Source organism: Astyanax mexicanus, chromosome 9, assembly GCF_023375975.1.
Source record: "Astyanax mexicanus isolate ESR-SI-001 chromosome 9, AstMex3_surface, whole genome shotgun sequence".
NCBI lineage: Eukaryota > Metazoa > Chordata > Actinopteri > Characiformes > Acestrorhamphidae > Astyanax > Astyanax mexicanus.
This window is the reverse complement of record NC_064416.1, coordinates 20,455,897-20,591,939: the sequence shown is the minus strand read 5'-3', so window position 1 is coordinate 20,591,939 and position 136,043 is coordinate 20,455,897. Positions and strand designations below refer to the sequence as shown.

Sequence of the window (136,043 nt, the reverse complement as noted above, 5' to 3'; positions counted from 1 at the left end):
GGCACTTTCTCTGACGGTCTCATCTTGGAGTCTGGAGATTCTTCATTTAAAGGATAGTACACCACTACACTTAACATATGATATTAATGGGTGTTCTGAATATTGTACAGTCCAGGACTCCTGGATATTTAAAAAAACGAGTCCTGAATAATAGAGGATTATAAATAAATATAAACTAGATATTTAGGCTCAGTCTTTTTCTCTGAAGAGAAAACTTAGAGTGTATATTTTATCTACACTATTCTGTTAACAGTATTGAAAAGCAGAACAATGCTAGTGTAATTTTATTCATGTGTAAATTATGTACACATTTGAATCAAGTGATCTGACTGTGTTACCTTTTCAGTGCGGGCCTATATTTGTGTTAGGAGAAAAAAAAGAGAAAGAATTCTATTATCAGCATGGGGTTGAAGAGTCGTAGCTGTAAATGTCTTTGCTCCTGATGAGAGTTGATGAGGATGACTGATTCAGTATGTGCCTGCAGTATGTTCTGATGTGTTCTGACGTGTCTCTTATCATGCCATTTGTGCAACTATGTGTAAATCCCTCTGGGAATAAATCTGTTTTCTTTATAAAGATTAATACAAAAATTGTTGTCCTTGAAGTTTTTTGGATGTAAACTCATTTCAGTATCTGAAAAGTACACAAAATTCCACTGCAGTTTTTTTCTTGAAAGATGAATGACGCAAGCTTCCTACTTTGCTGAATCTCTGTTTTTATGTCTTTTTTTTTTTGCTTTCTGGGAAATGGCTGGTTGTGATAGTTGAGTGCACCTTGCCTGCAGTGCTTTTAAAGGCAGGCCACGTTTAATCTCACCAAACCAGACATTCACAGCAAGGACGTTTCCCAGCACTGGGTCCAATTTCAAACAGCTTTAATTATAATATCATGTTACAGCAAATTCACTTTATCTATTCCTATGACAAATTGTGCCCTCAGCTGCAATTATGATAAAAGCAACACATTTCCAATATCATATATGGTTAAAGTGCAGGTACAAATTAAGATGACTTGATATCTGTGCCACACTCGAATGTTTCAAGGTCACTTTTAAAACATTAAGGTGTTAAAAATGGTTCTTGTGAGTGTATTTTATGGAATTCTTTAAATTACTATCCATTAAAAGGTTCTTTAGGAATCCAGCAGAGGCATTGCTTCCAAGAACCCTTTTTGGCACTTTCTGTACATAGTGTGGACAAGGTGGCTCTCTTCAAGATGTAATTCCAGTGTTGAGGTCAAAGTCTTGGCAAAAAGATTCCTTTAGGCCTGGTTACCAATTATAGTAAATGCTTACTGGTGATTTACCAACATCACTGAGAATAATACTGTACTATACTGTATTAATTTACCTTGCGTACTTTATCTACTACATTACTGTAGATAAGCAACCAAATTAGCTCAACTTTGCCAGATATACCAGGTGCACTGTCTGTACGTTATGCATGGCTGTCCCTTTGAAAACCTCTTATCTTTTACAATTGATTTTAGAACCTCTGAAAGGCAAAAACTGTTATAGTATTATTTATGTTTGGTTTGACACATTGTAGTAGTGCACTATTCTACTGTGCAGCATTGCTTGTACAAACAGTTCCTGCCTGTAGGAGTTATCATCAGAAATCGCATTATACCTGTGACCTGTGAAGTCTAATTTATACACAAAATATGAGTTTAAGGCATTTTGGAAACAAGTACTGTGTGGACTGATACATATGGCCCTCACAATTAGATGACTTCAACATTATCAGAAATATGTAGATAGATATGTGCCCAAGTATATCTCATAATTAGAATTTTAGTGATTGGAAATTCCTAACACAACAAAAAAAGAACCTCAAAACTAGGCCTGTTATAATGATCTTTTTATTTGGGCGTTATATTTTCCCTGAAATAATTTTAATAAATGATACTATGCTTATAAAAAATAACTGTTTTGTACAAATAATTTTGGAGATATACATTTTATTTTAAGTTCATAATATATTTAATCTGACAGGCCTACTCAAAACTGGCTACAAGACGTCACAAAAAACATCACAGGAGGGAGGGACCTCGAGAAGGGCTAAGGTGAGAAAGCATGAAAGACAACAAGATTAAAGAGTCTGTGTAGTTAGATTGAAACAGAGAAAGGATCTGTGGTAGCCATGAAATAGAACAAGGAGAGACATTGTTTTCTGCATCACTGGTACTGAGGATGCCGGGTTAATACACTCCACCTTAGTGAGTGCCACGATCCTACAATACACTCATCTTACATCATCCCTCTGCTGCCAACTTCAATAGGAACTGCAGCAGAAAACAAAGGCTAGAATAAGCGTTGTTGTTTTTCAGGCAGCTTGTCAGGAGCTATAGTATGAGGCATTCAAAAAAGAGCACCATTATCGATTACCATCAATTAATCACTAAAGATTATACAGTTTTATTTCTGAGCAGTTCAGGATTCTCATTAATGACACCACTACGTTCAAATGCAATGGTGGCTGGCTGATGAATGGCCTAGATGGTGGGCAGTTTGTTGGCACAGTCATCCTGCTTCTTTCAGTTCAAAATGTATTTGAGGGTGTTGTTGAAGCGTGCCTGCAGTCAATGATCTCTTACCATGAGGTCCACTTCCCAGAATTAGCTTCTGAGAGCCTTTTTAAGGGTAGCGGGAAAAAGTACTGTTATGTCCTCTTGTTTTAGTTTGTTGTTTCTCTTCAGGGAGTCCATTGTTGTTTATGAGGTATATTTTGAATGATTTTGAATCTTGTTGTTGAAGCTATCCCCTTTACTTCTTTTTATCTTCAGCCATTTAACAAATGATTTGATGTTCATTACATCAACAATTTGGGGGTATTTTGTGGAATCCATGCTTTCATCTAGTTGTGCAATATTGCCAATGCTACTGGCAGAAACACAGCCTTAAAAAGCATGATGCATGCACCCCCATGCTTTGCAGTTGGTAGGGTGTCATTTTCATGAAACTCACACAGATTCTACTCCGGGGCGGAGTCTTCCCCCTGGGCAACACACATTGGCATCTAAAGGCAGCAAGGATAGTGCGTAAGTTGCATTCTTGTAAACGCAGATGAAAGCTGGTGATTGGAGTGAAAATGAAAATGTGAAAGTGATGCTAGAGCCTACTGGTATAACTTCCAGTGAAGCATTTTCTTTTTCTCCAGATTTACTGATTGTGGTCAAACAGTCCTGTTTGAACTTTATCAGTCTACATGACTTGTTTCCAAAACTCTATCTTTTGTAGATGTCAGTGTTTTACTCCACTAGGATATTAGAATCACTCTCACTCTCTCGCTTTCTCTGTCACTCTCTTTATCTCTGTGAGGTCTGTGAGGAATGTGAAAGGGGGAGAAAGAGGGAGTTGTTTCAAAGGCAACCATGGTTACCGCCATTCAAGGACAATACTGGACTGGAACTGTACCGCTGTGTAGAGCATGTGAGTGTAGGCCACTGAAACTCCAAGACAGAGTGAAACAATGCAACCTGACTAAAACACACAAAGTATGAACCACAAATCATCGCTCTGAGCTCCACTTTCTCCCATCCAGGCTAAATGTTCAGCTGAGATAGCACCAACAGTCATTGGCACCAACTGAATAAACTTAGGCCTGCATAAGAATCTGATTAGAAAGTCTGATGTGGGCCCTGCTTTCGATGAAGTCACGTGAAATGCGGCGTGACAGCAAGGAACATGTGAGTGAGCTTACTGCCGCCACCACTCAGGACATTTCTAAAGCCCCATAGGACAGCCGACTATACTGGGCTGTTTGTTCTCTACTGAGTGGCCAGTAAAATGGGGTAAAGGGAGGTGGGGGTGACAGTTTGGGGGAGTGGGTGGTGGCATAGTGAGGACACTGAGGGGGAAACATCTTGGGGTTTTATTTAACAAGAATTTAGTTTTCAGTTTACTTTTGAGGTTTTTCAGTTTAATTCCAATATCTTTTAGCACCTGAAAATAAGCAATACTTTGGATATTATAAAACCTTACTGTAATTAAATGATGTACAAAACAATATAAACCAAGATAAAGAGACCCAGTAGAAGAAGTAATGGATCTGGACATGTGTTCAATCATACAAACATTCTTTTTCCTAGTGTGATCCCACATGTACTTGAATGCATACAAGTGTGGGTAGGTGTTTGGTGTGCGTTTGGCAGCTGAAGGAGTTGATTTATGTGTCTGCGATTGAGTGTAGAGGACGGTCCTAGGCTTTGGGCCCCTGCTTTGAGCCCCATCACGCATTTCTCTCTCTCTCTCTCCTCCCTCTTTCTCTCTCTTTTTCTCTCTTGCTTTTTCTTCATTGACATTCACAGCCTGTCTCTTCCCTGGCACTCAAATTGTCTGGCACAGCAACACGCAGTCAGCTTATTTGTTCTTCTCTTTCAACTGCTCCAAAACTTTCTGGGAGGATAGTGAGTGAGTAAGAAAAAGAGAGAGAGAGAAAGAGAGGGAGATAGCAGGAAAGAGAGAGCAAGAAAGAGGGAGAGATTTTTCTCTCTAACAAACTAACAAGTCTGGATGATACAAGCACATCTGAAGGTGATCTGGTGGGCTGATCTAAATTGTCTGGAAGAACGCAACGCAAAGCTGAACAGGTGAGTGTGGGGTTGGAAGAAAGGCTGGAATAAATAGATCAGACAGCTGTGAGATATGAGGGAAGTGGGGCAGACAATAAAAAAGAAAGCACGTACAGGAACAGCAGGGGAGGAGGGAGGGCTTGTTGTTTTTGTGCACTTTAATGAGTCCATGCCCTCATGTGTTGCTTTTCAGCTTCAGTGTCTCACCCTATTTCTGTCTGTTTTCTTTGATTAAAATGCAAATTGGGGTAAACATTTTATTAGATTAGCTTAGAAGTCTGCAAAATGCAAAACTGGCAGTGATGTTTAGATACTTTTTTTTAATCTCTTGAAATATAAAATAGTGATGTAGGCTACTGTATTACAATGCAGTTATGGGTTGAAGTTATGAGACAAATGCTTGTATCTGCCTTTTCTCTTTTTATTGATATTGTGTGCTATTATTTCTTACAGATTAAAAAAGCAAGGTTAATATACTAATGCTAATGTTCTACAATATGACATCATACATTTTCACTTCTTAACTGCTTTTTAACCAAAGCAGACATTTCATGTTAACTGGTTCATTGAGCTATATGTAATTAATACATGTTACCTACTTGAAAACTCAAGCATGGATTGACTAGTTGATTGACTAGTTGATGGAGTATTGATTTTTTTTTTTTTTATATATAATTTACACTAAGATAAAAGTGAATATGTACAGAAAGATGTAATTGAAGCTGACTAGTTCAAATGTGAACTCAAAATGTGTGTATTTTTGTTTTAATTTACAAACTTTCTTAAAACAAAAAGCTGAGACTTACTTCTTTTTTGCTTATGGAATTAGACTATTCCACCTTAACTGGCTTGAGCAATGCTTGAGTCCTTTGCCAGACATTATATAGTAAATAAAAGATAACACATGTCATATTTAATGTCAAAAAGAACCTTTTTTTCCGAATAAAGAGCATCTCTGTTGTTGAAATGCCATTGATGATTCCATGCAAACAATCATGGTCTGGTAAAACTAGGGTTGTCTGGGCTGTTGGGTTATTTTGTCTTCATTTTCACAGTTCTAAGTAGTTATTAATCAGTGTTTGTGATGCCTATTTGCAGGTTTAGTGGCTATTGGACAGTAATAACCATGCCAATTTGTTAATTATCAGCATTAATTAAATATAAGTACCTGAAGAAGTCTTGACTAATAATAATTAACAGCACCTGATGAAGTGAGTCAATACAGAGTTGATTAAATAGCTTCAGCTGCGCTGACAGGAATTCAACTGGTGAGTAATGTTCACTAAAATAAAGACATTTACCTGATATGGTTAATTTATTAGGCAAAATAAATCAATGTGTGATTTATTTCAATACAACAAGTACAATGTTATGACCTCTAACATTACTTTTTTAACTGCTGATACAGAGCTAACAGGACTAGCTGACAAGCTATTAGCTGTTAGCTTGCAAAAAAGCTAACCAGGTCATTGTGTTTGTTTCCCTTGTCTCACGAGAGATTTTTATCAATTTGAAGCAGAAATTTAAGGATAATTAAGTTATTAGTTTTATTATAGATGCCTAGCTTTCCAACTGAGTTACTTAACCTAGCTATAGCTAGCTAACCCAGCAAGCTATTAGCTAAGTTACCCAAATTTATTTAGACTAGATCAATAGATCTTATAACACTATACTGTTCTCTTAACAAAAATAATTTGCACAAAGTTTAAAGTTAATGTGCACAGAACAAAGTAATTGATTCAAATTAACTAATTAAAAAAATGTTGTGTTAGAAACAACCCAATATTTGTTCATTTTCATAACCCAGCACCTTGCTACATGACAGAATAAATCTTTGACAAATTTAATCCAGCACTAGGTTTTTGGATTTGTAGTAAATGATGTGGGGTTGCTGCAGTTGGTCAGGTTTAGGTTCAGCAACAGTATGTGCTGAAAGAATGAGGTCAGCTGACTACCTGAATATACTGAATATAGACCAGGTTATTCCATCAATAGATTTTTTTTCTTCCCTGATGACACGGGCATATTCCAAGATAACAATACCAGGATTCATGGGGCTGAAATTGTGAAAGAGTGATTCAGGGAGCATGAGATCGTCATTTTCACACACAGACCTTAACCCCACTGAGAATCTTTGGGATGTGCTGGAGAAGGCTTTGTGCAGTGGTCAGACTCTTTCATTATCAATGCTGAAAGATCTTGGTGAAAAAATCATGCAACACTGGATTAAAATAAATATGTAAATAAATCTGACATTGCAGAAGTTTATCGAAACAATGGCACAGTAAAACAAAGCTAAAGTTGGTCCTACCGGTGTGTTAACTTTTTTTTTGGCCAAGCAGGGAATTTATCATCTAGCAGAAACAATGCTCAATAAAGATGTTTACTGTGGAGCACTGGGAGCACTGTGTTTACTGGAGCACTGTGATACTAACCTAACAAAATGACCTAACAGGCATTTGCTTATCTTTTAATAATAAATGTGTGAGAATATGTTGTCATTCTCCAAACAAGAAAATCCAGGCAAGCCTAGTTTTGACAGACCACAATTAGCTAGCTACATAGAATCGTCAATGGCATTTTAACAACAGGGAAGCTCTTTATTTGGAAAAAGGTGCTTTTTGGCAATAAATATTAAATCTGTTATGTTTCTTGTACCATATTATGCCTGGGACTCAAGCCTTGAAATAATTCCATTAGCATGAAAGAAGCTCAAAGTCTTTTGTTGTTGTTTTAGCAAAGTTTGTCAGTCACTTATTCAGTGAGTCAGTAAACAATTTATACAAAATGTAGCTTTGTTATTATTTTAGGTGTTTTATTCTTTGTTTATGAACAATTACCCTGTTAAAAAATTAATTTAAGACCAGCTGGTAATCCAGCTATTTAACAAGATTTTTTTTTTCTGGATGACCAGCTGGTCCTGTGTTGAATTTTTTTACCAAGGCATCTTTCCATTCATTTTATAAAGTCATATAGTGAAATACATTTAGAATTCTCTTTCATATCGCTGAATAAAAATGACAGCTGCTGATATATTTGACAAATATATTTGTATTTAAACATTATTCATTTATTTATTTAATTATTTTATTAATTCCCATTTTTAAATAAGATAAAATCAGTGCATTTGAAACCAACTCCTTAAGCCTTACTTTTCTCAAGTTTCAATATACCATTTCACTTTTATTCCTACAGCATTGACCTCTCGTCTTTACCTGAACCTCTAGAGGATCAAATTAGTGGACCATGATGCAGAGGGAGGAGGTGGTGTCGGCACGGGATGAGTTCAGCTACACGCACATCCCTACCCTGGAGCGAGTGAGTGGAGGTGGGACACTGACTCGGCGGATGGAGCGAGAGAGAGAGCGTATAGAGAGAGATAGCTACACAGTGGACGTGAGGGCCAGTGACCTGGAGCTTGACCAGGCTGAGCACCTGCATCCCTGCTTCAGCTACAGAGCCTGGCTCTACAGCATCCTAATAGGGGTAAGAGCTCACAGCACCTAAATTAAAGGATTTAGTAATTGTTTTATCCGAGCAAACCAAGTAAGTGTTGCAGTCTGGCGGAGACGTTCCTGGGAAACCCTTGCTGTGTGTGGGCAAGCATTATTCTGTTGAAAAAATGCCAGAAGTTAGCTATTGCCTCTTTTCAAACTGCTGCTGATGTAGCATTGGGGAGGATAGTGCAGTGACCCGGTTCCAATACATCAGCTAAGAGATGCCTGTGCTGACCAACATCACCTTGGGATTGATGTGGGGAGAAAGCATCATTTACCCCCCCAGAGAGAGCATGGCCAATTGTGCTCTCTCAGACTCTGACTGCTGACAGCAAGCAGGCTGACCGTGATTCAAACTGGCAATCCTCAGATCATAGCGACAGTACTATTAGTCTACTGGACCAATCAGAGCCCCCGTTCTCTACTGTTTATAAACAGAATTCATCAGATTAATGCTTTCTTATGGATGTGTGTGTGATTCTCAGTGTAGCCTCCTGATCACAGCTGGATTCTCTCTTTACTTGGGTAATGTCTTCCCTGTTGCGATGGACTACCTGCGCTGTGCTGCTGGAGCGGTGAGTGTGTGCAATAGTTTGGCAGCAGAACCAAAACAAATCCCCCCTGCTTCCTTTAAAAACACTGGAGAGACTAATCTCCTCCTCACACTAAAATTTGTTTTGAATGTTTTTTTTTGTTCTGCAGAGTATCCCGGCTGCAGCAGTGAGCTTTGCCATTGCTGCAAACTGGAGAGTTGCTGTAAGTTAAGGGGCTTGGCTCTAAATATAACCTGTAATATTCCTTCAGCTGTTTGTTTATAGTGACCTGAGTGACCTGGTATAAACATAATATCCTCTAGGTGTCAGACTTTCAGCTGGTATATGTGTCTACGTTTGCTGTGACCACCACATGCCTGGTGTGGTTTGGCTGCAAGCTGGTTATCAGCCCATCAGCCATCAATGTGAGCATACCACTATGCCAGCTTTCTAATAATGATGTGCTTCATTAATACATATGTTGTAAAGATCTATCCAAGACAATGACACGGTACCATTTTTTGTCTTTGTGGACAGATCAACTTTAATTTGATCCTGCTCATTCTGCTGGAGGTCCTCATGGCTAGCACAGTGATCCTGTCAGCTCGCTCTGTGGAAGACTGCTGCAGCCACAGCAAGGTCTGTGTGTTTGTGTTTGCTTTCTATGTTTAATTCTTTTGGAAAGCCCTACCTTTGTAATAAGAGAAAACTTAGGGTTAATAATGCATGGAGCTACAAAAAAGTGCTGATTTATATATATATATATATATATATATTTTTTTTTTTCAATGTACAGTGGCATGCAAAAGTTTAGATCAAAACTTGCCGGTTAATTGCTAATTGAGCAAAATATGACCTGATTTCTAAAAGGCATGAAGTTAAAGATTAAACCAGAGGTAGAGATAAAACATACAAACATGTGAGGATGAGGACAGGTACAAATTACAGGAAGTTCAGGCAGGCTGTCATCACCCATTAAAACAATATAATAATATAAAGAACTGGTGTCCTGTGCCACACATGCTTGTAACTCCTATGTCTACTGTAGCAGTAGATTAACATCAATGTTATCAGAGCTTCTGTCCATTTTTCAGTGTAAAACTGAATATTTTTTCTTTTATGTATATATGATAAAAGCCATTTTTTAGAAATAAAAGCTCTTGCAACTATGGCTTGTGCTTTAAAATTGTCAAGGTTTTTTCAGTAGTAATTTAGGAAGCCTTTGGCATTGTTCATTTTGTCTTTTTGTTTTTCTTTATATTTGCTGCTTATTCTCTTGTATCCTGCATTTCTCTCTCTCTCTCTATCTCTCTGAAAACACTTCTCTTTTTCCTTAGCCAGTGTACGATGGCCCTGTAGCTGTGACCTCTGCAACATTCCCTACACGTCTTCTCAAGGCCTACGCAGTGAGTACCATACCAATGAGTGTGAGCAAGAAAGGTAGAAAGAACGAGAGAGATTGGCCCACTGTAGTCAGTCTGATGCTATGTGATCTGAACTGTAATCTAAAGTGCTCATCAGAGTCTAGAGCTTCTGCTGAATGCGATAACACGCCGCATCAGCAGCTGAATCTGGAGTAGGAGCAGAAACGCTTGAACGATACACACTAAGAAGAGTGGCTTTAAGGCTGGCACTTTAGAGAACAATTACTTTCACGGTCACACAGAGTGCAAGTTCATAAGGAAGCTTCGGCTATCTGAAACTGTATTTCAAATTTCAGTGCCAGCTATGCAATATGCAGTCTTTTTAATGGTTGCAGGAACATTGTTATTGATTTTGTGTGTTCTGCTTTGCAGGTGATCGAGGTGATAGTTGGAATTTCTGCAGTTTTTGGGGGTATTATTGCTCTCAACATGGACGCTCTGATGCCAGGCCCTTACCTCTCCGTTACATTCTTTTGGATTCTTGTAGCTGTGAGTGCAATAAGTGTTGCAATGAAACTTTATTTTGCTGTCCATTTTTACTACCTTAGAAAAAAGGTAGCAAGGGATGATATGAGTGTTTTTTGTTTGTGTAAAAGCTTATAAAAGAAAATAGTGCTTGCACTAATATGATTTTGAGGTGTGTTTTAGAGCATTGAACCTTGATCCATCTACCCCCATGCTTAACAGTTTGAGGTTTGAGAAGGCTAATTCCAGAAATTAGGCATATTTAGGGCATATTTATATGCTAAATCTTTCTAATCTGGTGCAGTTCAACAGTTGATTTGATTTGCACTTTTAGCCTTTAGTCTTTTTTTAGGCTTCAGCTTGAGTTGAATAGACTTATTCAACTCATGCAGGTTTTAGGTGCATGATCTAATTCTGTCTTTACTATCCCGTATTTCCCTGCAGTGTTTCCCCAGTGCCATAGCCAGCCATGTGGTGTCGGAATACCCCAGCAAGTGCCTGGTGAGTCATCTCTGTCTGAGTTAATTCAGGGCAGCCAAAGTCCCACAGGGAATACAGCATTCCCATTATTTTACTTTACTGCTCAACAGGGAGTTTCTATGGGGACTTAGTCTTTTGTTTCTGTTCTGTCTCTCTCTCTCTGTCACCTCCCTGCTGCAGGTGGAGATGTTAATTGCCATCAGCAGTGTGACCTCACCACTACTGTTCTCTGCCTCTGGCTTCTTGTCTAATAGTGTCTTGAGCTTTATTGAGATCTTCCTGCATGAAGTACCTGTTGAGAAGGTAAGTGAACTCCAAGGTAAGTGTCCAAACATCAGTATTTTATGGGTGTTAATGTAGAAAAAAGGGAAATTTGGGTCTTTATTAGAACTCTGTGCCCTCAAAAAAAAGGCAAGGAAAAGGTATTTTACCACAACATGGTGGACAGCTTTAGCCTTACATCAGCAGTCACCATGCAGCAAGGTGTGTCTTTAATTCCTTTAAAAATAAAAGTGTAAAGGTTGTGATGTCAGAAGTCTTAGATCCTGTTAACTATCCTGTTATGTTTTTGAATATAACAAAATTAATAATAAAAAAAACAGCCCCCCACATCATAATTGAATATCAGTGGTGTTTCGGTGTCTGTATCTGTAACATAGCATGTGCTGTGTGTGCAGCAATCATACGACATCCTGCTGCTCATCCTGATGGCACTGTTGCTGGCACAGGCTGGACTGACTCTGGCCACTGTGGTACATTGTGCCTCCTACAAGAGCCAGCTGCGTATGGGGGCAGGAGAGTGGGAGAACAGTCTGCAACGCATGTCACGCCGCTGTGAGGTAAATATATTCATTTACATAAGTTATATACAAGTCATATATATAGTATGATATTTGATATACTGTAGAGTGGCATGCAAACAGACAGATAAACACTTTATGTGAAGCAAGAAGTTAGCTTAGAAGTTAGAGTCCTTTAATAAGAGGTGGATTAAAGGGAATGAGGGTAGTAGACTGGGTAAAGAGGTGAAGAGAGAACACATTTCGTGCATATATTATATATTTTAATTTTTTTGTTTAAATACAACACTATTTTTTCTTGTCATATCACTTTTAGAGAAAGGGAAAATGCAGAATACAGTTTATTTGCACAATTCATTCAAGTGTTCACAAATAAAATATATGTTTTTTTAAGAACTTCCTTTACAAAGTCAGTAGTATTTTGGTGGTCATGATAATGTTGCCTACTTCCAAAAAACAAAAATTAAAAATATCAAGAAATAGTAACATCAAATCATCAAATTGCAAAAGCACACATTTACTTACGCATTCATTAACATACACGGGTTTGCACAGCTGCAGTTCCAGAACCCAGAACTCTGAAACTATATATTCAGTGTAAGAACAGAAAGAACAGAAGGTTTATAAGCAGTGTAATTAAACAGCTCTAGCGAGTGGCCCTACTGTCAAACTGCAGCTCATAAAGAGTGAAGAGATGTATTGCTTTGTCAGAAGTCTTCCTGTTTGGGGGCACTAAGTTCTGATATACCGATCTACAGATCTACTGAAACAGTAACATCAAATCATAGTATCATCATATTGCACATTAACACAAAGAAACACTGAGGAACTCATTTCACAAGCTACAATTTTCTGACAATACACATGATCATATCAAATCCACAGTTGCAGTCCCAGAACATAAGCCTGCATACACAGAAAGACAGAGTCAAAACCATACGTATGAGTTCACTGATTGCTCTCATGCGTGACAGGGTGTGTGCGTGTGTGGTGGGAGTGTTCATCAGTCTCTCAGGCCACTGTGGCTGAGAGTTACCGTGACTACCCACAGTGCATTAATGTATAATATGATTTAAACTGGCTGCTGCCTGCAGTCCAGGCTCCACTACCACAAGGCCAAACACAGCATGGGTCAAGGGCAGCACTCTCTCCAGCAAAAACACAATATATGAAGGAGAGCATGATTGATTGACACAAAATATACTACACACTGACAAGCACACATTACAGTCCTCTCTTGTTTCTTTCTCTTTTCTATCAACAGGGATCTAATGGTACACTGCGAGAGTTTGACAAGGAGAAGGCCTGGAAGGCGGTGGTAGTCCAAATGGCCAAATGAGCACATGCATCGTGATGGAGAGACAGACAGAAGAAAAGAAGAAACAGGTGTCTGTGGAGGAGGAGGACGTGGGAGATGAGCATAACGGAGGAAAGAATCAATGAACAAATGTTACAGATGATTAGAGTTGACAGTAAGAAAGCGTCTTACAGAAGAAGGGTAATTGAAGGTCATCTAAACCTTCTGTAAATCCAGGAAATTCAATTATAAAGTCTACAATTCTTCTCAATATATCACCTACTGTGCGTCTTAACCTTAACCCTCTGATAGACTGAATGAGAAAAACAAATCAGCACTGTAAAAATGTACAATCAGGCCAAATTCAAGTAATAAAGTAACTTATTACAGAGCAATTTCTCCTCCGGCCTGTGGTGTTGATGGGATTTCAACGTTTGAACTCCTGTTTCTTAACAAGCAGGCAGTTAGACAGTTGCACCACCCTAGAGCTTCTGCTGCTCACCAAGTGTAAACAGATTAACTTTGTAAGACTAAATCATAAAAATCATGTTATAAGAGAAGTTCTGATTTACATTTTAGAACCAATAAATGCTCTGTAATCAGTTACTTTATCATTCTAAGACTGTTACTATGTATGTGGTGACAATTTAGCACTTCATGTAAAGAGACATTGTGAATATGTACAGTAAGGTTGGGCTCGTAAGTACAAGACAAATATGAGTGAACTCAATACTGTTAAAAATGCACATATATATAATTTTTGAACTACAATCAGAGCGAGAATAACATGAAACCTAGGTAGAATGACTGATGCTACATCACATTCAGGTATTAGAGAATTTATAAAGCACAAAGGATATTTTCTACTACATTCATGTATTACACAGTGTTTACATACATATATTTTGTTTACTGTATCAAGTTTTTTTAGATAAATAAAAATCATTAGATTGCATTGAGAATTTGTGTGTATATGTGCAAGTCTACTAACAGTATTGATCATATCAGAATAGTATCCATTATCAATAAAAAAACAACAACCAGGACTATTAAAATGTCAAAATGCATAATGTCTAGTTTAATTCATAGACACCTGCACCCATTACCATGAAAAATCAGTGCCTTCCTTATCTTATCATAGGTGTTATCAGAGATCATATGTATCAGGACAGTAGCACAGTCGTGTTGCTGTATGTCACTGCATCATATATTTATGCAGAGATCAAATGAAATATCTGGAGTTGATTTTAAATTAGACATTTGTATGAGAAGCCTGTTACAGTTGTCTCTCAACATGAGGGGCAAAGAAGTGTTTATGTCAGAAAAGAAGAGGCAATCATGAAGCTGAAAAATGAGAGAAAATCAATCAGAGACAAAGTCAAAACACGTGGTGCCTCAAAATCATCAACTTCACTGCCAAGAAGAAATAATACACTGATCACTAGCATAGAATACCACAGAAAGGTCTCTAGAGTTTGCTCAGATTAATATAATAAGGATCCAAAACTTGACAGAAAGTTGTTTGCACACTTTGGCACATATTTAATACCAATCAATAGGTATGTCCCAATACAGTTCTGTGATTTGGGATCTGGGATGATTCGGGCTATTGTATTCTTAATTTAGTCTTTGTTTCAGCTATGGTGTTCAGAGTGACATCTGGTGTATCAAGGTACCAATACTGGACATCACTGCCCAGCCTGCAGCACTGAGGAGAGTTCTCAGGAAGTAAATGAAAAAGTTGAGAGTCTACAGTGTTACATGATTTTGAAAATTTTGAAATTTTCATGAAAACGTAACATCATATCTAAAGTATATATATATATAAATATATATATATATATATATATATATATATATATATATATATATATATATATATATATAATTTTTTTTTGGTATGAGAACAACTCCTTGCATTGGTTTTAAACCTGCATGAAATACCACTATTGCTAATGGTAACACATTTTAACTACATATCAAAACATTTAGCAATTATTACAATGTCTTTTGAGCATGGACAGGACATTTAAATTTCAAGTTCAACTGTTACTTTCATTCGGAGCCATGCCCACAGAAAGCAGAGACTGGGGGACTGGCAGAAATAATTGTTTACTAATCAACTAATATGAAAAATTATTATCAGATTAGATAAATTGTATAAAAGGTATTTAATAATTGATTTTTTATTTGAGTACATGAAGACAAATGTTTTCATTCTACTACTCTAGTAGAAGTGTTTTACTTCAACCTTGTGTATCCTTACTTTAAGTTAAAAGTGGCAGTCCATAAGTTTTTGGTGAGAATGTACAATTACACAGAGCATGCTAAATATAATACTTTGTTTGCAGTTCTTTTTTTAATAATATATTTCTAATTTCTGATTTGGAAGGCCAATTACCACAAACATTCTATTGGTAAAAGAGAAAGGATAGGATTTCGGCTCTTGCTTGTAAATATTCATACATGCAAACATATCGCATCTGTTCTTTGCTGGTGGTGTTCCATAGATAAATTCTAACATTGGTTCCTTAGCTCTGAATTACTGGGCAACTCATGTAATACGTATGTGTTGTTTGCACAAATTAGTTGAGTTGAAGTAGACACTGTGCTTTTCTTGATAAACTCGTTTTTCAGAACATTCGCTTTTACTAGCTACTGCAGACAGTGGAGGCTGAGTAATAGTTTTATGTGCAGCAGTATTTAAAAAAAAAGTGGATTTTAGCTGAAGGACAGGTTTAAGGACACAGAGATCCCCCCAACCCTGAATAAAATAGAAGATTGGGTATGAGAAAAAAAGGTAAATATTTGGAATGTTCAATATCCCCCTTACTTTACTACCATAGATTTATATCTAATACAGTCAGCCCTGAACTAACTCCGACTACTCCATGATGACTTTAAACTTCTGTTTCTGATTGGTGCCAGTAGTCGGACAGTTGCAGTCCTCCCTCTGCTGGAGACAGAGTTACAGAATGCTTTTAAACACTGTTACAAAAGCGGTCGATGAAAGCAGCCTAACTGAGCTACCAGCTCGGCTTCGGCACATCCAGCTGCAGTGGTGGAGGCTTGCCTACTAGACTATATTTGGAAGCAGTCGAGCAAAGCTTCGCCCTAACCGGTACAAACTGGCTTTGGAGGGGGTGCAACAGAGGGAGGGGGGGGGGGGGGGCTGACATTATCGTGATGAAGTCGTTTGTAGGTGCGACACTCCCTTCTAGTGTTAAGAGCTTCAGAAACGAGGGCTAATCCCTGCTAGTCCCTGCACACCTGGAGGAAAGACGCTGCTGCTTTAGCATGTGCTGGTGGGCATGGGGGACCCCTGAGAAAGGCTGGCTGGAGGAGGCTGGCTGATTATCATCCACTGTAGTCACTGGGAGTCTGAGTCAGCAGTGCTGTGGCTGGTGGAGGGATGGATTAACCGCAGGAGTGTCTAAGTGTGTGTTCAGGGCTGGAATCATCATAATAACAAAGCCAGGCTGGGAGGAACCGTGTCGTTATCTGTCCACATGTCCATCGATCCCTGCTTTGTGGATTGATGGTGACGTTTTCTTGGTGAGGGAGCGAACCCACACCGTGCATTCAGCAAGCGGTTCTCCTTGAGGGCTCAGAGGATAAAGGAGAGAAAGAAGGAGTGATGAGGGGCTGGAGGGATGGGTAAAAGAGGGGGGGAAGGCGGTCCAAACCGGTGTGCCCGGATACACGGTATAACGGCTCGCCCGCACTGCAGATTAACCCTTGAGGCGCCGGGGGATGCTTACGATTTGGTGAGTACAGAGAGCATCTTCTATCAAGTCTTAGATCAGCGGTGGGTGGGCTGCTGTTGGTGTAAATAGGAGGGAGCAGGGTGGTCGTCGTTACTGTTTGTAGCTTCCCTTTCCTTTCTGAGAGTGCTGTCAGTCAGGTGCACCACTGGTTCAGGTATGTGCCATTGACATCATATCATAGGTGAGAGTCTTGCAGCTAGAACTCATACATACATATATATATGTCTCTCCTTATTTTTCTTTCACTCTTTTTTTTCTCTCATGTCAGTCCCCCAATAGTCAATATCAATTCCAGATGTTTGGAGCAGAGCTGTAGTGCACCTCTGGATCTCTGCTATACCTCAGAGTACCAGAGTACTGTTTCCACTTCAGGACCACATATCCTGGACAGCTCCTTTAGCTGCTTGTATTCAATCAACCAGGACTTAAATGCATAAATGGCTATATGCACATGATGTCATCTATCAGGTGAACATTCAGTTCCCTGACCTTTCCTTTACCAGCTGGTCTAGACTGCCGTTAGACTAAAGTACAATTGGATGACTGATGTTCTTAAAGTTTTGAAGGAGTGTAACACACTGGAGGAGTGTTTAACATTGATGGTGTTAACGCTTACCATTAACCTATCCAAACTTCTCAGTAGGTAAAAAAAACATTCTGATTTATGATATTGACTCCTTATCATAAAGGATCTTAATAACAATCACTATAGCTCTATATTGTAAAAAATATGAACAAGCACAAGATCATTTATTCCAGTTCAGGTAATCTGTCAATTGTCATTATGTAAGATGCATAACATAACTTTTTAGTACAACCCTCCCCACCCCGCATTCCCCTACTCTTCGGAGAGTGCTGTCAGGTGGACCACTGTTTGTCCACATACCAATCAGTCTTCTAATAATTTATATTAATTCCAGATGTAAGGACAGCTGTGGTGCACCCCTGTATCACTGCTAGTAGTAAAGTGTTTCCACTTCAGCTCATCAGATGAAAACAGGCAGGTTTTATGCAGAGTCAGCTATCAGGTGAACATTCAGTTCCCTAGCCTTTTGTTTACCAGCCGGTCTAGACTACAGTTATGCTACAGTATACTTGAATGACAGTTGATCTTTCTTGTCGTACTGTAGGACTGTTAACACTGCTGGTGTTGATGCTTATGAGCATATGAGGAGCTGAAGTGGAAACACTCCACTACCAGCAGTGATACATGGGGTGAAAAACTTCTCAGTGGGTAAAAAACTTCTGATTTCACTAGAGCTCTATATTATAAAGAACATGAACAGGCACAGATTCCAAACAGAGAGAGCATTCATTCTGGTTCAGGTGATTTGTCGATTGTCATTACGTAACATAACTTCTCAGTACAACCCCCACCCACCACTCCTGGTACCTTTTGGAGAGTGCTGTCAAGTGGAACACTACTTAAGGTATGTGTCTTTGACATGTCATCAGTGAGAGTCTGGAAGCCAGAACTCTCTTTCTTTATGTCTCTCTCTTTCTCTCTTGCTCTATTTCTCATGTGCATTATACATACATCCCAGTCAGTCTCCCAATAATCTATATCAATTCCAGATGTGAGGACAACTGTGGTGCACCTCTGTTTCACTGCAAAATCCCAGTAAATAGTAGTGAAGATTTTTCCACATCAGCTTCTCATATTCAATCAGGCAGGCTTTATGCACAGTCAGCTTTCAGGTGAACATTCAGTTCCCTGGCCTTTCATTTATGAGCCGGTCTAGACAGTACAGTTGGCTGACTGATCATAAGCTTTCTTAGAGCTAAGCTTAAAGTTTTGGTGCACTGTAGGACTGTTAACATTGATGGTGTTAATGCTCATCATTAACCTATCCAACTAACTACTCAGTGGGAAAACATCTGATTTCTGATATTGACTCTATCATAAAGGATCCTAATAATAATCATATGAACTAGCACAGTTTCTTACCAGAGAGAGCATTCATTCTGGTTCAGGTAATTTGTCGATAGTCATTACATACATAACTTCTCAACACAACATCTTCCCCCCGCCCCTTCTCCCTAACCTTTGGAGAGTGCTGTCAGGCGAACCATTGCTTCAGGTATGTGTCATTGACACATAATAGGAGTCTGAAAACTAGAACTTTCTCTTTGTGTTTCTCTCTGTCTTGCTTCTTCTGTCTATTACATGTCCACATCCCAATCAGTCCCCCAGTAATCTATATCAATTTCAGATGTCAGAACAGCTGTGGTGCCCTGTTGTATCACTTCAAAATCCTGGATTATATTGTTTCCACTTCAGCACTTCAGTATTCAATCAGGCGGGTTTTATGCACAGTCAGCTATATGGTGAACATTTAGTTCCCTGGCCTTTCATTTATGAGCTGGTTTATACTGCACTGTTTGATGACAATTAGCTTCTAAAAGTAAGGTTAGTTACTTTGTTTCTGGGATGTTGCATGATAAGTTTAATTGAAGTTTTGTCACACTGTAGGACTGTTAACTGTAATGGTGTTAATGCTTAACATTAACCTAGCCAAATTCAGTGGGTAAAAACTGATGTCTGATATGGACTCTTATTTTAAGGGCAGCTCTATATTATACATAATATGAACAAGCACAGCTTCTCAACAGGACTTAAGCATTTATTCTGTTTTATTTCTTGTTTAGGTTCAGTTTAGTTGTCTATTGACCTTACGCAACCTCTCAGCACAGCCCCAGTGTGAGGACATACAGTGCTGAAATAACTCCTGCAGGGATGACAACAAAACACCAACACACGGTGGTGCATTAATTCTTTAAGTGTTCTTATAGTGTTCATGTGAGGTTGCAAAAAGTTGTGTGTGGGGGAAGGGCTTACTGTGCATGCATTAAAAATGTTGGTGAAAATAAAAGTATAAATAAAATGCTCTGTTTAGTTATAGGCTGATCTGCTTCTTGCTTTGAAAGTAGCACCACTCTAAACCTATAAAACCATGTACAGTATACAGTATATATTCTGGAAGGAAGAAACTAAAAGGTAAAGTTACTCAGAAGGCCCTACAGTCTAACTGCTGCTCATTAAGTGTAAAGAGATCGTAAGCTTAAACCCAGCAAGGCCTCAGAGCTCCATTGCCAAATACAAACCAGTCTGGGGACATTATGTGTTAGGGTTCTAAACTCAGATGGGAATAAACAACAAACAAATTAAGGTGGGCACAGACTAAACGTCTCACACAATATTTAATCAATTTCAGCTGCAGTTTCTTTTTCTGTTTCATTTAATGTCAGTTTGGTAACATGTGCAGTGATTTATTTCAATCCCATTTGGCACAGATACTTTTATCTTAATTAATTAGAAGTTCATTTTACATAATTCTTTTCAGGAAAGTATAATAATTTCAAAGTAAGTATGGAAGGAGTCTATGTAATATGTAATAGTCTGTGCTATGTTGGAGTATAAATAACCTTGGGGGTGTTTGCTGTATATGTGTGTGTGTGTAGTGGGGGAGGAGGCAGCTTTTAAAATTACTGGGTTGCTGCTCAGAATGAAATCAGTGTAATTAGCAGCTCCACATGACATCATGAAAACAGGCTGCAGAGGGACCAAAAAAGATTAACATCTTAAGAATTTCTGTATAAGTAATCATACAGTATCATTACAGACATCTGAAGTGTCATCTGAGAATAAGCGAGGACATTCACAGCCCATAATAAACAATATTCTGTTTCACTAGAGGCACATTTGAATATTGTGTCCTTCTGCAGTATCAGCACTGTAAAGGCCAAAGACTAATGTAACAAACAACAAATATCTACAGCAGTTTTTAATTCTGCAGATCTAGGACGGATGGACACTGTGTTAATGGCGTAGAAATCTCAAAGGGCATTCATGTAACCTTTCTATGATGTCACCCCACAACACCCCACCCACGCACATGTATGGTGTTTGCAACAGAGTCATTCTAATGACTCCAGTAGAGGTCTAAAACCACACTTACAGGAAATACTCTTAAATATGACAGTGATACAGGTGGTTCTTAAAAAAATGTCACTGAAGAACCACTTTTAACATTTTAAAGGTTTGAAGAACATTCTCTTCATATAGAGGCACTTTACCAGTTTAAAATTTCTTCACAAAGGGTTTCTCAATGGATTACATTTATTGAACTTTTGTGGATGCCGCTTCTGTTCAGCTACAAGTTGCACCCATTGTTGACACAGATGTGCAAATGCACACCAACCATAACCTGTCTAGTTTCTTCAGGGTGAGTTAAAAAGTGCAGGGCATCCTTTAATTTCAGAAACGAAAGGCAAATACCCCAGCAAGTAATGGGTGAGGGGGCGCATTGTTCATTGCTCATTGTAGACTACAAACATGGCTACCATCTTTAAAGTGGCATAAAAATACTTTAAAATGACAAAATCGTTTATCGCAATCAATGCTGGGTCAATATATACATTAAAAACAGATTTCGTGACAAGGACGAGATATTGTGAAAATTTGGCAAAGAAAAGAAAAAAATTTAAAGAAGAAGAACATCAATTCTATAGCTTTTCAATACGCAATCAAAATAACTCAAGGAAGGAAATGGTCTGTATATGCTTATTTGCTGGATATCCAGTGTTTTTTACCGTTCATTTTCCATAAAAATTTGGACAATATGTGTTTGCTGGAGTGACTCAGTGTATAAAATATGGAGCTCATTTTGCCCTTGGCCACTAAATGCTATCGTCCCTGTGGACAGCCCACACAAGAACACTCCAGTAGAAATAAAGGAACACAGTGTTAAAGAGTGCCTGAGTGCATGGAGGTGTGACAAGGACAGCACATTGCGAGAAGGACCATAATACTAAATAATGTACATAAGGATGACTCAGTTATTTTGTGATAAGCTCCCATTAATGTTCTTTTGTCTTTTGTTTTTACAGGGTTAGTGTGGAAAGAAGATCCTGGTGATAACTTAATTATTGTTCTTAGAAATTAGACTGCTTTCCATTAAATTATCATACAGAACCAAGAAACAGGACAAGCATCAGAACCAGCAGTGGAAGTTTCAGGCCAACCAAAATGGCCCTGCTGTGACTGTGTCTCTCTTCTTCTTTCAACACTCCGTGTCCTGTATACACCATCATTGAACACGCTTTGACAGACAGGAGCCCTCAGCCAAAGCATTGGCTGGTGGAAGTGAGGGGGGGCGGAGAGAGCCTGGTCATTGGGTCAGGAGCATTGACAGTGGAGGAATAGTGGTGGGTGGGCTCCAGGTGCCGGATGCAGAACCTCTTCGAGCAGAACTTGGACATGGCCACGGCTCTGCTTGCAGGGGAGAAGCTGAAGGAGCTGATCCTGCCCGGCTCCTCTCAGGATGAGAAGGGTGGTGCCCTCGCTGGTCTTATGGTACAGCTCAAACTGGAGCTGCCCTTTGACCGTGTCGTCACCATCGGAACCGTCATTATCCCCATCCTGTTGGTCACTCTGGTCTTCACCCGCAACTTTGCAGGTTCGTTTTAAGAACAGTTTTTATCTGTGTCTCAGTCAAGTGAAGTGTTTCACTTCTCTGTTACATACATCATTCTTTATAGAACCAAAAGTGGTTCTTTAGTGGCATATTTTAAAGAACATTTTGCAGCATTAATGATTGGTTTTAATAATTATGATTATACACTAGCTGGGAAATAACATAACATAAACCTTTAAAGACATTTATTCTTACACTATATCCAAATATTTGTGGACACCCTTCTAAATGAATGTTTTCACTACTTTAAGGTGCACTCATTGCTGACATAGATGTTCAAATGCACACCCACACCTTGTCTAATCTCTCTAGAGACATAAGTCTGGAGTAGATAAACAGAAGCCTGTTGGCATCATGCCTAATTCCATGTGTGAGCTAGATGAGTATAAAGCCTCCCAGCACTGAGCTGGGGAGCAGTGGAACTTCACTGAAGATAAATATTTGTTGACTCAACTTCACTTAGTTAGGTCATCATTTTGCTTTGAAACAGTTACCATCTGCAACACAGAATAGAGGTAACTCGCTCTTACAACCTACAACACTGTGGCCTGTCAGCTTTCCAATATATAAAGTACAATTGCACACCCAGAAGAAGGTAGCTTTGGGTGGCAGGCATGTTTTTTTTGTAGGCTCAAAATTTTCAAGTTTTCAGAGTATATAATAAAATCATGGTTATCACACAAAAATCTTATATCTTCCCTTTGTCTTTTTATGTTTCACATTATTTGAATCTGGCAGCTGTTTTTTACAAAGAAAGTTCTTGTGTAAAGTTGCCATTTTGGAGATGTATAGCTTTGAAATTGTGAAATTATGAACTATCTGACGCTTGTTGTTATTTAATTGCAGTACTATAAGCAAACTGATATTTTCCATTCCTGGGAGGGACACTGACCTACCAGTACCGAAGTTATGTTCATGTTGGTAAATTTTGCAGAGGAAATGAGTGTAAAGATTAAGAGAAAGTGAAGAAGAACAAGAGAGAAGGGCGACAGGAAAAAACAGAGAGAGTGAGGGGGGATTTAGATTAAACGTTGAGTCAGTTGAACTGCATAGCAGCACAAACCAGGCTGAGACCTACCACAGAGATGGGACAGCAGGAGGTAGGGGAAGAGGACAGTGGGATTCCAGATGGATCCTGCTTAAAAACATGATCAACTTAACAGAGCCGGAAAGAGGGGTAGGGTATGTTCACATTGCACAATGGTTTTGGTGGTTATCATGTTTATAAATCAGTGCTGAGGTCTTGAGTTCAAGTCCCCATCTGGGTGGAGTTTTTTATGTGCCAGCAAGCATTCAGACCATTCAGACACCAAACAGAAGTTCATTCTACCACCTTGCTGCCAGTACAGAGTTTCTGAATGCCTGTCCTCCAAGAGTCTTCAAAGCTGGATCAAGCCAAGCTGTACTGGAAGCTACAGAACACATGTTGGCATATGACAGTGGAATTATAAGATATTGAATGATAAAATATAAATAAGATCCTTGTAAAAAATCTGAAAAATACAGGTTATTGGGTTTTCCAGTTTCCATATAACATGCCAACCATAGCCCTTCTTAAGTTGAATAAGGGAGTCCAATTTCACTTGGATACACTCTAATTGCCTGACACATGCTCTGTCCACATGCAATATTGTTGTTAACATTGTACTATTCATGTCTGTTATATTAGGATTGCTAGTGTTCCTCTGGGCAGTACTGGCTCAGCTACAGTCTGATGCTCTGTAGCACAATTTAATTAACAGAATATTGATGACAGACTATTCCCAAATAGATACTTCTTTTGCCTTAAGAGGGTTTTGTCATGGTATCCAACATATTGTTTAGTGTCTGTTAAAATTGTTATGATCTCATAAAAAGGTGCTGGCTCATAAAGTAAGTCTCTAATGTCTTTTTAATGTTTCTCATTCTCTTTTAGAGGAGTCGATATACTGCTACACCCCACACAACTTCACTCGTGACCAGGCCCTCTATGCCAGAGGCTACTGCTGGACAGAACTACGGGATGCTGTACCTGGCGTTGAGCCTCAACAAAGGCCATCGTTGTTTGAGCACAAGTTTTTGCCCTATGCCTTGCTGGCGTTTGCAGGGATCATGTACATCCCAGCACTGGGCTGGGAGTTCCTCGCCTCCACTCGTCTTACCTCTGAACTCAACTTCCTCCTCCAGGAGATTGACAACTGCTACCACCGAGCTGCCGAAGGCCGAGCCCCAAAGATCGAGAAGCAGATCCAGTCAAAAGGTCCAGGGATTAGTGAACGTGAGAGGCGAGAGATCATTGAGAATGCTGAGAAGGAGAAGAGTCCTGAACAGAACCTCTTTGAGAAGTATCTAGAGCGTCGAGGCCAAAGTAACTTTTTAGCCAAGATATATTTAGCAAGACATTTGGCCATCATCTGCCTCAGTTCCATTCCCATCACTTACTTGAGCACATACTACGCCTGGCAGCGGCAGAACGAGTTCACCTGCGCGCTGGGCGAGCCACCAGACATTAGCAGCATCCCTGAACTGCGGTTAAGTGTGAACTGCAAGCTGCCAGCTGTGCAGCTCCAGCGCATCATGGCCGCAGTGGACATTGCGCTGCTCTGCACCATGAACCTTATCATTTTACTGAACCTACTACATCTGTTTGTGGTGCGCAAATCCAATTTTGTCTTCGACAAGCTGCACAAAGTTGGCATTAAGACACGGCGGCGTTGGCAAAAGTCACAGTTTTGCGACATTAACATCCTGGCCATGTTCTGTAATGAAAACAGAGACCACATCAAGTCTCTCAACAGGCTAGACTTCATCACTAACGAGAGTGACCTGATGTATGACAATGTAGTGAGACAGTTGCTGGCAGCTTTAGCACAGTCCAACCATGATGCCACACCGACTGTTCGAGACTCTGGGAACCAGACAGTTGACCCAGGCTTAGACCCATCTGTACTGGGGGTGGGAGAACTAGGAGTAGAGGCTGTTATCAAAAGACCCCGGAAGAAGATGAAGTGGATCCCCACGTCTAACCCTTTGCCACAACCCTTTAAAGTAAGAGTATCTCAAAGTAGCATTAGTATCATAATCAGCAAAGTCTCAAATGTTTAATTTGGTAATAAACCTCAGACAATCCTAAAGCACAGTTAAGCACAGCTGTCTCTCATAACATAAGAAAAATTGATTAACAAATCAAGCCTGAGGCATGTCTCCAATTGTAATTAGGAACTGTCAGATTAAATTTCCAAGCTTAATACATTCTCTGACTCTTCAGACTTTTCACTAGCACTGATCAAACATGAGCTTCTTTAAGGACATCTGTCAGGTATGAACACATTAATTACATTTAGAACCAAACAATCACATCAAGACTCTCAAGAGTCTTGCGAATAATAATAATAACCGAAAATAACATTCTCACATGGTTTATGATGCCAATATTTGACAAACTGCACTAGTTACAGTAAATCCAATCTGCAACAAATATATGCTGTGTGCCCAAACTCTTAATAATAATCAAAGCTTAAACAGTTGTTAAAATTACAACACTAACACGTTAAATAAATTTGTTTTAGAAACCTGTTAATCTGTTAACCAAAGCAGGTTAGTTATAGGTTATAGGTTAATAACAGATAACCATAAACATACCAATACAAATATAGAACTGTCACTGTCTGTGTTGCCCTGGTTTAATAGCTGGCTGAATTAAGAAGAATGTACCTCATATAATGTTTTGTGTATTAAGTCATGGTATGTCAATATAAACTGGAGGTGATTATTAAAAAAATAAAACTGGTTCTCTGTATCAGCACATGTGTTAACTGTCTAATAAGCATCCTATTATTTCATTGTCTTTTAGATGCACTAACCAAAATTAATTCATGTCTTAATGATGCAGGAACCCCTTACTTTGACTCGGCTGGAAAACAGCATGAAGGCTGAAAAACCCAAACCCCTGCGGCGGAAGACTGTAGCTGATGGTTTTATTGCCCCTCTACTCGACACCAAGAGCACACAATACCCTCCCAGAGGTAAATGACAAATAGTTAGACATCTTCAGACATGTAGGGCAGTGAGAATCTTATTGATTTTTTCATTTGAACAGATCCCTCTGGACAGATTTGCTTTTTAAAACCCCTATCAGGAATTGAAAAGCTGACAGGTCATTGTCTAGTGATGTAATGCACACAGGCATATTGTATAGCATAAAACTCTTTACCACTATTTATAAGAAACTATCATTCTAATTAATTATGGTTTGGGATTAACACATTTTCAGCAATACCATTGTAGGGCCGATAACATTTTTCTCTCATTTATTTAATTGAGCTTGTGGTGACAATCAATTAAACAAATTAAACAGATGAATGACAAGAACCGTATGGGATTAATCGTGATTAACCTTCCTCTTAAGGCTTAAGTGTATAATAATAGATAATAATAGATATTTAAATGTAAACAAAAGGAATGCAAGATGAAATTAAATTATATTTATATTAGAGTTAATCATACAAATACATATATATTTTTTTATTCTGGTACTTTTCTGTATTTTGTAAGGCAGACAAAAATAATGATGAAGTGTGTGGTGTGCCTGAATACCAACTTGATACTTTATTATAATATATCACAGTAGTTTCAATGCTTTTTAAATTATAATGTTTCCATCTGTGAGTAAAAGTTTAACAGAGAACTTTAGAAGAAGGAACATGCCGACTTAACAGCCGCAGCAGCTGTGAGAAGAAAGGCAGAGAGAGAGAGTAGGGAAGGGTAGTAAGTGTTAGTTATGAGATTTAATCAATATTTCAGCATAAATAAAAAATAATCTACTAATCTGCTTAACCTGACTGTAGTGACACTATGTTTACATTGATTAATAAATCAGTTAACACATCACCAGGTTCTGTAAACTTTGTAACGTGATTAACACTGACAGCACAAATTAAATCCATTCAATGTTTATCATGTGATGTTTTCACAGCTCCAGAAACAAACAGTGTAATAGAGAAGAAGCACACTCGTAATTTCTCCCTGGATGTCCATCCGTACATGACGAACATTCAGAAACCTAAATCAGAAATGACCAATCCAGAGCCACCGGCTGCTGAAAACACTCTGGACACTGTGTTCATCGAGGGCACGCACTCCGTAGTTCACGTCTCCTCCACGCTCACTGGTAATTACAATTCTATGAAATTAAACTGTTTACTTATCTGTAAATTGCCTCTATTCACAAATACACCGTCTTTCTTCTGTTACAGCCAGGACACCCTGCAAAAATCCAGCTCTAGACCAGCTGGTCATTTAGAAAAAACAGCATAATATTAAAATAATTTTATTTTACAAAAAAATCAACAGTGCGCTTTATAATCCGTTGTGCCTTATGTATGAATTCTACCAGTCAGGTTGTAAAGGAGCAGAAAAGCATTAGCATTAGCCGCTTACTGCTAAGCGCTAGCTCTTTCATCGTTTCAGGCTAGTAGTCTGCGTGTTTATCATGTTAAAACAAACGTGGGACAAATTGCTAGCTAATATCTCCCTGTCTTACCAGAACACTCAGGGTTCCTCAGTCTAGCGCTGTCGGGCAGCATTTACTAACGCTAAGTGTTGCTAACCACAGCTAGCGCTATTTTACCCACATTACAGTTTAACAGTTTGTAGATTAACATCCAGCACTCGTTTGACTTTGAAAGAAAATGTTTTTTTTAAACATTTTTTTTGTTTACTTAGATGCTTCCCCCAGCTTCCTGATTAGATTGGAAACATGGCGACACCCTTGTTCTTTGCTTTTGTTGCTTGAAATGCACCTGGTGTGCCTTATGTATAAAAATAGACTAGAAAATAGACCTTTATTAATGCTAAACTGCTGTGCTAGCATTAAATATTATATAATGTTATATAATTATATATATATATGAACAGAGTGGGATACAGCAAAAATGTGGACTATCTAGGAGTTTCATGAGGAGGAATAGGAAAACTAAACTCTGTATTCAGAATGGGAATCAATAAGTTGCTCAGGTCACCCCAAGTTTGGCTCTTGCATTTATTGGCTTGGCCAATTATCATGTGGGCTATTCTAGCATGCTGCTTTTAAGTTGTCCTTTACTTTGTTACACACTCCGTTTTCCTTGGAATTATCCTTGTATTTGTGCAAAAAGTATAAACAGGAAAATAAGAAACATTGGTTTAATGTTTAGAACCACAGTGCTGAGAAAAGACAGAAAAGACCATTTTAAATTTTTAACCCAATTTTCATAGAGCTAAAGTAGTGGACCTCAGACTCTTGTGTATTGATTGGTCCAAAAAATGATTGCCGCATTTGCTGTAGAATGTCGCTTCTCTTTGTCATTTATTTGCATAAAGTTGATAAGCTTGATTTGGTGCTTGTCGCTTTGTCAGCTTGCCACTCATCACCAAATCGTGGCTACAAATCTTATACATATAATCCGTAAAAAAGACTAGTCAAGTATTGCTCTGTTGCCTGCAAGTTGGATGCCGGGAATCATAAATGTTGTATAAATGTTCATCAAAACAACATTTTGTCCCCTTATCTTCAACGCTTTAGAAAAGAAAGACCCACCACCCCTGTCCACCACCACTGCCTTTTCTAAGATGACCCTCCCCACCACCTCCTACATGAATGGAGGGACAGCTACTTTACCCGACCCTGATTCCCCTAAGACCAAGGAACCTCTGAAACAGTGTGCAGAGCCGGAGAGTCAGCCTGTACCCTACAGCCACAACCCCTCACACCCGCTACTCAGCATCCACCACACACTGTTCGAGGAGGAGGAAGAGGAGCAAGGCCACAGAGACAAGCTGGTGGAAAGGCCTGCTGAGCTCATTGCTGCAGGAGAGTGCTGAAGGCTCACACAAAAACAGACGAGTATATATCCACACCTCAGAGTTTGCACATATTTCACTTCTTTCATCTCTTAACCTTAGCACCAAGTCCTTAGGAGGGTAAACTGTGTGTCAGCACTACACTTACCACCTCATCTGATAGAATCACCTTTCCTCATGGTGCAGCACACTACACCTCATCACCTACTGTGCTTTAGGTGGAACCAGTGAGGTCAGTCCACCAGAGAGCTTGTGGTGTACAAAGGACAGCTCTGTGAGAAAAAAAGATTTGGAATGCACATACAGGTAACTTCAAAATGTTCTTCTGAGGATTAACTAACACTGATTAATTTTAGTGAAACATATTAATTGAAGAACGAGAGTCTGTTTTCATGACTGAGTGCAAACCTTGGTGCTCACTTGAATGGAATGTTTTCCTATGACATTCCAAAGGTTTCAGAGAGGATACAAAAGGATATAAGGGTTCTATTGGAAACTTTGTCATCTTTTATAAATTTCAAAACATGTGTCCCAAATCCTCGCAATTTCACCATATTTTACTGTGTCCTTTGGTTGGCAAATTTCTGTAGATTCCTGTAGAACAGGTATTCAGCGCAATATATTTATTCCTAAATTATGCAAATGTTGTTGCAATAATATGCATTTTGAAATACTCTATGTGTACAGATCATAGAAACATGCAAGCTTGCCATCTACATCACATGATTCTGCAACCCAAGGACAAGATCGTTGCTGTTGCTGTGAGCTTTTTGGTCATCTTATCCAACTCCACAACTTAAACACACACATTCACCTTGTGTGTTCATTACAGCAAGAATCAAGGAAACCCTGACTCAAACCACAAACAGCAAAGCTGACCTTTTGCACAAAAGGAACTTTTCACTTTTTTAACTGTAATATCTTAGCTTTGTGTGAATCTGTGGTTGGTTACACTACCTGTGCATAGCTTAATAGCAGCGTTTGATATCCATTGATGCACCTTTTAGTAACACGGAACTTACATCCTACCAAAGACACTGCATTAATAAAATAATCTCTATTTATCATAAGATACATCACTGTAGGGCAGAACTGTTTATCAGTTAGGTTCTACTAGACGAAGATGCATTTTGTTTTTATTCCATAAGAACCATGTTTATACATCATCATAAAAAAATACAGAACTAGAATGGTGTCCTGTGATAATCGCATACAACTTATGCAACTTATATTTCTGCAGATTTTGTGTTTGGGGTGCACACTCTGGTGCAGTATTTCAACAGGACAGTTCTTGTCCACATACTTGTGCCCTCTGAAGAGCTTGCCTTAAAGCCACTGATGCTATTTCATGGCCAGCCACATAGCCAGACCTATCTGACCTATCAGACCTGACTGAAACTTCTACCTCAAAATCTGCAGAAACTACATACGAATATTTGAGCTGCTTGGGTTGTACTATTACAGGTCACCATTAGAAACGTCTACATTTCCATTTTGAGATGTCTGGCATGTTGCAATACATGTGTTACACTCATATAAGCTATGTAAGCTCAATACATATTGCTCATATCAGATATTTTTAAACATATATTGTTGCTGGTAACCTTTACCTTATCTTAATAGTTTAAAGATTTTTTTTGTTTAAAATCCCAAAAGTGCTCCTTCAATGGCATTATTCAAAGAACCACTTGCAACACCTTTATTTTTAAGAATGAAGGCCAGCACAATATATTGATTGCGACTGTAGAGAAAAATTGATAGCACCAACCTGTAAAATGAAGTATATTAATAGTAATTGTGTACATCTGTCCTATTCTTGACATGTATAGTTTTATATGACCATATAATTGTTATTTCAGTTCCTTACAGTCCAATCAAACTGCCAATTCCCCAGATCAAAAAGATGTTGGATATCAAGCACACTGTTGATCAATGCACTCTTACTATTTTTATATCTTAACGACACAGGGGTGACATCTGGCTTAAATGTGACATTTACACATTGTCATATCCTCATTTCACAGCATTTTAGAAGTCTTAAGTCTATTTGTGCTCTAGAACCATTCAAGCTGTATGCTTATTTCTAAAGAAAAACATTTTAAACAAATCTAAATTATTACAACACTTTGGCATATATGCTGCATGTCATGTGGATCATACTCAGTTACATTAATTAATTAGTAATAGGACTGATGAACATCATCTAGATTGTCTTGCACAAGTCAACCCTTAGGCGTGTTTGAATGAAGCGCAAAGTCACATTCCGCTGCATTTAGAAAATGAACTGTAGCTCAGGTGGGTCTGATCATTGTTTTCAGGCAGGTCAGTAGTACTGCTGTTGTGAACAGTTAAGAGTTAGTGTTGTTAGACATGTCCTTGGGTCAGTGATCACACTTTGTTGGGACACGTTATCACCAGGAACTGTTTTGAATGTATGTAGTCACAGAACAAATTTAGAGACATTTTTAAGAAGATCAATAATAAAAATGAACCAAACCTAAGCTGCAGTTTGTGAATTTATCATAGGCTTATTTTCCTCTTGATTAACCCACTCACACCTATGGGCCAATTTAGCATGGCCGGTTCACCTACCACTGCTCACTGGAGGTGTGTGAGTAAGGGGTGGCCTGTTCAGAAGGTATTCCTAAAATGTGACCAAAGACTTCTGGTAAGCTCTGAAACTGCCATGAACTTGATCAGGAGGAAGGGCAAAATAATTTATTAAATAAATAAATAAGTGGTAAACATGACATGACCTTAGTCTGGACTCTGGTCTGGAATTCAGGGTTCAAAAACGCCCTTAAACTTGCATTGATTCCATCCATTTATGTCTAAAGTTTTAGGAACATCCCCTATATAATGTACTAGTGCATCTCAGAAAATGTTTATATTATTGAAACGTTACTTTATTACAGTATTTTTTTCATTGTAGCTGATTATTGCTTACAGCCAATTAAAACGCAAAAACCCGTGTCTCAGGAAATTAGAATATTATACAAGACCAATTGGTACTTTTGGCAGTGTGGGCAGTGTGCCAAGTCCTGCTAGAAAATAAGATCTGCTTTTCCATAAAAGCTCTAGGGTGAGGTTTCCACAATCTGTGATGTTTTGGAGAGACATGTCATCTACTGGTGTTGGTCCACTGTGTTATATCAAGTCCAAAGTTTTCTGGGAAAATCTTACAGCAATTTATTTGACACTTATTTTGGGTTTTAATTGGCTGTACGCCATAATCATCAATAATAACATGAATAAACGCTTAAAATAGATCGTACTATGTGTAATACATCTTTATAATACACAAGTTTCACATTTTGAACTGCGTTACTAAAATCGATACGTTCTTCCTAAATGCATTGCGCATGCGCTGACCTGTTATTTTTTTATATAATAAATCAGTTTATTTGTGCATAAAACAACTCACTATAACTATAATAACTATTATATATTTTTTAATTCCAAAAGGCATTTTGTAATGACTTCGTATGCCATAACTTTACAATGATACAGTGATTTATGCTATCCAAATATACTAGCTATATCTATTAGGACTTCTCCTGGTAACATGCTCTAATATGGTGCTTCTGTTGTTTTTACAGTTAAATACACACTAGGATAGCGCGGTTTGACAGTGTAGCACAACTCGACCAAACACCGGCTCTGAGACTGCACTACACTAGCGGGAGAACTCTGAGGTACAGTATAAGGTTTATGCCACCGTCTTTCGTACTCCTCGTTAGTATAGTGGACAGTATCTCCGCCTGTCACGCGGAAGACCGGGGTTCGATTCCCCGACGGGGAGAATTTTTAATTTTTGTGAATTTCTCTCCAACCTGGCAGGAAACATAGGCTTATCTTAATATCATTAAACATGTACAACAGAAGATATAAATGTCTGCTTAGTAAGTAAATGGTACAATTTCATTTTGTGTGTGTTTTGACAAATGTATTTAATGGAGAGCCTACACACTTCAGTATTTCAGAAAGTGATCACTAGAGGAAGCACGCAAGTGAGTCCTCGGTATATGGGGGAAATGGAGCTAAACGGCTAAACACTTGAATTCAAAATATGAAATAACTTCTTGTCAATGATATTGCTTTATTTTCGAAAAGTAGAATGAAGTATTTTGCTAAAAATGCAAATAAAAAATACCTATATGTTTCTGTTTGTATACGGCTAACAGGTTTTAAGCGGTAATGGCGCTAGCATTACTGCTAATGTAAACTGATTTGTTGGTGAGCTTAAGCTTGAGATACAGGCAGCATAAGATCAAGTCTAAAAGCTTTAGAAATTCATTCTGTGATACTAAACATTTTATATTGTTCTGTATTGAGGGAATTGGTAAGAAAATTGGTATAAAATGATTCTAAACAGTTCTAAATTATGGTTTAGCTTAATTGCTCCATTTAAATTTTAGACTCACTCGCTTTTTATTTTGGCACCAATTCTTCACCATACCTGGGGGTATGTTCCTGTTCTATTTGTTTTACTGTTGTGTTTTTAAGATCAAATGTTCACTTAGGACATTAAAAACGTTGCCATATCAACGTTGATTCATTTTTCAAAATCAAGACCAAATCTAAATGGATTCAACCAGCTGGGAAAGTTTCTGGACGCAGCCAGTGATTTAAAGAGTCCGTGCAGAAAACTGCAATACCCAGAATGCTCCGCGGGGTGGGCGGGGACAAGACTTACTAGAGTCGAACTGTCTCACCGATGTCTGCTGTAAGTTTGCACGTTTCTTGTTTTGCGGGCGGGTTTATTCGCGGCTCAGACTCGGGTTTCGGTTGATCTGAGTCTCTGTAGTTGGTGTACTGTAGTGATTGCTGACTGACACGCTCTGCCAGCGACATGAGAAACTTTGAGCCAACTCGGCGGCGGCGGCTCTCTGCTAACCGGAGCGCAGTGACAATGCTAACATTAGCTGTGCGGGTCTGGGTGCTAACTACAGCTGTTAATCGGTGACTGACAGCACTTTATCTTTACAGAGGAGGATTTATAGATATAATAAAGCACAGTCCTACTGGAACACAAAGCAGAGCGGAGAGAGAGCCGCTGAGTGGATTATACTAGACAAGCACTTTATCTAAAGCGTTGATTTGCTGAATGGTTATGGAGATTGCAGCTAACGGTTGTCATATAACAGCTAGCTTAGCTTAGCTATCGCTAGGTAACCTGGACAGTTAGCTCGCTAGATAGCTAGCTTAGCATAGCTAACGCTAGCTGATTCCACGAAACTGCCAGCTAGCTGGCACGTTTCTGTTTCTGAGCGAAGGAGTGTAGCCGCCTAGCTGCTGATTTCTGCCTTGATTTTCCTCATGTTTGCCGCACTAAGCTGTAACTATTAGCTGATATTAGCGAACACTAGCTTACCATTTAATCTAGGCCATTTAGGTAGCTAACTAACCTATTTCTGAAAGATCTGGCTAACCTGTCAGCAAACTGCGTTAACATTATAATATTTATTGCTGTTTACTGAAGACTGATTTTTAAATCCTACTGTTGACAGCTGGTCCGTGTAACGTTTAGTAATTTATTTTCTCACCCGTTGAGGCGAAGTGCAAAAACAGACAATTGACTATTTAAACTCACTATTTAATCCTTTATGTAGTGAATGTACATTAAAAACGTTTTTATCCATTTTTCCATTTTTTCATCTTGGATTTTTTCATCCCCTATCGTATATTCAGGGGAAAAAAATCATGTATTTTCTGGTTCTTCAGTTTTTGCATTTTGCAAGTTAGTTTATACCATCAGATTTGTTTTACAAGATACAAAAATTGACAAATCTGAAAATTGAGAGAAGATTAAACTTTTTTTCCAATTTTTTTTTTTTTTGAAATTCTGTTTGCAAAAGGCTGAAATGAAAAAAAAAATCATATTTAGTTTATTGATTATTTAAATCAAATTTACTGTCTGGTCTAGTTAAGTTAAATAGTTTATCCATTTTACCCATTTATGCTTCCGTTTAGAAAGCTCGGTTTATTTCAATTGCCACAGACCAGATGTAAGTTGTTAACCAATGACAATAAAAGGCAGTGATCTGATCAGGAGGGGTTAAATACGGGCATTAACTGGGTTATACACTGCACATTGGGTGAGGCTAGAATGGACCCAAGTGAGAATAAAGTGGGCTGTAACGATTGGGGCCAATTAAAAAAGAAGCCCAACCACAGAGACCTAGGAACACTACATTATAGATGTAGCTAGAAGTCCAGTGTTGTGTAAATGCTGCAGTAGAGAGTGTAGAAACATGGTCTGTTCCAATACTACTTTACTAAATACAAATGGGTTGTTTTATTGTATCTTTTTGCCATATACAATTGTTTCAGTTCTTTTTATAACATACATTTTTTTGTTTTGTTACAATATACATTTAATTCAGTTTTACTTTTTTTCTTAAAAATCCCTGTAGTTCACTGCTAATGTTTATACAATATAAGTTCACGTGATTTGTTGTTGCGTATTGTTATTCACTAGACCTAAAGAGCGTAAATGGCAAATATATAAACAGAAAGAAACAGGGGGTGATGTTAAACTACCGCTAGTGTATATATACTTGTGTTTTAACATGTCTTTTATCAGTCTTGAGAATTAATTGATATCATAAAAACATGCAGACTGTGTTAGTTTGCCAAAGATTTTAAGCCTTTACTGACTTAACTAATCTTAATCCTTTCTCTTGCTAGAGAACGGAGGGTTAATCTTGTTGACGTTGTACCATGGACCAGGATAACAACTCAGAGGTAAGACTTAGTCAGCAAAGAGCTTAAAACACATAGCTTAATTGCTGTTCGCTCACACTGGGGCAGTGTTGTGACCTCCCAACCCTCAGCTTGTTTTATTATGCATTATATATGTGTTTGATAAAACAAAATTAAACAAAATATAGCCAATCATTTACAGTGTGCTACTCTGTAGATCTACTTCTTTCATTTGTGTCTGGGAGGTTTGGGCAATCCATTACCAACATTTAAATTGAGTGCTAGGTCTGAGCTAGCTGATGATGAGATCAGGACTTTCCAGAGTATTCATCTTAGAAGACTGTTTGCATTGAAATTTTGTGTAGTCTAGGATTAGAAATAATAACTGTCCCAGACACCAAAACCTAACTTTTTGTATTGGAATGTCAGTGTGTTGTATGACCTCAGAAAGTCATATGGTGGCATGTGGAAGCATTTTTTCTTTGGAAGCATTTTCATGTTTGCTAAACAGATAAAGCCATTCTGAAGCCCTACACACAGTGGGAGTGTTGCCTTACTGAACGTCAGCTTGGCCTAAATTATTTTACGTTGAGGTTACAGATTTTGAAATACTTTAGGTTAGAATGAGTCATCTTTTACCACACCCTTCACTTGCAAGTCTGTTTTCAGTCAGTAAAAGCTAGGAGGTGTTATTGAAAGTGGGATTTGTAGTGTACTAGATTCTTTTATCTGGCGTTAACATGTCGTAGTCGATCTGATCATTCACACCAATTTCACCAGTACTGTGGCCTTTTTTTGTTTATTATGGATGGTTCCAAAATATTATCTCAGATTATGACTCACAGTGGCCCTGTGGTTGCCTGTGCCTATATTCATAAAGCTTTTCAGTGGTAATGCTAATCCATGCTAATAATGATCAATCTTATTTGTAATGATGTTATTGTTATATGCTTTATAAAACAATAATATGTTGTGTTTGAAGCATTTGAGAATTATTTTTTAAAAGGGGATTTTAGAAGTGCTCACCTTTTAAACACTTGCTTACACTAAAAATAACTTTTTTTTTCTGATGTCTTAATTGTGGTTGATGTTTTTTGTGTGTAGGATGAGTCAGTTGGCCCATCAGAAGATGACGCACATCCTCGGTTTCCTCTCGGACTGTGTGAGTTTTTGCTGTTTTACTAGAGAAGCCGTTAAATTTGCAGTCGGTATTCATGTCTGACCTAAATTACTAGGTTACAAAATCAACAGTGCTATTTCTGAATTACTATATAGTAATTTTCTAGTACACTGAACAATTTCTAAACGTTTCATATGGTATTTTTATTCAACCCCTTAAATTTAACCCGAAAGTCTACACTTAAATTGCATGTCAGTTATTTTATTTAAAATATAATGTGATGGCATGCTGAGAAAAAATCATAAAGATAGTTTCATTGTCCAAACATTTCTGGAAATAACTGTGTTGTTCCATAAATTACTGGCATAAACAATATTATTTTATGTCACTTGAAAAATTCTTAATTATTAATAGGAAAAATCAGACATTCAGGATTTGCAATGTAAACATTTTTAAATAGCTAAAATAAAAAAAAAGTCTACATACTAACTCAGTAATGTTAATTTACTCTCCTTAAAAAGTAAATCATGAGTAATATTTGAGTTTATGCCCATATATTGTGCAATAAGTCAATGTAATCATCAGGACAGGTCTAAGTACTCTTTAAATATAACATTGTGTGAGTTTAACATTTTAGTGAAGGTGTTAGTTGAGTGTTTTTTGTTGTTGTTGTTGTTGTTGTTGTTTTTAAGATTGCTCTTTTTTTTTTCCCCTCTCGATAGCTGACTCTGAAGCGGTGGAGGTGTTGTGGCAGGTACGGGCTCAGCGCAGGCAGACCAATCCTGATCTTCCTGACACAGTAACTCGGCTCACTACACCGGAGGGAAGTGTGGTGTATCTGGTTGGCACCGCGCATTTCAGTGACAGCAGTAAAAAGGATGTAGCTACGGTAGGTCTCATTTATCACAGTATGAGAAAATCTCAAAATTCAGAGCATTGGTCAACATTGCAGCGATGAAGAACCATTGCAAACAAATAACAAGGTTATTTATCATTGCTTGAGACCCGCTTGTACAGCTATAACATAACTAAGGTTTATGCTTGTTTATAAGCAAAACAGAATTGTGAAGTAGATTTAAAATTAACATCCAATTACATTTTTAGCATTCATTTAGATTCTTTTGTTTGTAAAGTAAAAACACAATGTATATTACACATTTTCTACATTTGTGCTATTAAATAATATGTGTTGCTGAATCATAAATCACAAATTATTATTTTTCACAGTGCTGAGGCCAAAAGTGCATTTAATAGTGAGGCTGATAGTAGATTAAACCACATATAACTCAATATTGAACTGTATATTTTTCCCCACCTACTTCTGTCATATAATATAGAATAGGTCACCACACCACTGGTAATGGAATAAGTTACTTTTATGTATGGGTTCCATTTTAAATAAATTGTGTATTTAGATTAAATGTTTTGCAATGCACATCATCTTGAATTTAGATTTTTATATTGAAAGGATTGTTTATTTGACAACTAGTTTTAATCTTTATCTGGGAAATCTGCCCTAAATGTAATTACTTGTGCATCAATATCACCTAATTATCAATACATCAGCACTATTGCCCTGATGTTATCTGCTGAACCTTTTCATTTAACCTGCACTTTTCTCCCATGTATTGCAGTCATCCCAAACTTTTTAAAGTGCCTGCAATACAGAGGAGACTTTGTGTCATAATGCATCCATGCACTTTCACTTGATAGTTATTTACACCCTCAAATGTCTTTTTTTTTTTTTTTTTTTTTTTGTTAAACACCCTAAGATGAAAGTGCAACTGTGCCTGTTGGATGTTTGATGTGATTTATGTCTTTAATTCAGACGATCCGCGCCGTGCAGCCAGATGTGGTAGTGGTAGAGTTGTGCCAATACAGAGTTTCCATGCTGAAGATGGATGAGAAGACATTGCTGAAGGAGGCCAAAGACATCAACCTGGAGAAGGTTCAGCAAGCCATCAAACAGGTAAACTACATAGCATGCATGGCTTTGTCATGTTTAACTGATGTATCAACAGTATTGTTTTCCTTATGTTCTCTCTTTTTGCTATTGTGTTTTCCTGTGGCAGAATGGTGTGATGTCCGGCCTTATGCAGATCTTGCTGCTAAAAGTCTCTGCACACATCACAGAGCAGCTAGGCATGGCCCCAGGAGGAGAGTTTAGAGAAGCCTTCAAAGAGGTTGGTATAGAAACTCGATTGCATACTAATGCAAGATTTTCTGATGATGCAAGATTATACTGCTTTTTTTTTTTTATAAGTACAACAAAATCAGCATAATCTTTAACAATCGTGTTTTGTACCACAGGCAGGTAAAGTACCCTTCTGCAAGTTTCACCTTGGGGACAGACCTATCCCAGTGACGTTTAAGCGTGCCATTGCTGCTCTAAGCTTGTGGCAGAAAGCACGGTTAGCCTGGGGCTTATGCTTCCTTTCCGACCCCATCAGGTACTTTCAAACACTCCACACTCTAAATACAGCACCCACCATAATTATTGGCACCCTGGTTAAGAAGTGTTTTGTTATTTGGCTTCTTTATATATATATATATATATATATATATATATATATATATATAATTAGTTTTTTTATATATAATATAGGACAATAATGCAATTGTTGGGGAAAAAATCCCACATTAAGTGATACATTTTTTAACCACCCTTGGTGTTAGTACTTCGTACAACCTCTATTTGCCAACAAGACAGCACTTAATCTTCTCCTGTAACTCTACTCAAGATGGGAGAATACAGAAATAGGGATATTCGCCCATCCCTCTTTGCACAACTTTTCTAAATCCTCCAGAGTCCTGGGTCTTCTCCTACGCTCTTTCCTCTTCAGCTCACCCCATAGATTTTCTATTGGGTTAGGGTCTGGGACTGAGATGGCCATGAAAGGAGCCTAATTTTGTGCCTTATGAACCATTTTTCAGTAGATTTGGACGAATGTTTTGGGTCATTTTCTTGCTGAAAGGCCCAGGGACGACCCATTTTCAGCTTTAGGGCAGAGGCCACCAGATTCTGATGTCCTGATATTTCAAAGAGAAACAGATGGACTAACATCTGTAATCTGTATAGAACTACAAAAAAAGGAGTTGATTACATAAACAGTATGAGTAGAAAAAGGAACTGGTTTAATTAAGTGGCTGGTCAGTGTGTAGATTCATGGATATATCATATGTATGTTACTCATATCTCTGACAAATAGGGATGCACTTGATGGATTGAAGCTGATTTCTAGTATTTTTCATCTAATACTGACACTAATAAATATTTGCAAACAATAGACATTGAGACTTAATCTACCAGAACTAGCATTAAATTGATACATAACATTGCTTTGTGCATTTTCATTTGATGGTTTAATGCAGTATCCAAGCATCATCTAAACTGTTTTGCTTTTTTAGACTACAGTATATACAACAAAAAATTGGTAAAATCAAAACTTTTTCTTTTTAAAGTAAAGATTTAATGGCATCGATGTGATATCATTGTGCATTCCAAAAAAAAAAAAAAATGTGTGATGTTTTTTTGCAGCAAAGAGGATGTAGAGAAGTGTAAACAGAAGGATCTGCTGGAGCAGACTATGTCCGAGATGATTGGGGAGTTTCCTGCATTGCACCGCACTATTGTGGCAGAACGAGACATCTACCTCACGCACACACTCAGACAGGCCGCCCGCTGTGTGGAGGCTCCTCATAATGCTCAGAGTAAGTATAATAGACAGTCATACTTGTACACTGAGCGAGCTAAAAAAAATTTACTCTATTCATTGTCCAAAGATTGCTTTACCTATGATGGAGGACATTTACGATATTATGTCATAAGACCAAACAATAAGAACTGTAATTTGGCTTTTAGAGCCAAACTTCAGTCTGCAATATATGGTTGTGTTTTGTCTTTTGGAGATACAGCATTAAAAAAAGATCAAAACTGTTAAGATTGAAATGAATTGAGGCCTGTTAATTCATTGCACAGCATTGTTACATATGACAAATATTCCCTCACAGAAGTGCCTGCTGTTGTGGTGGGAGTAGTTGGAATGGGTCATGTTCCTGGTATTGAGAAGAACTGGGACAAAGAGCTCAATATTCATGAGATCATGAGGTGTGTGTGTTTTTGTTTCTTTAAATTACAAATCCAGAGTTTGACCAGTAATTTTTGCATTTTTTAAATTTCATTACTTTCCATTTCATTACATTTTTTCTTTCTTTTTTTCCTTCCTCAGTGTGGCGCCACCATCTCGAGTTGGCTGGGTTTTGCGGACTGCGTTGAAGGGGGCAGTGCTAGGCGCTCTGGGTTATGCTTGCTACCGTGCTGGAGGAGGTGTGGGGAGGGCTTTACTGTCCCTACCTGCTGTCCAATCGCTGCTGGAGAATTTACGACCGTCCCCTGTCTGACTTCTAGTATTTCAGTGGACCTTCACGAGGAGGATGTTACGCTAAACACCAGTGGCCTTAATTAAAGTACAGCTAAGGGGAGTGTAGGCGTTGCCAATACCCCCCTTACCTTACCACAACTGGAATTTGGGTGGTTGGCTTGGAGCAGACCTCCATCATCTACCTGCGCTCTCTACCTTGCTCTGTGTTCCATCAAACACCGAGCTGTACTGCCAAAGAACTCGGACAGTAATTCTTCTATTTCCTTTTTTCCAGTTTTCCCCCACTTTCTTACAGTTTAGAACATCATATTTTTGAGGGCTGTTACAGTACAGCACTGCACATTTCCTCTTTTTGGTTTATGTTTTGTCCTGACCGGAGAGTTGTATTCTCTGAATGTTTTTGACATCATTCTGGTAGCAGGGAAACATATTGAATATGCAACGTAAGAACCTGTTGTTCTCCTGTTCGTCTAGTAGTCTAGTAAGAAGGACCTGACAGTGCTCCAGCACTTTTTAAAAAAACGCTACACCAAATTTTTCACTTTTTGTTTAGAGTGAATGATGCATTACTTGGGTTATAATTTTATACTAAATGGTTATATTAGCATGGTCATATACTGCACATTAGAATGTGATTTTGACCAAAGTTATTTTATGCTTATCAGAAATTATTTTTGTGCTGTGTTTGTGGAGAAAAATATGGTGTAAAAGTCAGCAAACTCCATCGATTTTTTAAGACCCTTTCAGAATACATCTACTTGGTTTTGACTGCAGGAGTGTCTTTAACAGTTTAAAGGGGGGGCCAGTTATCAATTAGTTACATGCTTGATCAACACAGTCATTGTTCAAAGCCCAGTTTAAAGAAGTTGCTGTCTGTTCACTTCACCCAGCCTGAGACGTTTTTAGTAGTGAATAAACTTGGTAGTATTGCTACTTGGCAGTACTTGCTGTATGGGTCTTTTGCTAGTTTCATATGATGCAGACCCATATAGTGCATTACTTTGACAATGACAACTGAATGTCTTCATCATTGACTTGCGTTAACAAACATAAAAGGCCTGCATAGACAGAAGTAAGGAAAAAAATTGTTCTTCAGTATTGAGATTGACAGTGATAAACTATGCCTGTGTGAACTGACAAGTGCCTCTCTGTGCATCCTGTTACCTGGAAAAGGGCTATTAGACAAAAAGTGATTTACCATCTGATTATAACAAACAGGTACTGTTAAAACTAGTGTTTTTTTCTCCACCTACAGTAATCACAGCTTGAGTTTCTGTTTGACAGTGGAACAATGGCTACATTCACACAGCAGGTGAAAGTGGCCCACATCGTATGTTTAATTTAGGCTGTTCACACAAACTTTATATGGTGACCTATATCTGATATTTGTCTAAACAGTTGTGCTGTGTTTCCGGGAAACAAATAGCATCTCTAAATAGTGTTATTACACTATGTTTCCCAAGATAACAGTTCTTTATAATACTTTACAGAATCGGTGTTAATGAAGAGGATAAAATACTCCTAAACAAGCAAATAGCAGGAATTATATATTTATTGCTGTCTGTTTCACCTTGTAGATTAATGAAGCAGTAATTTGAGTTAAAGTGGGGGTGAGTTAGGGAATATAGCGTGCCTGTGTTTCACAAAAAAAAATGCTATTTAATACTGTGTGTTAGAAATGTATTGCAAATTGGATAAATTATGATAGGTTTTCCATCTCAGATCTGGCTGTTCTGATGGCTTTGCCACACGTACCTAACATCGGAATGAAATATATTCAGTGTGTACGACAAAAATATTTGGGCCATTTTTACCTGCTGTGTGAAATATATGGATTACTGGAGTTTGATTGCAGATCAGTGGACTTAACAACAGCCAACAGATACTAAATTTATTGACTGTATCTGTTTCAGTCTTAAAAAGAATTAGCCATTACAAAGTGTTCTTCAAGCAGCGTCATAGAAGGATCATGTTTGGTTCCACAGGGAACCATTTTCATAGTGTCGTTAACTGAGAAGAACATTTACTCTGACATATTTAACTGTTTTAAAGCTTTTTAAAGCTTTTCTTTTTATATAAAAAAAATATGTGCTGTTGCTCAAAGAATTCTTTGTAGCACCTTTATTTCAGAGTGGATTGTATTAGACACACTGATTTTTGAGTAGAAGAAACAGCTATCTTTCTCTGTACTTAATCAGTAATACTGAAAGTGTTCGACCTGTAATTTCAATCTTTATAAACAGAGCAATTTGAGTTATTCTTGCCAGAATAAGAACCTTGTTAGAGAATGATCTTACACCATCTTCTGTATGAGGCATTTTTACATCCAAGGAATGCACTTAAAGTTGACATCTGATTGTAATTCCCCCCTAAATTTATTCAATTATATATGAGCTGTAATTATTTGTTTACCATGATCTCCAGCTGTTGTCAGAAACAATAGTATGAGGCATGTAAAATAAATTAAATAAAAAGAGTAGGCAGCGCTTTATAAAAGAAGTCATGACTTTTATATACAAGCAGCAAGTTATCTAATTACAGGTTGATGGAGATAAAGGTAAAACAAGTATTGGGATATGTTGTTGTTGGTCTTGGGTTTGGGTGTTAAAGCCTTACTCATTTCTCACTGCTGCCTTTCATATGTCAATCACCGTGGGTACATTTTCTTTTTGTTAGCTTAAAATTCTTAATGTTTTCATACAATTAGACAGTCTCTCATAAGCTGTAATCTAAAACTCCCTTTTAGGCTGGAAAAAAATGTATGTTCTTGCATATCATGAGGTCTGGAAAATGGAGAATACTATGCATGTTGAGCCAAATGGGTTCCTCCTACTGGAGTATGAATGGTACCTTGCATGTTTGCCCTAATTTTTAAGCAATAATTCCTAATGTAAGTTATACTTGTGTTAAATAGAGGAAAATGAAGGTGCCACAGTGTTTCATAATTAACTTTTAATTTACATAACCCATTGTACAATTTCTCAAATTCCATTACTTACCAGTGTTTACTATCATGTTTTCCTTTTGACTTTCCATTTGATTGGTCAAGGATAGACAACCACAGTGTTTTCCTTTGTGGTGGTGTTAACCCTAATAAATTGCCTAATTTAAACACAATTAAACTAACATTGAAACCTGTAATAAATACATTCAAACATGGTTTGTGGTGTTTTTGTATGTTTGTAAAACTTTATTATTACACAGCACATTCCAAAGATTCTCAATGGAGTTAGGGTCTGGACGCTGTGGTGGGCAATCCATGTGTAAAAATGATGATCTTATGCTCTTTGAATCACTCTTTCACAATTTCAGCCCGATGAATCCTGGCATTGTTATCTTGGAATATGCCTGTTGCTGAACCTAGACCTGACCAACCGCAGAAATAGGTAGAGTTGTGACTATTATAGATGCATTGGTTATTGTACACCTTCTTCAGTACTAATAAATGCACTGGGGCTCATGGGAGACCCCTCCAATATGGCGGCCACGCTCACACGCCAGGACGCTATGTGGCGTCTATGGCTAAAACGGCGTGTTTTACCCAACATTGGTTCCGGCGTGTTTTAGTGTGTGAAGGGGGAACATAAATACAGGAGGACCGGGTTCATTAGCCTAGCCCGTTAATAAAAGTTACGTAAAGATGACAGTAGCGCTTTTTACATAATGAGGCTTATCGGGAGCGCGTCAGTGTGTGAATGGCCGCCAGTGCTCTGCGCCTGACCCGGCCGTGTCTCCGGTATCCCGGCGCTGTGGTTGTGAGCAGGCCCCGCTGTTCGGGGATGGAGGATATGGGTCTGGGCTCGAGTCGCTCTCCGCTGGAGCGGCTGCACTTCGATAATGTCGCGCTGCGGAAGCTCCCGCTGGACCCGTCCGAGGCCCCGGGGGTCCGCACCGTCCGCGGGGCCTGCTTCTCCAGAGTCCAGCCGCAGCCGCTGCAGAGCCCGCGGTTCGTGGCGGTGTCCGGCGCAGCTCTGGGTCTGCTGGGCCTCAGCGGGGAGGCGGTGGAGGAGGACCCGCTGGGGGCTGAGTATCTGAGCGGCTCCAGGCTGATGCCAGGCTCCGAGTCCGCGGCGCACTGCTACTGCGGACATCAGTTCGGCCAGTTCGCCGGGCAGCTGGGGGACGGAGCGGCCTGCTACCTCGGGGAGGTGAAAGCTCCGGCTGACCAGAGCCCTGAGCTGCTGAAGGAGAACCCCAGCGGAAGGTGGGAGATCCAGGTGAAGGGTGCTGGACTGACTCCCTATTCCAGGTAACTTAAACATGTTAACTAGGGCTGCAACTAATCTGCCGATTTTTTTTATTCTGATTAGTCGATTAGTTAACGAGTCAACGAATATGTTTTTATTAAGATTCAATATTTTATTTGTCACGTCACAGAGTAAGTTACAGGTGTATAGGTGTGTGAAAAACCTGGGTGCAGGTTCTCACTAGTATGTACAGAACAATATTTACAACAGAGTAGAGTAATAAAATAAAATTTACATTGTATACAGCATACACAATAACAATACACACTAACTTACACTACACACTAAAAAAACAGGGGTATGATATAAGTACTTTTATGTACTCAAAGAGACAATTTTCGTAATTGTACCCTCAAAGGTACAATATTGGTCTTTACAGGGTCAGATATGATCCCTCTGAAGTACAAAGTCTTTCCGAACAGATTTGTACCACTTTACCAGCTAAAAAGTACATTCTGTATTCTGAATCACTGTACTATAGTAAACAATATTAATTATAGATTTTTCATTTGAAAGCCAGACAATTTTGGATCATCAAGTTCTTGACACACATTCAGTTAATGAAATTATATTGCAATATATTTCAATACTGTAAGCAAGGTGATACCTTGTGATTATTAAAAATCTAATTTTAGGGAAACTTAAAAAAAATGTAACTGAAAAGAACAACCTAATGTTTATAAAATCTGAGGAAAAGAAAAGCTTTCTTTTTATTGAATCAGCCTATGTCAAAAATGTGACTTAAGCTTATTTAATATGCTTAAATCAAAAATTAAAAATAATTTAGGCACTTTAAGAGTTTTTTTTAACTAATTTAAATGTGAAATGTACTTATAATTAGTTTGATAACATGTGGTGTTTTCACTTTTGGTGACTATGCTACATGTGTGACCTGACTGAGTGATTAAGCAGCCCTTCAACTGCTCAGTATTGAAAGAGGCTGTGCCCACTGCAACATGTGGTCTATGCAAAAGAGTAATATAGTATTAGAGATCACTACATATGTTTTAATGCCAATAATGTTATGAACTATCTCTTTCTTATAACGTGTTGTTGAACAAACCTGTATCCTCTTCCGCACTCTCACTTTTCAGGCAGGCAGATGGGCGTAAAGTTTTGCGTTCCAGCATCCGTGAGTTTCTGTGCAGTGAAGCAGTCTTTGCACTTGGTGTGCCCACCACTCGAGCTGGCTCTGTAGTGACCTCGGATTCACGGGTCATGAGAGATGTGTTTTACAGCGGCAGTCCCAAAATGGAGAGGTGCTCTGTAGTGTTGCGTATTGCGCCCACCTTTATCAGGTAAGAATTTTAAATGTATAAGTTTAAAATACACAATACACTTAATAAACAATACACAATGTACTCAAAAACACAAAGTTTTACACTATCAATTATGTACAGTAATCTGCATTAGATCTGTGCGTTTAAACATTTTCACCAGAGAGGTCTTTAACTTCTTTAACCAATTCTTTAATTACCTTTGTTGGCTTTATGCAGGTTTGGTTCTTTTGAGATCTTCAAACAGATGGATGAGTTTACAGGACGACAGGGACCCAGCTATGGACATGATGAGATTAGAACTCAGATGTTGGATTATGTCATTGAAACCTTCTACCCAGAGATCCAGCAGAGCCACTCAGACCCAGTGGAGCGAAACATTGCTTTCTTTAGAGAGGTAGTGCAATAGAAGCATGCTGGTAAACATTACCTGCATTTCGTTTATAATATATAAATGTGAGAAGGGATAACCGTTAACCTGCCATGTTTGCTCTGTATGTGAGAAAAAGGAAAACGTTGTTATGGAATACTTTTGTGACAAGTGAGTACAATGCCTTAAAAATGCCTTATGTCTTTGCACACCTACATTTGGCATCTTTATTCAAATTAACTTGCTTTTTAAATTTTCTAAATTGTCTAAACACAGATTAGCAAAGGGATGAAGGTGTGCTTTTCTTCGGTTATCCAGCAGAGGGCGACGTTTTCCTCAGTGTGTATTTTGCATGATCTGTTCTTCATTCAGTCCTGAGCAATTGTCCAGTCAAAGAAAAATCCTATGACATAATACTTCCACTGCCACCACCACCATGCTTCACATTGACCATGTTATATTTTGCTGTGGTGATAATATCTAAAAATAGCTCACATCTGACAACACAGCTTCAGCCCATGGTGCAATACAAGCTAGATTACTGTTGATTGCACTATACTTCAGATATATTGAGAGATAACCTGGTGGTAGTGAAGCATTAAAAATGTGACAGCAACTTTGGAGTAATGTTGGAGTATGTTGTTGATAATGGAGATTTCTTCCAGAATTGTGTTAGATGAGGGAGGTGTCAGGGGAGACATACTCTCTAAACACAGAGACAGAGAGACACAGAATAATTCATGACTCTGTGTCTTTATGCACACCTTCTTTTCAGTTGGATATCATTAATCACCTCTGCTACCAGGGCCACAAGTCCTTTTTGCCATGACAGGGTTATTATATAATTTGTGAGGCAAGTATCCAACAAAGTGTACTTAAATGATAATACAACAGATTATATGACTGCTCGTTATGTTCAGTGTGATCAGCATATTTATCATTACTGAAAATTACTGAAATTATAAAATTTATAATAAACCCAATTTAAGGCAACTTAAGTGGCACTGCTGTCTAAGTGCCAAAACACACAGTTGGCTTTGCTTTTTCTGGATGAGCAGGATGCCCCTCCTTTATCTCCCAATCAGAGAGTCAGCCATCTGTTGTTATCTGATGTAGCAGAAATAGCAGTTAGCATGTTCAGATATATTTAATGGCAGTTAGCCTGTTGTGTGATTTGGATGATTAGTTGTACTTGTTCCTAATTAGTTTCTAATGTTAACTCTATGGGGTTTGTCACTTATTTACCCAGGTAATTTGCTAATTAAAATCAGAATATGAAGAATATGTGTGTGTTTAATTTTTTGTTGAATGTTGGATTGTGTAAATGCTGTACACCTGAAGTGTGTTTATTTTTCAGGTGATGCTGAGAACAGCCAGGCTGGTGGCCCAGTGGCAATGCGTGGGTTTCTGTCATGGAGTCCTTAATACAGATAATATGAGTATTCTTGGGCTCACATTGGACTATGGACCCTTTGGCTTCATGGACCGGTAAGGTCTTACACCAGCTGCTGCTGTTTTTTCTCATTAATGGATTAAATGTAGTAGCTGTGCCGGTGGCATTCTTATTGCTACATAAGTAATAAATGGCCGTTAAAATAGATTTGATTATCCCAGTGGACTTGTTAGAGTGTTTTTCTCCATGTTACAGTTCAGTGGATAATTTTAAGGTAAAAAGCAGGCCTGTTGTGATAACTATTCTTGTTTGAATTGTTTCTTACTATAGAAAAGATAATATATAGTAGCATAGTAATGTAATTACACCCCTTAAAATAAAATAAAAAAAACGTTTAATTAATAAGAATATTCAAGCATTGGAACTGGAATATAAAAAAGTGAAAATGCTAAATAAAATGTAACTGTAAATAAAACAAAACCAGTTATTTTAACAAAATTAAAAAGTAAACACAATCTCAAAGTCAGCTAAAATTGTAGTCATTGTATGTAATGTACGTTAAATTATAAATCATGTAAATATTTTTTATTACTCATGCAGGCTACTGTACTTTTTTCCCCTCTATTCTCTTTCTCCCACTGAAGTTTCGACCCAGACTTCATCTGTAATGCCTCTGATAATTCTGGGCGTTACTCATACAAAGCCCAGCCAGCCATCTGCCGCTGGAACCTGGCTCGCCTAGCAGAAGCCCTGAGCCCAGACTTGCCTTCAGCACGAGCTCAGGATGTGCTGGATGAGTACCTGCCCCTATTCAACACATTCTATCTTCAGAACATGAGGAAAAAGCTGGGTCTGCTGAAAAAGGAAGAACCGGAGGATGAGACCCTCATCACAGACCTTATGCAGACTATGCACAACACTGGTAGGATGTGGAGATAGGACTTTGATTTGTGTCATTTAAGGAGCAAGTGTGTGTGTGTGTATATATAGTCTACATTCATATTTTAAATAATCACCTTCAGGTGCCGACTTCACCAACACCTTCCGCAGTTTGAGCCAGATCAGCTGTCCTTCAGAGGGAGAGGCAGTGGACCAGCCTGAGGCTATCAAGCAGGCAACAGAGCTGCTCCTGCAGCAGTGTGCCTCCCTAGAGGAGTTGAAAGTTGCCAGTAGACCGACTATGGACCCTCGGTAACAATGCTATTCATTTAATCCTTTTGATCCACTATGACTTTTTTTTCCCACTAAATCAAATGGTGTTGAAGAAAAATTTGAGACCATTGTTATAAACACTGAAGATGAAGTATAACACAGCTGAAATAATTCTGCATGGAGAAGTGGAAAAAAAAACCTTTTCCCAGTTGATGTCAGGGACTGATAGATGGATATAGAAAACATCTAATTAGAGCACCAGGCCATTGACTGGCTTGAACTAGGCCCTTAAACCTCACTGCTCCCCAAAAAAAACCTTTGCAGATGCTGCAGTGATGTCTGTCTGTCTGTCGACGTCTGTCTGTCTGTCGGTGTCTGTCTGTCTGTCTGTCTGTGTCCGTCCTAACTGTTCCTCACAAGAAGTTTGCATTGATTATTTTTTACATTTCAAAACTTTTGTTTAAAAATTAAGTTTTGTTTCTTTGGTTATATAAGATCTGTCAGTACTGTTTAAAAGAAGCTTAAATGGCCATATTACATGTTCAAAAAGGTTTTCAAAGGAGCTTCTAATCTTTTCACGTGACTGAATTGACGACAGGGGTAGAATAGTTCTTCAAATTTCACCACTGAGGAAACAGATGTATTGTATCACATCCTGTGGTTTATTGTGTTCAACAGTTCTGGAAATCTCTGGCAGAATAGTCACTAATCTTTAAAAAGCATATGTGAAATGAATAAATAGTTCTAAACATCTTAAATAGACTGTTTCCTCCCTGGTTATAACATTAAGTTCAGAAACTTTCACTAGATCTACCCAGAGCAAGTGAAATGTATTATTATTATTATTATTATTATTATCACTAACTGACTCTTTTTGGATCATTCACCTTCAGTGAGTTGGCAATGCTGCTGTCCATGGCCCAGAGCAACCCTGCACTCTTCAACATTTTGTCAGATCGGACGACAGTAGCTCAGCAGCTGCAGAAGCTCTCTAGGTTAAAAGAGCTTCTGGAAACTACAGAGGAGGAGCTGAAAGCCAAGCAGACAGAGGACTGGACCTGCTGGATACAGAAGTACAGGTGCAATCAGGAAGGATGCCCTTTACAGAGGGTCATATAGAGCAAAGTTGGTGCTAGGCAACAGCCAGTTGTTTAAAAGCCCAAGTGATAAAAGACTCAGGGGTTTCATTAATTGTAGCAGATGGTACAAAGCCAGAACAAACATGTTAAAGAACATGTTAGTGTTCCCTTGAGAATGTTTTGGAATAGTGACTAGTATGCTTTCTTTACCAGAGGGAAATATTCATAAACATGTATAAATAGTCTTGCGCAAAATGATTGCATACCTGGTTTAATCCATTTAATAAAAAAGAGATGTATATGCTTATATTAAGAAATATTACAAATAAGTGATTTCAAAACCTTAAAGTAAGTCTTGAATCAAGTAAAATCCCTGATAAATCTTAAATTCAGGATAACTTGACTGGTCAGTTTTGTTGCTTATTTTAAGTTTAAAATACTTTGAAATAGGGTGAACATTCTAAATGAGACTGATTTAAGGTTATGGGTCAATGTTCCTAAAATAAGCAAAATAATCTTAAACTTGCAATGCTTATCAAGACAAAAATCTTAGAGAAAGTAAAATTTGATAATTAGGTAATTTCACTTGCTAAGATTTTTCCTAGTTTTGTTCACTAGCTTAATTTATCATGTAAAGCAAATAAATCAAAATTGCACATAAAATAATTTAGGAATAACCTTTAGATTTTTTTATATTTGTGCTATAAACTGTGCATTTTTTTTTAGATTAAAGTTATTCCCTTTAGATACCTTTATCACTTGTTAACATGCTGTATTAGGAAATCAATGAAAATATTCAGTTTGTCCAGAAGAACCTAAAGTAGTGGAGAAGACTGTATTTAATTCTACAAACATTTTTACATGCTACCTCTGCTTGTCTCCAGGCAGCGTCTTGCTCGTGAGTGTGAAGGAGTGAATGACATAAAGACTGTGCAGGAGGAAAGAGTGAGGGTGATGGACAACACCAATCCACGTGTGGTGCTCCGGAACTACATTGCCCAGAATGCGATTGAGGCAGCAGAAAATGGGGACTTCTCGGAGGTAGAGCTTTCTGCAAAATTTTGTCATTACAATGTAAGATTGATATAAAAAAATGTGATTTAGGAAGACTTGCCTATACTCATGCAGCATTCCATTTAATCTATAATGTACGAATTTCCTATTTTCTAGTAGCATTCTTTTAACTGGAATGGTCCTACAAGTTGAACTTCCCAAACCCCTACAGGACCACCACAGAGCAACTATTATTGGGTCGTATTGTTTAGGGTTTAACAGTGCAGTAACACTGCACATGGTGGTATATTGGCATCTCTTTTACTGGTACCATTGGAGCAGTGCTGCTGGAGTTTTTTTTTTTTTTTTTAACACCTCAGTTACTGCTGGACTGAGAATAATCCACCAACCAGAAATGACCATCCAAGCCTCCTTTTATTGTATATTTTTAATTTATTAATCAAAATTTCCTCTTTAACAGGTTCGGAGAGTTCTGAAAGTACTGGAAAAGCCATTTTGTAAGCAGGAAGGCTTGGAGCAGCCGGGCTGGATGGGCCGAGGAGGTTCGGTGGAGTCTGGAGAACGGGACGAGGGCGAGCAGGGGGAGGCTGAGACTGAGGTGGAAGGTGGAGGAGCAGAGAGCAGAGTGTTTGTCCCTTATGACAGCAAGCCCCCAACCTGGGCAAATGAAATCTGTGTTACCTGATCATCCTAAAGCCTTCAGGATGTACGTCTAGTCTAGCCCATGTACACAGGGCATGGAGAGTGATTCACATCTCTGTGGGCTGGATAGATGTTCCTGAAGGCTTGTGAGGTACTAAGCCCCTGTCAGACAGTTTTAAATATACAGACGTTCACTTCCGCTATGTTAAGTGATATTTTCTTTGAATGGAACTAAAATTTCAGAGAGTTACGTTTTATTATGATCTCTGTTATGAAGTGGGATGTTCAGAGACTGAACTATCATAGATGGCTATGTTCGTCTGTATGCTTTTGACTGGTTATAAATGACGACTTAGACCACCAGTCTTATATAGGCAGGTCTCAGTCTGAAAGACAGGGGTTGCAGTACAGAATAAACCAAAGATAGAATGAGTATAAGTGTGTATGTGGGAGAGAAGAATCTTAAGTCTTAAACGCACAAATTAGTGAGCACTTATGCTCCAAAACATAAGCGCACAGTTTATTTTTTATTAATTTAATCTCATATGCTACAGTAGTAGTGTCTATGCAATGCAGATTTGTAAATAATATTACAGAACATTACGCACAAGAGCTTATCCTGAAAAATGTACAAGGTGTTTGTAATATTAATATAAAAATAGAACACATGCCTAAACTGAGACATCTGCGGGAAATCTAAGGCTAAATTTACACAACAAGTAAAAGTGGCCCAGATCTTATTTTCTTACCAATTTTTTTATATTAAGGCTGTCCACACTTTTATTTTAATGTGACCTCCATGAGACATTTTACTTTTTTTTTTTTTTTGTTCATCTGTACACATGCTCTGTGCTTTTGTGTTCATCTTTTCTGGAATCCCAAGAGCTGTCAGTAAATTCTGTTGGCTGACAGCTGGGCTTTTTTTTCTTGTTTTGTGTCCCTTATTTCTCAGTGGTGTTTATTTCTCATTAGAAGGGAGTTTAAAGGGAGACTTCACTTCAGTTATTTAGGAAGTGTGTTATAAGATTGTCCCGCCCTTGAAACCCTTGCTCACTACTACTGTCTATTTTTCCTTCTGTTCATTGCCCTTGTTCCTTTCCCTTAATATAAAAGTTGCATGAATTCTGATCAAGCTGTTCATACTGTTTGCTATTGCTGGAAAAAGTGATGTCAGCACTGTCACACATGTGACACATCTGTGTTACATATATTAAAAGACAGATTTGGCCATTTTTACCTGCTGTTTAAACATAGCCAAAGATAAGCAGGTTTATGTTAAAAGAATCACAGTGACGCTAAGCATTTTTAGAAATAAAAACTTAAAGAATGCTGTCAGTTGGTTTTATGTCTGATTTATACATTCAGGGTCTCCATGCATCTTTTTGAGTCGAAGTTATAGAACATATATACACATATATGTGAGACCTCATCTCCTTTAATGAACTATCAAAATAGATCACATTGTGCTTGATTTCTGTTAGGTTCTAAGAAGTCAGCAGGGGTAAGACCCTTCGCTCAAGACCCAACTCACAAAAAAATGCTACTAAAAATGGTACTAACTTGACTATTTTATTTAATTAAGGAAGCCCTAGCCAACCAAGTATTTATACAAATCTGAAAAGGGATACAGGCTCTGGTACGACTTTTCTACCAATGTGGAACATGGTTTGCAAAATTGGTTCAGAATTTGCCTAATTTTGAACCAGTTTGTGCATTTTCACAAAAAAAGGTTCTGGATCCTAAAAAAAATTGTGTCCAACTGCAACTGCAGAATAATAGGTTTTGTGCAAACAGAGAACTGATTTGCAACTCCCTCTGTTTATGTAATCTGTGACATATCCTCTGTTGCACTAAAACTGTTGAAAATGCAGGCTGCTTCACTGACAAGCAATAAGGTTTTTTAGCTTGAACAAAACCAGTGCAAAAACAGAATTATTTTGTCATTATGTCCAAATAGAAGAAATTCCCTGTACTGGTATACCAAAATACCAACATTTCTTGTTAACAATTCAATAAAGTCAGAGACGAGGCTACACAAATAGCTAATGAAGACACATTTGAAAAATAAGTAAATAAATAAATTCAAGGTTCCAGGACTTTTGGAATGCTCCGTGGACTGGCTGCTGCTGAATACATCTACAAATTTTTTTTTTTAACCACACAGTTATGAGAGCTTTCTGCCAGAAGATGTAGTCATTAGGTGGTACCTGGCTTTCCCTGGGCATTTTGACCCTCAACCACAATGCTCCTCCAGTCAGTGGGTCCACAGTGATTGTCAGTCACTCCCCACCTTCTCCTGGCTTCCAGCTCAACTCCTCCCATCTTCTCTAGAGCCAGCAATAGGCTCGTTCAGTGGCCCCACAGTGATTCTTAGGGCAGTAACAATCCTTCACAATGACTGTGCTATCTGTGCTTCATACTACCTTGTTCTGACTATGCTTCATATTAACTAGTTCCTGTTAAATTTGGTGCAAAGCAAACACAACGTTCTATAAAAAAAGTAACCAACATGTCAAATATGGTGGTGATAGTGTTGATTTCAGTCAAGATAATGTAAAGCTTCCAGCCCTGGAATGCTTGCCACAACTGAAAAAAAAACACATTAATTCTGCTCTTCCTCTTTACCGTTATTTGCTGCAGGAGAATATCTGCCACACGTTTACTTAAAGGAAGAATATGGTTGCAGCTGTGGCTGCTGAAGGTGACACAACCAGTTATTAAGTTTAATTACGTATTTCACAATTGTGGCAAGGCTTTCTTCTTCCCCAATCAAAAACGACATTTTTCTTCTGTTTGAGTGTAATATTCTTGTAATGTATGACATGTATGCAGCTGTGGCCAAATACACATAAAGTCCTGTAAAATAATGATGTTTTACGTTTGAATAGTTAGTTGAGTTAGTTTACGTTTTCTATGGTAGCATAGTGTTTCCTTCATAGGTATAATGTTGCAGTGGTCTACATTTTAAATGGAACAAATGAAATCCCTGTACTGGTTCTCCCTTCGTCCTAAAGGAAAAGCCTTTTTAAATGCTGTTAAAGCACTTTTGGTAAGACTCATTGAAGGTAGTCCTTATTTAGTATAGAGAGGAATGTCTGTGCCCAGAGGCCTGCGAGTTGGAAACATGTTACTACAGGCCTCCTAGAGCACAACATGGGTTTTAAAAAGGCTAAGAAAAGAGCAACTGCAAGAAACAGAGAGAGGATTGTCATCTGTGTTCTTTTGATCAAAATAACTTGAAAGGTAGGAATGGGTCGATCAATACTGAAGTATTGATTTCCCTTTGACTTTGTTGTCCTTTAATCTCTTTAAAACCACTACAGTTATTAGTCCTCTTCTTGACATGGATTCAAAACGATGTTGGAAAAGTCTTTAAGATTCTTGACTGTGTTTTCCTCCGGTAAATCAGTCTGGTAAATTCTATACACTGTTTTGCTGGAAAATCCTGGAGATCAACAGTCTATAGCCGCAGGTCATACACTGCGCTGCATCACTGCTACATGATTGTCTGATTAAACTAGATTAGATTGGATTAGATTAGTCATAGACTTAATCTTTGGCTGTTTAAATTATTATAAAACAATTGCAATACGTATAATTACCAAAGTGAAAACCAGTTTGCAATAAAAAGTAATTTTTTCTATAATTATTACTAAAAACTTATGTTGAAAGATTATGTAAAATTACGCAATATTAATGGTATGCAATATTAAAACAAATTTAAAACAAAACTGTAAGATATGTATCTTAGATACATAAATTATATTATTTTTATATTATTATTAATAACATTTATTTATATTACATTATATACATTGTACATACATACACAAATTAAAAGCCCTCCCCCCCCCAAAAAACGGACAAAAAAGGATGAAAATTATATAGACAAAATGATTAATATTTACCTATTTTATAAACACACATCTCTTTCATAAACATATATTTATATATTTATTTGATTTTGTTCAATGTGTATGTTCACGTTTATTTTTGTCTATAAGTATATATGTATTAGCATGTGAATACTATGTATGTATAAGGAGTCTGGTCCAGCCCTAGTGTTAGTGAATGGGGAAAGTCTCTGGCCTTAAGCTCAGTGTACTGGTTTCTGCTCACAGTGACGTGTTCGCCAGTGTGACTGTGCAGAGCTGTGCTGTGCTCCGCTGCTGCTGGGAGCGGCTTGTTTAGAGCTGCTCAGGTACTCAGGCGGACTGAAGGTGTGTTCCTGCTGAAAATCACGGCGTTGAGACTGAGAGACCGGCGCTTGTTGGGAAGCAGCACTTTATCAGAAGGATGACCAGCCGCTCCAGACCTGGCTATTACCGGCAGGAGGTGAATAAGACCGTGTGGGAAGTACCTGAGCGCTACCGGGACCTGCGGCAGGTGGGGACGGGGGCGTACGGTACAGTATGGTGAGTGTTTCTCCGGAGGACACGGTGAGATGGCCTACAGACAGGCGGGTATTAGCTCTGTTACCGTTTACAGCGGTAGAAGAGGGTGGTGGTCGTGCTGTGAGGGCTTGTTGACTGCGTGTTGAAGCTGTAGAGCAGCGTGGTATTTATGGCTCTGTGTAGCAGCAGTGCCCTGCACTTATTTCCTGTTTCGATTCAGGAGGTTTTAGGCGAGGTCACGACAACCCAGTTGAGCTGACAGTCCAGACTCAACTCAGCCAGAACGTAAACAGGACACAGAAAGATTACTGGCCTTTAAAAACTTCTCCTGTTTCAGGGTTGCCAGGTCTTTACAGGGCTAAGTGGCTCATGTATGGGTGAAACATGGGGTAGGTGGGCTAGATAAAAACAGGAGGGGTTAAAATTGATTGGCCAATCACTAACAACCATTTGTGGTAGATTCATCCGTCATGCAACCTGTAGGCATGTATTAGAGGTGGGCGATACCGGGAATTTTGGTATCGATCCGATACCAAGTAAACGCAGGGCCAGTATTGCCGATATCGATACTGATACCGATACTTTTTAATATTTAAGCTTTATAGATCCAAATGATCCAAAAACCTAGGATATAATTTCACCAAACATTGTAAGTGATAACAAAATACTTTAGTATCACAATCAACATTTTTTGTTTAAAAACAATGGAACAGTAACAAAACAAAGTTTAAATATAAAATAAAAAAAAATAAATAAATAAAATAAAAATTCTCCCCTCACTAGACATCTTTTCTAGTTCTTTGTTTCTTTGTTTCTTTTTTTAATAGAATTGTCATTTGGAAAAACAATAAAAAATAAGGAATTGTCTTCCTTTCAGTGCAATTCAAATGCAAGTTTTTCTTAAATAAACAGTGTAAAAAAATATCACTCAACACAAATCTCCTGAGGTAGAGGCGTGTCGACTCGAGGAGAGCGCTGAGTGGGCGGGGCCAGGCTGAGCCTACCTGCGTGGCGGTTTGGCTGGCTTTGCTGAGCCATGTGACGCATGTGCAACAACAAGAGACCAGAGAGTAGACTGTGGTGAATCTCGTGCGAAGCAGTCAGTGCGTGCGGCAGAGAAAAAAGCTTGAATATCGATATTTTTACACGAGTATTGCTCAATACCAGCGTTGGTATTGATATTATTGATATTCGGATCGATCCGCCCACCTCTAGCATGTATTCTTCTTCCCAGTTGGGCTACCCACACCTGGGTTACTTGTTATTTTGGTTAAAATTTCCTTAGTGACCAGTCTACAGACATGTATAAAGTACTAGAGACCCAGAAATTACACAAATTGCAAGTGCGCTTTTTAAAAAAAGTGACTTGAGTAGAAGCCTAAGTGTTCTTTAAGCACTACACTTTATCTATTATGGAGATATTTTCACTAAATGAATTCTCATATCCTACATATTCGTTTCTGCATATCAGTCTACTTTTTACATTTATTACATTTAGCTTATGCTCTTATCCATAGGTTATTCCTAGTACAGAGGTGGGCTAATGTAGTGTTAGGAGTCTTGCCCAAGGACTCTTTTTGGTGTAGCACAGCGTACCACCCAGACCATTGTGACTTAATTTTAGTATGGCAACATGATATACAGTCTTTTTTAATTGTGTAAAAATAGTGACTTTTTTTGCATGGGCAACACTATGCCCCAAATGCTAGCATTGTAAGTCTGCTGGGAGCATTAGCTAAAAGCGCTGCATTTCAGAATGCTGTGGGAAACCAGAAGTGGACTATTCAACAAAGGTTTGTACTATTTATTATGTTTCACTACATCCCAAGTACATTTCACACTGAATTTCTCCTTACATGTTTAATGCTAATGTATTTAACATTTTTTGTACTTAAGCAGTGCAAATAGTTCTAGTTATTTTAAAATGTACTACTCAAGTACAGAAACTAAACATACACGTATTGTGTTATGTAGTTATTACAGAAAGCAGTAAAATGTTAGCAGAATGAAAGGCAGAACAGAATAATTCTCAGTTACAGTGGTACCTGCCTGACAGCAAGTGAACAGTCAGTTCTACCAGAAGACTTACCAGCCAATTATACATGAGAAAAACTTCCAATATAAAACTAAATATTAGGAATTTGTTAGATATAAAAATGTAAGGTTTAGAAATGTTCATGGGATGGGACAGTGCAGAGCATCTACTGCTCTGACTTTAGTAATAATATGGGTTTGGGATGATTCCAAGGCGTTTTAGTACTATAGTACAGTAGCGAAGTATTCCTACTTCGTGACTATAGATCTCTGCCAGTCAAAATACAATATAAAGGTTTGAAGATTCTGCTATGTAGAAGAATTTAATTTAACATAAGTTCTTTTTTTTAAAAAAAAAAGCTTGTATAAAACTTACCATGGACAGTAGTGGAATGTAAACACAAAAAGCTCAAGCTGTAGAGAAACATTTAAATGCCTAAACACTAGGTAAAGATTTCCCAAAACATGGATTGAACATCCTGTTGAAACATCCAACTCAAGACTATCTTTTGCTGGTATCTGATTTTAGATGAAATAGTGTTTGTTGCTAAAATTGGTAACCAGATTAATTAATGCAAGTTAACCATCTTTTGACCAGCACAGTGCGTAGCATAATACATTTTCAATGTAATGTATGTACAGTAAGTAGAAATGGAGGACATTGTTGACCTTTGGAACAGTATATAAATTAGTTAGTAACAAAATGTGTTGTATCCCTTCTGTTCTTGCTGATCAACCAGCTTGGTTTTGCTGGTAATGGTATATTTGATCAGCTTGGTTATGATGGTCAGCCAGCATAGTCAAGCTTGGTCATACTGCTTATCTAGCATGTTTGATAAGTTGCTCATGCTTGTAGACCAGCTAAACCTTCAAACTTAAAATAACATACCCTGGTTAAATTCTTAGCTGGTTAAGTGGGCCATGCTGTTTTTCAGCAAGAGTCCTTGACTATTTCACCATTTTGACTGGACATTTTCCATGTGTTACTGGTTTAATTGCTTTGTAATAGTAGTCAACATTGTTGTCACCCAGTGTTTCAGGTTTTGTCACCCTTTCTTGCAATAACAGTTTCTAAAGGTTTTACACCTGATGTAGAAACACTGCTGTCAGGATTTGATTGCAGTCAGATAAAAGAGGTCATGTTCTGATTGATGTCAGTTGATTCATTCTAGTCTGATACTCACACTAAATCAGTTCAGTTTGATGATACAGACTCAGGAGCATAAACACAGCTACCACACAGGTCATCCCGGTCATCATCAGGTGTATAGTAAAGGTCCCTAGTCCCGTACTTTGTACAAGGGTGTTAGTCACTTTTCATTGGGTATTTTATAATTGATAGAGGCTTGTGAGGAGATTATTCAAGCTGCCCAGCCAACATGCTGATGTTGGGTTCATATGGGTGGGTTCTGTGTGGGCAAAGGCTATGAGTGAGTTTTTACATGTGTTACAAGAACCCAGATGGCCTTGCCAAATAATGTTTATATGACTACCCATACAAGTTTCATATGGGCATAAAATTTTGTTGCGTAAAAAACTTAAACACATAACATACACTTTATTTTCAGGCTGTCTTTCTGGTCACAGGTCTTGTACAGTCTATTCCTTGGTTGTTGGCCTTGATGGCAAGCTGAATATTTCTTGTTCTCTTTGGGTTTTCAACAGAGCCTGTGTTTTCCAAATAATGGGCTGTGCCTGCAGTTTAAAACTGTGTAACAGGAAATAAAGTAGCAAAATGTATATGGGTCAGTTTTTTTTTTATCCAGGTGAACTGGATGTAGCCTTACAAAATGTCATGTGTTGCGACCATGTTTATTAATTTCCATAATTATTATTTTTTTTAAATGTGTTTATAAAGGTGCTTGCTTAATGGGAGTTTTTGTAAACAGTGATAATGAAAAATACTCTGTAATGTCACAATTGCTTTGTTAACAGAACTTAGAAGACCCCCTCCCCCATAAATCACAAAAATAAATATTATAAAAAAAAAGTATAATCTTAAGCATACCATATTTGTGAATAAGAATTATTCACACACACATATATATATATATATATATATATTTGTATGTATGTGTGTGTGTGTGTGTGTGTATGGTACTACTTATATATGCCTTCTTTTAATACATTTAAACCTTAAAAGAATGCAGTCAGACAGGCATTACGTCATTAAAGCATGTAATAATAAATGGTTGATATAATTTCAGTAATGAATGCCACTTTTATGATGCAATGAAATGTTCTTTCTGTAGTTATGCTCTGGACTGCAGGACTGGGACAAAGGTGGCCATCAAGAAACTCCATCGACCATTCCAGTCAGAACTTTTTGCCAAGAGGGCCTTCAGAGAGCTCAGATTGCTCAAACACATGAAGCATGACAATGTAAATAGCACAAAGCATCACCTCACACACAGCATGCCATTTCTTTGTGTTTTCCTTTAATAGCTGCCTATTTGAATCCTATAAACCTGTTTCTCTTTGTTCTGCTTGCTATAGGTTATTGGACTCTTGAACGTGTTCACTGCAGACCTGTCACTGGACAGATTCCAGGACTTGTAAGCTATGATCTGCCTTTTCTGTTTAATTATGCTTGTTGTATCTTGTTTGGTTTGTCTTGTGTAGTCTGAAAGCCCAAAGTACACTCATAGCATCAGGCACCAGTTATATTATTTATGAAACATGGTCCTTGAGACATCTTTTAAGTAGAGACATAGATTGATATCAGAAGCATAGCTGTTTTAAGAGATAGCCCGATCAAGCATTACATGACTTTCTTGTAGTTAATTTGTAGTTCTTTAATAACAGAATTTAGTCAATCTGTTTCTCTGCATACTTTATTATTCTCTTCTTACCCTGTTCTTCAATGGTTAAGCCCCCAAAGAACCACCACAGAGCAGATATTATTTGGATCAGCACATCAGACACACTGACATGGTGGTGGTGTGTTAGTGTGTGTTGTGCAGGTATGAGTGGATCAGATACAGCAGTGCTGCTGGAGTTTTTAAACCCTGTGTCCACCCACTGTCCTCTCTACTCTTACCTAGCCTCTAATGTATCACTATTAGGGGAAATCATTTGGATATAGGCACTGTTTTAGAACATCGAAGCATCCTCAGTTTTAATTATGCTTATTGCGCAACATTTAGTAGCAGGTAGTTCACTTTTAGCATGTGACTTACCAAGCAAGCGATTTAGCCACATATATACTAACTAATATTCAGAGATGTAAATATTGTACTGTTTTATGTTCATACCCATATCTTTTTCTTTCGCAGCTACCTGGTGATGCCCTTTATGGGTACTGATCTTGGTAAACTGATGAAAATGGAGCGACTTACAGAGGACAGAGTTCAGTATTTGGTGTATCAAATGTTGAGAGGGCTCAAGGTATGCATCTTAAACATATATCTACTGTCTAAGTGAAGTAGGGGTATGCTCAATAGTATTGTATAGAATACGATAATATCAATATAATGTATTAATTTTGTAATTTGTTGTATTTGTTTTTTTGTTTGCTATTTACTGTTAAGCTTTAAGTGTGTTTTTGTGTAACTTTATGTTTACAGTTTATGTGTAAACTTTATGTAACTTTTTTTATTTTGTTAAATTCCCATGTAATATTGTATTTTAGGACCATATCACCCACCAATAGCCTATAGGCTCACCCCTAGGTGTCTTGTTCAAATACACACTTGTGTAATATTTATATCTTGTTTCCAGTATATCCATGCTGCTGGTATCATTCACAGGGTAAGCTGCTTGTTTTTTGATAATCCAGTATATGTGATATAATCAAATAGATAATTCATGTTTTGTTTATTGCTGATAGTTGTATCTTGCAGGACCTCAAGCCAGGCAATCTCGCCATCAATGAAGAATGTGAGCTTAAGGTAGTTCTTATTATGATTATACAGCAGTTAGATCTGTTTTGGATCTGACCTGTATGTAAACCATTAATTGTTAATTAGATGTTCTTTTTCCAAGATCCTGGATTTTGGTCTGGCCCGGCAGGCAGATAGTGAGATGACTGGGTATGTGGTCACACGCTGGTACAGAGCCCCTGAGGTCATCCTGAGCTGGATGCACTACACACAGACCGGTGAGTCACGTGGTTGTGGCTGTGAAGATAATGGGCTTTGGCCTCTTCAGAAATTGATCTGATGCTCTGATTGTAATGTGTAAGATGGAAGTTTTCTGAAGACCTTTAGACTGACGTCAGACGAGACATGAATCACAAGGCCTGCTTCAACTACTCTAACTCAGTGTTGAACTTTTTACTTTGGGTAATAGACTTCTGATTTAATTTGTTGATGCATATTTGCTATAAAAAGCAGTAGTTACAGGTTTTCTGTCTACATCTACCTCTTTTGTTTTCGGTCAGCACTGAGAGAAATGGCATGTCACGTCACACTGCAAAATCACACTCTAACCACAAAATTTGCAGGAACTGTGTGAATATATTTGAATCTGCATGAGACAGATTTTCACAGGACACTATAAAGAACCCCTTTAATTCCATGTTGAGATGTTTTTCATGTTGTGTTAGCAAACATGGTCAACCCATCCCATAATTAGAGGCACTATGTCAGTTTTTGTAGCTAAATATATATATTTTTTATCATTTATTTTACTAGTAACCTTTTATCTTCCTTCTAAATAACATTGCAATTCAACACTTTCTTTTTGGTCCAACTATGTCCTACATTAAGCCTATCTATCGCATAAATTACAGCATTGCCATAGATTTTAATGTAATGAATCAACCCCCTTGATAGTGATATGCATCACAATTTTATGGCCAACACAGCCCTATTCTCTCTGTGGCTGAATTTTTCTGTCACCGGGGGTCTATGGAAATGCAGTATCCTTAACTGATTATCCTTGAATTATCCTTAGCTGATTTTACGTTTTCTTAAAATTAGTAAAACACTCAAAATCACCCTCCTAACCTGGCAATACTAATATAATGAAGTAGCCCTGAAGTGGAACTGGCAAAAAAATGTGATTGACATTTTATTTTATTTTTATTCTTTTTAATAGCAGGTTACACCCCCATAACAGCTATTACTGCAACCAAGTGCTCTCTGTAGCCATTGATTATTTTCACACAATGCTGTGGAGGAATGCTGGCCTACTCCTTCTTGCAGAACTGCTTTAGTTTAGTGAAGTTTGAATGCCTTCAGGCATGAACTGTGCGTTTCAAGTTCTGCCACAGCATTTCAATAGTGGCTAGGTTGGGGGTCGTCTCATGTTCTCTAAAAAAAACACCTTGTTGATTCTAATGAAATCTGGAACAATGCATTTGGACAGATGAATTAGTTCAGGTCAGTCTAATACACCACCACACATTTCATGGCCCACCTGAACATCTAATTAGCCATTTAATGTATAAACAAATACAGCACAACAATAAATGTACCACAACAAATTATTAGGCTTAAATTACCTCTGAAATGTGTTCTTGCATGTAAATATTTGGAGTATCCAAAATTCTGCAGATCTTTTGAAATTATCTTCTTTATGATTTTATGATGTTTTTTTGTAGTTTTTGAATATGGTATAGTGTCTAAAAAGCCTTAACTGTCTTTAATTTTTTTTTTCCTGTCTGTCTTTTTCTTCTCAGTGGACATTTGGTCTGTTGGCTGTATCATGGCAGAAATGCTGATGGGAAAACCGCTGTTCAAAGGGAACGATCGTATCCTTCTGTTTAACAGATTTATCATAAGAGACAATAAACATTAATATAAAACACTATTTTATTATATTTCAATAATTCAAATATTTTAAATTATTTATATTTACATACACAGCTTGTTTTGTCCCTGTAGAGAAATATTGCCAATACAATATGACTCTCTGGAGCAGATAAACTAGAACCTGTTGGCACCGTGTATAATTCCTGGAACCTAAAGGAGTATAAACCCCCCAGCATTAAACTGTTAATTTAGGATAAGTTGGGGAGTTGGGGATGGTATAAAGTTAATACCCTTTATTTTAGACAAAACAATAAATGAGCAGGTGTCCCAATATCAAATACCGATTTAGTGTATTTTGCCCCATTGTCTGATATTACTGTTTTAACTGAAAGCTTGTTTTTGTGATTTGCTTAGTATTTCTACTGTCACATGATGCTACACGGCTAGATCATTTCTAGTATCTCTTGACCCTTGACCTGCTTTCATCAGACCTGGATCAGCTGACAGAAATCATGAAGATCACTGGAACACCCACACAGGAGTTTATCTCCAAACTGCAATCTCAGGACGTGAGACACTCGTTACTCCATTCACAAGCCCACTTGCACTAACTGTATATATTATCAATCTTAAAGGCATATTGATAAAAACAACAGTTAATTTAACTGTAAAAGTTAAAATGCTTTGGTTGTGCAGTTGAATGGGATGAAGAAGATTACCTGCTGTTTGTCATCTCTTCCTGCTGACTCTGTACGCAGCAGTGATCTGATAATGCATGCAGCGTGGAGGTGTGCTGAAAACAACCCTAAGAGAAAACACTGCAACATGATTTCAAGTAAATTAGTCATAAATTAATCATAGGTCTGTCTAAATTATTCTGTCTTTCCACGTTTTGGGCAAAAAACAAGACTTATTATTATTATTTTTTTTTTACCATTTTCTTGTGGGAAAAAAAAGTTTGGTTGTCAAATATTCAGTGCATCCCTAAAAAAATACAACTTTAATGGTGAAATTTTTACAGAAAGGCTCTTTTTCCCTAAAACTACACATCTAATACTAGACGGATCTGGACTATTCTAAACTTCTTTCACTTCTTTCAGGCTAAAAATTACATCCAGCGGATGCCGAAGCTTAAAAAGAAAGATCTTCAGGCTTTGATGCCGGGTGTCAATCCTCAAGGTAAAAACGCCAGTATGAAAGTATTTGAAACTGTAGTTCTCTGCACATTACAGATCAATGCTCTGAGCACTTCAAATGCATAGTGCGTCATAGTGTCTTAGAAGTAATACTTCTAAAGTGGACTTATGTTTTTAAGCCCTGCTATTTTAAGAGAACAAGAACTATGATAAGTGTGTGTGTTCTGTGTTGCTTGCAGCAATCACTGTGCTGGAATCGATGCTGCTGCTAGACCCAGACAGCAGGATAAGGGCAGCTGAAGGCTTGGCTCTGCCCTACTTTGCTGAGTTCCGTGAACCCGAGGAGGAGACTGAGGCCCTGCCTTATGACCACACTCTGGACAACGCAGAGCAGTCTCTGGCCCAGTGGAAAAGTATGCAACAGGGTTTTAGTGCACATATGCAAAAGCATGCTTTTTGTGTCTGAAGATTGTTGTTGTACTTTTGTACTGGGGGGTACAGATAAGTTGACAGCACATTTTTACGTTGTGTCCAAACTTCCTGATTACCACCAAAATTGATCCAAAGTGGCTCTTGGCAATAACATCATTTTACATTAAGTTTCATTTTTTTTTTCCTTTTCCTCTGAGTTTGATATTTTGAAGAAAAAACAATGTTTTTATGTGATAGTAACAATATGCTTCACTTCAGACATCAGAATCTGCATATGAAATTGCAAAACTAAAGAAGTAGACTTTGGACACCAAACATAGATTCACCCATTACGTTTGAAGTAAAATAACATTGTGTAAATTATTTTTTTTGTAAGAGATTTTTTTAATGCAGGCAAAAAATAGGACTTGCTTTTACATTGTGCTGCTTAAATCTCGTTGCTGTGGTCCTTATCTCTGACGCAGATAAGAGAAGTACGACCCTGTTGTAACATTTGTACCTGGTCAGCATGTACTTAGTGATTACATTGTAATCCTCCCTCCCTTCCCCTCTCTCTATTACCACCTTTCCCTCCCACTCTCTCTCCTTCTCTCCTTCATTCCAGGACACACATTCAACGAGATTCTTACCTTCAAGCCTCCACCAGTAGGGCCTGAGCCAAAGGAGACGTCCCTCTGATCAGAACTGTTGCACCTTTAACTCCTCCCCGTCTTCGACCGAATGTGCCTTTGCGCTGTCTGTGTGCTACTGTATGTCTGCATGTAAGGAATAAGCCATATGTGTGCTTTGTTTACTTCTGTTGTCCAGCATGTTCTGCTGTTGTGGTTAATACTCATGGTGATCATCATCTCCACATGCCTTTATTGCTCAGGTACAGGTACCTAATAAGAATGTAAGGATGAATCACTGTGTAATGATACTGCTTGTTGATTTTAGAAAACACGCTTAAAAACTAAGGTGCTACAAAGGGTTGTTTAAATAATTCAATAGAAGAACCAATTTTGTTTAAAAAAAAAAAAAAAAAACATAATTGTATTTGGCTATGTTCAGACTGCCAGCCCAAATCTGAGTTTTGGCATGTCAAGGTTGATTGATAGTTCATAGTCTGGACAGTCAGAATTGACATAAAATTAGATTTTTGCAAATCCGTTCCAAACCACATTGGCTATGTTAAGATTGCAAGCACAGATACATTTTTTGGAATGTCTAAATTGTATCTTGATTGAATTTTGGTAGTCTGGTCAGCCAGAAACCACATGAAATCTGATTTTAACTAATCAGATCCAAACCACATTGGCTGTCTCTAGACTGCCAGCAAAAATTCTATTTGTGGCATATCGAGATTGTACCCACATTTATTTTTGTATTGTCTGGTCAGCCAGAAACATCATGAAATCCAATTTTGGCAGGTTGGATCCAAACAACGTTGGCAGTCTGAAGCCCACAGCCGATTTTTGGAATATCTTAATTCTATCTAGATAGATTTCTGACAGTCTGGACAGCTGGGAGCTAGGTGAAATCCTATTTTGGCATATCTAGTTTATACCCAGATCGATTTTTGATTTCTGATTTTCCTTTTTTTTTTCAGACCTTAATTGTATCTAGAAAGATTTCTGACAGTCCGGTCAGCCAGAAACCACATGAAATCTGATTTTGGCCGGTTGGATCCAAACCACATTGGCAGTCTAAAAACTGCCAGCGTAAATACGATTTTTGGAATAACTTGATTGTATGCAGATTGATTTTTGATAGTCTGCACATACTGAAACCACATGAAATCAGATTTTATCTAATCTTGTCCAGACCACAGTTGAAGGTGGTTTAAAATGCAATTGTAATCGGATTTTTACAGATGCGTGTCAGTCTGGATGCTCAGATCAGATTTCAACATGTAATTTGCGTCGCTCGCAAAACAACAAACAACAGCTTCATTAAATCCAGGGCGTTGGAAGTGCAGGGGCCCAAAAACAGCTCTAAAGGTTAGTTTATGACAACAATCGTATTACCACAGTAAGCCATGCAGATGCGTTTGTAATGTCCAGATACACAAATTCAACCTGATCACTTGCAAATAACTGGCATTTGATTTGATTTGATTTGATAAAACAAATGCATTTTGACAGCAGTCTGAACACAGCCATAGATATGTATAAACGTGTAGAGTGTAAACAGCATTCTCCAACTTACTCACCTATATTAAAAACATGATTCTATACAGAGCCAAAAGTGTTTTTTTATTTTTGGAAGCATCACTCATTGCTGTAGCTCCAGCTAAAAAGGTGTGAGACATAAGGCGAAACTTGATTTTAATACCTGAATACAACAGATGATAATTAGAACACTGGCATAAATTAATGTATTTGATTATGTGTTTTGTTTTGATGATTCTCTTAAAGAACCTAGTTTACACTCTTGAGTTTGAATTTTCACTCCACGGTCCGTGCATGTGTTTTTTTACATTGTATACATTTGGTCGGGTTAGTTCTGGTTCACCTACGTGGGTTGTGTCCTGCCTTGCAAAATGTTGCCAAGTCAGTCAGTTGTCATTTCAGTCGTTTTGACAATTTATGCCGAATTATGCCTCCCTACCAGAATCTGATTCCCTAGTGCATCTCCATCATACAGCAGTATGTGCGCAACAGATTACCCTCAGATTCCTTTTATTTCTGTTTATAAGTAATGGTTAATCTACTGTTACAGTAGAAACAAGAGTCATGATACAGCACACAAAATCTGCTAAATGCACTCTTCAGACATCTCTGAAAACTGTGTGGGTATGGTAATTATATTCTAATGAATTTGCGTGACTGACAGCTATCTCACTGGCAAATTGCATTACCATGGCAATGCACACAGGCTTGAGAAGGAGAAGCTGCGTTGTTTTCTGGCTGTGCTTTTTTTTTTAGCTTTTTGTTTTAGCTTACACAGACTTGAAGAAAGGGCGGAGCTATAATAGCTTTTAGACCCACTTTTAGACACACCCATTCTACATCCGGAGAAGAGATGCTTGTGATATACAGCAAACATTTGTTAGACTTAAAAAAAATAATATGTACATTTACACAGGTGGACCAAATGAGCCCAATTAACTCAATTAGAAGAACAACTCAGATACCAGAAACCAGCAGCTTTAAACTGCAGTGTGAAGCCAAAACAAACTGGACCAACTATATACAATGTAAAAAAGACTTGAACCTGGTTTGACTCCGGTCCAGACTTTCAGGTGTGAAAATGCCCGGAGACAATCCGTTCAGTTATATATGTAGCTTTGATAAACCACTTTTTTAAAAATACATTTTCCATGTTGTGACCAAGTATCTGACAAATCTCTATTAAAACATGTTCCTTATTAAGATATTTATTTTCATGACTATCTTTTTCATTTTCAAAATAGGTAAATCAATTTCATACCAATTTCAGATTTTTTTACAAGTATTGTGGTTCTGTTCCACTGTGGAAAAAAATCGGTAGGTGACCTGGCTGCGCTAAATTGCCCCTTGGTGTGAGTGTGTGAGAGAATGAATGGGGTGTGGGTGGTGTCCTCCAAAGGACTGGTGCCCAGAGTATTCCTGCCCAGCATGCAATAATTGCTGCTATACCTACCGTGACCCTGAAGTTATGCTAAAAGTGGATATGAAAATGTGGAAAAGAAAAATAATGGACAGACAGGTTAAAAAGGCATCTGGCTGGCCCTATATTCCCAAATGTTGGAGTGTACTGTTAAAAGAAAGTATCCTGGCAAACTAGACATGTATTATTGCTTGCTATAAGATTTGTTGGTAACCCCCTTATAAAAAGGTCACTAAAATACAGCATTTAGAACAGTAATACACATTTTTGAGACTTGATTAACTGATTGCGACTTGCTCAACTAATTCTTGATTGACACTAGTTAAATCATTTTTAAACATTACTAAATGTTTTTAAATAATAATGTTTGAGACATTAGTTTAAAATGTATTATTAATGTCTTAACTAATTAATTATTGTTATTAAATATTCTGTCAAAAGTACTGTTAATTAAGGCAATGTTTTTGTACCCTCAGTGTTACTAATTTGTCATTATTCGTATTTTAAAATATTTCTATATTAAAATACACATTAGGTTAAATTATTTAAAGTTTCTTCAAAGTAACTCATCTAGAGCTTTAAATTTAAATGTGTGTGTGTTTGTGCGCGCAATGTTCTGATCCTTACTGGCTCAATATTAAATAAAAAAATTATCCTTAATCCTTTAATACCAAGTGTAGTATAGTAAAAAGGAAAAAAGCATTAACAAAGACACACATTTAGTTATATTTATATGACCGTGATGAACTCCTGTCCTGTTTAGGTGATGGATTTCGGTGATGATGTCTTTAGATGGCCAGAAGAGGGCAGAACTTACATACTTTAATAATGTGCCTGAAAAACTGAGCCAAAATAGACATGCATTCATACTTTTTTTTTATACCCAGAGACTGAGCTCCGAGCTGTAATGATTTATTATAAAATCAAGTTAATCTCATTTTGCTAAATTATGCATTATGTAATTTAAATAAGCAAAACCCTGATAACTCACACTTAAATTATACTTTTGTTATTTCAGTGGTAGTGGATAATATAACAAAATACAACAGACATTAACTTTAATATACATGTCATAATAATACTTAGTTTTACTGAGGTTTTACTGCTACTTTGCTATGTTTTGTCGCCATCGCCTACATGGGCTGCATCTTCCTATAGTTGACACTGATTGCTTTATAGAATGTTGTCAATTTCATGAATTGGCTTTCCAGGAGTTGCTCTGAATTCTGCCGCCATCCCAGAATCTGACTCCTTTCTGGTGCATGTGAATCACACAACGTTTAGCAGATCTCATGAAAACCCTTTTTTTCTTCTTCTATTATTTAATGGTTTGCGATAGCCTGCCTCTTATTGTTGTTACTGTTCTGAAAGTCCAAAGTATTTACAAAAGTGCTTGTGCACTGCAAACAATGTTTTTTTTGTTTTGTTTTGTTTTTTGTTTTGTCTGAACCGAATTTTGGTCTTTTGGTTTAATCTGTGGGTCACAGCCTCTTATTTATTTTGGTTAAGACAAAACAAGCTACGTGTGAAAGGAGAGAGATTTCACATCTACTTGTGTTTAGGGGTTTGTTAGTTTTTCTGCCAATTAGTTTGGAACTGGCAGAAGATATCTGTATCTCCTAATCATGGGCGTGGTAGTGGGGGGAAAAGTGGACCTGACTACCCAGGGCCCGAGTAGGGAGAGGGGCCCATGAAAACCCTGATTTTTTGCTAACGTTCCTTGTGTACTGGCATGGATAGGGGCCCACTGACATTAAGACTGTGCAGGGCCCAGAATGTGCTGCTACACCCCTGCTCCTAATACGTCTAAGCATATGATCATTCTTGCTCAAAGTTTTACAATCTGCACTCACAGATATGCACTAGCCATATGTAAACATTGGCCATTGTCTGCCAAAAGAGTTTTTTGAGGACAAGAGTCTTAAGAGTTTCAGTAGAATGGTGTAATATGGAAACTCATCCGTTTAGTGGCTGTTCTGGCTGTATCTGTGGCTAGATCTGACTGTGACCATATGTGTTGACGCTCAAAGCAGTCCAAACCACAACCTTATGAACAGTTTTAAGGTGAATGGGCCACAACAGCAGGAAACAGCATCAGGTTCCACTTCTGTTCAAAACTGAACAGGTGAAGACTAGAGAAATGTAGCTTGGTCAGATGGCCTATGATAGAACAAGAATTTGGCATCATCATTTAGAATCCATTGACCTAACCTTCTTGTTGTAGTGCTGTTTCAGCAGTCCAGACTGGTGGAGGTGGGTTAATAGTGTGGGAATATTTTTTGTTTGCACACTTTGGACGTTAAAACCTATCATCGTTTGACGGTTGTTGCTGACCATGTGTATCCATCCCTTCATGAGCACAGTTTGCCCATCTTTTAGTGGCTACAGCATAACAATGCACCATGTTACAAAGCAAAAGTCATCTTAAACTGTTTTTTTTTAATATATCCTGACAATATGTTTGGTGTTCCTAAGTGCATGGCCTCCCCAGTCAGTTGAGGTGTGGTGGAACGGGATATTTACACAATGGACTGTAAAGAAAAATGTGGACATTATTTTTTGCAGAAGATAATGTCTGTAACTAGGGGTGGACAATATGGCCCTAAAATAATATCACAATATTATATGGTATTTTTGCATGATATGATGGTGATATAACAAAACACTGAATTAAAATATATATTTCAAGAATGCACTACTACTACTACTACACTACTACAAAATGAAAAAAAAAACAAGAGTTTTATCAGATTTGTTACAGAAGACAATGATCCACAAGGTCATGATACTTATAATAATAAGTACTCCAAATATCTCCATATATCCAGAATTAAAGTAAAATAAATGATACTGATATAATCAGATATAATCTGTCTGTAGTAAATATACAGTATAATAGGAAATGAGAACAGTGTACATTTTTCTTTTGAAAAAACAGTAAAAAAGTAGTATCCTGATGTGATAATTAGGGATGGGTGATATGGCACGAAATTTCAGGGTAAAATATCGTTCATGATATTTAAAAATGTTGGCGATATTATTGTGTATAATACGATATGGCACACCCCTATCTGTAACAGACATTATGTACAAAAAGCTGCAGAGTCAGGATTTAAGGAGCATTGCACGGATTCCTCGAAACAGACTGATAACCACTGGTGGATGATTTAAAAGTCTGTTTTGGATCCTGTTGCAAATTCTGGATTATTTATTATGTAGCTACTCTGAGCAGTAGGAATGAGTATTGCATTGCTTTGGCTCCACAGTCAGAGACTCAGCCACCCCTCCCACTCCCCCCACTCCTCCCCACACGTCTGCGTGTGTCCCTTTTTTAACCCCTGTCTGGGGGAGATCTGTGAAGTTCATATGCGTGTCAGAGAGTGTTCTGTCCAGAGGGGTACACAGTGAGGAAAAACACATTTGTCAGTTTGACGGCAGGCAGAACGTATGGTGTTTCACTCCTCATCCTCCCTCCTCAACCAGCTGCCAGTTTGCTTGCCTGTTGAATGTAATAGGAAATAAGAAATAGATCTCTAAGATGACTGGAATGGCCTAGACTGGATACCGAAACTGTCCTCACACTGTAACAGTAAGTAGGTCGGAGATGGTAATGTGCTTACTGGTTGAGATGGATGGAGTATGCAAGTCTAAAAGAAAATATAAAATTTATCCAGTCAGTGAACAGAAATATCCAGCATTCTTTGTCAATTTAAACTTGACTTTTTTAAAGTATTTTAACCTTCCTATATTAATATTTTCTTTCCTCAAATCATCTCCTCATTATGCTGCATTGCCACCTGTGGTAAAATTGCCTACACCCTCAGTTGTTCAGATTTGTTTATTCTACGCCTTTAGAATAATGGCTTTGCAAAGAACGTGATTTAGGCTAATTTAACATCTATGTCAAAATAAAATATGACTGCAATTTTAGGCAATTTTAATAGCTTTCAAAGATGGCAGCTACTTTCACTGAACTAATTTACACAGTTCAGGGCTGGTCCTCAATTGGTAAGTGATGAGATTTTTACTATAGTATAAAGTATACTTTTTATTAATAAAAGCTACAGGCAAGAAATATTGCTGAGTTGTTGAATGTTTTGTCTGTATTTTTATTAAGTAAAATAGCTACATTTACAAATGAAGAAATTTACAAAAGCTCTACAATTTATGGCTGGTAAATGTTTTCTGTTTTTTCAATCAATGTTTTTAAAATGTAGAATTAAGATTGTTTCTGGTTGTTTCTACTGATTGATTGGATGATAAACTATCCTCTTGCATCATTGCTAAATTTTAAATAGCAATAATAACAGTCTTGTACAATTTCCAGTCAGTGGGATCCCTGCTATTTAGTGGTAATTTGGTGTTTAAATAAAACACAAAATTAACAACTGTCTGACATTAATCTTTGCATTTTAAGTATTAAATTAAAATCACTGCTTTGCCTCTTGAGAATTTATGGAGCATAATAAGGGAATCATGTTACCACTTTGAAATAAAATTACTTTAATAAAGGATTTTTAAATGTATGGTTAATGAGTTAATTAATGGTTAATAATTAATAAATTTGTTCATGTCCTAAAAACAACAATAAGGACAGCAGAGGCCTGTCATTTGCTAAATAGTTAACTAAAATTAATTGATTCTGTCAAATCTCAGGTCTGTCCAGATACTGATCTTACTTGGTCTTTTTTTCACCAGTCACCATTAAACCAGTCATATTAACATATTTGTAAATATGTCTAACCATTCAACCCATTTTAATTATTCAACCAGTAATGATAAAATAATAATGTGGCTTACGTTAACATAATAAACAACTAAATTGATATTCTATATTTTTCCTAATAGTTTCCCTATTTGGCAAAAAACAGGTTATTGTTGCTCATTGTATTAATGTGTTGTCAGTGCTTATCCATGGTTTTTAAAGTATTTACACCCTTATAACAATAACAAATTTTGAAACCATTTTTACCCCCTTTATAGGGTAGTCTTATTTAAAAGTGGTACTGAAATCTTATCCAGAACCTGTTTAAATTGAAATCATTATTAGTAGAACTGCTTTAGTGGACAGTGGATGTATTACTAACAAGTGTGTTAGTAAACGAGTGCATTGTAAACGCTGAGTGAGCACTATTTGAAGTGCTAAATAAACTCCTGCAGTGTTCCAGATGTGTGTCTTTATCGTGGCTCAGTGTTCACAGAGAACAGTATGTTCTGTGGTCAGACTGTGGTAAGCTGCCCTTTTTCCAACATCTGTATGCTGTAGAGTCTGAGTTGAGCAATCGTTGTAAAAAGTGATAATAAATCATGCTTTGTTTGCTTGTATGTTTACATATTTTGCATAGTTCTAGTGGTTCAGTGAATTGAGTTTTTGCTTTCTTTTTCTTTTATTTCTTGATTTAGTGATAATGAACTTGACCAAGCTCACCGCACTGTTAGTGTAGCTTTGCCTGTTGTTCACAAGCTAGGGTCCAGGGACTCCCAGGGGTCCATGGTAAAATGAGATTTCCATTTGGAGGCAGGGATGCAGTTGTGTCCAAATAAGCGTCTAAAACACATGTACCCAACTTGTAATGCAGTATTTGTAATGAAATTTCAGTTTTACTTAGAAAGGCTAAAGTATTTCTGGATCCTCATTTAGCAACATCCAGTTTCCTTCCATATATGTTTATATTTGGCCCATTCAGAAAGCAAATACATATATTGGCCAGTTGGTTAGCTTGCTCAGTTAGGGTCATTCTAGACATGAAATAACAAGAAATACAGAACAGAATACAGTCACTGTAATACTGTAGAGTTATACTATAATTAAGTTAAATTAAATATTTATTTTTAAACTTGAACAAATATGTCCATCTCTTCAGTTGCAGCCAAATACTGTATGCAACGTGTGTAACATATGTAGTTACCTGTCTATGTAGATGCACAGCGCTTTTCGCTGATGTTCAGCTATAAAGGCTAAAGACAAATACTCCTAGTAGTTTGTATTTTATTATGTAAAGATGAATCTTTTTTATGTAAATAGGTATTAAGATATGCAGTTCTAAAGATAAAACACATACAGTTCAGCTAAGAATTTTAAAATTGCCTACACCCTCAGTTGTTCAGATTATTTGATTCTACACTGTTAATGGTCTTAGTCAAGAGTAAAAGCTAATTTATTACACCTATGTCAAAATAAAATGTGACTTTGGCAATATTAATAGCTTTCCAAGATGGCGGCTACTTTTACTGAACTACTGTAATTTCCAAAATTCAGGGCTCGGTAAGGGATTCGATTTTTACTATAGTATAAAGTTTACTTCTTATTAATAAAAGCTACAGGCAATAAATATTGTTAGGTTGTTTAGTCTTATTATTGAGTTTTATTTATTGTTTTGGTCTGCATTTATGTATATCTATAAATGTTGAAATCTAGATATGCTCTTCAATTTGTGGTTGTTTAATATGAACTGTTTTCTGTTTTTTTAAATGAATATTTTCAAAATATTGAATTAAGATTGTTTCTGGATGTTACTTCATGATTGATTGTATGACAAAATATCCTCTTAAATCCTCGCTAGTTATCAAATAGCTGTAACAACTGTTTTCTTTGTTACATTTTTGTATTTCCGGAAAAATGTAGAAAAATAACTGTAAAAAAACTAAAAATTATTTTTTATTATTTTAGGAAGGTGTTGTAATTTTTAATAAACAGTACACCTGGCTCTGCTTGTAAAAATGAAGTGGAAACTTGTTCATAAGATTGATACAAAAATTTATTGTTTATTCCATTATATAGTGAGGCTTGTGTACCATCCTGTGGTAGCCTTAGCAAAGATGGTTAACTTTTAATGATAGTGTCTAGAATTAGAAAAACAGATTTTATAGTCATATTCTACAATCCAATCAATTAGTATGATAAACTAATGAGTACACAGCATCTCAATAGGTGTGTCGAGCTTTTATGCTTATTTACTATAACAGTGTTTGGGAATATCCCATTTAAACTGTTTCTGCCCTTTTTCTATGTAATATCTGTATTATCTCCTGTGCAGTCAAATACTGATCTGTACAATCTATCTCTTTATGTGTTGCTTCATACTCCCATAGCCCTTCCTGCCTGTCCCTTTCACTCTGTTTGCTTTCTCTCGTTCTTTCCTCCAGAAGCACAGGGAGCCACACGTGTCTGCAGACTGTTTAGTGGATCTGGAGGAGTCCCCAGACTTAGTACACAGCTCTAGAGGAAATTCCACAGGCTCACATGTTCCTGGTAAAGGCCCCAGTGTGGATCAAGGAGCTGGGATCCCTCTGGCTGAAGGGAGAAGACGATAGTTCCAGGACCACAGAAGGCTCCTTGCGGAGCTGTAGGCAGACCATGGTTAGACATGCATTTTAAGTACCATGGTTGGAAAAATAAATGTGTTCCAGAGAGTTACACTCATTTAAAAATACCAAGCAGTAGGAAAACACAAAATCTTTGGGCTGTTTCTCCTCCTTCTCTGCAGTGTGTCATCTCGAAACTATGAAGTGAGCAGAAAAAAAGCTTCAGGAATTAATCAACCGACAGGAATAAAGCTTGGTGGGTGGTAGTGCCGGACTTGTCACGGACTGACAGTGAGAATGGCAGAGGGTCCTCTTCAGTGATAAGTCCTTACCAACACGTCCATGTGAGGAGGCATTGTGGTCAGCACCAAGAGTAACGGTTTGTTGTCATGTGTCTCTTGTCCCAAATGTCTAGTGTCATAGTGCAGGGTGCAATTTCGTACAATGCCAAATCACCTTTGGCATTGCCTGACCTTTTCTGAACACCCACTATTTCAGTACACTATTCAACAGGATAATGCTGGTTCACACACTGCTTCTATCTCATAAGCTTCACCCATTTGTGGTATTCCGGGTAATATCACTGCAGTCCAACACTTTCTACTGGGTGCAACTATTTTTTCTTTATTTTTTATGATGAGTGTGATTGTATGTTTGGGTTTAAATCTCCAACTTTTCATCTCTAATGACAACAGCAGCTTTAGGATGGTTGTCTTTAGGGTTGCCTTTACTCTGGTGATCACGAGAACAATAATCTAAAATGGTAGATCGAGGACAAACATTGCCACCCAAGCAGCCCATACCTTACTGCAGGGCTACTTCCCAAACTCGCCCAAGATATTATATAAAGACTGGATTTATATTTAGGGGGTTTTACTGCATCAAATTCAAAGCCCTTACAATCGCCTACATGGTGATGACAGAACAGGCTCCTTTCTACCTGCACTCGCTCCTGAAGGCTTACATTACCTCCCGGCTGCTGCGCTCCTCCAGTAAACGTCGCCTAGCTTTGCCAAACACTCACACTAAGCAATTCAGACGGTTCTCATACAGAGTTCCCCAATGGTGGAACAAACTTCCTTCCACAGCCAGATCAGGAGAATCCCTCACTATCTTTAATAAACTCCTGAAGACAGAGCTTTTCAAAGAGCACTTACTCTCCTCACACCTCTAACACACTAACTACTTCTAACCTCATTTCCTTCTTCCCCTCCTTCACTCCTCTATCCTATTATTCCCCTTTGACCTCCTTAAGGCCCTGTCTAAAAATGTTCTAATTCTTCTATTACTCTTTGTACATCACTATAGTAAGTCGTTTGGACAAAAGTGTCTGCCAAATGTAATGTAATGTAATGTAATGCATCAAACACTGGATGTCCAGTAAAATGGTTTCCGGATTGATTTAAGCATTTTTAACTGTATTTTTTATGAACAGAATGTTCTGGATGTACGTGGTGTAACAGCATCCCACTCCTCATGAAATATTTTGGGAGCTGTTGGCTTTCTTTAGCAACTCTCCAGGAAAATGTGGTCACTTCACAGTCTACAGTCTGTTTGTGAAGCACACAGAAATCAAACCAGATTTAATATCTAGCAGCACATTCTTTAGATTTAAATTATTTCCTAATGAATGCCATTATAGAAACAATTACTAAAATGATTATAGAGATGGTGGTGGTGGTAATAATAATAGTGGTGACAATAATGGAGATAATTATTTTGGTGATGATGGTGACAGAAGTGGTGGTAATAGCGATGGTAATCAGAATAGTGATGGGGATGTTAGTTATAGTGGTGGCGGTGTTGCAGATGGTAAAGATGATATTTATAATGGAAATAATTGTGAGAATGAAGAGGTGACAGTGGTGGATGTGATGATGATGATGGTTATAGTCATGATAATGGTAGTAATTTTAGTGATTAAAATGAAAATAGGGATAGTAATGGTGCTGGAGATGATTATGTTGATGTGGATGTGATGAAAACTGATGGTATGATGATGATGAAGATAGTGATGGTGGTAAAGGAAGTGATTATGGTGACAGATGGAAATAGTGATGGTGGATAGTAATAGTCATAAGGGTGATGGTGGTGGTAATGGGGATGGTAATTGTTATAGTGATGGGGAGATGTTAGTAATTGTGGTGGCAGTGTTGCAGATGGTAGAGATGATGCTTATAATGGAAATAATTTTGATGATGATGGTGACAATAGTGGAGGTGATGATGATGATGGTAATAGTCATAATGATGGCAGTAATTATGGTGATGGAGATAAAAGTAGTGATAGTGATGGAGCTGAATGTGATTATGGTAATGTGACAGAGATGTAAATAGTGATGTTGGATACTAAAAGTGATAATGATGTTGGTGAGGGTGGTGATGATGGTGTGACAGTGGTGATAACTGATGATAGTGATGTTGATAATGATGGTAAAATTGGAGGTGATGGGGATGGTAATAGTGATAATGATGCTGGTGGTGGTATTTATTTTGGTAACAGATGAAAATAGTGATGTTGGTGCTACTGGAGAAAATTATGGTGATAGAAGTGATGATGATAATGATGGTGAGGATGATGGAGATAGAATAATTAAGATGACAGTGATTTTGGTGATAAAGAAGAAGTAGTAGTAGTGGTGATGCTGGAGATTAAAGTGATAAATAATGCTAGTAATGATGGAAAGAATGATGATGAAAGAGATGGTGGTGTTAGTTGTAGTGGTTTTTCGGTGAAAATGATAATAATGAAAGATGACAATCTGACATTTAAACATATCAAGATTTAACAGAGACAAAAATGTATTTTATTAATTGCAGTATCAAAGTACAGCAGTTTAAGAATTTGTCTGTTGCTTGTAGTTGCTGTATTCCATAATAAAATTACGTCAGTGTGGCTTATTCTTAATCATCTTGATTAATAATGTGTTCATGTGCATTAATCTTATAACAGACACAGTAGTGAAAGTTTAACAAAATATGCATGTCCTAAAAAAGAGAGGAAGAGAGTGTGGTGTGAAATAACTATGAATAAAGTCTTCGGCATCTGCCATAACATCTCCACGTTTCACTTCTCTGTATTATCTCAAAACATCACGTGGTAAAGCACGAGGCCAAATCACACACCATCTAAATGCACACAGGACTGTTAGCCCAGTATTAAAAGCTGTGCTAAAACCGTGATGGAAAACAGCAGTTCAAAGTTAGAGTTTGTTTATTTGATATGAAACTCTCTCCTTCTGTTCCCCCTACTCATGCTTACATAACCTGAACCCAGCTCCCTTACATAACATTCTTTTCTGAAACTGAGGACACAAGGTAAACCAGGAATTTATGGGTCCATCATGCTGCGGGACCCTTAGTCCAGTGTCTGTTTTACACTCTTGTGTTATCTGTGTAGTGTTAGTGTGTGCAGATAGCAAGCCAGAAGGGCCATATGGCTGGAATGCAGAGCAGGTGAGGGGGCAGTAATGAATCACAGTGACCACTCCTCTTCTTCAGCCCTGGAGCAATGGCGTCCAATGGACAGGTCAAGGTTTGGAGCACCCTGTTCTGGGGTCTAATTATAAAAGATTCCATTTGGTTTGGTCAGTTTTTAGACAATCTATCCTAAGGCTTGTTCCAAAATACACCATAGATTTTAGAGAAAGGAAAGGTCTTTGTAAATTAATGACTTCTGCTATTATTGGTGTAGATGTGCATATTAAAAATATTCAAACTTATTTATTTATTAAATGTTTTAATAAATGTAAAGAACTTTTAATTAATAATTTCTTGTTGCATCCAGCCATTATATTATTAGGTTTGCTAATCATAAAACATACACCTTTAAAATAAACTTCTTAAAGAATTCTTTTATACAAAACTAAAGTAGGTCTGTGTAAAGGACTCAAACTAATTGCTTGATTCAGTGTTTTTTTTTCATCAAATCATTAGAAACTATTTTTTTTCTGTAAAATTCTAAGAATTAAAGAGATTTTTTTCGTACCAACTTTTTTGGTAAAATGAGATTTAAAAAGACTGCCTTTTAATGGTCTCTTTTTAAAACAACTTTGAGTTATTATGAGCATAAAAAGAATACAAATGTTTATGCTACCTTTTTTTAACAATTAGTGTCGTAACATCATGAGAATAAAATATAAGACCATTAGATTTAAAAACAACACATTATATATATATTTTTTTTCGTGAAGTCCTGAGAATAAAAAAAAAATGCATATTTTTTATTGTTATTTTTTTTTGTAAAATCATGAGAATTGAAAAAATATATGCTTTTATGGTCTGTTTTTTTTTTTTTAGATTTTTTTATATTATTTTTATTGTAATATCATGACACATTATTGTCCTTTAAGTATGATTTGCCAGAGAAATCAGTAGTAGTTTTACAGGAGATACTGTAAAAAAAAACTATAGAGGGAAAGATAAAAACTTTTTTTTGTTTGTTTGTTTTTTATTTTACAGCTTTGAAGGGTTTTTACCCTACTGGTTAAAGTTTTGTATCTAGCAGCATTACACATGTTTATCCTATATGTGTGTCTAATCAGTCCAGTGTAGCCTATAGCATGTGTAGCATATGTTATTTTACCAGCCTTCGCTTTAATGAAACAAAGGCATTTCTGTAGGAAGCAAAACACGCACGAGCTCCGGCAACACACTTGATGCCAGCTGTGCTATTGACCTCTTCCCTGAGGCTCAGACAAAGGCATTTTTTTCCTGGTGAGGATCCTTGTGAACAGAAGCGCATCGCTCAATTGTCCTCACACACAAACTGAGCTCCATATGTCCATATGTCTGCTTAGGCTCCGCCCATTTTCCCGCCCAGGCCCCGCCCCCTCGGTGTCGGGTTACAGGCGCTGTGGAGCTCCGGCGCTGAGCTGCGCGTCTCTCTCCAGCAGCGCTGCGATTATACTGACCGAGGAGGCCCGGGGCTGAGAGGGCCAGCGCTGTAGCTGTAGCTGTAGACCGTCTACTGGACTTTCTACCATGACTGCACCACAGCGGGCTGGATATCTCCGTCGAGAGCAGCTGTACTGAGCTAATTCTCATCTTCTGAAGATATAAAACACAGACTGGAGCAGTGGATCAACACCCCACAGCCTCCTCCTCCTCCTGCTCACCACCACTCAATTGTTCCCCTGCTCTCTTCTTGCATCTCGCCTGCTTGCAAAGCCTCCATCGCGTGTTGTTCTGCAGTCCAGAGCTGCTGTTCTGCTCTGAGAGCGGGATGTAAAGGGGGAGCAGCCTCGTTTCTCAGCAGCTCCTGCTTTGGAAACCAGAGTCTCTCCTTTAGAGAAGAAGAACGCCGTCACGCTTCTCCTCCTCCTTCTCAGCCCATTCATTCAGCTTCAGTGTGGTGAAGGTTTGGAGCCATGGAGAGTGTGGAGAAGGAGTGTGGAGCTCTGGGGGGATTATTCCAAGCCGTCGTCAATGATATGAAGGTACCAGAGCATTTAAACCGTGTTTGGTGAGAGTGTGCTGCTGTAGGGTTTTTATTGCCTTTGTTTCCATTGGGCTCCAGCTGCCTGGACCATTGATGCTGGGATTGATGATGAGGGGGCGCAGCATGGAGGAAGGCTCGCTTTGTTGTGGAACCTGCTTAGAACCTGCTTAGAAAGCCACAGTGTCGCTAGTGAATGTGTCTTGAGTGTGTATCTCTCGGTTTCTCTGTGTGAATGTGTGTATGTGATTTTTTATTTTGTTTAAAAAGCATGTTACACTAGCCAACACCCACCCATCTAACAGGCATCAGGGTGTATGTAAATAGAGGTAGTTGTTTGTATTGTGTTAGCGAGCTATTATAGCCATGTGGGTGCCCTAATTGCTAGCAGTAGTAGGGTGGATAAAAGGAAAGAAAAGAAGGATGGCCAGTTCATTTTTTTGTGTGTTTGTTTTCAATATATGTAATAACCAATAGACTACAACTAAGACTAAAAGTAGGTTTAAGACCACTAGCAGTCATGCTGGCTAGCTACTTCTGGGTATTGTCCACTTCTATGCACAGTGTATGCACCAGTGTGTATAGTTTGTTTTTTCATGTATGTAATATGATAATTTGCTGACCCTGGTAATCGTTGTACAGGTGTGATACCACTAATAACACACAAAACTAATGCACCCATTGTTATTAATTAGTGATTAAGTCTAAAATAATTCAGCTTCACTGCATGCATAATACACAATCCATATTAGTTTGAGATTGAGCCTGCAATAATAATAATAATAATAATAATAATAATAATAATAATAATAATAATACAGAATAATGGATTAAAGCACAGATAAAACCTCCTCAGATAAAAATTCCAAAATAAAAGGCTTGCATATTGAAATGCATATATGAGTGTGCATTGGTGAACACGATTGCCCATGATTGGTAATCTCCAAAGTGATAAGGTAATGATGGTGTCACTAGTTTAACCTGCCATTTAGGGGTCAAGGGGTTATCTGAGCCCAATTTAATTAGTGCTTTCCTTGGGCCATTATGTAAACAGATAATACAAGGCATTCAAGTACTGCAAACAGAGATTGTCTCACACACTTTTTTTACAAGCATATACTATATATCAGTGCTGCCACATAAGAAAAACGTTGTCCGCTATCCCCATTATTATTGGATTTTTGGAATCATTTAAATCAAGCAATTTAATTGTTTCAATTTGTACATTTGATTTTAGATTTCAGAACACAAAAACTGTTAAAACTATCTGTCTTAGCAGCAAGTGTGTTTGTTTCAAAAGTTTGAATGTAAATAATATGATCAGCTGTGAACAGAGCAAATTCCTAATGCATTTTTTAAATCTTTGGACCAGTCATAAAATACTTATTTAACCTTTTAGTGCACCTTTAGTTACCTTATAGACTTGTGTTGTCAAAAATGTTGTGGAATTTTTGCCAGTTTTGACTTTCAGACATAATCTCGTTTACCTTTGTTTTGCTGGACAGTGTCCAATTTCCATATCACCATTGTTAGAATGTTATTTTTACAGGTTGAATAACAGGTTATACTACACATATAAAGGTGTGCATATTAAAAAAGGTACTGTCCTCAAAATTATCATTGTTCACATAATTCAAAGCACTAACAATGTAAATCTGCCCTCAAAGGATAGAACATGGCCTTTGAGGTCCTATTGTGGGAGGTCTAAAGGTGTGCTACATTCACTTTCCCAGGGGAAAGCCTTATACTGTAGCTTTAGAAAATAAATAAAAGGCCTGATATCAAGTTAGAGAGTTTTGACTCAAATCAAACTGAAAAAAACTTACATTTGCTGTAGACATAACCTTGAAGATGCAAATTCCGACACATTTGATGTTTAAGACTATAAAAATACATTTTTTTTCTGGTAATGTGAAGACAGTATGAGAAATCTACAGTAATCTAGAAATGGAGATGACTGACTGTTCACTCATCTCACTTTTCTTCTGTCATATTCGATACTCTGTGTGCTATATATAGTCATCCCTCCCACATACTTGACATTTGTGAACACTTTTCAACTGTTAAATCTCAAATTGCTGTCCTCTGGCGCTCAGATCTCACACTCTATGCTAGCTTTACAACTTTCTGGGGCGGCTGCCAACGCATTGCTTTGTTGAGAACAGAGTAACTGTGTGTAACGTTTGACGGATGGCTACTATTTTCCCATGCTGCTCCCATCTCTCAGTAGTAATTGTTATTATCGCTCACAAAATGCCATCATATGGGCGAACTTCCCTGGCCTGAGGCCAGCCCTGGTGGCCAGCACAGTGTAGAAGGGCCCAGTGCTGGCTGAGGTCCAGGCTTGGCCTCGGTTCCGCTTGTTGTACATGTGGCACTTTAACTCCCTGAGAGAAAGGTAGGGGAGAGAGTGGTGATGTCAGCGATGTTGTCAGCACTAGGGGAAAGCCCTTAGTTGGCTGTTTGTGATAGGAATCATGTCACCGCTAGGGGTGGGCGTTATGGCCCTAAAAATGCAAATGCGAAATACTTTTGCAATAACAGTATTCTTGGTGTTACAGAATATTACAAAACTTTGATTTGAGTATAAATATCGCAATTTCATACATTTAGTGCTTATCATTTTTTCAGCAAGTAAACAACAAAAAACTTACAAAGACCCTGATTTGTATAAAATTTAAATAATTTAGCAAAAACAAATTGAATAATAAACTAAAATAGATTATACCCAGTGCATGCCTTCAAACTGTATACAAACAGTTAAAAGAAAATAAATAAATGAATAGCAAGACACATACAAAATAGATTTCATTCAAGAATTTCAAAGAAGTTTTTTTTTATTGTGTCAAATTGTTTTGTAATACTATTGGGTACAATATGATATGGCACACCCCTAATCGCCATACACGATAATATAATTTTTTAGTCTATAAAAAATTCAGATAGTGATAATAGCGGTATTATGTTTGGAAATCAATGTATTTTTTTTTGTTTTTGTTTTGTTATTTACTCTAAATCTTTGAGATTATGCTTTGTGTAATTGTTTGTGTTTGCAGTAAGAGAGGGGGATTATGCCCTAAAATAATGTCAAAATGTTATAGCAATAAAGATATTCTTGCTGATATGTCAAAACATCAAAAAAGATTTAATTCCTTTACAGAATATACTACTGCAACAAACACATTTATATTTAAAGTTCTAATTAGCATAACACGTTTATTAGAAAAAAAAGTAAACCTTTGTCTGTTTTGTAATCAATATTAACTTGACTGATTTTGTATAGAATAACAACAGTGTAACAAAATAAATAGTGTAGTTCAATTTGTTCCAGTAGTATATTCCTGAAATTAATAAAAGTGTTTCAGTGTTTTGTCATATCGCCATTAATATCAATATCCCAAAAAAAAAAAAAAAATACATCTTAAAATATCATGATATAATTTTAGGGCTATATCACCCACACTTAATGGACTGTTATATTTATATAGGTCACAAAAGTGTACATGTGTATGAAGGAGGCTAAACTGAGAGTAAGTTATTTATCTTGTTGGGTGGCATAACAGCAGCTGAAAGAGATCGCATGCTAGTGTGAGACAGATCTACATACAGGCTGAAGCTGACCTTTGGGTTAAGCAGAGTTTTAAAGGATTTGAGGATGTTACATGCAGGCTAAGTAGGCGCAGATAGACACAGATATAATCAAGTACAGTATTTAATATCTACTGAGATTCACAAACACACACGACTCTAGAGAGAATTCATAGAAATGAGTGTTACATTATGCTCTATAGAAGCTTTTTCTGTGGTAAACACAATGGTTATGAAGAGTTTATGAAGAGAGCCATAACTAAAAAAAAGTTGTATGTAGCAGTAATTCTAAAGGGACTCTTAGTCTAGACAGTCTAATATTTTTGCTCCATCTCAACTTGCCAAACAAAGGCATGTAGCAAAAATGTGGACCATCTGGGATCCCCAAGAGTCAGCTTGAGAACCACTGGTGTATCTAGCCAGAAAGCTGTCTACTGCACACTGCTTTTTGTTTGCTAAGTGTGTTAAAAACACATTATTTGAAGCATTGACCCACTGTGGGTTTGTTAAGAAACATTTCAATGGATTTAAAAACCTTTTTATCGACCAAGTTATCTCCACAAAATGAATGTTTTCATTACCAAGCAGATGCATCCAAGCCTGTTAATATTTGTATCCTGTTTTTTATTATTACAGAGCAACATTTCATCTATTAGTGTGTAAAATGTCATTGTAATTTTTATGCGAATAAAACTACAACAAGCTATAAAAATGTTCTAAGAGGTATAGTATTTGACTGAAACTAAGAAATATAGCATGATATAAATTTTGGCCATATCATCTAGCACTAAATCTAACCCAAGAACTATGTAAAATCCTCTATTTTTTAGAATATTGAGTGAGATTGTTTACATTCTTTGATCATACCTTTTAAATAATGAAAGAATTACCAGCTTTCTGCTTCCAAAGAGGAGATAAAAGGACTATAATTGAGAAAGAATGTTGCTGTGTATCAGTGCTGCTCAATAGTGAAGGGTTTGCCAGTACTTGGAACACTATAGGCCTTTTTCCTGACCTGCAACAACCTCATCTGTTCATCTGTCTCAGACTCAATCTCTTCATAGCCTTCAGCTCTGCACACGACAGGAAAGCTAATTAGCCACCTGTGGTTGTGAGAGTGGACATAGCCATAGCTGTGGAGGCAAATGTGTTCAACATGGCAGTCATTTTTCAGGAGTGTTTCTAATTGAAAACCTCTGCGGCACCAAATAAGGAATTGGAATGTTTGAAATGGTACTGCTTTATGAATTTTTCTGAATGAATTTGTCTAAATTGATTAAAGCTAATGTGGCAAACACCACCATAATGCTCTTTTGCCACTGATTTGAATCAATATTGGGTTTAGCGGTTTGATTATTTGCTTATTTTGGGAGGCTTGGATGTAACACCATTTTAAAACTAACCCTACAGTGTGGAGGATGTTTGTTATATTTCAGATACCAAGGCCAACAGATTGAGTTCTGTGAATGAAAAGTGATAAATATTAACCAAGAAAAAAACACTGATCAGTAAAAATGGACTCCACAAGACCTTTTAAGGTGTCATGTGGTATTTGGCACCATGTCGTTAGCAGTTGCAGATGGGAGGTGGTGCTTTCATGGGCTTACTTGTTTATCCAGCATATCCCACTGGTCACATCCAAACGGATCACTGGTTGTCTGTCTCTGGGGTCCAATGGTAGGTACATACCACTGCATACCCAGACCACCACATTATACCTGCCTGGTGTTTTGGAGTTGTTTTGGAGCCATGACAGTTTGGCCATTTGTTGAAAGTAGGCCATTTATTCTTATGCTTGCCAACACATTAACTTCATGCACTGACGGTTCAGTTGCTGAACAGTATTCTGTATATATAACCCTTCGACAGATGCCACAGTAATGACATAATCCATTCTAGCCATTTCACCTGTGAGTGGCTGTAATGCCATGGCTGATCAGTGTCAACACATAACACCATTAGTACACAGTAATAGTGAGTCTCAAGGAATATGCTCTTCATCAAAATATAGTTGCACCCAGAAAGAATCAGCCAACAGGAAAGAACCAACATTCATTCCAGACTGTCACTGAGTGACTCAGAATAGCAGCAGGTCATCTTAAGTGATGAGTCCCTCTTTTGCTTAGTTGGAGTCGACCAGTGGAGAACACATACAGTTGTGGTCAAAAGTTTACATACACTTGTAAAAAAAACATAATGTTATGGCTGTCTTGAGTTTTCAATAAGTTCTACAACTCTTATTTTTCTGTGATAGAGTGATCGGAACACATACATGTTTGTCACAAAAAACAGTCATAAAATTTGGTTCTTTCATAAATTTATTATGGGTCTGCTGAAAATGTCACCAAATCTGCTGGGTCAAAAATATACATACAGCAACAAAATTTGTCAATTTTGGTGATGTAGCGAGTTGTGTCAATCAAATTAGCTTCATGTCATGGCCTCTTCACTTCTTGTAAGTGATTCTGATTGACTACAGCTGTTGACTTCTCATGAGCCCATTTAAATAGGGCTCATTTGACCCAGTGATTAGACTCAGCTACAAAAGCTACAATGGGAAAGTCAAAGGAACTCAGTGTGGATCTGAAAAAGCGAATTATTGACTTGAACAAGTCAGGGAAGTCACTTGGAGCCATTTCAAAGCAGCTACAGGTCCCAAGAGCAACTGTGCAGACAATTATACGCAAGTATAAAGTGCATGGAACAGTTGTGTCACTGCCACGATCAGGAAGAAAACGCAAGCTATCACATGCTGCCGAGAGGAGATTGGTCAGGATGGTCAAGAGTCAACCAAGAATCACCAAGAAGCAGGTCTGCAAGGATTTGGAAGCTGATGGAACACAGGTGTCAGTCTCCACAGTCAAGCGTGTTTTACATCGCCATGGACTGAGAGGCTGCCGTGCAAGAAAGAAGCCCTTGCTCCAGAAAAGGCACCTTAAGACTCGGCTGAAGTTTGCTGCTGATCACATGGACAAAGATAAAACCTTCTGGAGGAAAGTTCTCTGGTCAGACGAAACAAAAATTGAGCTGTTTGGCCACAACACCCAGCAATATGTTTGGAGGAGAAAAGGTGAGGCCTTTAATCCCAGAAACACCATGCCTACTGTCAAGCATGGTGGTGGTAGTATTATGCTCTGGGGATGTTTTGCTGCCAGTGGAACTGGTTCTTTGCAGAAAGTAAATGGGATAATGAAGAAGGAGGATTACCTCCAAATTCTGCAGGAAAACTTAAAACCATCAGCCCGAAGGTTGGGTCTTGGGCGCAGTTGGGTGTTCCAACAAGACAATGACCCAAAACACACATCAAAAGTGGTAAAGGAATGGCTAAACCAGGCTAGAATTAAGGTTTTAGAATGGCCTTCCCAAAGTCCTGACTTAAACCCCATTGAGAACATGTGGACAGTGCTAAAGAAACGGGTTCATGCAAGAAAACCATCACATTTAGCTGAACTGCACCAATTCTGTCAAGAAGAGTGGTCAAACATTCGACCTGAAGCTTGCCAGGAGCTTGTGGATGGCTACCAAAAGCGCCTAGTTGCCGTGAAAATGGCCAAGGGACATGTAACCAAATACTAATGTTGCTGTATGTATATTTTTGACCCAGCAGATTTGGTGACATTTTCAGCAGACCCATAATAAATTTATGAAAGAACCAAATTTTATGACTGTTTTTTGTGACAAACATGTATGTGTTCCGATCACTCTATCACAGAAAAATAAGAGTTGTAGAACTTATTGAAAACTCAAGACAGCCATAACATTATGTTTTTTTACAAGTGTATGTAAACTTTTGACCACAACTGTATAGAAGGTCTGGTATCATGGTGTAGAATGCAGTTTAGTACAATACCAGATCCTCATTGCTCTTATTTACAGACACATTTACAGCCCATCGCTGTGTTAATAAGCTCCTCATTACAAAAACAGTGCTCAGACTGCTGCCATCCCTGATTGACCTGAAACTGTAAGGGATGCTACAAGATGGTTACATGGTACAGATTATTGCAGGATACCATTAGAAACTTCTACAACTAAGGGGTCTGGCGTGTTGCATTACATATGGTTTTACATTTGTTCGCACTATTTTAGTAAGTGTAGCTCAATAAATATGACCAAGATTTGCCCATATCAGTCTAAATTTATCAGTATAAAGTCATCTATTGTTCATGGTAACTTTTAACTTCCTTCAAAGCTTGTTTATTTAGATTATGTAAAATTGGGGTGGGCCATATCACATTGTAAATACTGATATCGTCAACATTAACATCGTTAAAAGTCTATAATGTGGTAATAAGCTATGCATGATGATGTAGTAATTGTATAGATATCAGCATCAGCAGATTTAGCCATTATTTAAAATCGATATGTGCTGATGTATTTATTGTATGCTTGAAAATTAATCGACGCTGGCCACACTACTACAATTGGCTGACACTGGCCATGCTACTTTAAAATTAATTGATTTAAGCTTATTTGTGTTTATTTATAATGTTATAAAGTTTTTTCTGGGGTGTCTAATCTCTCTGTAAGTTATAAATGTGTATATTGCCATTGACATCGGCAGATATACAGCTCTGGAGTTTCTTTGATTTACAAATTGAAAATATAATCAAAAGGATGACAGATGATCACAAGCCATCAAACTAAGCTGAACTGCTTAAATTTCTGCACCAGGAGTGGCATAAAGTTATACAAAAGCAGTGTGTAAGACTGATGTAGGAGAACATGTCAAAATGCATGAAAACTGTGATTAAAAACCAGGGTTATTCCACCAATAAAACTTTATGAATATGAATTGTTTTCTCTGCATTATCTTGAGTTGTTTTAGCCATTTTTCAAATAAATGCTCTAAGTGACAATATTTTTATTTGGAATTTGGGAGAAATGTTGTCCATAGTTTAAAGAATGAAACAACAATGTTCATTTTACTCAAATATATTCCTAGATATAGCTAAACCAGAGAAACTGATATTTTTTTTTCCAGAGCTGTATACATGTGTAATATCAGATATCAGCCTCGGCCCAGAATTCCCACACTGGTGCATCCCCAGTGATAATAGCTGGTATCTTGAATCCACCCTATATTCTGTACTGCATATACTGAATACACCTTGGTTGGTCTTGTCTGGATCCTGAAATCCTGAGATCCTGAGTATCTTTCTAGCAGACACTGAGTGTGTTGTTCTAGTTTTATTCGTACATAAATATATATACACACCTCAAGGTCATGATATAGCATAGTATAAACTCTAGTTAAAATGTATCTCAGTGTCCATTGCCATCACATATAACATTTCTCTATACCTTGTTCACAGGTTTTACGTTTCAAATGTAAACACCCGCCATGATCCGATCATCTTCAGCCTTTTGTTAATACAGCTTTATTCAGCATTCGTATTCCTGGGAATGCTTTTAGTGTGGGTTTTACAAGTACAGCTCTTCAACTAAGAGTATATGGTGAAGGTTTAAGAGGTAACTGGCTGTTCTCATGTTCTTCTGCTCTCTGTCTGAAGAGCATCTGCTGAACAGGGAGAATCTGTTTTTCATTGGAGCCATAAAGCTGTTGTACAAAGCCTTCAGGGACATAGTTGAGGGGACTGATTGTAAACAGAGAAGAACATTCACAGTGAAAGGCTCTTAATACTCAGTATCGTTTGACTCGTTCCGTCTCTTTGTAGTGGATGACAGCCTTGGAGACACATGCAGTCTCTTTTACCTTGCTTGGCTGTAATGGACGGGTTGGTAAAGCAGGGAAGGATGTGTGTGGCAGAGGTGGGCTTATGTCTGTTTATGCTTGACTCAGCATCTGTTCCTCATCTGACCTGTTTTTTTCTTTCGGTGGAATGTGAAGACGGGTGAGCGTGCATTGAAGTGCTTGTATACCTGTGTATACATACGTGAGTGTGTGTGTGTTTGTGTGTGTGTGTGTATAATAGAGAAAAGGGATATGATGTAAGTTGTTTTGTGGTAAATATTAAATATTAGGGATGCAATTTATTAAACTCAGATTATTATAAATAATCCAGCAAACAAACTATAAGCACACAATACTTTTACCACAGCAGTGCAATTCTTATCCTGAAATAAATTCAGTTCTGCTGGCACTGCTTACAAAAACCTAATGTTAGAGAAAACACTGCTGTATTGTTTAATATGAATTAATTGCTCTTTCACTTATGTTTAGGGCTGTCTATGGTAATGCATTAACACATGCAAGTAATCTTTCTTTTTATTATTTATTTTTTGGTTATTTTGATTATTTTCATTGCCTAATATATGATGCATCCCTGATTATGATTTTTACAAAAATACAGAATCCGATTTTACCAAATTCCTCCAGAAGTCAGTGATCCAACATGACCTTATTAAATATTAATAATGCACTCTTTTTGCCCATGATTGTTAAATTAATTGTTTGTCCAAAAAATTATAATCTGCCTCTAGTAAAAATGTAATGGAACATGAGTGACAGTGATTTTTTTCTCTTGCATCAAAAAAAAAAAATAATTGGTGAAATTGGATGTGCTGCAATGTGACTATTGCACATGCACAACAACAATGCTTTTTAAATTATATATTATGGTAATGTCATGTATTTAACTCTTGAAATATTGTTCTTGGTCATTGTAAATATTAACGCTCATGTTTATGCTCTTTTTTAGAACTCGTATCCCGTGTGGGAAGACTTCAGTGCCAAGGCCACAAAGCTACATTCGCAACTCAGGTGATGAACCTTAAGTGTTTGTTAAGTGTGTGATTCAAAATAGTTTCTTTCTTAACAAATGATCTCCAAATTGTACATTTACAAGAAAATGAAAATCATATTAACTATATTAATTATTCTAGTAATTATTAATGTAACAAGTAATTTTGGACCATTGGTCATCATTAAATGTTTATGACATTAATATATTCCTTGGCCAGGTCTCATTTATAAAAGAGATCTGTGATCTCAGTGGGTTGAACCTGGTTAAATAAAGGTTAATTCAATAAAGAATTAATAAATAAATGCACAGTGGCTGTAAATAAATTGGATTTTTATTCCTTGTTAGGATTTCACTACTGTGTAAGGCCGGGGTTGGCAATTCTGGTTATGCACAGTTTTGTACTATCCACCTATTAAGATGATATTTCAAAGTAATTTTGTGAAAATATTCTTGTTGATACGAAAAAACAGAAAATAAAATAATCATTTTATTTATAAGAATATTCTATTGTAAACTTTACAGTAAACAATCTCAGAAGTTCTAGATATTCTTACAACATTTTTCTTTAACATATTTAAATGTTATGGCAAAACCCTACAGTCTAATCCAGAGCAGGTGTATCATGTGTATCGGTATGTCATGGTAGAAAAGAAAGTGTTATGTATAGTGTTAGGAGTCTTGTCTATGGACTCCAGTCTGCCATGGGAAAGGCAGGGTTGCTGCACTGTGCTGCTACATCAGCCAGCCATCATAAATCTGTGTCAGTGTTCACCAGTTGTGTAAATAAACCAGCTGTAACTATATGAGCAGAGCAGATGTTTACTTCTTATTGGGAGCCACAGACACAGATGTAACATTCTAAAATATGAAGAAAAAGTAAGGATAAAACTACTGAGCTATTGAACTATTACAGATTACTGTAATTTTGCTGTATAATACGCTTTGTAATTGTATAAATCTGCGTTCTCCTTAGAGAATCTCAGGTAATGCTGGCTAATATAGAAATCAGTGGCATTCATTATAAGTCAGGAGTACCTGATATACAAACAGGGATACATTTTGATAGTAGAATTTAAAAAAATGTTCCTAGTTTGTGAAATGGTGAGAAATCATTAAAATACAATATGCAAATATTGTTTGCCAATAGATTTTGCAGTATTTATCTGGAAATTGTAAAATATTTATTTCAATAATATTTTTTTTAAACAAATAGATCAAAAATACAACATATTAAACATTTAATATGTGTCAATGAAAATAAACTAAAAAGTATTTTTTATCAAAGAAAAGACAAAAAAATATATATTATTTTGCATTTTGTCATTTTAATCTGTAAAAATATTTTCTAGTACTCCTGCTACTGTTTTGTGCTTATTTCTTTTACAGTGTAGCACCACATCTTTAATGAGACCTTTAAATGTTATTTAAGGATGTATAAACAACCACTAAAATGCAAATCAAGACTTTTTTATTTCAGTTCATTTAACTTTTTACCTGCTTCCATTCATTTTAAAAAGACTGTAACATTAGTAATGTTGCTTCATGTTGTGTTCTCCATGTGCTTTTCAGGACAACAGTACTGGCTACTGCAGCTTTCCTGGATGCCTTTCAGAAGGTGGCGGACATGGCGACAAACACCCGAGGTAATGATTCTGAGAAAGCTGTGTTTTAAAATCTAAAATACTGAAATGAGGGTGATGAAGCTAATTTGGGTAGGATGAGCGTCGCTTTATTGTGGACCTGTACAATTTACAGGTTTCTGTCAGAAACACAAGTCTTTCTTGAGATTCCTTCGACAGGTTCAGTATGTAAAAATGTAAATGTTGATTATCCCATTTTAAAAATCTCACTAAAACAGTAATTCTATTTATCTGGTTTATTTGATTAACTTACCAGCATTGCTTTGAAGCATACCATATTATCTGTCAAACATGATGGAGACAGTGTCATGGCATGGGCATGTATGCCTTCCAGTGATACCAGTATACAGGTGTTCATTGATGATGTTGCTGTTTATAAAAGTAAGCAGGATAAATGCTGGTGTTGATAAATTGTTAGTTTATCATTAAATCCTAAATGGTTAATGCAATGTTAAACACACATGGTGAACTACTGCCTACACTTCATGCACACATGAATTGCTTCATACTTGGTTTGTGATTGGTTGTTTAATCACTTATTACTCTTATAATTATTCATCAAAATAAATGGTAGATTGCTGCATTTCTAAGATAATGTAAAATGACAGCCCTACTTAGATGATCATGTACTTCAGCTTCAGTTTCCTTTGACTGTCCAGTTTTTAAGGTCTGTAAAAATGGGACATTCTGACTGCATATCTTCCAGCATTAAACTCACGAGTGACAGCAGCACTTTTCCACTAGCCCGACTCCTACAGCGATTTTTGGGCTCAAAGAGGTCAAATGAATTTGGTATTCGCTGGCACAGTTTTAAGATGTGGGTCAGACACAGCTGTAGGCGTGGAACAGGATTAACCATGTTAGCATCTGTCTTTTTTATCTGCATACCATATCCCACCAGCTCCACAGAGCACACAGGAACATAATCTCAGTGCTCGCAGACTGAACTTCCTGCACTGATGGAGGCGGTTGCTATGGGCTACAACAGTTTCCAATGTTATCACCTGAATAGAGTTGTTAGACTAAACTCAGGTATCCAGTGGAGATCAGACACAGTGATTTAGGTTCAGTTCAGAGAGAGCAGAGACAGAGAGATGTGTTTCATAGGTTAAGAATTTGGGTTGCATTAAAATACAAACTATTTCCCATTTACATGTCTGTTTTTCTTTATTTCTATAATATGCATGTAGAAATTATGTCTATATAGAGAAATAGACCATTTAAAAATTATTTATTTATACAAGTTATAGATGCAGCAAAATGAACACTTCAGCATCATTATTATTCTTTTGTTTTGGAGTTTAAATATCAGATAATATTCCATATAAAAGGTAATATTACTATTATTATGAGTAGTAGTAGTAGTACTAGTAGTTGGGATATACAGTTATATTCAATTTCCTTCTGTATTGGCTATATTGTGTATTATGTATAACAATAATTGTTTAAAAATGTATTTACTTTTGTAATCTGAACAACTGCCTATATCAGGTTCCAGTATCGCCATACATCCTCATGAGTGATTATATATAAAAAATGGACCTAAATGTAAATTCATGCAGTAGCAAAAATGTATAATATTTTTATGTATGTTATTACACCTTTTTTCAAATATGAATTATGGAGAAATTTATCCATATTAAGTAACAAATGCAGAAACCTGAAAAAATGGTCCTGTATGACCAGGCTCTCATTTTTTCTGTAATAAAACATAAAATATTTATATAATTTATATAATGTATATGGATCTGATTATTAGAAAGTCCCGAATATCTCGATCATTCCTCTGTTGATCATTTTTTGTTAAAAATCATATATATATATATATATATATATATATATATATATATATATATATATATATATATATATATATATATATATATATATATATATATGTTATTAGCAGATTTTAATACGACTCTTGATATCCTGTCTATGAGAGAGCTTATTGGCAGGGCTGCTGTTGCTGGGGTGCACAATTTGGTAGCCTGTCCCAGTTTTCGCTGTAAATCCACTGGGGCGAACATGCTGCATCTCGCTCAAACCTGCTCACACACTTTCACACTCACACACACTCCACTCTCGCCCGTCAACTTCATCAGTTTAAATGACCCAGCGCTGGAAGGCAGGCAGTCCAGCAGCTGTGCATCTAATACTGCTGATAGCTTTAGTAAATCTAATAGATGTGGCCATAAATCTCACAATCACTATGTGGTCATACATTCTTAAAACAAATCTGCTTTAGATGTTTTTTTAAGTGATTAGGAGTAAAAATCTCTTTTTATTTTATAAAGAACCGTGTTTGTAATGTGATAAGAAATGTGCAGGTGTGAAGAATCATTACTTTGTGTAAAGGTTTATTACACAGTACATTTTCAGTGTTAAATCAACACTATTAGTATTAAAATGAAACAAAACACAAAACAATTTAAAACAATTTATTACACAATGAATAGTTTACATCCCAGCCAGTGTAAAAGGCAACTAGCTATTATGCAGTTTTAAAATGACAGCAAGGGAACTTTTACTGTAAAAACTGATGGGAAGTCTGCAGCTGCACCCCAATGCCCCCTTTCTACCCTCAGCAGAATCATTACCAGACGTCAATGAGCCAGATTAGTCTATTTGCCCTCAGGGAATGCTGTGGTCCATGCTGGGCCTCTAAACCTGCACCACAGCAATAAATTAGTCACTTTTAGTGGACGGCTGTCACTGGAGCGTTTTTACTTCTGAGCCTTAAATCATCTGCCTGAAAGCAGTTTATTTGATTAGATCGTTCTGTACATACTAATAATAGAATCACATCCAGTGTAAACTGGCTTTAGAAAGCACTTTTCTCTCATTTCTCTTATTCATAACCAGCAGTTTACAGAGTGTTTGGTTTTTATATCTGCTGTAGTACTAACTCAAATCACATGTGTATGCGTGCATGCGTGTGTTTGTTTATGTATGTGCATGTATCTGTGTGTGTATATGTATCTGTGTGTGTGTAAGTATCTGTGTGTGTGTGTGGTGGCCTGATTTGCAGTCTGTAATGTAGCTACATAGAAGATGTTGTCCGCTCCAGTGCCCGCCAATAGGAATGGAGTTGTTAATCCCTGGTATTAAGTGTTAGCAATCAGTCCTTTCTGAATCAGGGGCAGGCTGGAAGTGCTGGCACAGCTGGAGATTTCACTAAAACACTGCCATCAGGCCACAGCCTGATTCCCTCCGCTCCCTACTGACACACATCCAGCCTCCCAATTAAGAGCACAGTCACTTTCTAGTCAATATTATACAGTAAGTCCCTGTCATTTCCTGACAGCACAAAAAGTCATTTTTGCGCACAGATAAGGGAGATCCTTGATTTTTTTTCTGTTTTGTTCCTAGTTTTATCTATTTTTTAAATTTAGTTTCAGTTAGTTTTGAAGTTGCATTATTTATATATTTTTTGTCTGTTTTCAAATGTATTTTAGTTTTATTGACATGAAAAAATAAGATTAAAAGACAAAATGGGTGAACATAATAATAACACAAGTGTTATTTCCATTTGCGATGCATTATCAATACATCAAATATATATATATAATCATCTATGTGCTCTAAACTCTCCAAGACTCTCTCCCCAATTTAACTTACTAAAGTTACTGCTTCATTACTCCACATGGTGATACTAATCAAATGAATAGGATAAGCCTGTGGTGAAGGATATTGGTTGTCTAAGTTTGTGAAACTGACACCAATAAATCCATAATTCCTGGCATTAGCAAATTTAGGAGTCTTTTTTTCCCTCTCCAGTAAAGTATCATTCTTGTGATATATGTAGTGTCACAGAATCATCCTTATTGACATCATCTTTATTACTGGCAGATTGGAATCTGAGTTCAGGATAGGTGAGCGAGCACCTTTGGCAAAATACTGTGCTTTAAAAGTTACAAGATTTGGGCATTTTCTGCAAAACAACAGCAAAAAATATTTCAAAGCAACCAGGATATCGTCCTCCTATGGTTTAGTTTAGGAGATCAGATGGTGCAGAAGCTCGTCTGTTTTAAGATCCTCTGGCTTTTAAGGAAGTATTGATGGAGCTCATGTTTCCAATGAGATAAAAGCTGTGCCAGTAGTGACTCCTTTGTTGCATCAAAGAAGATGAAAGCAGGGCAGCTTATTGCTTTGGGAAGTGAGTGTTTATGCGCTTGCATTTGAAGTGTTAGAAAAGTTTGACTGAATGTACACAAGTGAATACACTGAATTTAAAAGCTTGGTTTTGCCCATTCTGCCCCCTCTTTCCCGTTTGGAAGAGTTCAGCTGCCTGGCACGTCTCTCCAAGCTTTATAGCCATGGCGTCATGGTCAGTATTTATAGAGCAGATGTGGGTGTTTCGAAGGCAGTCTATTAGAACATGTGTCAGACAGGCGTGGAGGGTTTTTGATGTCTCTGTCTGCTTTGTATTTGTGAGCTGAGTGACCTCTAAGAATAGCTGCATTTGTTTACATTTGCAACATGGGGCAAAACAGTTTCAGAGGGATATTTACTCAGAAACACTTTGTTCTTCTGGGTCTGGGTTCACACACTTGCAAGGCTTTGTTATTTTGAATGCCATGGGTTGGATTTAGTATGTCTGTGGTTGCTGTTGAGAGTTTTGTTTTGTTGTTGTGTTATTTGGAATACATCATTGTGTTAGTCCAGTCTTGCACTGTTACATACCAGTTAGAGGTTTATAGATCTCCTTGTCCAGTTTCTTTTAAAATCAAGGGTTTTTATGTTTTCTCATTGGGTATTGGGTAGGTCTATGTATTGAATTTATTTCCATCACTTCTACTTCTCTGATATTCAGATATTTACCACTTCAACCAATTATTTGCACTGAAAGTAAGGACAGTATGTCCCAAACAAACAGAATTGGCAAGCCCTTTCTTAGATTCTATTAGCAGGGCTTTTCCTTAGAGATTAAACAAGCTGAGAGTGCACCATTGAATGCTTATGTCAGCAGCTGTATTCACTTATTTAAAGGTGTGTCTGGAGGCGCCGAGTGGTCCAGCGGTCTAAAGCGCTGCCACTATGAGCAGGAGGTCGCCGGTTCGAACCCCAGCTCATGCAGCTTTGCCATCAAGCTGCCGGCGTCAGAGGGAGCAAAATTGGCCCTGCTCCCTCTGGGTGGGTAGATGGCGCTCTCTCCCCACATCACTCCTACGGGGATGTCTGCAGCACAGGGCGTCTGTGAGCTGATGTACTGGAGCCGAGTCGCTGCGCTTTCCTCCAAGCGCGCTGGCTGCTCGGTAATGCTGCATCAGCAGCAGCTCGAAAAGAAGCGGTGGCTGACTTCACATGTATCGGAGGAAGCATGTGCTAGTCTTCACCCTCCTGGTGTGTTGAGGTATCACTAGTGATAGGGGGAGTCCTAATGAATGGGTTGGGTAATTGGCCGTGTAAATTGGGGAGAAAATGGGAAAAAATTAGAAATAAAAAAAAAAAAAAAAAGGTGTGTCTGGATACTTTTGGGCAGATATTTGGACAAAACACCATAAATAACTAATTAGATATAAACAGGGTTATTGGTTTAAATTATTGATTTAAGGAAAGGCAAGGCAAGTTTATTTGTATAGCACCTTTCATAGACAATGGTCTTACAAATTAGAAAATACACAGCGTCAGTCAAATTACAAAAAACATGTAACAATAAAAATGGGAATAAAAGAAAAAAATAAGAATAAAGCATGGATAAAACATGATTAAAACAAACAACAATAACAAATTTAATTCTTAAACACTTTATTTTTTGAAATCGAACAGGTCATATTGATATGTTAGACGCTGTGGTGCGCTATTCCAATAGGACGATGCTTGTCCTCATACTGCTGCCGATTCAAGAGCTTGCCTTGAGCCTAAAGCTACAGATGATATGCCAAGGCCAGGCACATTATTGTCAGACCTATTGACACCCAATCAAAAATGTGTGGAATGCTTTTGGGGTGTTTCTAGGTGTACAGTTATCAGTACCTACCAAGGCTCAATACTACTTCACCCCTTAGCCTTACCACTTTGCCCAACCCCTCTGTGTTGTGCGTTCACACCTAGAGTTAGGGTGTGTTGAATACTGGCAATATAGCGGCACAAGGATCACCTGCAGGTTGTTGGAGGGTTGTCACAAAAGGGGGAGAATTTCACCACTTCCCAGTGTAATTCCGCTCCAAGGAGATTACTCTCAAAAACAAGGAGTTCAAATAAGAAATGGGATTAGACCAAAAGTCTTCAGAAGTGTCCATACCTCAACAGGTCAGATATTTTGTAGTAGCATGATGAGGAGGGGGGGGGGCTACTCAATATCAGGCATTATGTTGTATATATTTATACAGTATATTAATTACATTGTTAAGTCCTTGGTGTAAAAATTAGGATTAAGGGTAGATTTAATAGATTAAAAAGAAGTTTAGTTGTAAGAAAGTTACAAACAAGGTAAGTCTCTATGCAGCATCAGTGCACTAAAGTGTTGTGTTGTATTTTAGCAGTGATGAAAGTGTATCTAGGGCTTTGTAATCTCTGTGGTAAAGGGATTTAGGGAGGGAGTCTCAGACCTCCTTGGGTTGAGAGGAGTCGTAGTAATTGAGTATTGTTTTAATGATGGCCCTGGGGCTTGTTTGTGTGCCCTGTGTTTGTGCTTAGACCTTCCTTGATATCTTTGTGTGTGTGTGTCTTCAGTGTGATCTCTGCAGCTTGCGGTGGAGAGGCAGAGGCATGTAATCCTCTTACCTTGCTCTGACACACAGACTTGAGTTTCTACACAGCCGTGTGTGTGTGTGTGTAGGGTGCATAGTGTGTGGTTAATCTGCCTGGGTGCTCTGGACTGGCAGATGGCATGTATCCGTGCCAGCCATCTGGAGTGTAGGGCACGGGTGAGAATCGGTGCAGGAGATTAACGTCAACTTCACACTTACTGCAGTCCACTTACTCCTAACACATCGTCACAGATAAATATCACGTCCAACTCACACATAAAGATACGCTCAATAGTTTACAATCAGTGTTTTACACGATAAAATAATACGGAACAGTTTTAACAATATAAAACAGTAATACAGAGCCATTTGTTTGACATAAATGTTTAAAATGAATCTTATATACTCAGTTAGTTGGAAGCCAGAAAGCTATTAAAGTATGTTTGTTTTCAGAATAATAATAATAACAGAATCACTCAGCAATTACTCTAAAATAAGTCACATTTCAAAGGTGGTTACAAACTCATGAAACTGAGAACATGAAAACACAATGAAAATGGATAGGTGGAGTATTATTATTATAATTAAAGATAAACCATAAACAAACTAATGTCTTGATTTTACCAAAATTATAGAAATATTACATTATAAAAATGGCTAGAAATACCTTGTATGTGTGCTTTCATTATTTAAATTTACGTATTATTTAAACTATATATTTTATTAAAATACGCACAAACACACATATATTGTTCTATAATAGTGAGCATTATTTGAATATTGCATATTTTCCTCAACAGTACTACTACTACTACTAATAATAATAATAATAATAATAATAATAATAATACAAAATAATATAAAACTTATATAAAAAGATATAGTAATTGATAAAATGTCATAAAAGGAGTAGAATTACCTCCAAAGACCTTGTAGAACTATCAAATCACATCACTTGACTACCTATGTTCTTTTCTGTATACTTAAAAAAACATATATATAAAAAAAGCAACCATGTCAAGCCTTTAGAACTGTTTTGATCTATTTTAAATTAATCCAGCAACTGTACCACTTTAAACCAGCTAATAAATTGAGCAAATATTTCAATAAAATAAATTTATAGCCGTCTTTACCGCAAGGGCTGGTCTGTGAGCAGCAGCAGCACTGAGAGGCGAGAGAGAGGGCCAGAGTCAACACATTAGCTGTGAGTACTGTACATCATGCTACTTAACTCAAACAAACACAGGCCTGGAGCTGGAGCTGCGTGAGAGAACAGTACACCACGTCCAGCTCATCCTCCAGGAAGTTCAGACAGGAGAGGAAGAAAGAGAGAGTCAGGCAGATAAAAGGTGGAAACAGGAGAATTGAGGGAGAAAGGACAATGTCTGGAGTTCAAGGAACGTGGTGTGAGGAAGGACAGTAGAGCTAGGTGAATTTGTATCGTAACTGGATCGTTGTCAGAATGACTGCTACTCTTACAGTAAATTAAGACTTACCTTACTGTTACATTAATGGGGTACAAATGCAGAGTGTAACTGTACATATAAAACATTATAGTTTGGTTTACACCACTATTTTTGATCTTACAATTCAGTTTGATTGCAGTACAGCATTAGAAAAAGCAAAAAATTCCAAATGCATTTTATTTTGAGCAGACAGTAGTAAATGCAGGACATGGCAATGCTTTACCAGTATTTAAAGACATTTCCACCGATCACAATATCTATTGCAATATATGTGATATAAAATATGTAAAAAAAAAACCATTCCCGCAGCAGAATAAGTGTAACAGATACCCCTCAAATTTCCTTTATGTATTTTTATATATAAGGGTCAATCGACAGTAACAGTAGATGTTGTGTGATCGCCATGCACATGAAGAAGTGATTAAATTCATCAGAACACCATTTTTTTTCTTCTTCTGTTGTTTAATTGGTTTCAATAGCCTGCTTCATCTTCCTGCGATTGTCCAAAAGTCAGAACCACTATAAAGCTAAAGCAAACGGAAAACCCTGAAGGTTCAGACCAAACAAGGTAGTAGTGAAAGCACGCTGACAGAGAACGAAATAAACAAAGAGTAAAAGACCTTAAATTCACTTGTTTAATGTGTGCCTGACTGCCTCCTTGTACAGATGTGTGTGTGTGTGTGTGTATGTGAGTTTAGTGGCAAGGTAATGCAAAGCACATCTGGAGAGGGACAAGAGGAGTGTGGGGTATTTTTAGCAGCAGTGGCTGATTCCCTTGGCAGGAAATCTCAGAGTAAACAGTCTTGTACGCACACACCGACACACACACACACACACACACACACACCTACCTTAAATTTCCTCCAGCTTAGAGACTGTCCTGAGTAGTTTATAACAGAAGGCTCATATGGTTCCAGTCAGTTCTCTTCTGTTTTTACTCTGACAGTGTGTCTCATTGTTTATTACACTGTGCGTGTATTACTCTAAAACCCCTCCACACATAAAATATGTCTCTCAAAAACATGATTAGATGTTCCTGAGCGTGTGTCTGCGTGGTGAATGTTTAAGGTTGGGGTCAATTCCATATAAAGGAAAAGTGCTTTCATATCATCAGATTTACCCTGACATAAGCCATGGGACAGGATCTTGTTACGTGCCTCATGATTTTGCCCCACAGAAGCTAAATAATGCTCCACTGATCTGTGGGATATGCATGTGGGACCTCCAGCATTAAATTTAGTTGTCTGTGCACACAGAACAATTCGAGCCAGTATTCACTGGTCACTATCATTACCATCAACCACTGTGGGGGGTAATTTTAGCCTTCTATGATGTCCTCCCACTGCACATTTGACACTGTAGATCAAGGAATATTACATGTCTGCACAGATTTAAAAAAACAAACACTGCTTTGAATCATTTTAGAAATACACTCATACAAACAAATTACAGGTTCTTCAAATGGTGATGCAGTAGAGTGATGCCATAGAAGAACCAATTTTAGTTCCATAAAGAACATGTTTTTAAATTGTACATTTATTTTAATTAAACTCTTATTAGACCTTTCAAGACCCTTCACTCTTTTTTAACAGTATTGCAAACATGTCTCTGTATGTAACCAAAAATGGATGTAATTTTAGCCATAGAGTGCTAGAATTAGTTTGTGATGTTTTTCTTGTCAAATAAAAATGGCTTGTTTGGCTTTAGGTTCTAATCACATAGGAAATGCACGCTACCCCCAGTGCCTTAACTTGCCTCTACCAGCTGAAACCACTCCCTCTGGTAAATTAGTGTAAATCCCAGAGGTTCTATATCATGAACTGAACACACCCAATTCAGCCAATAATATGATAGTTGGATCTAGTAGGTTGATTAGTTTTGGATCCATAGTCTATGGGAAGATAGCTTTTCAGGAGCAGGGTTGGAGACTTATGTTGTCCTGTTGGAATAGTGCACAGGAGTGTACATTCAGAGAAGTTAGGGTACTGGTTCCAGGACATCAGTAACATAATGTTAGGCTGTCAATGCATTCAATGAAGAACAAAGGTGCTTTGACATTGTAAGAAATTAACCTTAACACCACACCATTGACACCAAGACTCTCTTCCATGAAAAACCAACAAAGTTTAATTCTTGACGGTTGATTTAGTCTGGTGTGAATATATATATATATATATATATATATATATATATATATATTAGAGGTATATAATATATAAGGTATACATAATATTATATAATATATAAGAGTACAACTAAAAGTGTTTGGCATCAGCAGCCAGAGTCAGAGAGAGCACAATTGACCCTGCTCCCTCTGGAGTGGGTAGTTAGCATTTCCTCCTCACATCAATCCTGGTGTGATGTTGGTCAGTACAGGTGCCTGTTAGCTGTTGTTTCAGGGCTGGGGAGCTGCACTTTCCTTTAAATGTGCTGCCAGTGTTTGGTAGTTTGAAATGAGGTGGTGGCTGGCTTCACATGTATCGGAGGAGGCGTGTGTGTCTTCACCCTTCTTGTGTCATGGGCATTACTAGTGGTAGGGGGAGTTTGAATTGGGTGACTTCCTTTAGAAAATGGAAAAATGTGACAGTCCAAGATGAGCTACAGTAGACATGGTTTTAGTGGGAAAGCATAAACTGTTACCCTAAGTTGTTTATGGCAGAATCAGGTCTTTGTGCTGAGCTGACTTGTGTGTGTATGCGAGACACAGAGAGAGAGACATGCCGAGCTGCAGGCAGACTGAAGCGAGACGGCCATGAATAATTCTGTTTGACTCGCTCACACTGATGCGCTGTTGCAGTGCCAGGCATTGAGCGACTCCTCGGCAGGCCCTGGAGAGAAACCATGGAGACTGCAAGCTTCCACACACACCCACATGCAACCAAACACACGCACACACACACACTCTCATCCCCAGAGCGCCTGCCAGCCTCGGCTGCACCTGCACACGTACACGCACGTCTGGGAGTGAGAGCACAAGCTAGGGGAGCAGACAGCAAATGAGGGCATTTAGAGAAAGAGAGAGAAAGCACGAAAGGAGATGTGCTGAGAATGAGAACAACCCAAGATAGAGGAAGATCATTATTAATAATTACATAACAATCTGCCTTTCTATGTGTGTGGGGGTATCATTAGTTCTTCCTAAGTATAATTATTTTCTTTCAGTCTATGATTTGAGTTTTAATCCCAAAGATGTTTGAGGTTTGGTTTAATATATTTATAACAACAATTATGTACTCTTATTTTCATATATATACTTGTACAGTACTATTACATTCTTTGATATCCCAGCTTAGAAAACAGAAGTTAGAGAGTTATTTATTACAGGGTTGTTGGTTCGCCACCTAGATCCACTAAGTTGCCATTGTTGGAAACTGAGTATAAGAGGATTTTAGGGGATTTTTTATGGCTATTAACCCTCCCTGCCAACTTAGTGTAGTTGGCTATAAATTAAAGATCAAGGTTAGTACCCGGGTATAGATCAAGGGTTTGTGGGTTCAATACTGTAGGTCTAAGCTACCATTATGTCCCTCAAACAAGACATAGGTTCTCTGCTCCAGAGCCTAGTAATGGCAACTTTTAGTTGATGAGCATAGTCCTGTTGGAATAGCGTAGTAGGCTGTTGGTATATGCATTCAAAAAGATTGGGCCACTGGTTGCAGGATCTTAGAATTGTAACATTAGGCTGTCATAGTGCCTAACTAGTGCCTTTCATATTATGCCAGATCACCTTTGGTCTCCATTAAAGGCATTTTAACAGAAACCCAATGCTACAACCAGTGGCCCTACTTTTTCTGAACATGTAAAAGGTAAGAGATCACAGAAAATTTAAATTCTCTGGAATGTAATCAAGAGGAAGATGGATGATCACAAGCCATCAAAGCAATCTGAACTGCTTAACATTTTGCACCAGGAGTGGCATAAAGTTATCCAAAAGCTGTATGTAAGACTGGTGGAGGAGAACATGCCAAGATGCATGAAAACTGTTATTAAAAACCTGGATTATTTCACCAAATATTGATTTCTTAACTGAAAGCTCTGCATCTTTTTTGTTATTTCTGCCATTTCATATTTTCTGCAAATACATGCTCTAAATGACTATATTTTTATTTGGTATTTAGGAAAAATGTTATCTGTAGTTTTAAAGAATAAAACAACAATGTTCATTTTACTCAAACATATACCTGGTATAGATAATAAATAGCAAAATCAGAGAAACTGATTCAGAAACTGAAGTGACTTCTTATTTTTTTGTCCAGAGCTGTATATTGCTTAGTTATATATATCCTGATCCTTATAAACCTCAGCCACTATAACGTCAGCTTATCACAGTGCCAGACATGTAACATCTAAGAGGCTTGATCATCATCACCATCATCATCATCATTATTTGTAAGGCTATTTTTGGTCAGGGTTTGAAGTGGCTTTGTAGTTTACTATAATACACTGTGTGCGCATCAGTCGGATCAGCTTTGAAATTGTACATTGTAGGTCAGGTTTGGGAGGCATCCTCTTCAGCCAATAAAACTGTGGTTCAGAATGCATTCCTGTTTTAGGCTGACGTAGAAAACAGATGTCACAAAAACTCTTCTCCAAGCGTGAAATCTAGTGAAGCGTGTTGTAAAACACTTACATTCTGGGTTTATTATTCAGTTATAAAGTGTTTAGGCTTCTGTGTATATTAAAATAAACTATTTTATCTGTTGTACCAATGTTTTCCTTAGTAAAACACTTATGTTCCAATAAACACAAATATGAATAAAAGAATAGTGGTAATTTTACATCACTGTGTTCATTAAATTATCTCCAAAGTTGTCCTCATGTGAGTCTAGTGTCACTTATAGTTATCATATCAACACCTGGTTTGTTAAATCAGAGCTTAATGATGTTAAAATAGGTGAGCTTGGGAAATCTAGAACCAAGCTTTGTTCTTCAGCTAGCTTACAATAGTACCCCAATTGTACTTAACACCAGAACGTAACACTTTAATTAATTTTACTGTAGTTATGTTTTCCTGCATCTGTTTTAATGTGATCTGTAGTAGGGGTGGGCGATATGGCCCTAAAAAAATTACGATATTTCACAGTATTATCGCGATAACGATACTCTTGACAAAAAAATAAAGATATTAGAATTTTAGCAGATTTGTAACAGAACTCCAAATATCTCCCTATATCCAGGATTAAATTAAAATAAATGATACTGGACAGATATAATCTGTCTCTAGTAGATATTTAATAGGAAATGAGAAATGTGTGAATTTTTCTTTTGCTTAAAACAGTTAAAGGGTGTGAAATGTATTTTGGGTGTAATGAAAAATGGTTATGAGTACAAACATTTAGTTAAATAGCTAAATAGCTCCACTCGCCTCAAAAATTCCAGAATACAGCGCTTTTAGCTGATGTTCCCAACAGGGTTAAAATGCTAGTGATAGGGTCATGCATGCATAGCCCATGCAAAGAAATCACTATTTTCAGACCATTAACAAGCTCAAAGTAGCTTTATTGCATTGTATTGTGTGACAGCTTTTTACATCAACATGAATAGAGGGGCTAAACTTCTGTAGGCTTGAATAGGTCAATTTTATATTTTATTATATGGACCCTTTGATGCCCATAGTAAACTATAGTAAATTATTCAGCTAGCATCTGTAGGCTGTAATGTATACACAGTTGTGAGGTATAAAATCTTGTCTTGACTTGAGTCTAGAAGGGGTTAACGAAGCTCTGGTCATGTTTATATTATAGCTTTTCCATATTACCACATGCTTTAGTTGACATAGTAGTGACTAGCCAGTTCTGGAAGTGGCAGAATGAGATCCATCATGTGCGTCCCTTCAGAGTGCCCCTCTGCCCCTGTGCTCTCCAGCTTGACTAAATAGCTTCCCCAGGCATGGGCAGGTGCTGGATGTGGAAGCAGTGGCTGGATGGACCGTCTCAGGCCTGAGCATGTGATCTGGAGAAGGCTGTGGGAGTCGAGCACGTCCGGCCAGGGCGGGAGGCCAGGGGACTCCTGGATTCAGGAAGTCTCTGAACGCTTTCAGGATGGAGCTGTCAGCTGATCCCTCAAGGGAGGGGAAGGGAAAGGGAAGCTGGCAGGTGTGTGTGTGTGTGTGTGTATGTGTGGGTGGAGGGTATCGGCATAAAGTTAACAGTGACATTGGGATGGTCTGTTTTTGAGATAAAAAGACTGACCCCTCCTCCCTCTCTCTTCCTTGGCCTGATGTTCTTCATCTCTGAGCTGAACTGCAGCTGTGAACTTCAGAGAGCCAACTTGGGGGGAAGAGAGTGAAGAGAGAGCAGAACATTTCAGGACTGGGTGTCTTGTAGGCAGTGAAGTTAATCTAATTTAATCTGAACTGACTCAGGACTTGTGTCAGCAGAGGGATGCTGGATGAAGGGGATTACGGTGGTAGAGTCTGTATCTGTATGCAACCAATGTATTGCTGGATACACTGGATACTTGTGTCCATGTGTTGGTCAGGGACATGTGGTAGGTGTGGGTAGGTGTTTTTTCCATATTGTTTCCGAACACTCTTCAGCTGGCTGACCTCTCATTTCCTTTTGCAATCACCTGAGCAGCAGCACAGTACATCCCACTCAGTGGCCAGAGGACGGAATGTTTTTACAGAGCATTTCGAACTAAAGATGAAGGGAGTTGGGCAGTTTACAGTACAGTGAGTGTGCTTCTGTAATGTTGAAGGAGTGCGTCAGATAAAATCCTACTTGCAGATAAAAAAGAAACTGTGAGGTTTATTTAAAAAAGGTTAGTTCAAAAGAGAAGCTCAGATATCAGTCCAAGTCAGTATCATTTAAGGCAAAGACGCAAACACTCCACATGGAAAACCCTCCAAAGAAGTGCCATTAAACAGACAAGGTCTTTAACAAGTCTATAACAACAAAACAGGTCATAAATAAACCAGCAAACTCTGATATCTGATAGCTGCAAACCAAAAGACAGAATCCAAGAATGAAATAGAGTCATAGCACTGGAGCAGACAAAATGAAAAAAAAAAAACATTTGGCACTGCACTGATGCAATTTCAAAGTTATGAATAAACTGAAATATATTGATACACAGGTGAAAAGTATTAGTAATCAGGTGAACGGAAACAACAGACAGTGTCCTAATTGGGAGATGAAGTCACATGGCAATGATGCATTGTGGGAGGTGAAATTTTTAAGGGTGGTGGATTCTGAGGTACCAACAGCAAAGGGGTAGGAAGAGCAGGAAGTGTAACACCTTTGGCCTGTAAAACACTATAAATATATATATATCATATTAATAATAAATAAAAACAAACAGTCAAATTAGTCAGGATGTGTTAAACGTAATAAATTTAGATGTTTATTAAGAGCACAGGTTTAGTTGCTGGCCTGTCTGTGAACTCAAGACAATATAAATTTGCTCAGTTCTACCAGCAGCTCATTTGGATTACTTCAGGCCCACCTATCTGAGAAGATTCATTCATTAATTATTGTTTAAATAATAAATAAAAATAAACTTGTTCTTGGAGAGTGAGCTATAGCACTCAGACTAAACAGCAGGACTGCAGGTATGTGCAGCGTGGTGAGTGTTTCTTCAGCTGGGTGTGTATAGTCTATTGCGTGCTGCAGCAGCCGGCCAGGTTAGCACAGGCCTCTCCCATTCTCTCCTGCAATAATGGTGTTTAGGAAACCAAGCGGACAGGAAAGGCAGATACAGCAAGGAAGAATAGAGGGATATCCCTTCACTGCACTCCCTCCTTTTCCCTTCGGGCCAGCTGGAGTGAGAGGGAAAGGGTGAACGGGAGGGGCCGCCGCTGAACTTTTCTCCTGATTAGAACAGATATGAAGATGCACGTTGTCAAAATGTGAATATATACAGCATGTCATGACTGGGTCAATGCCTGAGTTTATGTATAACTTTAAGGTCAAATTGTTAAAAAAAAATTTGTAGTGAAGGAGGATGCAGATACGTGTGTGCGCGCGCGCGTATATAGGAATGGAGCCACCCACATACATGGACTTTCCCTTGTTTCATCCTGTTCAGCACTGTGCTTTTAGTCTCAAGAACAAAATAAGGGCATATTGTGTTGCATTGAATTGCAACACTAAGGCAAATCTGGGCAGCAGAGTCATGCAATCGATTACACCCTGCAGACAAATAAAGTCAAATCAAAGAAATCAAGCTAAGAACAGTGTCCAAAGTTAATTTGGACACAGACACAGTAGAACACACTGACTGCTGTAGACAGTTCTTTTCAATCAGGCTGCATTAAATGATAAAATCACTGAGGAACAGGGTGTTTTAGGGGGTGCACGATATGGACAGAAAATGTTCCTTTATGTTTGTTAGGGACATGCGCATTGAGTTAAAATGAGTACAAGTGTTTGATTGGGTCTGAATGGCCCAAAAAGACTCAAAACAAGAAATTCACCATTTATTTTTTTTTATTTACTGCATATTTTGAGCTAGTTGTCATAATAATTATCATACAGCCAAAAGGCCAACTGGGTAGTACTTATACAAATATATAGTACTCAGTGTTTATAATTTAGAATCTCTCCTAATAGTAACCTAGCTGTTATGCATAGCTGTTATTTTAGCTCATGCAGTTTAATGCTATAATATCAGAGTGATTTTAACCTTTATGCTTTTTATAAGAGAGTTGTTCGCGTGGGCTGCAGGTAGAGACTGTCCGACTTGTCCTCTCGGTCACGTAAGTTTAGGGCTCGCGTTTTCTGCCGCGGTACCGGTGTCCGCGCGCTCAGAGTTGAACCAGGTTGAACTTTGACCCCCAGTATGAATGTACCGGCGTCGCGGCGGAGGCGTGGTTACGGGTAGCGGCAGGCCGCTCTCGCGCTGTGGAAACAACTGAACCCAATGGCGGTCAGCGTGTCGCGGTGAGACTACCACGTGCAGTGTGAAAACGCCTTCCACTGGAAAACAAAACCTAAACACTGTGAATCTCATGAGGCTCATATCTCACCAACAAGTCATTTATAAACAGGTGAGCTCCTTCACTTCTCTGGAGGCAGGTCAGCTGATTTGATATCTCTCTAGTTTAGATTCAGCGTTGTTTAGTGTCTGAAAGGAATCTGTGCTATCCATGACACAATTCATACATACAGGCTTCACTGCGTTTGATTTACTGGGTTATTATTTAAGCAATAATTCACTCTGTGTTAATCCACTTTACCTGTAAATAAGCTTTAACTCCAGTTCGGACGAGTACTGGTTTAATAAACACACAGAAGAACCAGCAGTTTCCACCTACTTTCTATTCAGAAAACCATTAAAACAGACCTCTCCCCTGTCTCAGGTTAGATAGTTAAACTGTGTAACTGTGTAACTCGCTATATTTATTTTATAGCTCTGATTGCTTTAAAACATTTTAATGTTAGCAAAATTTAATTGGAACCACACAAAACACTTAATTTTAATAAACATTAAGAATAAATAATCTCAAAATAATAACACATCTAAAATAGTACAGCCATAAAAATATGCCACACATACTTTTGACTTAAATTATTTTGACTGAAACTAGACCAATATGCTGTTGTAAATAAATAAATGACTAAAACTAAAAACTAACTGGCTTTAAGGGGTAAAGAACATATAATTGCTGTTAAATAAAAAACACATTTCTCCAAAATAGCAATTTTACAGGATAAGACAAAAATGTGCTTAACTTTAAATGGAAGTGAACCAAAAATACACATTTATTCCAAGTAATTTGTAAACCATTTCTGTTGTTGTTCCGGTTTATTCCTGAATTATCTGGGAACAGGTAATTTTGATGATGGAGAAAACTAAAGTGGATATGCCTGTTTATTGTTGGACAGCAGTGGTGTGCTATAGATTGCATAAATACAAGTTAAAAGGAATTGTAAAAAACATCATTTAGTTTCTACGTATATCTGTTTGTGCAGAATTGTGATCTGGTTTCACCCTTAATAGCCGGTGTGACCTACTGGGCTCAGTGAATACAGTGCTGCTATAGGTCTTATCAGACTGGAGAAATCTTGGCTGAGCTCGACTGCATGAGGTCCAGACTGATCTTTATAGCTTAAGACCCCATTTTAATTACACTTGGAAAGTAATGCTGCCAGGTCATTATTTCCAGGGTCACCAGAGTGGTGATTGTTTCTTGATACATCAAAGCCATGCTGGGGAGGAAGTTGGTTGGCTGAAGCCAGGAGGTTCTTTATTTAACCGGCAGTAGCCCAGACAGTGATTTGACTCTTGGGTTTTATTTGTCTTTGCAATAAAACATTGCAACTTTAACACATTTACATGCACCTGCAGATATTCAAGGAAACAAAATTTTACTATTTCATTTCTAAGTGTTTGTGGCCACCGCTTCTTAAGAATGCTGTCAGCTTTTGTAGTGCTTGTACACAGTATGCAATAAAATAGGCATTTTGCAACATGCCTAATGCCTGGTGTGGGCTAGAGGGGAGTATATTCCTCCAAATTCTAGCAGAAAGTCTCACCTGAGCAGTTGAGACACATTTCAGTAATTTTCTGTAAAATGACACTTCACACCATTGTACACACCATTGCATCTCCATGTTTGTCAGTTTTCAGTTTACTTTTTTATTTTTACTTGGAAGCTGTCCTTTATTTTGTGTGACTATTTAATAACAGACAATTTGAAGTTTAAAATATACACATCTTTACATTAAATGACATTAAGTTTTTTTCCCTTACTCTCACCAACAATGGATAGAACATCAGCAAATGTTTGATAACCACTGCTCTCATCTTTAATAGGTCAGAGAAGTACATCCATATTAAGTACTCCATACAAGTTATGAGAACAAAAGCTTATTTACTTACTAAATTTATATGTCTATGTTGACATTGGTTTAAAACATTGACTTTATTTAAAAAAATAATGTTTCATCAGATGAACTTGAATTTGACTAAACTATTCTTTGATTCAGTGTTTTTATTTGAGAATATTGCTGTGTTTACCTCGGGTGTCAGAGCTGGGAATGATCAGGTTAAGCATTGTTAGTGAGACCACTTGATAGCAAAACATCATCCATTATTTTGCCCATTTAAATGAATACCAAGGAAACATGTTCACAGACAGAAGCAGTTCAGTACTGTGTGTAGGACTGATTTAATGAGACACAAAGAGATAGAAGTGCTGATAATTTGCATAATTCTAATGCTGTTACTATTGCTGATATGCAGAGCAGCCATCCTGTATTCTTAACTGTGGGTTTGGTGAGGCTCTTCTGACTTTCCCAGTAGGAAATCTGATCTGTAGGACGTTCCAGTTAATATTTCCTTCTTGGAACTAGTTCAAATGGAACACTTCTTAATAACATTTCAGAGTAGCATGCACTAATTTATATTAAGTAGAAATGAAAACTCAATTAATTCAAGTAGAAAGGTTCTAGAAATGTTTAAGTACTAAGTTGAGTTTTGCTTGTTTTTCCAGGTGCTACCAGGGACATTGGCTCGGCTCTGACCCGAATGTGCATGCGCCATCGCAGCATCGAGGCCAAACTGCGACACTTCACCAAGTGAGTGATCGATGCAATCATGTTCTTATTACTTTCATTCCTGACTTTGTTCCGATTAAACACCAGAGAGAACTCACTGGCCATGCCAGACATTGATTTTCCACTGTCCAGATGACCTTACACGTCCATCGACCCGTCCACTGCTTTAAGGCTCTGATGGGTTATTTTTGCAGCCAGTGAATTTAAGCTCAAATTACAAAGTGCTTATAGATGTTGACTTGGCTTTCAGATTCACATTCCTGTTCCATTATTAATGCATTTTATATATCGCGTTCGATGTTATTGTAATGTTTCTCATTTAACCATACATAGTGCTCTTATGGAGAGACTGATCACACCACTCCAGGACAAGATAGAGGAGTGGAAGAAGACTGCTGCCCTTCTAGATAAAGATCATGCCAAAGGTATGGCCGATGTTCATTATAAAGTTGTCATTTTGGAGATGTATTGTACTGTTGATTTGTATTTAAGTCTTGATAACTGTGTGATTAAGCTGGTAAACAGGATTTCAGTGTAGTCCGAAGTGAGATACAGTAGAGATAGTAATTTATTATTGACCCTATATCATAATAATGCAATTACAGCATTTTATAGAGCAATGAACTTGAGTATGTTTAGACATTAAAATTAGAGTTTAAACATTTTTAGATATCCAAAATAAATTAAATAAATATATTTTAAAAAATATATCGTCATGCTGGCTCATTTATGTTAATGTGTTCTTCTTGCAAAGTAAACACAATATGCAATATTGAGATTGAAAATGGTTGAGGTCATGTCCATATATTGCTTGATATCTGGATAATGTAATTATCGTGACGGGTCTAGTTGTATCTAATCTGTCAACAGAGTACAAGCGGTCTCGGCAGGAGATCAAGAAGAAGTCCTCAGACACTCTGAAGCTGCAGAAGAAGGCCAGAAAAGGTCTGTTCCACTCCTCCTTTCCCTTCTGTCATCACGACTGCTTCTTCACTTTCTACAATCTAACTGCAGTCTCAGTCCCTTCCACTATTATTCTGTGAGGATTGGTGGTGTCACCAGTCTGAGCATTAGAGTAGAGGATATGAATCAGAGCTCCGATCCAGATTAAGGGTTACGGATAAAGGTCAGAGGGCTAAAGCAGCTGTATGGTAAAGAGATACAAGACATTTGTACTCACTGTCCCCATCTGGTGGAGATATGTTATTATTAAGCCTTGAAGCTTATTGTTTACTGTGTACCTGAGTACATAATACAGTAGTTTCCTAACGTTTTAAACAAAACATCTACATACCATCTACAAGTCATGTCACAGAAACACGTCCACACACAGTCTTTCCACATTTAATTGTTGTTTTTGGTCAATGCAGACTACTGAGATGTTACACAAAGCTTGAGAGAGGAGAAAACAAAAAAAATTGCAGCGTAGAGAACTACATTGTCTACATGGCATCTCCTTAAACCCTAGGTTCCATTATTCAGCTAATAATTAAAATTTTGTGAATTACTTGGTAATGAATTTGCTTGTCATATATTGTGGCGTTTCACGTGATTCTATTGTAGAGCCTTTTAAATTCATGGTAATATTTAGAGTACTGTTGTATAAGAGTTAATGTTCGAAGTGTGGGCATACATACTGGGCCTATCAGGATAAACACTAAACACATGCACATGTAATGTAAAACTGCATGTGAATACTTCAATGTGTAAATTTCAATCTGCCTCAGACATTAATATAATAAGCTGCAGCTGAAATAAGAACTCCCTGCCCCCAGACTGTGAAGCTTTTGACAATGGAGGACTTGCTGGAATTTAAACTTGTAATTTCCTCACACTTGATGAGCTGCATTTAGACTGTATGGCCACTCTAGAGCTGTGAAGCACCTTTATACAACAACGCAGTTGTGTAAATTTACCTTTGCATTTTTTTCTTGGACACAGAAATGTGTATATGACTTCACAGCTTTAGGGTGGCACAACTGTCTTACTGCCTGCATGTAAGATGGGAGGTTATATGTTTGAACCTCAACACCATCAGGATTTAAAGAATAGGCCGTCCTCCATGGGATAGAAGAAATGAAAAACATGCAGATGGCAATAAACGGTAAACAAATTAAAAAGGAACAACATAAAAAATACAAAAGCTGCAGCTGATTTTACTGATAGTTTCGAGGATCAATGTTAAGCACACTGAGAATTGGAATTTAAAAATCAGAAAACTTATAGAAGTTTACTCAAACATGACCTGTAATTAGTAGACCTTTCATTGTAAAGTTTATCTGCCTTTTTTTAACAGTGCAACATGTACTTAAGCTTTGTCCAGTACACAAATTTTCTTGCAATTGCATTCGCTTGAATCCCTCTTTGCTGTTGCAGTCTTTTCACTAAAGCTGTCCCTCCTCCTGTCTTTTTTTCCCTCTCCCCCTCCCTCTTTCGCTCTTGCTTGCTTGACCTGTGCACCCTATAAACTTTAGAGCTCCCAGGTATGTATTTAAACAGTAGCTTCTTACCTCACCACACTCGCTTCTGCACTAGACTAGACTCTATTTCATGTCACTCGAGCGATTTTATCCCTCCCTCTAGCTTAATTTCTGCAATATGTCAACTCTGGAATTCATTATTTCCTGCATGTCTCCAATGCATACACATTACTATTCTCCATATAAGACACAACATGCTTACATTTTATGAAAATATCCAACAATAGGGAATTGTGGGATCTTCTAAAGACTGTGTTTGTATAGGCCCATCCATTTGTATCTCATTGTCCATGTAACTGTCCTGATTTCATCTATTAGTGAAGGTGTTTCCTGCATGGAAGTGCAGACAGTGTTCTGTCGCCACTGACATTCTGCACCATAATCTGTTTTCATCAGATAGTGACCTCATGTGGAACATCTGTGCTGACATCCTCTCCGAACATCTCATGTGTTCTCGTCTGTCATAACTGTCGCCTGATTGGGCAGCTCATGTTACATCTGTCAGTGCATGATGACTGAATTAGTGCTCCATAATGCACTGATTATGACTTCCTTTTTGTCTCTCTCTCTTTCTCTCAGGTCGAGGTGGGCTGCAGCCCCAGCTGGACAGTGCTATGCAGGATGTAAGCGATATGTATCTGTTGATGGAGGAGACAGAGAAACAGGCTGTGCGTCGAGCCCTCCTCGAAGAAAGGGGGCGCTATTGCACCTTCATCAGCTTCCTGCAGCCTGTGGTGGTGAGTGTGGAGAAAACAGAGCAGATTTTAAAGTTTATATTAAGGATGCACCAACATGAAGTTTCTTTGGCAAAAACTAAACAAAACATTGAGTACACTATTTTCACAGGTTTTAATTACATTTGTCACATGTTTACAAAATACATTTACGTATCCTAGCATACCAGCCAACAAAATCCAACACATTTAACTCAGCACTGATTGTTATAGATTTGTTTGTTTAGATATGCTATTCTAGTCACATTTAGCTTCAGCAATATATTTTTGTCAAATATAAATCAGTAGTGCTATTCTAATCATACATTTTATTTAAGCAGTGCAATTCATTCATAAATTAACGTCAGTAGTGCTACTCCAAGTCACGAGTGAAAATCAGTCGGATTAAATAACACAAATGCTAAGGTTAAGTTAAATCAGCTAGTTTTGTACAGCTCATATCTTTCAGCTGGAAAACAGCCACCTGTTTAAAAATGAGGAAAACTGTATGACCATCGATTAGTAAAGCTCATCTTTCAGTGCTGCTAGTGTTGATGGATGTGTATGACATGTCCGAGCTGATTGTGTGTGCTGTGTATTTTCAGAATGGAGAAATTGCTATGCTTGGAGAGGTCACTCATCTCCAGGCCATTATTGATGACCTCACTGTGCTGACCACTGACCCACATAAACTGCCAGAAGCCAGTGAACAGGTACTTTCTTAAATGCACAAACATTATGCATAAGTAGATATGTAGTAGATCACATTATTCAGAAAATAGAATGTCACTATAACTGATTTTAATCAGATTCAGTACACTGTATTTTATCAACATATGTTTCACTTTATTTTTTCAAATGTTAAAGCTTTATTGAAACACTGATTAAGGGAGGTGCCGACCTGATGACCTCTGTGAGGAGTTGGCAGTATAGTAAATGATGGATGTAGGGAAGGTTAGGTCATGTTTGTGTCAAATGCTGCTGATTGGATCATAAATGGCCACAGCAACCTAACTGTTTTTTCAGAAAAGAAATGGGTTATTTATTTTGTTTTATTGATTAATCAAGAAATAACTATTCACTATTGTTAGAAAACATGGTTCAGGTCTTTTTGGTGTCCAGTAGATGGAATAAATCAATGCGTGGGCAATTCATAAAAAAACATTGGTATTCCTTAGAATATTTCTTTAGAGATTTTTGGTTCTGAATTTAGATTTTATTTTTGAGAAATTACATTACCCAGTCGGAATGCTTGTATTATGAAGGGGAGAGAAATAGTTACATTTTCTAGTTAGATCTCACAGACAATGATCTTTCTTTTTATGACAGAATGTAAAATAGTTTTCTAAAGCTTTAGTATTAGTTAGCACTAATTAGCATTAGTATTACGTTAATAAGAGGTCAGATGTGCACATTGCTGTTATTCATATATTAGATACAGTTCACACACACAAAATAATTAAATCCTATGTATATTTTTTTAAATACATATTATATATGCAGAAGTCATCAAATTATTTTGCTTGACAAGAAGTCAAAGAAAATCAGTTAAATTTTTTTATTGGATCTTCCCACATAATAACATACACTTTGTTCCTCCAGGTTATCCTGGACCTGAAGGGTTCCGACTACAGCTGGTCTTACCAAACTCCGCCTTCCTCTCCCAGCAGTACCGGCTCCAGGAAGAGCAGTTTGTGCAGGTGCTCATCTCCTAATAGCACTAATGTTTTACAGAGTGGTCTGATGGTATTAAGATGTTTACAGCCTCAGTTGGCTTTGTTTATTTTGTCATATAACAAACTAGAGTCTTACCTCCATATGACAGTGAAGATCCTGGTCGCACTGAACAATGCCACTAAAAAGATAATTAAAAATTAAATGACAAAATTAGATTGCCATACATAACCTACAGCAAGATTGAATAATGATTTATTACATCTTATTAGGTCTTAATATTAAGATAACTCCTGAAACCTTAAAATTGAATTAAATTAAATATAATCTCGGGATTGGAATATTCCTGGACGTTGCACTTTTTCTATCTGATATAACCAGTCATACCACAGTTAGTTGTGGACTGTATCTGCACAACACTGCTTAACTCCGGTCATCTGTGTAAAATCTAGAAATTTTAGTCTACCGTCTCAGTCCACGTTTCTTTTACATGCAGTGATGGTTCTGAAACTCACAGCTCGTCCAGAAGTGCATGTGTACACTTGTCCTCTGCAGGGAGCTTAAAAGAAGATCTGAAGAAATATTGCTATATTTTTCACAGCATAATAATGGCAACGCAATAATTTTTTTTTTCCCCAATATCATGAAGCCCCATCAGAATGTAATGCATCATAGTTACTAAAGGTACTGCCTTTGTTACTTAAAAGACTGGATCATTAAAAACAAAGTCTTTAGGGTTAAAACGACTCCATTTACAGAAAGCTCTAACCCTTTAATCTCTTGTGTTTTAGTTTGGTGCATCTGCCACCAGGTGGTGCTCATCGCCTGAGCAGCGTCTCTTCTCATGACTCCGGATTCATCTCTCAAGATGCCAACATGCACTCTAAACCTCCTTCTCCAATGCCATCTGACATCACCAGCCAGGTGATTAGCATTGAATAATAACAGCAATCTGTTTAGAATAACATGGTCAGCATACCATTTTCATACCTACACAGTCAATTCAGAATATTATAACAACTTTTTGTTTATATGCATATTGGGGCACTTGTCTGTAGTCCTTCTGTTTCTCTGCATAATTTATTATCCTCCTTTTATCCTCCTCTTTAATAGTCAGGACCCCACTAGATAGACCACCACAGAGCAGCTATTATTTGGGTGATGGGTCAATTTTAGCACTGTAGTGACACTGACACGGTGGTGGTCAGTATGTGTTGTACGAGTGGATCAGGCACAACAGTGGAGCTGGAGTTTAAACACTGTTTACTCACTGTCCTCTCTAGTAGATGCTCCTACCTTGCTGGTGTAAAGTCAGAGACATAATCTCATCTGTTGGATATTTGTGCGTGTTGAACTATTCTCAGTCTAGCAGTGGCACTGAGGTATTTAAAAACTCCAGCATCACAGCGCTGGTGGTCCTGTGGGATTAAAGGAAGGACAAAGTATAAGGAGAAACATCTATAATTACAATTAAGTGATCCTATATGGTTAGAAATAAAATCCCAAAGTGTATTTTTAAGACACTTTTTAATTTCTCTCATCACTGGAATTTTCTCTTCAGAAGTCATCCAGTTCTGCATCCTCTGAAGCATCTGAGACCTGCCAGTCTGTCAGTGAATGCGGATCGCCTACAGCTGTGAGTATTGGAGCCTATAACATGGACTTTTTTCCCATTTTAGTATCTAACAATGAATAACCCATGTCAAACTGCACTCATACTTTTGGATTTTTGCTTTCATTTTGCTTTTTTTATTTTTGAAACTCTCAGTTTCAGACTTAGTTTAAGCTTTATGTCTTAGTTTCATGATTTTGCTTCTGTTCTGCTGCCTCATAGAGCTCAGTGGAGTCTGTCCTCCACAAACATATTCTGATCATCTGACCAAATGTCATTCCGTCTCCACAGTTTGGCTCATCCTTCGCTACTTTCCGCCCTGCTCACACATATAACGGCTCCATCAGGCCTCTCTCTTTCATAGCTCCTGCGTCCCCATCCTTTAACCATTCCCCTGGATCAAATTCTCCCTCACCCACATCAAAAGTTCCTCACTGGAAGGTTTGTTTTCATTTTGACCAATCGGTCACATTTCATTTAGCTTCTTGTGTTCTGTTTTGCTATTATTTACACTGTTTATTTAATCTGGTTTCATGCTTATCTTTTCATTTAATTACTTACGGTCACCCTTTTGGCACTGTTTAACCTCGCTGTTTCTGAAACCGCTCACAGGCATACCCATCTGCTATTTGTTTTCACTGCAGTGGGTTTATAAATGCTTCTGTTTCGTTCCCACAGCAGGACTGGTCTAAAGCAGCTCACTATGAGCAGGCCGGAGCGGCTCTACAGCGCAAAATGGAGGCTGCAGAGCCCCCTGGTGGACCGAGGGGGAACGGTGTCGTGCACGCTGAGGACCCTTACAGGACCAGAGCGGGCCCTGCAAACATCAGTGGAAAGGTAAATAAATTAAACACATCAAGAAGTGACAAAACAAACACAATTCACAACAAATGTACCAGTGGAATGTGGAGTTTTTTATGATGCAAAATAATCAGGTATGAAAACAAATAAGCTGACTGAAGCTGATTGAGATAAAATGCCCACACTCTGCATCTGCAATCACAGTACAGTAGAAATAGTATGAAAAACAATTACATAAACAAACATACTGCAGTACAACCTGATCTTAACATAGGGCAAATAACTTTTGAAAGGTAGGATTAAGTTGAAATAATATTAATGCAAAGTATCACTTAAAAAAAAGGTGTCAGTTTTTTGTCAGTTTTTGTCAGTTCTTTTGACAATCTGAATTTAACCATTTACTGTGTCCAAGTTTTCAATGAGTAGACCAATAGAAATGCTCCAAAATGACCAGGAATCAAATTGTTTTACATTCACTTACATTCACAAGCTAACTCTTTAAATCTTAGGCCTGTACGTGAGCATATTTTTAAAATTCTCCTTATCAAATGACAGTACATATTCCTTTTATAAATGTGTAGTAAGTCAGAAAATCAGCAGTCTCAAAACTCTAATTCAAATTTATAATAGGTTTTAAGCAGTTTTTTTTCTGAACTTTGAACTTCTATTTTATGTGTGATTAATTAATTTCTCCCTTTTTCGCTCAGCATGGAAAGCTGACAACATCTGCAGCCAGTGAGCTGGCAATGGTTCTCACACGTGGTTTAAGTCTGGAGCAGCAGAAGAACAGCTGTGACTCACTGCAGTACTCCAGTGGATACAGCACACAAAATACTACACCATCCTGCTCTGAGGACACCATTCCCTCACACGGTAACTTCAATACACACATTCCCCATTTAGAGGAATGTAAGGCAGAAGTATGTGATCAGTAAAGTTGTCCTATATTACCTGTCCAGCAATCTCATAGCCACCCCTAAGAAAAGCTTATCATCATAGCTGGAATGTGAGACCTTTATGCAACCAGAAAGTAGTCCCATATCAATCCTTTAGCAACCATATAGCATTACCATAGTAACCACTCCAGCAGTTTTATCAACACTCTCTGCACAGTGGTTGCTCTCTAAAAACCATAACTATGTGGGATATCATCGCAACCCCCATGGCATTGCTATAGCAACCGCCATAGCAACCATCTACAGTGGCTTGCAAAAGTATTCATACTCCATGAACTTTATATATATATATAAAAATCACAAACTGGAATGCGTTTTATTGGGTTTCTAAGTGATCGACCAACACAAAGTAGCAAATTAAAAGGAAGCTGGTCAGAGTTAATGGGGAACATAGATGGGGCTAAACAAAGCGCAATCATGGAAGAACACATGCAAAATACCTGAGACTGGGGGATTTACATTCTAGCAAGATAATAACCCAGTCTGTGGCAAGACATAATTTCTGTTCACAGATGCTCCCCACCTGAACTGGCTGAACTTGAGCTATTTTGCAAAGAAGAGTAGGCCTAAATCTCAGTCTCTATAGATGCGCAAAGCTGGTAGACATAGCTCAAAAGACTTGCAGCTGTAATTGCAGTAAAAGGTGTCTCTACTAAGTATTCATATATAGTGGGCTGCATGTCACATTTTTCAGATTTGGACATTTGATTAAAGCGTGTAAAACCATGTATCATTTTCATTCCACAGGTATGTGATACTTTGTGTTGGTCTATTTGATGTCAGTAGGCCTGACCATCACATTGTGTATTAATAATTAATTGTAACATAAATAAGCTTACCTGATAACTGTCCTTAGGAGACCTGCAGTCTGCCAGCTCTCATAGGTGATCGAAGGACCCTCGGTTCACTAGCAAGGAGGGGGCGACACTGCTGCTCTGTAAAACCTAGGGGGGAAGGGAAATGTAATAAGTAATGTGTTGTGTAGATACTTACCTGTAAAGTGCACTATTTTTGATAACACAATTTATACACACTACTGATATCAGTTATTTACAGACATGTCTCATGTTATTGTATGTGTTCTAGTCACCTTTTACTTTTAATCTTGTTTCTTTTTGTTTTTCTTTATATTTTATGCATGCAGTAAACTAAAAAAAAAAAAACACTGGGGATTTTGCACTTACCTCGGATGTGTTCGTCTCTCTCGATACAGTCCTTAAACTCCTCTACACAAAGCTAGCAGCAGTAATATTCACAGTCTATCTCTTAAATTCTAAATAAAATACTAGGGGTGGGAATCGTTTACTATCTCACGATTCGATTCGATTCCGATTTTGGGGGCCACGATTCGATTCAAAATCGATTTTTGATTCAAAACGATTTGAATTATAAAAATTTCTGCTTCTGGCTTATGAATCTTATTGAAAAAAAACCCTCCATAATATACACTGGTCCTGGAGCAGGTAATGTGTTACAAAAACAATAAAATGTGCAGGAATGTGGGTCCTCAGTGACAGAGAAATCACTGGGATATCACAATGACGTTAATGAACAATAAATAAATAATAAATAACACTGCTTTATTACCAGGCTACTAGCTGTGGTGTGTAGGTGACGCTGCTGGGCTGATGTGATGATAGCAGTGAAGCGCTAAAGTTCAGGAGCAGCTGCTGATTAACTAGTTAATTTAAGGTCGTTGTATTTCTTCAGAAAGGGGGCAGGAGGTGGAGAAATTAATTCATATGGTCCATTCCTTAATTCCTCTGTGATGAGGAGCTGAAATTAGCTCTGATTAGCTTATTGTATTTTTCCGTTCCGCCTTAAATGCTGCAGCCCGCTGCCACCTGTAGCGTTATTTAAGGTGGAACTGGAAAGTTAGCTAGTTAGCTAGCTAACAGTTACTGAAACTAACTACTAGCGATCTTTTTTATGCTTGTTATGAAGCATTCTGCCATAAAACATTGAAACTACACGTTAATCTAATGTAATATAGTGCTTGTTCTGCCATCTTACCGGTGATTCTCAAACACCTACGCTCTGTGTGTGTCTGGAAGATCTCCGTTTGAAAGGACAAGCGCTATCCCCAGGGTTGCCAGGTCCAACAAAAATACCCAGCCCAAAATCAGTCTAAAACCCGCCCCTCAGAATCGATTTTGGGACATTTTAAATCGATTCTGAATCGTAGTAAATGAGAATCAAGATTCTTATGTGAATCGATTTTTTGGCACACCTCTATAAAATACACTTTGCGGTTGTAAAATATGAAAATTCAAAAGGTATGAATACTTTTGCAAGCCACTATCTAGCAAACTCTTGGCAACACATCAAATCTAGAATCATTAAATGGATGAGAAAGTAAACACTTAATTACCTTGATTTCTTTCTGCAGGTTCTGACTATGACTGCTACTCTATGAACGGAGACGGCGAAAGTGATGCTCAGACGGACTTTGATAAATCCTCCACCGTCCCTCGGCACAGCAACCTGGCCCAGAACTACCGTCGCATGATCCAGACCAAGAGGCCTGCGAGCACTGCGGGGCTTCCTGGAGGTGTAGGCGCCCAGGGTTCCTCTGCTTCCAATGGCAAAGGAACATCAGGAGGAACAGTAATTTCTTCTGGAACGGCCACCATCCGCAGGACCCCGTCCTCCAAAACTGGTGTGAGACGTGTCCCATCCAACGTGGGCCCGATTCCTATCCGGCCTCCCATTGTTCCAGTGAAGACCCCTACTGTCCCAGACTCCCCTGGTTTCCCCAGTCCTCCACCAGAGCACAATGGCAGTGAGGAGAGCCTGTACAGTGAAGATTCGTTGGAGATCCTGGAGTACAAAGCCTCTCCCAAACGGATGAGTCTGCCTAACTCTGCTTGGGGCTCAAGCATGAGCGTGTACTCCCAGCAGTCCGGAGCTATGGCCCTCAGCACAGAGGAGCAGATTCTGGCTGCTAACCGCCACAGCCTGGTGGAGAAAATTGGAGAGCTTGTGGCCAACGCTCATGCCCTGGGAGAAGGTCAATACCCGTTCCCCACGGATCCCCAGGCTAGCCACGGCCACCAGGAGGACCCTCCGCCCACAGAAAAGGGAGAGGACATGCTGAAGTCCATCCGCAGAGGAGTGCGCCTCAGGAAAACCGTGAGCAATGACAGGTCGGCGCCCAGGATCCTGCGATAGCTTCACTCTTTATTGCCAACCTGATGCATATAGACTCTGCAAAAAGAGGAACACTTGTATGTATGTGAAAATTGATTAAATTGTTAAACAAACAAACAAACAAAAAAAAAGGATTGTTAAAGTCAGTGTTCATAAATTGGTGACTAGCAAACTAGTCATACCAGTGTCAATGTGACGTGACGAGTGTATATGGACACAGTTCCTGTATGGACTATTATTGTTGTATGGATGCTAAAGACATCTATTGGAAAGGCACATTTTAACAAACTTCGTACAACTCAACGGACAAGAGTACGTTTTAAAGTGTGTACTATTAACATTCTAGTTGTTGGTTGTTCCTTTTTGGAGTTTTGATTTGTAATTACTATGTTAATCAAATGTTACTTATCTGTAACTGATGTAAAGAGCGAGTTTGACTAATTTCTCATCTCCCCAGGTAATCGCTTTGTAAAAAGCCAAAGTGTTTTGTTGTTGATTAAAAAGCTAATGTGTTGAATGCAAGTGGCACCACAGTAGCCTACTCACACTCAGACGGACCACATGAACAAAGTACTGTAAATACTGCAAACTGCCAAATAAACACAAAGTGTAGCACATTTTACTAGAGTGAAGATTTTTTTTGCATGTTTTAGCCTCACATATACCCTGTTCACACCTGGTCAATTCATCTGCTTAGTATCTTGATTGTATGCTAATAAGAATTTAACATGCATTTACACTTGATAGTCAAAAGTGCCAACAGTAAGTCAACCTAAAATCTTAACTGTGAGGACAGAATGTTCAAATTTGCTTGTTGTATAGCAATTACTGGTGGGAGGAGTTTTGTTTGTTAAGTGTGTACACTTTTACACTGCTATAACCTGGCTTAAAGGCATCTCGGACCAATTTCTGAAATGGTTTGAGAGATCGGATTTGTATGTTTAAACTGCAAATTTAAACCCAAAGAAGACATGATTACAACATACAAATCCAATAACTCAACACACTGCAGAAGGTGGTCTAAGATACAGCTGAGCCATATGTTATGGCAGCGTAAACATCCAAACCTCCCCACATGCAGTACATTTTTGCTAAATTAATCACTGTAAATAGTCAATTTCTTGTAAGCATGGACACCTGAAGCGGCTGCCTTTCCCTCGAGTTTGATGAAATATGCAATTGCAGAACGTAAAAATGTGAATTTTGAGACAGCAACCATCTTTAGCACAGATGCCTGTACAGATAAACAACTGGTTCTGTGTAACAAGAATATAACGAATATTTGGTCCCACACAGCAATCAGATTTCAGTCTACCTAGTGTAAATGCTGTTGTTTAAACTTGAAATCAGGATACAATCCAACTTCTTGTCACATGATGTGACCAAGTCATCTTGATCCTAGAAAAAAAAAGAAAAAAAAAAAGAAGGGTGAATGTAGCTTGATCTGGACATACGGTTTAGGGTCAGTGTAACACTTATCAATTCAACTGTCTGCTGGATTTGTATGTAAAACGTTTTCCCAGTAAATAAAAAAAAGAGTTTGCATCCATTTTTTCCACATCTTCCAATTTCTGCCCCTCACAATTTAAAAAATGGGGACATTTTTTTTATAATTTTTTCTGATAATTTAATATTTTTTTAAGTTTTAATGGTATTATTTTTACATGATGAATACATGCCAAATAGACAAAATTAAATAATTTAATTTGACATCCAATTTTGTACCTGATAAAAGTTACACTGACTGGTTAGACAAGGTTTATCTTCTTGCATAAAGGAAAACTATTATTTTTGTTAGCCCTATCTGTAAAACCCCAAAATCAAAATATTACCCTTAATTCACCTTTCTCCACAGAAGCCTTTGAATAATGCCACAGAAAAAACACACACCACAGGCTATATAAAGAACCATGCTTATAATAGAAATGTGTGTGAAGAACCACTCAATAACTCATTCCAGTCATTTTTTTTTTTTGTGACATAACTCAATTTTTTTAAAATAAATGTACAAAAGTGCGACAATGGATTTTTATTGTGAGGTTTAACATAATCTCTGTGGCGGCAGTAGTGTCATACTTATTTCAGGTACAGAAATTATCCAGCAGAGTGCGCTAGAGAGTGATGTACATAAGGACAGAAGCATATCCTTAAACAGGTTGTAGATAAAGGACCATTTATCTATTTATGTAATTTATGATGACTGCTTTTGATATATGTTTTAATATTTAATATGCATTTTATTTTGGCTCATCTATTCAAATGCAGAGCGAAAGAGTATTTGATACATTGCCAAAGTTTTCCCACCTACAAGAAAGGGAGCGGTCTGTATTGTTTATCGTAGGTACATTCAGCTGTTATTTGAAAATTATACAATGTGATTTTCTGGATCTCACAGTTAAAGTGTACCTACAATAAAAAATCCAGGCCTCTCCATTGTTTGTAGGTAGAAAAACTTACAAAATTGGCAGAGTATCAAATAACTATTTTTCCAACTGTAGATGAATGAGCAATCAAATTACAAACAGAATAATTTTGTAGATTAGTTTAGACTAAAATGAATGTTGATAACAGTTTATTGCAATTCTTCCTTCTATACTTAAAAATACTGAATTTGACTGTACTAATTAAGTATCTAAATGTGCTTTAAAACATCAAACTGCATTTTTATTTTCATTTTTGGTAAAGCTAAATAATTAGAGGTTGGTACAAGAAAATTACAACGAAAAATAATTAGGTACAGATTGAGAGCAGAGGTTAGTGTTAATGTGCTGCTGCTCCCTATTGTCAGTAAGATGTTCTCTCTCCACCCTGTTTTGGTTCTACTGAAGAAAAATCACGATAAAATTACTGATAAAAAGCAGCAGCACACTAGATTCTGCTAATGGTCACTCAGCTAACAACATTATGTACTCAGATGTTTTTCTAACAATTAATTTTTTGTATGTCGTTTAATGTTTATAGAACATTATTGTTATTGTAGGAAAGTTTGGGCAAATGTTTGGTAACATTAGACAAATGTTTGGTAGCATTCTCTGAGCTGAGTAGGTAAACCAGGCATTGTGACTACCGGTACAACTTTTCCTGTGCCAGTCAGTGTTCACAGAATGGGCGCTCAAACTGCATACAACAAAGCAAAACGTCTGGAAGGCAAACAGGGTTTGTCTTTAGGCTAAACGCGAACACAAAAAATATAATGGTCTATTTCAGCTAAACCAAAATGGAGATAACACATAAGGAGGAAACAGCAAACCTTGAGAAACCAAACCCGAGGAAGCGAGTGAGAGTAAAGCTAAAAGGTAATCAACAACAATATTTTCTGCTTGCTAACAGGGCATAAAAAAGAGACAGCAGGTGGAAAAACTGCAGCATGTTTGTTGCAGCATTAAAATTGTGCTAGAACATGCATGTGTGCTCTTACCAGAGCCATAAGACTATAATACAGACTTGGGCAAAATAGTTCTGAATGGTCATACGCTGCCACTATGCTCAGGAGATTGCCGGTTCAAATCCTGACTACCAAAACCCTAAGAGAGCACAATTGACCTTGCTCTCTCTCTGTGGGTAAATGGCGCTCTCTCCCCACATCACTCCAAAGGGTGATGTCAATCAGCACAAGACTGATGTATCGAAACTGAGTTACTGCTCTTTCCTCAGAGCGCGTTGGCTACACAACAGTGCTACATCAGCAGTAGATAAAAAAAAAAGCGGTGGCAGACTTAACATGTATCGGAGGATGCACGTGCTAATCTTCACCCTCCTGGTGTTGGGGCATCACTAATTATAGGGGGAGTCCTAAAAAGTGGGTTGGGTAATTGGCCGTGTAAACTGGGAAAAAAATACTTAACTCAAGTTTTCAGTGAACATTACTTATAACTTTTGAAGCAACAAAATCATTTAAGTAAATTTCACTTATCCAGGTTTTAGGCTACAGTGTATATGAGGGTGCACACAAACACAGCCCACACACAGGCTACTGACCACTGTGTGTGTGTGTGTGTTAAGTGCAGTGAGTGTATTCTGGCCCATCAGGGCGATTCAGTCCCCCCGCAGTGACAGAGGGTGGGAGACGGGCAGGGGGGGGTTTGATGTGGCAGCTGCAGATCGTGAGAATGAGGAGCGACAAAAAAGCCTCGGCCTCCGTCACTCAGCCGCGCGCGCTCATCACTCCCACGTCTCGTGCGTCCTGCTTTACCGCCGATGATTGTGTCACCGTCCCGGAGGGACAGGGCGCGCGCCGCCGCGGGCCGTCCGCGCAAGGGAAGTGAAGTGACACGGGTGCGCATCGCGCCGTCGCCGCCAGTCGCGCGGCAAAGTGGCACGCGTGTCATTTTAAGTGACACACGCGCTCGTCTGCCCATCCGCGCGCTCCTCCGGTGCAAATGCGGGACATGAGCGCGGACTGACGGCGCTGCGCCGCGGACACGACAGCGCGCAAAACAATAACCTCATGCGATCTGAGCCAGGCGTGGGGGGTCAGAGCCGAGGAGGAGCGCAGACCCTCTATACTCATAGAGAACATGCTTATGTGGAGCCTGGATCAGCAGCCAAACTGGGGACCAGAAAGTGCTGTGCATGGGTTCCACATATGGATGACAGTGATGAGACCAGGAGGGGTTCAACACGGACCCCATCTGGATTGTACACTGCACACTAGCCTAGATGGGTTCCATAGGGGAGTAAGGTACAGCAAGCTGTAATGCCCATTTAGCAAGTTCAATATCGTCCCAGTAAAAAAATGCACAAATCGGGGCCCTCTTGTAACTGGGGTGGGACAAAATATTGATATTGCTGTGCATCATCAATGTGTGTCGTCAAATATTGATTTTTGTATTGAAACATAAGCACCCTAAAGACTTGCCTTCCAATTTGGCTTAATTACTCCACGTGGTGGCGCTAATCAAATGAATAGGTTAAGCAAAGGTCTCAAAAGTATTCCCATTCATTACTCAGGTAGCAATTAAGAGACTAGGGTTTAAAATACTTCTGCAGAAGTTGAAATATCAACTCAAGCTTTTTACTCAAGGGTGTAAAAGTATTGTTTTTAAAACCACTTAAAAGTATAAAAGTAATATAAAGGGAAAGAAAAGCCATTAAAGACAAAACTTAGGCTGCCTGTTTAAGCCACATATATGTCCATTGAAAATTAATGCATTTTAGTACAATGAAAATATATTAAAAAAAAGCTTAGTTGGGACATTTCACTTGAGTTCTATTGAGTCTCTGCCAGGGATTACCTTCATACTAGGATATAAGGGTGATATGTACAGTAGGCAAAATCATGTATAAACCAATAGGGTGTCGAAATGGTATATGTTCATATTTCTCATCCAACCATAATAAAATATCATATATCATATTGCTATATTTAATTAGCACAATAAGAGTTCAGTAATCAACATAATTAATTAAGAAAACAGTTAGCACCACCAGTTAGCTATTAGCCATCTCCATTAACACCAGCAGTCTGTTAACCAAGGAATGGGTAGCTGCATCCGGTGCTGTGAGGGTAATAACGAAGCACTCGAATAATCTATAGCCATAATCCACATATATCAAACCACAAAAAAAAACCCTCTCTAACCAGCACAAAGACATCAATCTGTTATGAAAAACACATATTATTAAATGTAAAAATGTTTGTAACCTCTTGTGTGTGATGTCTTCTACAAATTTTGTCACTAAGGCAAATAAAAAAATCAACCTAGAGTTCTAAGAGATATAAGCTATAGTATGCATGGCATTTGTTACTGACTGATGAGCAGAATGCTGCCAAAGTGAATCTGTAAAACGGCAGTATTAAATGCGGGGAAAAAACGTTAGATGCACCGCTGCAACCAGTGCAAAAACTTAGGGCCCCGTTAGGATCAGTGATGAGACCAGGAGAAACCTAGGTTTGTGCAAAGCATTGTACACAGGGCCAAGATGGGCTCCCTGAAGGACTAAGGTACAGTAAGCTGTAATGGTAGGCCAATTTAGCAAGCTCAACTGTCTCCCAGTAACAACACATGTACAAATCAAATCAGAGCCCACCTGGAACTAAAGATTAGACAAGACATTGATATTGCAAAATATCATGTCCTTTGCATTTGCTATACATACTCAAAACATTAATATTTTTATTAAAGCATGCGTGCTCTGAACTCTTAGACTTGCCCTTAAACTAAAGCTACTGCTTCATTAATCCACTTGGTGGCGCTAATCAAATGAACAGGGTAAACCTGCGTAAAGGATACTGGCAGAGAAGGAACAGTGAAAAGTACAAGTAAAATTACTCAGATAAACTGGATTAATTGTGTCATATATTACATATCTGCAATCCTCTTTAGTATATTCTGCAAATTATTTGTAAATGTAGCAGTGCTTCTTTGCACTCTCCACAGGAATGTTTGTCATATTGTATAATTAAAACTTCTATTATTATGATTATTTAGAATATTGTACTTTGAACACTTCTCAATTGGAAATTTTCTTCCCTGTGCCTGTTACCCTACTGAACTCCACAATGTCACTTTAATTGTATCATTGTACTGTTACTGTACTTTACTTTGCATTTTTTTACTTCACTATTCATATTGTCCTTTTTTGTATCTCATAACTGAGTTGTATTTATTTTCAAATTGCACATACTGATCTATTTTCCTTTAACACATGATGTCCTGTTTTATTACTGCATTCTCTATACCTATATATGTATAAATATTATGTACATTTTTCTCTCTGCATATATATAACTAACCCCAGTTTTACCTTTATTTCATGTATATATACACGCTCTATATTTCCTTTTGTTCCACCAATATCTCTAAATTGCTACAGTGACTTTCAACATTTACATTTTATATGTCAGAAATACTGAATTTTTGCACTTTTTGCACACTGGTTAGATGCTAAATACATTACATTTGATTGTACTTGTACTCTAAACTAAACTAATCTAATCTTGCATTTGCTATGCATTTGTTTTATTTTATATTGTATTATTAAGCAATAAATCTCTTTGTACTTGTACAATGACAAAAGGTATCCATATGCAATTTTAAATATGTACTAAAGATCTACTAAAATTGCATATTAAGATCTACTCAAGTAAAAAGTAGACCACTGAGAGTAAATGTTACATATATACTTCTTTAAACAATAGTGGAAGTAGGCCTATACTATAATCAACATCATATTAAAAGATTATTATCTGATATTAAATAGAAAGTTTAGGTTATTTAAAGTGGTGGTTGTATGAGGTACTTGTCAGTGTACAAGTGTCAAGTCTATATTGCAGGGGGTAGTATCCTCCTAATAGAAGTATTACTTGTTGCTGTGTACTGCTTTGCACTGGCACAAGCATTTCATACAATTCCACCACTAGTTACCACTTTGACACTCACACAGATGTTAATTTTGATGACTGTAAATAAGGTCATATCCTTACTTTCAATCCAACAGGTGGTCATTTTAATAGAATTTAGTTTATTGATATTTGTACAATAATTAGTTTATGTGTGACTTTAGTCTACAAACCTGCACTATTTCAAATCGACATTATTTATTGATTTATTTAACCTAGATCAATCTTAGATAAGTATTTAGCATTATTTTATAAGCTGTTGAATGTTGTTAAAAGGATTAAATACAGCTCCTTTATCTATTAGACACCTGTGTGTGACCCCTTCAGGTATTTAGGATAGGCGAAAAAAGTTTTAGCATAACTTAATTATCTCGTTAGCTAAGTTAGTTAACCCACCAACGAGCTGTAAATGATAACCAGCCTTATCAATGTTATCCACTGATATTTTCAGGGGTTATTAGTATTATTTATTGCTAAGCTTGTTACCAGTTTAAAGTTAACTGTGAAACGAGCTGTTAACTCACCTCAGCACGTCTGAAGTTGAGTTTTATAAGCAGCTAGCTCCGTCTCTCGGGGCAAACACAGATTTACAACCACGTTTCTGGATATTGAGCCGAAGTGGTCACACCACTGGCGTCTGGTTTCTCAATCTCCATGGCCGCCATCGTTGACTTTCGTGCCAGTTCTCCTTCCCATCATTCATTGCGGCAGTTTACAGGACTAAGTGTGTTCACAGTAATAAGTGTGATTTCCCCCTTTCAGACCAAAATTATTATGTGCCAGTGATGGAAAAATATATATGTTTTCTGTCTGTAATGCACACAAATACATATAAAAATGAAATACAATTAACAAACATATTCAATTGCTTTTTAATATCAATTGCATCAAAAGCATTTTTATTTTATATTTGATATTAACATTTTTATTTTACAGTAAAATATTATACACATTATAAAAAAGTGTTCTAAATCACATTAAGTTAGTAAAAACTATTTCTTACTGTATCTACTGGGCTTATTATTTCATTGGCTTGTAAACTTTTTCATTGGCTGTGTTATGATCTATCCTCATGGACAACAGGTCTCAAATAGTGTTCAGTGCTACACCCCTTAAAAAAAGAAGAAAGAAATGTATGTCCACTGTAACAGACGCATGGTCTTAAAAGTACAAACAAAACACAAGTAAAAGTAAAATGACAGATTTTAAGTAAAAAGTATAAGTACACAAAAAGATCCAATTGCAATAATGTGAGTAAATTGAATCTATTACTTTCCAATTCTGAATATTAATTGGCTATGACAGCATTTTAGGGCCACTCTTAAAAAATAAAAAAACAGTGGACCATGAGAATAAATTTGTAATGTTCTGAAAATAGAATAGACTCGCCATATTACAAAAAATAACCGTAATATTTCAGGAAAAAAGACATATGCAATGGCATTTTAAGATTAAAGTTCTAATATTACCAGAATAAATTTGTAATAAGAATAAACCCATAATATTTAGAGAAAAAAGACATACAGAATGGTATTTTGAGATTAAAGTCACAATGTACTGAAAATAAACTTGGAACATTACGAGAATAAACTCATAATATTTTGAGAAAAAATACGTACAAAATGGCATTTTCGGTTAAAGTTGTAATGTAACGATAAAGTCGTTATGTTTTGAGAATAAAGTCATAATCAATAAACACAATTCCACATTATAGAGATCATAAACTTGAAGTGAATATCATGCTTCACAGTATACGTGATCTTGATATGGTTTATGCAACTCACAGCATCTAGCAATCAGTAAAAGGTTTATTTCCTTTATTTATGGAATTTATTGTATTTACGTTTATACTGTAAATAGCTGTAAACAGTCTATTGAAATGTTGGATTAGAATAGCAAGCTACTTTATGATCCACAACAGTCATTACCTCAGACTGTAATTTAAATACAATATGATCAAAAACCATTTAATATGAACTAATCGTATATTCTAACACAAATGTGGAAGTATTAAACTTCTGAAAGTGGGTGCAGCAGAATTAGGCAGATATTGAGATATATCGCAGAGTATTGTGATATCATTGCTATTCTAAGCAATCTATTCGGGATAATATTGTATCGCGAGATGACTCGTAATTCCCACCCCTACCTGGAACCCGCCTAGGCCATGTTCCACCCATGTGAGCTGTGCGCCACATGAGAATGTTGGCCGGGTACGTAGAAGTACACTGCATCCAAAAGAAAGTGTTGGATTGCAATACATTTCAGAAGGAAAATAAACATTACCAAGAAAAAATAAATTATTCAACATATAGACTGATATAGGCAACTCTTGGTCGTAATTATTGAGCGGCACATACAGAAGTAGTGTGTAAAGCATGTTCATGTGTCGCTGCATAGAGTTGTAGAGGTTCAAAATGGTGTGCTGTGATAATCCATCCCATGCAGCTTGTATATTTTTACACAGTACATGCAGCTTGTGTGGCAGGCCATGGCATAGTATCTGTGTCTTCAAGGCAGGTTTTGAGACGGTAGTTGGTATGTAGACGAGAATTGTCAATAGGTTTAAAGGTTTTTCTATAAGTATATGTCCAAGCCAAGAGAATGTAATAGTTTGTTTTCTTCTTTTTATAATGCATAAAAAACTGGTAGGCCTTAGAAATTAAGTTGAAAACTAACACAGGAGATGGTGAGGTGGGATATAATATTGATTTGTAAGTACTACAATCTGATTTTTAAGGTTAAATGTCCAGCACAGAGAAGCGTACCTGTGAACAATGAAACCAATATTATGTAGACAGAGCTTGTGTTCCTTAATGGCTAAAAGAAAGCTTTTCTTAAAGGCCTTTCTTAAACCTTTCTTGTTTGTTGTAATAGGAGCAAATGAAGCAACTGTTCTCACATCAGTTGTTTGCATTCACTAACATTCACTCATTTCCTATTTTGCTGAGTGTACCTGGGTTCCACCACTGCAAACTACAATTCTGCCACCCTTTTAGTTAGAACTAAGTGGTCTATGTGAGCCAGTGATGTGAAATAATTCTTGTGTTCTTAAAAAAAAAAAAAAAACAGAGCCATTGACAGAAGGCTGCTGACGGATGCTGATGCTTTCAATACTTCAGAGAGCGGTGATGAATTACTGCAGACAAACAGCGCTGAGCATGCAAATATGTCCAGCCACAGTGTGATAGCGCAGCTGGGGG

At 37.7% G+C, this 136,043-nt stretch overlaps 6 protein-coding genes and 2 long non-coding RNA genes across 13 annotated transcripts; 6 read left to right on the top strand and 2 right to left on the bottom strand.

Annotated features, from left to right (window-relative positions):
* The first annotated feature begins 4,218 nt into the window (after positions 1-4,218).
* On the top strand, positions 4,219-14,030 carry mlc1 (modulator of VRAC current 1). Its single transcript, XM_022679635.2, has 12 exons — positions 4,219-4,590; positions 7,768-8,058; positions 8,555-8,644; positions 8,772-8,825; positions 8,926-9,027; positions 9,140-9,241; positions 9,940-10,008; positions 10,399-10,515; positions 10,936-10,992; positions 11,152-11,274; positions 11,649-11,810; positions 13,036-14,030. The coding sequence occupies exons 2-12, from the start codon at positions 7,819-7,821 to the stop codon at positions 13,108-13,110; spliced, it is 1,191 nt and encodes a 396-aa protein (XP_022535356.1). The 5' UTR covers positions 4,219-4,590; positions 7,768-7,818; the 3' UTR covers positions 13,111-14,030.
* Positions 14,031-16,246: 2,216 nt separating this feature from the next.
* panx2 (pannexin 2) lies at positions 16,247-29,495 on the top strand. The gene is made up of 6 exons (XM_007250529.4): positions 16,247-16,835; positions 21,726-22,294; positions 24,228-25,339; positions 26,184-26,316; positions 27,267-27,461; positions 28,854-29,495. The coding sequence occupies exons 2-6, from the start codon at positions 22,066-22,068 to the stop codon at positions 29,150-29,152; spliced, it is 1,968 nt and encodes a 655-aa protein (XP_007250591.2). The 5' UTR covers positions 16,247-16,835; positions 21,726-22,065; the 3' UTR covers positions 29,153-29,495.
* A 4,285-nt stretch (positions 29,496-33,780) lies between these two features.
* Positions 33,781-44,497, top strand: trabd (TraB domain containing). Of its 2 annotated transcripts, none has more exons than XM_022679633.2 (10): positions 33,781-33,857; positions 35,822-35,878; positions 36,941-36,998; positions 37,679-37,845; positions 38,785-38,925; positions 39,029-39,139; positions 39,267-39,406; positions 40,495-40,667; positions 40,968-41,064; positions 41,186-44,497. In XM_022679633.2, exons 2-10 carry the CDS (start codon positions 35,855-35,857, stop codon positions 41,355-41,357), a joined length of 1,083 nt encoding a protein of 360 aa, XP_022535354.1. In that variant the 5' UTR covers positions 33,781-33,857; positions 35,822-35,854; the 3' UTR covers positions 41,358-44,497. The 2 variants fall into 2 exon arrangements, with proteins under 2 accessions (XP_022535354.1, XP_022535355.1); XM_022679634.2 differs by lacking the exon at positions 33,781-33,857 and adding an exon at positions 33,894-34,093.
* Positions 44,498-44,841: 344 nt separating this feature from the next.
* Positions 44,842-53,844, top strand: selenoo1 (selenoprotein O1). The gene is made up of 9 exons (XM_015606154.3): positions 44,842-45,587; positions 46,680-46,883; positions 47,082-47,259; positions 48,590-48,720; positions 49,270-49,547; positions 49,648-49,816; positions 50,671-50,856; positions 51,741-51,897; positions 52,331-53,844. Exons 1-9 carry the CDS (start codon positions 45,034-45,036, stop codon positions 52,562-52,564), a joined length of 2,091 nt encoding a protein of 696 aa, XP_015461640.2. The 5' UTR covers positions 44,842-45,033; the 3' UTR covers positions 52,565-53,844.
* A 2,791-nt stretch (positions 53,845-56,635) lies between these two features.
* mapk12a (mitogen-activated protein kinase 12a) lies at positions 56,636-69,561 on the top strand. The gene is made up of 12 exons (XM_007250528.4): positions 56,636-56,927; positions 61,193-61,322; positions 61,437-61,495; positions 62,216-62,327; positions 62,661-62,690; positions 62,783-62,830; positions 62,925-63,039; positions 64,564-64,635; positions 65,126-65,205; positions 65,737-65,815; positions 66,012-66,185; positions 66,809-69,561. Exons 1-12 carry the CDS (start codon positions 56,809-56,811, stop codon positions 66,880-66,882), a joined length of 1,092 nt encoding a protein of 363 aa, XP_007250590.1. The 5' UTR covers positions 56,636-56,808; the 3' UTR covers positions 66,883-69,561.
* A 12,377-nt stretch (positions 69,562-81,938) lies between these two features.
* mtss1la (MTSS I-BAR domain containing 2a) lies at positions 81,939-126,115 on the top strand. Of its 4 annotated transcripts, XM_015606147.3 has the most exons (16): positions 81,940-82,516; positions 92,766-92,827; positions 94,380-94,453; positions 114,049-114,133; positions 114,446-114,537; positions 114,983-115,057; positions 116,587-116,595; positions 117,172-117,329; positions 117,911-118,018; positions 118,908-119,005; positions 119,771-119,903; positions 120,541-120,615; positions 120,883-121,032; positions 121,270-121,428; positions 122,100-122,265; positions 124,738-126,115. In XM_015606147.3, exons 1-16 carry the CDS (start codon positions 82,448-82,450, stop codon positions 125,517-125,519), a joined length of 2,295 nt encoding a protein of 764 aa, XP_015461633.3. In that variant the 5' UTR covers positions 81,940-82,447; the 3' UTR covers positions 125,520-126,115. The 4 variants fall into 4 exon arrangements, with proteins under 4 accessions (XP_015461634.3, XP_015461633.3, XP_007250587.3 ...); XM_015606148.3 differs by lacking the exon at positions 120,883-121,032 and having other exon boundaries at positions 81,939-82,516; XM_007250525.4 differs by lacking the exon at positions 116,587-116,595.
* Positions 115,441-133,519, bottom strand: LOC107197649 (uncharacterized). 2 transcript variants are annotated; one of them, XR_007440660.1, is made up of 5 exons: positions 133,365-133,519; positions 124,720-125,555; positions 120,276-123,292; positions 119,118-119,160; positions 115,441-117,321 (listed from the first exon to the last, which is right to left on the bottom strand). It is a non-coding gene; the product is annotated as an uncharacterized LOC107197649 (long non-coding RNA). The 2 variants fall into 2 exon arrangements; XR_007440659.1 differs by having other exon boundaries at positions 119,118-123,292.
* Positions 123,494-124,713, bottom strand: LOC125804557 (uncharacterized). Its single transcript, XR_007440661.1, has 2 exons — positions 124,579-124,713; positions 123,494-123,621 (listed from the first exon to the last, which is right to left on the bottom strand). It is a non-coding gene; the product is annotated as an uncharacterized LOC125804557 (long non-coding RNA).
* Positions 133,520-136,043: the final 2,524 nt, after the last annotated feature.

Coding starts and splice junctions, on each gene's coding strand:
- mlc1 (XM_022679635.2), top strand. CDS start 7,819: ATGATGCAGAGGGAGGAGGTGGTGTCGGCACGGGATGAGTTCAGCTAC. Junction 8,645..8,771: donor TGCGCTGTGCTGCTGGAGCG/GTGAGTGTGTGC, acceptor TTTGTTCTGCAG/AGTATCCCGGCTGCAGCAGT. Junction 9,028..9,139: donor TCAGCCCATCAGCCATCAAT/GTGAGCATACCA, acceptor CTTTGTGGACAG/ATCAACTTTAATTTGATCCT.
- panx2 (XM_007250529.4), top strand. CDS start 22,066: ATGCAGAACCTCTTCGAGCAGAACTTGGACATGGCCACGGCTCTGCTT. Junction 25,340..26,183: donor CTTTGCCACAACCCTTTAAA/GTAAGAGTATCT, acceptor TTAATGATGCAG/GAACCCCTTACTTTGACTCG. Junction 26,317..27,266: donor CACACAATACCCTCCCAGAG/GTAAATGACAAA, acceptor ATGTTTTCACAG/CTCCAGAAACAAACAGTGTA.
- trabd (XM_022679633.2), top strand. CDS start 35,855: ATGGACCAGGATAACAACTCAGAG. Junction 39,407..40,494: donor TTCCTTTCCGACCCCATCAG/GTACTTTCAAAC, acceptor GTTTTTTTGCAG/CAAAGAGGATGTAGAGAAGT. Junction 40,668..40,967: donor GGCTCCTCATAATGCTCAGA/GTAAGTATAATA, acceptor ATTCCCTCACAG/AAGTGCCTGCTGTTGTGGTG.
- mapk12a (XM_007250528.4), top strand. CDS start 56,809: ATGACCAGCCGCTCCAGACCTGGCTATTACCGGCAGGAGGTGAATAAG. Junction 62,328..62,660: donor AAATGTTGAGAGGGCTCAAG/GTATGCATCTTA, acceptor TCTTGTTTCCAG/TATATCCATGCTGCTGGTAT. Junction 65,206..65,736: donor CCAAACTGCAATCTCAGGAC/GTGAGACACTCG, acceptor CACTTCTTTCAG/GCTAAAAATTACATCCAGCG.
- mtss1la (XM_015606147.3), top strand. CDS start 82,448: ATGGAGAGTGTGGAGAAGGAGTGTGGAGCTCTGGGGGGATTATTCCAA. Junction 120,616..120,882: donor AATGCGGATCGCCTACAGCT/GTGAGTATTGGA, acceptor CCGTCTCCACAG/TTTGGCTCATCCTTCGCTAC. Junction 122,266..124,737: donor GGACACCATTCCCTCACACG/GTAACTTCAATA, acceptor TTCTTTCTGCAG/GTTCTGACTATGACTGCTAC.